The sequence below is a fragment of the Haliotis asinina genome, chromosome 8, assembly GCF_037392515.1.
Source record: "Haliotis asinina isolate JCU_RB_2024 chromosome 8, JCU_Hal_asi_v2, whole genome shotgun sequence".
Taxonomy (NCBI): domain Eukaryota; kingdom Metazoa; phylum Mollusca; class Gastropoda; order Lepetellida; family Haliotidae; genus Haliotis; species Haliotis asinina.
Window position 1 is genome coordinate 27,277,968 of NC_090287.1, and position 144,179 is coordinate 27,422,146.

Below are 144,179 nucleotides of genomic sequence, written 5' to 3' on the forward strand. Positions count from 1 at the left end.
AAACATTGTAACCAATGTCCTCAATTTTGTTGACAGCCCACACTGGGTGATTATCCAGACACCAGTCATTTCACGCATCTTGTGTGTGAGCAAAAAGTAAAGAGTAATGAATATGTTATAAATATTTCATTCTCCTTTAGTGGTGGGGGACATTGTTAGTGGTAAACGCTTGTATTTAATATTATGAACCTTTGTGAGACTGTCAGACAAATGATACCATGATTATCAACAGTTCCTATGACTTGTTTTTTCAATGAATTTGTCATGTTGATTACCCATGATATATGTGATGTAAGTGTAGTGTAATATTATTTAAGATATTTGTCCTCTCCTGCATTTATTACTTTCAACCGGTCTCCTAACATTCCTTTGCATATACCTAGCAGGAAGAACAGCACAGATGTTTACTGTAGGATAAAACTGAACCCTCTGTGACGTTTTTCAAACCTAGGTTTGCATATTTGTGTGTTATAGTATGCCCAATGTATAAACTTCTGTATTCTTTGTAATCTCTGTAGATTTCATTGATGCTTTCTACTAACCACAAGGTTTTGATTCATTCCATTGGCTGCTCACCCATGTTCGTTTGCACTTCAGAAATATTGTTCATGAAGATACTGTTCGTTGTTAGTAGTTGATGGCTAACAAACTTAAGATAATGTCTTTTCAATTGTGGAATATTCATATGCTTTTTCTGTTCATTATTCTTTGTAATTCACATGGTGGTCAACAATATGGAAACCAGTTTTACGGCAATCAATTGTTTGATCAGTAGCAGATACATGACAAGCAGTTACATGACAAGCAGTATTTCATGAAAGGACACAGTTACATGGAAACTCTTTCCAGCGACAGTGTTATACTAAGATAGTGTTGTAGTGGATGCTCCAGATGATGGCATACATTCACCTCCACCACAAACACATTTCCCAGTTTATAGTCAACCTACTTGGACTAAAGGACTGCTAAGTAGTCTGGACCTTGCTTTGTTTCTTGTCTAAAAGTTCCATATGCACACTTGAAGGACATTTTCATCCTGCATGGAACTCTTGGTCATTTTTCTTGCACATAATGGTCTGATGTTGGTTGATTCAGTGAGTATGGTTTTATGGCGTTTTTAGCAGTATTTCAGCAACATCATGGCGGTCTGATGTTGAATGTTAGAGCGATCCATTATGACATACATCAGAGATGAAGTCATAACATGGCTGAGATCTTAAAGAATACTAGTTACCACCCCCAAGCATTTAACATAAATATTGTATTAACTAGTTACATGACAAAGTTACATGGCAAGCTGCAGTCATACCACAAGTTTGGAACAGGTTGAATTTTGTTCTCATTTCCTTCTTGAAAGTCATATGAATATCAACTCACTATTTGTTTGATGTATTTGGCAAATTAATCCCAAATGTAGATGTGAATGGCTTAATTTCTAATGATGAGCTGTCTCCATAATACTTCTTATACATTTACTAGTCATCAAGAGTTTAGACTTACTACTGCAAATGTACCCAGTTACTTCAGGCAACTTTTTTAAGCTAGATTTTGCAAAATATTCCATACTGTTTAAAGGTAATGTGTACACATGAACTGATGTATTGTAAAACAAACTTGAAATGTTGAAAAGACTGTTGTTGTGAGTTCAACAAATAATAAAACTCAGTGAAAATTGGCAAGTTTTTAACAAAACTTTACATCAAAATGCAGCTGCTCACATGCATATGTGCACATGCTTTTCAGCATTTTGATGCATGATCATCATGCAGATCATATGCATAGGGTATGCCCTAAGTTAATGGAGAAATTCATTGTTGATTAAACCATATGTGTATGTGTAACATATAGTGAGTGCTTTAAGTGAGTCTAATCTTTTGATGGGTAGTATATATTTCCATGCTTATCTCCATCCATACAGATAGTATGGATAAGGTATCATATGGTCCAGTGCTGATTGATCTATTGCTGTGTATTTCTTACATGCATTCAACCTTCTGTGGCAGCATAGGTCCCTGCTTGGATGTCAGTGCAGACTGAAAGGGATAGGTAGTGTATGAATTAAAGATTTTGAATAGAGGATAAGTGTGTGTGACGTAACTGTGAATTAAGGATCAGAGTGTGTGATTTGTGTGTGGGTGAATCATGGATCAGTGTGTGTGTGTGACTTGCCTGTATGAATCATGGATCTGTGTGTAGATATGTGACTTGCCTGTGTGAATCATGGATCCGTGTGTACATGTGTGACTTGCCTGTGTGAATCATGGATCCGTGTGCATATGTGTGACTTGCCTGTGTGAATCATGGATCCGTGTGTGACTTGCCTGTTTGTGAATATGGAGTCAGTGTGTGACCTGACTGTGTGAATAAAGGAGTTGGTGAATTAAGGGTGTGTGTGTGTCTGTCTGTCTGTCTGTCTGTCTGTGTCTGTGTGTGTGATATTTGACTGTCAGAATCAAAGATGATTGTGTATATGAGCCGAGGTGGTTGGAGTGAGTGAGGGGTTTTATATACAATATATTTATAGTTAAAATCAAGTTTTTAGATACATTGTTATGCAGGATAAGTATTGTCAAAAGAAAAAACTAAAACTAAATCTTTGAAAATATATGAATTTATGTTACAAGAAAGCAAAGACAAAATAGAACTGTTATTAAATGAAAAGGGAGCCAAAATATATCTGCAAAAATTTCAAGACACAAAAACAGCTTCACAAGCAAAATGTAATCTTAAAATTCAACACATAAAAGGAAGCAAATGAAAAAAAGGATGAAGTGTTTATTTGAGCAAAGTCCTTGTCCATCTTCTTCATACAAGTATTTTCATTGCTGAAACTTGCTTACCAACAAAATATTTAGTTCGGTATTTATGACTTTTAGATGTTATTTGATAACATCAGGTATGGAAGATGTCCTTTAATGTGCTGCAGTTCAGGCAACAAGCGAATGTGGTATCCATGCTGAATGCTGATAAGTGCAAGCATCAGATCAGGCCTCTCCAAATCATCCCTATGTTGACTGGTTGCATGAAGAAGCAGTCTGTCAACACCTGCTCCACTTTAGTCTTCCCTGGCACCTATCACTGCCATATAAACTAAATACTAAAGAGTGTTTAGCCATTTAACTCCCTTGGGATATTGCATCAGACCATTGTTTCTGTAACCAGTACAGCTAGAATGTTGCTGAGACAAGAAACCAATCATCCTGAACCTTGAATAAATCTTTGTAATATGTTAAGAAAGTATAAAATGTCAATTTTATATTTAGTTGTACCTTTTCAGAAATTCACCATATATAAAGCCATTAAGTAACTGCACAGTTGGTATGGCTTAAACTAACTCTTCAGTAACACTATCAATTCTGTAAGTTTTTGTATGGACAATGAGCGGTTTCAGAAGAAGAGTCAGATTGAACAATGTATAAGACCACATTTCTTGTATATATAGATTTGCAATGATATGCACAGTTTGAGAAAACCTCCCAGACCTTTATCTACCTTTGACTATGTTGAGCGTTTCCCTGCTGGAAGGGGAAACACCTTGACTGGATTAAGGGACTGTATGTTCATACCTGTGATCACATTGCAGTCATATTTCAGTCCTGTCAGCTGTTCCTGTCAGCATCACATGTCATGGCGTTCCAGAAATCTGGATTTTACCAGTGTATTACTGTGATGGAATTTTTAAATCGGAAGCATTTAAATAAAGTCATGTGTCCTGGTTGTATGGCTGTGGTTGATATTCGAACTGTGGCTGGTTTTCTCTATGTAGCACTTGATCTGGTGTTACTTTAGTATCTTTGACAGTTATCTGCTTTACACTTATTGCTATTGTTTATTTCTATATTTCATCAGCTCAGCTAGTATATGTGTACATGTGCTAAAACATCTCTCGGATTGTATAGTAGAACTGGCATCTAGGTCTTTTGATTATGGAAATGGTTTTGTTGCTTTTATTGTATTTCACGGATACGAATATGTCTACCAGATTGTGTGTGTCGGTGCTTGTACATTCACAGATAAATATCTACCAGTTGTTTTGTGTGTACATCCACAGATATATCAACCTATTCTCTGTGTTTACATTCACTGATATGTTAACCAGATTATGCGTGTCGGTGCCTGTACATTCATTCACAGATATATATCTATGAGTTGTTTTGTGTGTACATCCACAGATATATCAACCTGTTTTGTGTGTGTACATACACAGACATGTTTACCAGTTGTGTATGTCCATTCATAGACATATATACCAAGCTGTGCATCTGTGTGCACATTCACAGATTATATACCAGGCTGTGCATCTGTGCACATTCACAGATATATACCAAGCTGTGCATCTGTGTGCACATTCACTGACATTTCTGATAGATGTGTATACATGTCAGTACATGCATTGCAGTCTGCTGCACAATAAGATCAAAATTGTGTGTGTACATGCATTGCCTGTTCAAGACAGTTGTGGACATGTATTGCCTGTTCTAGATAGTGTGTGGACATGCATTGCAGTCTACTAGATTGTGTGTATATGGGCATTGGTAGATCGGGATTCTGTGTGTACATGTACTGCCAGATGTACTTGGTTGTTGGTGTAGGGACTGATCTGCTAGAGTGTTTGTGAACACCCATGAACAGATTTACCAGATTGTGTGCGTACATGCACTGACTAGAATCTGTGTGCACATCCAGGAACAGACCTGCTAGATTGTGTGTTTGTGTGCAAGGACTGACATTGCATATGAACATTCAGTAGAGGTCTCTGGAGGTGCGTTGACAGTGTGTGTTCTGATATATGCACACATTGGCATATGCAGTGTGTGTACATGCACTGACAGATCCACTGGATTGCATATGTGTTGGCAGGTAGGGTGTTATCTCATGTACACACATGTTGACATGTAGTGTTTATAAAAGAACTGACAGATCTACTAGACAGCATATGAACAATCAGTAGAAGATTGATGTATGGAGGTGCAGTGAAATGTGTGTTCTGATGTGCACACACATTGTCATGAGGTGTGTGTACATGCACTGACAGAAGGACTTGGAAGGGACCTGTGTGCCTCTTTCCACCTCTTTATTACATTGTACAATACTCAGAGCTGGTATTTTTATGAACACAAATATGCTTTATTAAATAAACATTTACCAAACATTACTGGTTTACTCGTTAAATGTTCTAAAGTTAAACCAAAATATATTGAAGTTACCATCTAAGGAGTAACAACACGTATGAGTTACACACATCTGAAGTATTCAAGACCTTGAGACTGTATTGCTTGGCGTAAAATACCCAGAAGAGGGCATGCAGGCTCAAACCCACACTTTTGTTGGGCAGTGCTTTCTGTATTGAAGGTTGGAGCAGAGCCATGAAGGTCCTGATTTGAAAATTGATCTTCAGTAACCCATGCTTGTCATAAGAGATGGCTAATGGGATTGGGTGGTCAGACTGGCTGACTTGGATGACACAAGCCATCAGTTTCCACTTGTGCAGATCAATGCTCATGCTGTTGATCACTGACTGTGACGGTGATCTGTAAGTAATCTAGTCTGGACCAGACAATGATCAACAACATGATACCAGTGAGCTTGACCACCCGAGTCACCATTAAGTACAAACGTGTTACTGAAGATCAATCTAACCCAGACCTTCACGAGTTCAAATGCAGCATGGAACGCACAAACCAGTGGTTGATTGCATGAGCAAAGGGCTAACTAATGGTGTACAATAGGATAATGACCACCCGTTCCTCCACTAGGTACCCACAGACGTTTCAGTACATGTTTTCTCTCACCACAAAAACTCTTGTCACACCAATAATGTCCAGTGTTTATTCACATAATCACGTTTTGTTTGTTACGCGCAATGGAGTATATTTCCAAAGGTGACTGAGACTGATTGTTATCTTGCTTTTGCGGGGTTTTGGATTGAAAGGGAAGTCTATCCGAGAGTTTGAATGGTATCTTGGTCATGCAACTAATAGCTATAGAGTAAATACGCTAATGCCACTGCCCCATCCATGGGCGCTCTGTATTTGTGAACAATTGCCTGAAGTTATGAAAACCTGAGTATGCAGTTATTATGTGGTGTATCCAATGAAATCGATTCACTTTGAGTAATAGGCGAAACAGTAACGGAAGCTATATGCATAGATCGCAGAAAGTCAGTATTGCTAAACAATGATAATTTCTTCTTGGGTAAACGGAAGTAACTTATTTGGGTTTCATGTTTGTTTGCATTTTGCACAGTGCACCACGTTCGATTCAACAGGGTGCGCATCTGAGACGCTGGAATCAAACACGTGTATGTATACTACGTGAAGCGGTTCCATACAACCTGATAACGTCATTTGTTTAATACATGTGGCACCAATTGCGTCATGTCCAAGGGACATAACCCATGGTGTTTTTATTATTGAAATAGAGCACTTGGTAAATGTGTAAAATATGGGTCGTTTTACTGCAAAAGAATAGCTTACTGAGGTATTGAGAATAGGCTGTCTAATCATTAAGATTTCAACGTCACTCCCAAATCATATAGATGCCATCGTTACGCTCTAACGGTATAGGTTTATACTTCACTCCATAATCATATAGATTCCAACGTTACAGTCTAATCATACAGGTTCCAACGTTACAGTCTAATACAGGTTTCAACGTTACAGTCTAATCATACAGGTTCCAACGTTACAGTCTAATACAGGTTTCAACGTTACAGTCTAATCATACAGGTTTCAACGTTACAGTCTAATCATGTAGATTTCAAAGTTACAGTCTAATCATACATGTTTCACTGGGTGGTTTTGTCCGTTGGGTATTACCTAATCTTTTCGGACTTACTTTTACCAGAGTCAGAGACCTTGCTAACTCAAAAGAAATCCATCTGGTTATTTCAGACTCAGTGGATACATGTGACTGAGCGAGTTGCGTTTACGCCACCTTGCACAATGATTCATTTACGTTCGTTACCAACATGTTAGAATTAGCCTATTTCACGGCACCGAAAGTCCAAAGTGAAACCCAAGAACCTATGTGTAGCGGAGGTCATGGTCATAATTATAACGAATGTGTGAATCGAACCCACGTCCAGCTGATCCCTAGACGGCTGAGAGTAAAGGCGATGGTCTACATCAATATTTCCATTAAAGTTCCAATGTGAGCGTCTCTGAATCAGTCCCTAAATGGCGTAAATCATTACACTGCGGCCAAAAAAAAGAAGAAAACACACACACACAAAAAAAACCTTGTGGAGGTTTCTCATCATGATGTTTTTTTTTTACTTTTGAAGATGTCAGTTAAGTAGTCATGATATGTTATAAGCCTTTTTCTCATCATCGTTGATTGACATTTTTTGACCGTTTCGAATTTACAGATATCAAGATTCCAAGATGTAGACCCAGTATGAAACTTAAATGGCTTTTTCACAAGAACTGGTGACGTCTGCAATGACGTGTTTACCGCTGACGCCGGAGCTTCGTGGCGCATTTGCAACGTTTGAAAAAGTCGTCATCTATGCATGATAAGTGCGCAAATACACCTTGATATCGCGTCATCGGAAATCTTCTAGTGAATTAAACCGTCGAACTAATGCTGTATGAAAAATATGTTCTTGATATCATTTTCAAATGTCATCCCTCAAAGCTTCCGGCGTAGTTCACAATCAACTGCTAATAGCCCTCTTGTCGAAAGGTCGCTACGTGCACCGGCGGTAGGGTCCGCACCTCGTATGTCCATCAAGCGACTGACAGTCTTCGATCGCGAAAGAGCATCTTCAGTTCGTGACTCAGGCTACCTCGATCTGGGCTCTGTGTATTTATGGCAGGGTCCAACCGAGGATGTTTATACCTAATTGGGTTGGGCTGTATAAGATCTTAAGACTACCCCCGCAAAAAAATGCCTCGACTCGTAACATGAAGCGAAACAAGTTGACATTTTCGTAATGGCTCTGGTAGTTAAACATGGTCATTGGATGGATGTTCCCGGTTCACGTTGTTAGTGCACACACTATGCTTTTATATGTGACAATGCTAATGATTGGAAATGAGAAGCCTTCTTGAGGTGGGCGTTTTGTACTTAAGTGCTTGTGAATGAATCTCGACATTTCATTCATTAGACCAGAGGCAGCGTTGATGTCTCAGACGTGACTTGTATCTGTTATACAGAGATGAATGAGACAGTCTTTAACCAATCACAACGTGTCCTGTGATTTACTTCCGGGTTCAAGGATATGACCTCGCAAGCTTCAATGAAATTGAAGGTCATGAACGTTACGTGGGACGAGGAAACCGGCTGAGGTTTAACGTGGACATCTCGGCAGGGGAAGAGTATTTGAGGTATCCGTCAAAGACTGTAGAAGATTATGGGGCCGTGTTTTTGCGAAGGGTTGATTTGACGTTTCTGTCGTTTATCTTCAGTTTGAAGTAGGAAGACAGTATTTTGTATCGTTACTAGTTTTGTGTCGGGCGCTACCAGTCATAGCCCAACGACATGGTGCAATTCAAGATTAGCAGAATGAGCACTCACTCACTATTTTCTTTTCTTCCTTCCACAATATTGTTCAGTAGGATAAATGTAAAAATCACCTAACTCTCATTCTTGGATCTATCCGTCCCCGTGATATCTCGACCAAAGAGGCCTGTCGTTTCGGGCTATGTTCAGGGTGTGAGTCAAGTGATGACAATCGTGGCTCGGTAATGAATGAAGGATTCCGGATGTATATCAAATGGTGGATTTGCTGAATCCGACCATGACGTCATTAAATCGCTGAAGAGCTACACCAGCTGTTACTACATTCGACTATAGTCATTCAGCATGTGACTTTTAATATCTCTAAGTTGGGTTTAGGAATTTAGAGGACTTCACTTCTAGATCTTATCGAAAGGAGAGATCTTTGCCAATTTATCTTCTGAGTAAACGCTATCTTCGTCAGTCATGCTGACACTCACCAAGGTCTTGTGCCAGTTTACTAGTGTTTAATCATATGAATCATGCATTGGTCTTTAGTGATAGCGTGCCTCCTTTAACTGATGTGATTCTGTAAAATAATTTCAGTGAATTTGTCAGGGAGTTTGATTCTGAGTAAGAAATAATTTGTTTTTTTTCCGTTTGGGAAACACACGAAGCTGATGTAATGAGAGCCAGTGTTAGTTGCAGTGAAGTGTCCGGGTTTTGTGTAGTTACCAAAGTAATTTTGACAAAATGGCAACTTAAAAATAAAAGAATGAGTTTTTAGAGAAACGTTATTGTTGATGAATCAATAACTATGTGTATTTTTACAGGTTTACCTTCTAATCGTGGATGAGATGAGACATTAGACAAACCGGGGTCACACAGTTTCTGTGATTCGTATTAGTAACTTTTGTAAGGAAATTGATACATGTTATTAGATCGTCTTAAAACACGTAACGTGCCCATGAGACAATTTATGTCATAACTCTGCCTCGGGGAAACACGTTCCAGTAAACCCCTGGGCTGCAGGTGGTTCTGCCTCTCGTGATAGGTGAAAATATACCGTTCAAAAAAGTAGGGAATATTAGATTTACCAGATTGATAAAATGCAAATGATGAAGCCAAAGAGGATACAGACGATGAAGAGAAATTAAGGGGAAATGTGACAAATTATTCCATTCCTTTGGGAATGTTTCATCCGTATGGATATGTATTACTTTTTCTCATATCCACTGGCATTGACTAGTGGTATTCTCGCAAAATGAAATATCCCCTATGATTTTAGAATGCTATATATGGCTGTCAGATTCTGCAATATGTAGAACACCGGAGTATATTCAACTCATCTGATGAAGGAGTAACGATACACCCCAGTATACCTCTCACTTGAACCCATTTTTAAAATAGATGGAGTAATATCTTTCTATCAAAATTATATATTTCATGAGTAGGTGAGTAAGGTTTTACGCAACTTTTAGCAATATTCCAGCTATATTACAGCAAAGGACAGCAGAAATAGGCTTCACACATTGTAGATATGTGGGGAATCGAACTCGGATCTTCCTCGTGACGAGCGATAGCCTTAACCACTAGGCCATGAAACAACCCTCTAGCCATCGGTTGCTGTAAGACTTCTTTGTTGATTTTGTCAATATTTTCCCCAGCCATTTGTCTATAATTACAAGGCGACTGTTTCGTTTCACCGACCGAGCGTTGGTTCACAACGATGATGATGTAATCAGTTTAACAAGCAACTGTTCTCATCACAATCTTATGGGGACACACAGAATCGTACAAGGGTTCTTATGCATTTGGCAAGTCATTTTGTGGCTTTACTTTACATTGTGGAAACCTTTAAGAAATAATATCACCAGTTTCCGCAACAGATTTTAGCAAAGTGGTTGAAGGCATGCATTGTTCTTCCCAAATCAAAACCCGTGAAGGTCCGAGGTAGAGTAGGCCTTCGGCACTCCATGCTTGTCATAAAAGGCGACTATGCTTGTCGTAAGAGGCGACTAGCGGGCTCTGGTGGTCAGACTCGCTGACATTGTTGACACGTCATCGGTTCCCAGTTGTGCAGATCGATGCTGATGCTGTTGATCACTGTATTGTCTGATTATTTACAGACAGACCCCATATAGCTGGAATATTGCTGAGTGCGGCGTAAAACTAAAGTCACTTACACTTCCCAAATCAAGCTCATAGGAAGTAACCTGTATATGACGCTTCTATGCTTCAGTGATATTTCATGACAAGGTAAGGCCCTGCACTCAACGGGCCTATCCGTATGGAACCCAGCCTTGCTCGAATGTTGTATTGAGTGCCACGTCCATACTTGTACAGTGTTTCTGTCATTTATACTGGCAAGTCGAGAGAAGCGGACAGACAGCAGTCTGTTATTTATATATTGTTTTAGAAATTATCATTTGAACTATTACTTGTTACCTTAGAGACGTGTACAAGTCTAAGGAACACAGTCCGTTATTTACATGTTACATATATATTTTTCATTAAAAAATGTCATTTGAACTGAATCTGATAATTATTACCTTAGAGACTTGTGCAAGTCTAAGGACCTCACTCCGTTATTTACATATTACATATATTTGATAAAAAATCTCATTTAAACTAAGTCTAATAATTATTTCCTTAGAGATTCACTATTAATTACTACCTCAACGACTTGTACAAGCTTACAAGGAACCAACAAGGCAATGACATCAAACTGCTTCACAAATCCTTCCAGTCAACGAGACAGACATCGATCATCAAATGAAGATCAAATGGACAAATTTTCGCCTCTTGACTCCTCAGAAGAAAACTACAAGGAGGATAGGTACACGAACTAATGAAATTAGTGTTGTTTGGATGCAATTGACCCGATCAGTCACACAGCGATTTAGTGAAAACTGTAGTGTCAGATGTAGACTGGCGTTTATATTAATAATTATATGTCTGAATACATATAATTTTGACAGAAACAAAATTACATTTAATTGATAAAGATCCCCAACGGAATTGGGGATTTCTGAACATGTAGACTTTTGCATTACAGTAAGGATTGTATGGATCAGAAAATAATGAGTGGGAGTGGCCGTGAGGCAGACTATACCAAGAGCCTGACCAGCTGGTCGGAGTGGTGATTTGCAGTTGTAAACAAGGCCGAACTAATGAGGTCGCTATGTCGACGAGGACGCCTTCAACAGTCGATAGCTCCGGACACGACAGGGCAATGTGAGCAGGAAATGAGTAGCGTTCTTCTTCATAAATGTTCGTACAGTGAGGCCGAGAAGGTTAATGGGGGGAAGTTAAGGGTGATATGAACAAGAAGAAATATGCATTATTCATAGCGATGTCAGAATTAATGGACTCGTGAGATGTAAGTAAAACTGATGATGCCTTTTCATGTTAATACAACCGGAGAGGAGAAGGTGGCCCATCTGTGACTGTATTACCGAAGGGACACATGACATACAGATGAAACATGAACACACTAGTAGTCAGCAACCTACTAGGAGACACGGTGTGGAGTTGTGTCCCTTTGTAAGTGGGCGAGTTTTGTTTTTCGCCGCCGCTTCTTGAAATATGCCTGCAGTATCACGGCGGGGGTCACCAGAAATTGATTTTACATATCATAACCATGTGGGGAATAAAACACGGAACTTCGGCGTGACGAGCGAACGCTTTAACGATTAGGTCACCCCACCGCCCCGCGTTCCATAGTACCCAACGATCGCGGGCTGCAGATTCTGTATTTTTTCATCTTGGTTTTACTAGGTTTTACCGATATGGTGGCATATGAGTAAAGCAAGTGTATCACTCTCGGCCCTCTTCAACAAAGTCAAGTTCAGAGCAGCATTGGGCCCAGCTTACTCACTCACAACATCTGCACGATTTGAACATTCATGCGATGTGCACGACATCGTACTCTGTTTCGACTACGAATGAATCTATCCCAATTGCCTAGATCGATGCTCATGATGTTGATCACTGGATTGTCTGGTGTAGACTTTGTATTTACAAATTGCCGCCATACAGCAGAAATATTGGATTGCGACGTTGAACAACAACCAGTCAACCAACGACTACAAATAACAATGTGCTTTAAGTGCTGAAGTTACAATTTAAATGATAGAATACCATTTCGGACAACGGTCTGCTTACGAATGATGCGTCATGGACAAATTTGGACTTGATAATGATAATATACGCATGGAAAAAATAGTATCTGAACATTCCACATTTTTCACAGCATCAATATGCTACCATTAATGGCTGAGAAGGTACTTCTCTAAACATCAAGGCAACTCACTGTCTGGATAGATTGACCCTCAAGGATTAATTAAATGAGACATCTCAAAGGAAAACAGAACGAAAAAGGGTTGTGTATTCAGAGAGGCAACCATCGCAAATTTCACTCATTTCACAACAACAGTGGTCGTATGACAAGTGCGACCATTTTCTAGCATACAAACCTCAAGGTATTACATAGGTATCAATACCACCTGGTCAATATCCGATATTACCTCCGCCAGCTGCAACTGCAAAAAATCCCGACTCTAGGCCCCTTTAACAGTAACAGACGCTGAAGTCAAAGTTTTTCTGCTCGGTATTCTTGAATAAGGCCTTGTTCCAGTATATTCAATAATGAACCAAACGTTGGATTAAGATCTGGGCTGTTGACACGGGAAAACATGGACGACACAAGCGCCGTGTGGCCCAGCATTGTCGTCAATGAAGACTGGCCTTGTGAACAGAGGATGACAATTACGTGAGAAGCACCCCCGCAACAGAAATGAATTGTAGCGAGATCGGTCACTAGTCATGAAGAAAAGAAATTGACTTTCGTCCGAACAGTTATGTCAAATTCCAGTGACGTCGAGCTTTACCAAGGTAGTCGTGCTGTTTTGTGCTCTTGGCATAACAACGGACATCTGAAAGGTTGTCTTTTTCTTCTCGAACTGTAAGAACATTTTGCTAAAACTGATTTCGTTTTGCAATGGTCTATGGTAATCATGGCATTACATGTTCAGACTGATAACGTTCGTTAGGAGGACGGTTTGTAACACATAAGTAATAAAGTAGGTTCCAATCCTAATTCGATTGGTCGACAGAATCATCTTTGGTCTATCTTCTCCTCTTGTGACTTTCAACCAACTGATACTTTTTGCTATCTAGCCATTCTGCTGTATAATAAAACTGTGTGCCATCGTTCGTATGGATGTAAAGGAAACTTAGTCTATAAATATCCAAAATATTGAGTATTATTACCAATGTATCTGAGGATTACGGTAGCTATTACATTTACAAAATATACTTTTCTAGACAAACATGTTGCAATGACACCTCGTGAGACTATTTTCCTCACCAAAGGTCAATAAATCGACCACACCCGTCATTAAAGACCGCTTTATAGACATTTTCATTGACACTCATTTACATCCTCACCAATCTAATATCTGTTGCATGGATCATACTATTAACCCGCCAACGTTCCGTTGTGAAGGTCAAAACTATAAATTGTATCAATTCTGCGTCAATATATCTAAGCTTGGCCTTCTCTAGGGGAACGTTCCCATATTTCATGTTATATCGGGGTTAGTTTTCACGTCGTAAAAAGGTCACCAAAGTAATTGTCTGCTCTTGACATTTGAAACCATCTCTCTTGAAACATACCGCCTTGATTTCGCCCCCACTCAATTTATCGTAATAAAAGTTTTAATGGCAAGACTCGGCTGATGTGATGAAGGTAGTACAGAATGGGGTAACCCATTTGGGTGAATGAGTGAGTGTGTGAGTGAGTGAATCAGTTTAGTTTTACTTCGCACTCAGCAATATTACAGCTATATGGCGGCGGCCTGTAAATAATCGAGTCTGGGCCAGACATTCCAGTGATCAACAACATGAGCATCGATCTGCGCCATTGGGAACCGATTACATGTGTCAGCCAAGTCAGCGAGCATGACCACCCGATCCCGTTAGTCGCCTCTTACGACAAGCAAAGTCGCTAACCCATTTGAATCGGACAGACAGCCTACACGAGGTGTATATCGCCATGAAATATTCGATAGCACACTGGTGAAAACATACATCAACATTTATCACAATTCAGATGTCCATCCCTGGATAGATTAACGATTGGAAATCTTAACAAAACCTCCTTCACATAAAATTGTATAAATACATTGTTAAATCATGTTTTAATCATATTGGATTAATTTCATTTGTACGTGCTCCAAAACTAGATTTGGAAATTTGAGTCTTGTCCTGTCATGATTTGCTGTTTGTAGGTTGGAGTGACTGAGTGAGTTTGGTTTTACACCGCGTTTAGCAAAATTCCAGAAATATCATAGCGGGGGACACCAGAAATAGACTTCACATATTGTGCCAATATGGGTAACCGAACTAAGGTCATCGCGTGACGAGCGAACGCTTTAATCATAAAGCTACCCCCACCTTCCCTTGTGGGTTGGAACACTCAGTTCGTTCTAAATTATCATCATTTTTAATGACTTACACGTGCATTTCAGGAGCCAACCCGACACTTGTGTCTTTGCGAACGTTCCATTACTCACACATTTCAGGAGCCAACCCGACACTTGTGTCTTTGTGAACGTTCCATGCTCACACATTTCAAGAGCCAGCTCGTCACTTGTGTCTTTGCGTACGTGCTTTACGCGCGCATTTCAGGATCCAACCCGACACTTGTGTCTTTGTGAACGTTCCATACGCACACATTTCAGGAGCCAGCTCGTCCCTTGTGTCTTTGCGTACGCGCTTTACGCACACATTTCAGGAGCCAACCCGACACTTGTGTCTTTGCGAATGTTCCATACTCACACATTTCAGGAGCCAGACGGACACTTGTCTTTGCGAACGTTCCATAAGCACACATTCCAGAAGCCAACCCGACACTTGTGTCTTTGCGAACGTTCTATAAGTATACATTCCAGGAACCAACCCAACACTTGTGTCTTTGCGAACGTTCCATGCTCACACATTTTAGGAGCCAGCTCGTCACTTGTGTCTTTGCGAACGTGCTTTACGCACACATTTTAGGAGCCAGACGGACACTTGTGTCTTTGCGAACGTTCCATAAGCACACATTTCAGGAGCCAACCCGACACTTGTGTCTTTGTGAACGTTCCATACTCACACATTCCAGGAGCCAGCTCGTCCCTTGTGTGTTTGCTTACGCACATTTCACAAGTCCCTTAACATACTCACTTTGCAAAGACATTTCATGAGCCAGCCCTTCACAAGTCAATGTATTTTACACAAGTAATTAGCATCAGCACAAAGTTCCGTTCCAATAGAACAGGATTATAATGGATAGTGATATTTTTACACGTCAGTTTTGTGTCCCCAGTGAATAAATGTACGTCTAACACCAGTGCCCGGAATTTAACATCGCACAGATAACCTTAATTCTATCACCTCTTCAGTTATTCTGTGACAACTGTGTTCATGTTTCTGGACATAAAGTATGGTGTACGTAAATTGATTGACAACGTGTTCCCCAAGACAGCTCGGGTTACTTTGATGATCTGACATTGATGTCTATGAAGCTCAGTAGACTTATTCTAATATATTTTGAATATCACTTATTCATGATACAATGCTGATATAACAAAATCGATTTGAAGATATGCAAGAAATCAATTTCACACAGCAAAAATGTTATAGATGGACTATATCCATCCAACAAAGAGTGATAGTTTCATATCTATCAAGACACACGCGCGCGCGCACACACACACACAATCTCAAACTTAATAAATGTAATGTCCATTTTACAAAGAAAGACCTTTTTAGAAAGAAAGATTTTCCGATGGATCATATTCATCTCCGCACACAGTAGCAATGCCTATTTTACCACCACATTATAATGACAAATCTAGCGTGAACAAGGACAGACAGTGTCACTACTATCTATTGTTCACGCCTCTAACACTGACCACCACAAGTATCCAGTTTCATGTCAGCAAGTTAAAGTGTGATGTAGCTGTGCTCCGTAATGGCAGACGAACGACGGACATTCCATGTCCATCTAGCTTGACCTTTAGCGGAACACAGGCCGATTAGTATGCAGATGAGGTGGTAACGAAGGCAAGGCCGACCTGGCCAGATACGTTGGCTCAATAGAACAACTTGGTGGCGACCTTGGTGTAGTGTCTCTCAAGAATCGCGTGTCGTTTCTTGAGCGTTGTTTTTAGTTTGACAATACAGGAGCGTTAACGACTTCCTCGTAGGACAAGACAGAAACTACAGCACAATTACGGTTTGATTTAGTGGACGTTACTGCCAGTGAAGATCCGGGTTAGGATTGGCATTCTGCAACCCCTGTTCGTCGTTAGAGGTGACAAACGGGATCGGGCGGTCGGACTCGCTAACTTGGTTGATGTACGTCATCGTATCCCAGTTGTGTAGATCGATGCTCTTGGTGACAGTGAATGCTTCAGACGATTTCAGAGTGTGGAGTTAAATAATAATAAAAAAAATCACCGAACGGGACTGCATATCATGGATGTGGGAGAAGGCAGGGAATGGTACACAATGGCAGATTTGTGTTACAGTGTACACATGACCATATTGATGTTTGTAACTCCATGGGCAATGGGGTTAGGTGGTCTAGTGGTAAAAGCATTTGCTCGTTACGCCGAAGACCCGGGTTCGATTCCCCACATTGGTACAATATGTGAAACCCACTGCTGGTGTCCTCAGCCGTGATATTGCTGGAATATTGCTAAAAGCGGCGTAAACCTAAACTCACTCACTAATTATACCTCCATACCGCAACACATTTGCAGGTATGAATACGATACCAATTCACGGACTGCTTGTGTAATCCTATCAAATACGCTACAAACAATGCGACTCGGGTGTGTCAGTAGGCTTGATGATGAAACACAAGTTCTGCGCACTCTGTTCAATCAGTGTGGGCGTGGTCTAAATATTGTGCAGGTTTATGGAAACATATCTCCTTGGTTAACGACTGTAAACCATATAAGCAGATACAATATTTTTCCATCAAAGCGGGCGCAAGATCTACATAATCAAATAATGGTATAAAGGCACAAACCAGTCCCTCTAATTGCTAGTTTGTACACGTCATTTTCAAATTCGGTGTAAAGCCCATTTCTGGTATTCCAAGCCGTGACATTGATAAAAGCGGCGTAAACACATATTCACTCTACCTGTGTTCGAATATATGACTACAAGTTATTTGTAAACAATCGGGCCTAATGCTGTCGTCAATGAGAAACTGATCTTCAAGCTTTATCATTGTGAGATCCGTGAGCCATGGGTTAAATGTTCAGAAAACGATTAACCGCACACTAACATGGAAGGAGCAAGAGCACAAAAGTGGCTACTTCCCGGTACACGAAAAATGTAGGTTCCAAAAAGCACGGGCAAAGGTAAGCAGATTTATTACTGTGTTCAAAATATCAATTATTAAAAGACAACACGATGTAAAAATATCAAAACAACAAGATAGCGACAGTTCCGCCTTTACATCCGTCATGTGCTGTGTCTGAGGAGCGCTGGGGTGAGCATCTCAGAGGACTTTCTTTCCTTCATCTCCGAAATTAAACACTTGCGATAATCACTTATGAGTAACACTCTAAAGCCTCGCATCCATATCATGGTGATTCATTTCCAAAAGAAAATCTTACAGCTTTCCCCTTGCTCAAATGTACGATAAAACCCTGTTTACCCAGCAGTAACAGTTCCAGTGTCTGGAGTAACGAGTCCTCGATCTATGGCAACATTATCTTGACGTTCAGCTGGAGACATTGTCCCGAATGTACGGTGTCTGGACTATCAAGGTTATCCCATTTCAACACCAGAACACTTAAAAGTCGGCACAAAAGTATGAAAGTATGGGGTTTACAATAACCACGAGGGGCACGTAGATCACAGATCGCATCGTAACACGGAACCAAGATTAACAATAAGTTAAGATTAAGTTACGGAAGAGACATAATTCAAAGAAACCATTATCTCCAAGGTATACACATGTATTATACGACTGCTTCATTTGCTATTAACATTTAAATACATCAAGATGGGGCTGAACCAAAAGGGACAATTATTCTGGATGTATGTATCCCAAGATTATAAATGTATACTAAGATTATGCATGGGTTGTTACGCTATCTCATGGACAATGATTATATTGATTACAAACCTGTACAACAGATACAGTACAAATAGAGGTAAAACACATAAAAACAAATAATAAAGGAGAAATATGATTTAACTGTACAACGAAACGCCATGAGACAAATGAACGTACTGCAGCGCGATTATACAGATCACGAAATGAGTTGTGTCCAAATCAAGGATTCAGTGATAAATAACAATAAAATACAAACTTAACACTAATACTGTATGGTAAGTCAAACATAAACCGCAAACGACGACATGCTTTCCTAAAATGTTTAGCAAGCGAAATAGGAACAAACAGGGTACACTGAAAACAGCGAAATTCACATTCATATATTCATTTGAAAGCACATGGGTTAATACTGTCAGTTTAAGCTACTGGCAAACGGTGTGCCTCGGAAACACGGAGCCGCAAACACAACACTGATGTCATGAGCTTCTTGCATCAACATAAACAGTTAAAATTTATATTTGATTTCTGGAAATATAAAGACATAGAAATCCAGTCGAATATTTCTGAATAACACATGGTTTGTCAATGTAGTGTTTCAGCATTCCCAAGAAGCACTCAAAAACAGTTTAAAAAAACGATTAACGAAAATGAAACAAATACAAGTATTCATAACTGGAATTTTAAAAAAAAATAAAGTAAATAAACATCATAATATTAGAACACTGGGTCGCAAATTATGTGTTTAAAATCGTCTTCGATTTCCTCAGCACTTGAATTTCTATCTCTATCTGGCTGCAAGAAGCTTCTGGCCTGTGGACAAAAAGGAACACAGTTCAAATTCAAAATCTTGTGAGTTTAGTTTCTTTTCAGAAGCGAAGTATCCGTAACTAAGGCATTATTAAATCATATTGTAAGTAGGTATCATCATTTACTCAACATCCGCAGCATTGATGACGCTGGTGGTGACATCATTCAAAGATTGTAAACGCCTCTTTGTTTCCAATGAGCATGGAAGGTGCTCTGGAACGACCGGAACCAATAAGTATGCGTGATGGATGCCTTTGTTATGTGTACCGTGCCGTTAATGAACCTTTGCAATGTCAAATACAGATTCAGATCATGATACACAATGTTGAAATTCACAAGCATAATTGTAGATTTTAAAGCAGCTTGTGCCAGCACGCTCACTAGATACTCCAACTGGAGTTGTCTCACTTAGATTGGGTTGAGCGTAAGGGTGGGCATTTCAAGTACGTTTGTTGTACTATCAGTTAAACGCCAAACGCAAAGGCGTATTCGCTGTCACATTGCATGTACAGCGTCGTTCAAGACCATTTTACTGTACACTCACACTAGAGGTCCTGCACACTACACATACACCTAGAGAAACACGGCCTACCTTATTATTATAAATGATGTTACACTTTTGAAGTACGTTCAGATTCTAGTATTAGTTTTAGGTTTCGTCCGGAAATCGAACCTACACCAACAGAATCAGACCTTATATCGTCAGCGATCTAACCCACTCAGCCACCGGCTTTCACAAAAAGTAGGACAATTTGTAGTCTTGATCATGAACTTCCCATACCCCTTTGAAGAGTGTTGGCATGGCTCCACGGCCTAAAGCTATGGGTTAGAAAGTAGTCACATGTAACAAATGTTTTATATGGGAATTGCACTTTCGCAGTAAAGACTCAGTGACGTACCTGTCATGGCTTCCGGCTTCATGAAATCATTTAATGTTGTTGACAGGTAGTTGTTCCCTGTGAAAAAGCCAAGGAGACTGCATTGCGGTTTACATAATGTTTGGTGCAATTATACAAATATGTAACTACATCTGCGACAGAGACGGTGCGACAGTAAATATGTCGTTATGTTTGTTTGTTCTTTAATGTCGCACTCAGCAAAATGTCATCTAAATGGTGGTGTTCTGTGGATGATCGAATCTGGACTAGACAATCCTTTGACTAACACTATGAGTATCAGTCTACGTAATAGGGTCAACCACGTCAGCCAGCCTAACCACCCGGTCCCGTTAGTCGCATCTCACGACAAGCTTAGGTTGAGGAATAATGAACTGCGCAGGTATAGACTTATAAAGAAATCTGCTCAATGGACTCTCCAAGGTGTGACGAATCGTGACATCAAGCTCCTCTCGGGTAGAGAACTAGGTTGATCGCAAGGCATGACGTATGGTAGAAGTGAATGTGTATGTATCTCTGGGCTGAGATGCGTGTGGTTGAATCAACTCATTGCCATTATACATGCCTGTCAGATAATCTCGGTTAACATTTGGGGGGTTCCACATTGAAGTATTTGCATGAACTATCATGAAATGAAATTTGAAATAAACCTTTATTTATTTCGAAATATTTCCCTCTTCGTTTAATTTAAACCTTATTTTTGTTCAACACAATACATTATTCTTTTAAAAGTTCGCACCACTGTACAAACTATCTAGAAGTATCCTGGTAACTGTAGTTTACAGTCAAACGATATCACTATTCCATTGGAGCCATTGATAACGTCAGTGCAGCGGAAATAGCCGAGTACATCCGAGTGATTAGTCACAGTTACAACAGACAAAACTGAAATACTCACTTCCTGTGTTGTCAGTATGGAACAGGTGCGAGTTTTCGATTGTTTTCCTCGACAGTGTGTCGTATTTGTCCAGCATCCGCAGCTGATGAGCGTTCATCCTGGAAACATTTTGTTAATGATCCAATAATGAGATCGTATTACATCCACAAGAATATGAATGTTGAATCTGCTTGGGAAAAGCAACAATACAGTCACTCACGTGCCTATCGATGAAACAAACAGTTATGGTTATAGGGTGTAGAGGGATCCTAGTTGCGTCTTCGACATTATGTTTCCAGACTTTCTTTGACGTTCAGATAACACTTGGATAATATTTGGATCAAATTCAGTTTGCACGTAACCACATTCAAAAGCACATTCAGTCATATCAATCGAATTGCAACGATCCAATGATTTTACACTAATTTCAAAAGTATAAAAAAAAGTTTTTGAAAGTTAAAAAAAATAAATTCTAAGATCACTGGTACCTAGTGAAATAAAATTTATGATAGTTGCTGATTATACATAGTATGTTTGTGCATATTGAACTAGTGGCCTAAAATACTGAATAGTATTGTCTTTCTGTCTGATACTGGGTGACGTTTGAAAGATTCTAGAAAATCGACGTTACGGTTTATAAAATAGGCGCGTCCTGAGAGTTTACCTTCTTCTTCCAAGCGGGGTATAATCACTCTTCATCACAGAGGTATTAAAGGCAGGTTCAGTCTTGGCCGGCTCAAACTGGTTCCGGATGGTCAAGGCCTCTTTGCTGGAAGACACGAACGGGTCAGCCGCCACCATGTCCTGAGTGTTCTCGCTGATGTTCAAGTGGCCGAACTTCGAGTCCGGAATAAATTCGGTCTTTCCAGCGGCAGGTTGGTCTTTATCTGTCTGGGGGCGGCCATCAAACTGGTTGACAGTCTCGGAGATGAAGTCAGGACCGGAATATCCAAGAGCGAAGTGGGTTTCCTTGCGCATCTGACTTCGATCTCGACATTGTTCCTCTCTTTGTCGTCTACGGTTCAGGGCATGGACACCACCCATGAAAGCACCCGCAAAATTATTCTGAAGCAGAATGGTACACACCAGTCCATCTCCTCAGTCACGACCAAATATATTTTACAATGTTTAATGATAGGGATGTATCATAGCTTTGGTTTAAGTATCTCGTTACACTGAATACCCTGGCATGCAACCACAATGTGTCAACCGATCACAGAACATTGCCTCACAAAATCATACTGATCATCAGGGCCAAGATTTTCGAAGCTCTCTTAGCACTAAGACAGTCGTAAGTGAGGTACATTAACATTAATCTAAGACCATCTTTGCGCTAAGAGAGCTTCGAAAATCCAGGCCCAGCAGAGTAAGCATCAAGCTATGACTTTCCACGCATGCGCATGTCACTTCCACAACTAATACTGACAAACACTAGGATAGTACGTGTGTCCACTGGGGTCGATGCTTCTAGAATTACTTATTAAGTTCAACTCGTCGTTTTAAGTAGGTATCACCGTTTGTAGGATTTCATGTTAAGCCCAAAACGTCCACGACTACCGATTGGGAAATGATTTGAACAGTGTTACTGCACTGACAACCTATGTTACAAATGTATTGTATTGCAGGAAACCATTCTTTCCTTCAAATACGGACAGTTGTAACTGAACCTACATTAAGCCGGACTATGACCGAACAAAACTAAACAATAATGACAAAGCTGAAAGGGGTCGTTTGTGGCTTTATATAAATGACGCTCACGACGATTGGGATCATTCCTTTAAATGTGGAATCATGATCTGAGTAATCTGTATTTATGATGATATTATATGTTATGCAACAGTGTATAGAAAAGCGACTATGGACAGTTGCAAAGTTGTCTCCTACTCACCTCTGCCTCACTGAGGCGTGGCAAGCCCTCATAAGGAAGGGCGTCATTAGTCCGCAAATAGTCAAACTCTACCGTAGGAGCCTTCTCCGGCTGCATGGGCGTGTAGTCGCTAGGGGGGCTAATATAGTCACCATGGGACACTGAAACAAATACAGACATTGCTGGGTGTTTCCATCTGTACAACAAAGGAAGCATCCTTGATAAAACTGGTAGGCTGCAGTACTCGTGAAGATCCGGGTTAGAAATGATCTTCAGCAACCCATGCTTTTTGTAAGAGGCGAGTAACGGGATTGGATGGTCAGACTCGCTGACTTGGTTGACACGTCATCATATCTCAGTTGCGTACATCTAAGCTGATGTTTTGACCACTGGATTGTTTTGCCCAGAATCCATTATTTGTAGACTACCGCGATATAGCTGTAATATTGCTGAGTGCGGCGTAACACTGCACTCAAGTCAGTCAATCAACAGTTCATTATTGAAACTAAATCCTAACACATAAGTTACTTTAATAAGAAGTTGGTTGCATCGTTCTTGCACAATGAGTTGATACGTAAAGCATTGGTATATTACAAATGTTACTGAAAACTTAATTAAATCTTAGGATTCCTTAAAACGTATAAATATGTGTGCAAGCTCTAGAAGCAATTGTGATATATCGACACCTCTGTTGAGAAATTTGTAATGTATCTGCTTTTTTATGTGACCAATAATATACTGGACGAAAATAGTCAGGGATATATGTAAATTTTGAAATGATGAATACTGATCTGATTATTCGTTGACAATCTGATGAAATATCAATCATAAAAATACCAATATCTCTAAGTTATTTTCTCCACTAAGGACTAATACCTTTGGAATTGAAAACCACATACTTTATAACTGACCTTGACCTTGTGGAATCCATAAGGGTATGAACCTTCATAAGGTGAAGGTCAGATTGTATGAAGGTAGGGTAACATTCCCGCAATTCATCGATTCATGAGATCCTTCATTTCATATTATTCATCCAATGGGTTCACACAGTTTCAAACGATAACTGAGCGAGAACGTTGGGTAACTTACGTGATTTCTGCCTGTCGTCAGCGTGACGTGAAGGGTCATACGACAGTTTGACGTTATCACCATGGCGACGTTCAAGGTTGCTCTCCATAGTGGTCTTGCCATCAGTACCCTTAAACAGTGAAATTATTTAATGCTAACAGAGGAGATATCGGTTAGAATCAAGTCAAATGGCCTATACGAAAACAGGTTTATCCCCGGCAATGCCATTTGCTTGAAGGGGATATTTGTATGAAAATATACGAAAGTATATCCAAGTTAAATGCAAAGAGAAAGCGTAGTATTAGTCACATAAACTGGTTGGTGAAAGGACAAACTTTGCTACTCGGGGTTATTTTATGTGAGCGTCAATCCATGTGGACAACGTATGAAAGTTAACGACTTTCATACATCAGTAAAACAATGAATTCTAGTTTTCTTATTTGAAGGAATGTATTGAACACGTCACAATTTAATTCTGGACTCACAAAAGTCCAGAAACTCTCAGCACTGTGGCCACTCTCTCACACGCGATTTCGCAAAATTAAACAGGCAGCTGTGTTGTATGTGTGCTAAGGATGAAAAAATGAAAATTTTTTTTTTCGAAAACTCAAAATTTAAACTCGCTCGGGCGAAAAACATATTGACCCATGGACGAGAATAATTAATTCCATTGAAACTACATGGGTTTTTTTTAGGCTTTGCAGTTTTTCAATTAATGAACGTGTATTTATTAGTGTCTTGACACGAAATTAAGCTTATTTTGACTTAATTCGGCTAATTAAGAGTGATTTTTCAAAAAGTCTCGCCCATGGGCGAAAACCGTTTGGTCCATGGGTGAGAATATTTACTTTTACTCAAAATACACCTTTTCCCATGTTTTGGAGGTTGTGAATGGATGAAAGTATGTTCATAAGTATCATGTCACAAAATTCAACTCATTTTGAATCAATTCCGTTAATTTAGAGCTATTTAACAAAATCTCATCCATGGGCGAAAAACATTTTGGCCCATGGGCGAGAATATTTCCTTTTACCCCAAACACATCTTTTCCAATATTTGGAGGATGTAAATGAATGAAAGTACATTTATGAGTATCATGACAGAAATTTCAACTCATTTTGACTTAATTCCTCTAAATGGGAGCAATTTTGAAAACTCTCGCCCATGGGAGAAAGACATTTTGGCCCATGGGCGAGAATATTTGCCTTCACTCAAAATACATCTTTTCCTGTGGTTTGGAGGTTGTAAATGAATGAGGATATATTTATGAGTATCATGGCACAAAATCCAACTCATTATGGCTTAATTCTGCTAATTGAGACCGATTTTCAAAAACATCTCGCCCATGGGCGAAAAACATTGGGCCCATGAGCGAAAATATTTCCTTTTCACTCCAAATACATCTTTTCTAATGTTTTGGAGGATGTAAATGAATGAAAGTGCCAATAGGAGTATCATGACACAAAATTCAACTGATTTTGACTTAATTTTGCGAATTCAGGAAGATTTTTAAAAACATACTCAAAATACATCTTATCCTGTGTTTTGGATTTTGTAAATGAATGATGATATATTTGTAAGTATCATGGCACAAAATTCAACTCATTTTGATTTAATTCTGCTAATTTGTAACAAGTACAAGAATCTGGACTTCCACTTAAATTTTCATAGCTTTTTTATTGTCTTTGAGGTTGTAAATATATGAATGAAAGTGTGTTTATAATTATCACGACAAAAAAAATGAAATCATTCGGGTCTTAATTCGACTAATCTCTCTCGTGGACGAAAATATTTTCGTTTGCTTGTTTTCTTTATTTTGCAAACATATGGTTTAAAAATAGATGAAATTCTAATGAAAATTCAGTTTAATTTCGTGAGTTTAGTTTTATGTCACACTCAGCAATATCATAGCAATATGGCGGCGGTTTGTAGAAAATCGAGAAAATTGGATCAGACAATCCAGTGATCAACAGCATGAGCATCGACCTGCACAACTGGGAACTGATGACATGTGTCAGCAAAAGTCAGCGAGCCAGACCACCCGATCCCGTTAGTCACCTCTTACGACAAGGATAGTCGCCTTTTATGGCAAGCATGGGTTGTTGAAGCCCTCTTCTACTCCAGATCTTCACGGGTCCCGAACACAGAGCTTTACTTCCAGCAACATATACAATACACTTAGAATACTAAGCCTTGAGATTCTTTTGAATTTAGGTTTTCTATAAATATAACAAAATTCAACCTATATCTATGAAGTTGAAGTTATTTGTGAAAGCCCTAATCAAGAGTGACCAAACTCCAGTGACTATGCTGGGACACATTAATAAACGGTGTTGTAAGATCTTTAAACTGTATTGAAATATGTCTTGTCAATTCCGCTGACATTCGCCAAATGTACCTACCCAGTTTAGCATGTTTCGTTTTAATAGTGTGGTCTCCATTTTTAGTAATTCCCGTTTGCCCGTCCCGGCTTTTCTTCGTCCGAGGTTTTATGGGGTATTCTCCTATTTGTCACACCAGAAATAATCTACAAATAATCTGCAACAGGGGTAGGTCACTCGCTTGTTTTCTTTACCATTTGTACTAATTAGTATGCGCCTCCTCATGCTCCAATGCACACAGTGACCTGATTCGTCTCCATCGCAACTTTAACAGTACTTCAGCCAGTTTACTGTATCAGTCGAAATCTTACAATGAATGGATGAATGAAGAGCAAGAAGTATATGTGAATGAATGAAAGAAATAATAAAAGAAAGAAGTGCATATGTGAATGAATGAAAGAATAAATGATACACCACGGCCATCCCTTCCAAAACATGCTAAAGAACGCAAAACATGTGTTAACATCAGCTTGTTATTGTCTCCCTGGTCAGGCGTAACAATTGTCAGACAGGTTAAAACAACAAACCATCTGGTTGACTGCACAGCTGCCTGTTGACGTAGTATACCCACATCACCTACTTTTCCTGCGTAACCTTCATCTATATCACCACCCTTAATATATTGAGCAGAGAGCACAGAAGGCCCTACAGTTGTAACCACTGAATCGTGGCGCCTCTCTGCTCACAAGTTCCCAAGTGGGGTGTCCTTTTCTACCTTTTCCATTAATCTTTAAAACATCTAACAAGCTCAACGCATGCGTTTTTTCACTCAAATGTGATGTTATACATATCATAAGAGTATTTTTTATGTGTTATTCAGTTGATAAATTATCATTTCATGATACATATATGTACAAAATTTTGCTTCGATTCTGTAACTACCCACATTATGACATTTAGACCATTCTGATTTATCGAGTAAAATACGATTGTATAGTTTTGAGTTTGAATCTTGGCATATTTTACCGGTTTGCCACTTTTGCACTCTACCTTTTTAAAGGGGGCGTGCATATTTTGGTGTTGTTTTAGTATTCCATCTGTTCATTTGGATTTATTAATTTATTTTTGTTTTGTTTTGTTTTGTTTTTTTACTGCTAGTGGGCCTGTTAGTCTGCTTTGATAACTGTAAATTTATTCTGAGGTTTGACGAGCGGAACATGAAGTGTTGTTATGATGTATGTCATGTAATTATATTATTGGCATGGAGCGACATTGATATGTATGTTTATGCTTGCCAATCCAGTCCCGATTACTTGAGGAGATTAGTTTAAACTATAGATCAACGCATCCATACTATTAATGTGTAATCATTACATCGGGCTATGAGGAATACGTAATGTAATCAAGATTGACTTTGCGTTTACTTTTCTATTCATTAAATAAATTTTCACTATTTTTGCTACACTCGAACAGATTTACTTTGGGTTTCGTGATTGTGGTCTCTAAGTATTTTAGAAATTATGTTGTTGAGACAACTGGAACTGTTGATCTGCAGTCTTTCAAAATTCATTTTCACGAGATATATTCTCCCTTTTTAACAGTTCTCAAAATGAACATATAGCCGTTTACACAAAGGTATCTTCCCGTAAAATAAGTAGGACGAAACGTGAAGCATAGCAGCTTTACTGAAGCCATAACTGATTGCCATAACTGAAGTTGTTAAAATGATCCTGAAAACTGTCATTTTACCAAGAAACTAAATAAGTCATTACTAATGGAAGGAGTGAACTGAAAGCCCATTTTATTAACTGAAGTCACTGATTGAACTCGCTAACATCGATTCACTTACATTCTGGTACACGTGTCTTATTTCGTTTCCTGAGGACACACATTTTACTTTTTTTAAAGAAAATCCGTGTCTAATCCCATAAAACAACACCGTTGTCACTACACCAAACGATTTTGACCTCGACCCAAAACAAAGGTTTAACTTACAGGACTACCTGTAAGATATCCCTTTCTTGATAACGAGTTTAACAGCTACGCCGAAATGCTGCTTACCTTATAAGAAGTTGTATATCCATAGAACATTCGTATTTTTATCCAAATGATCATGACCTGAACAGATATTATTTTGTCAGAGACTTCATGAGTGGTTTTCAAGTTCTAATCCACACACTGATTTCCACTTTTTCATCATTTTGACTTTTATCTCAGTTTGTTGAGTATCTCAGCATAACTGGAATGGAAACTGAGCGGAACGATGACGCTTTCTGTTTCTTCCGCGTTCACTTACGTAATTTCCGCAAAGCGCCTACGACAATTTGCGCCGAAAAAGTTATGTCTCGTCCGCTGGTCTTGTTTATTGGAGTATAACAGCTGCCGCTTTCAAGTGTATTTTACTTGTCATATACAAAATTCATCCATGGATCACATTAGGTCATTAGGGGACACCAGCTTTGAAATGAACAGGTGTTCGTGAGTGTATATGGATGAAAAAGACTGATTGCGCAAGACGCGCAGCCAAATATCTCACATTCAAAGGAAATCTCGAATTGATTGTTTTATAAGGCGTCGAGCTGACCGGTTGGTTTTGGTGTTGTGTATAAACCTCCTTTGCAAGAACTTTGTCAAGCATACCTCCTTTGTCCTTTTGCAAGACCTGCACATATTACTCTTTGAAAGACATTGACATTTATGTGCAGGTGCTCTGGAAAACCTTGTCCGGCACGATATTCCTTCCAGTTTAGTTATTGTATGAATGCTGCATTTCAATTTTGGAAATGTGCTTAAAACATATTTTGATTCTCAAAGAATGTGGTTCGTTTAGCAAGCAAAATATTGCTTTGATTAACACTTCACCAGTACTATACAATATTACAGAATACACAAAACCGGATACACAAAAACGACAAATTATAGCATTGTGATTAGGGGTATATGGGGTAATAGGAATCCCTTTTTATCCACCGAGACAAGCCCTACACGCCCTGGTGGGGTGTGGATTCGGGGAGGGGGTAACGGAGGAGATGACCAAGACACACGTACTCCATACGCTATCATGGTCTTCCTTACTGCTTGAAGATCGACCTTTTCTCACTGTGGTCTATGATGACTTCGGTGAACGGAAAAGAACTTATTCACTTATTCAAAACCAGAAAATAGTTGATCCGTCCACGATTTTATCATAAAACACAAAGCTTGATTTTTTAATTTTTTAACAGAAAACTAATTAACTTGTCAAAAACCTTCTCACAAATGTTCAGTGTTTCTACAAAGAGCTAGTCAGACACAACAAACCATAATTCTATTTTTCATGTTTACTTATATGATAGTTGTATTTGATGTAATGATATGTATGCATATGTTATTATATGATGGTTCATATGGATGACGACACATGCTTCATTTATATTTTGTATTATATGCTGTATGGGTGAGGTACTGTAAAGCTTGTTCACCAGTCCCAATCAGAGTTACAAAACACACAAAAATACAACAACATGGAGATGTGTGGAGAAAATAGAGACATATGGAGAACAGCAATGTCATAACTGAACAGAAATCATTCCCTCTATTGGTGAAGGCCGTGTGGGATTAGTTAAACAAAGAAATCTAGTCGACCATGCCTCCTAATCCTCTTACTCCTTAAACAAACGACTTGCCTGGGCTGTCTAAAATTGAATTGAAATTTTTGTAAATTCGATGTTTCGGGTATTACGTAAGGAGGTAATCAGTTGTCAACACTATGGCGTTCGACCCTCCGGACATGAAGGAAAACCAAATACGTTATAAAGTACAGTAATGTGGTCACTATGAGCGAGGCAGACAGTCTGATGAGCACAGCTCATTACGGAAATCTCTTCTCTTTGGAGCTGCTCGTTGAGACGCTCAAGCCTTCCGTCAAGTTCTTCTTTATTCTTTATTGTGGCCACTGTGTCACAATATGCAGTTTACATTGCTCACAGACCCTCGATTCACGATGACACCAACTTTCTCGACTACTGTTCGTGCGACGACTATCATTCAGCAATTGGTTCCACAGCTCATTCTTTCACCGAAGTATTTGTGTATGTGTTTTAGCTCGTTAATTAGCGTAGAGAAGAGTCTTCTGCTATTCTCGGGCATTCTCGGGCACAAGTTCTCCAAGGTAGTCGACGCTCCGGGTGTCATTAGAACAGTGTTGAGCACTGTCAAACTCCACTGCTTTTCGACAGTCCTGTTGTGTATTTGATAAAACAATCGACAATCCGGATGTGAACCAAAAGAGGATGCCACCATTCTCATCGGTGGATGAAATGGGATGAAGAAAACCCGCATACTCTTCATCACATTGCTACACCGTATTTACCATAACGAATGTTTAAATATCACTTTTTGTAAATAGAGCATCAAAACAAGCTGAAACCATGTATCATATTAACATGGTACTAACTATAGTCGTTTCGAACCACTGCTTTACAGTTCACTGACTGGATGTAGGCTTTTCCCACGTGGCGGGGTAAAACTTAATGATCTATTCTCCCTCGCAAGGCCACGTGAACCAATCAGAAATGGACATTCTTAAATGGGGTAGGAGAAATGTGCCCTGTACGTTCTTATGAACCTTGATCTTTTAGGTACATTTCATCAGTTGTGTACAAATAATGGTCTAGAATAATGTTTCAAACACTTCAATACGTATTGATGCAGGGGCTCCATATATGTTCTTGTTTACGTACCGCTCGTCAAACGTCAGAATAAATTTACAGGTATGAAAGCAGACTCACTCGCTGGGCCACTTGCAATAAAAAGCCCAAACAAAGCAAAAATAGGTAAATCAGTTAATTTAAACAAATAGATGGAATACTAAAAAACACCTAAATATTAGTATGCACGCCCCATTTGAAAAGATAGAGCGCTAAAGTGGCAAGATTCAAACTCAAAACTATTCAATCGTATTTTACTCGATAAATCAAAATGGTCTCAATGTCATAATGTGGGTAGTTACAGAATCAAAGCAAAATATTTTACATGTTTATGTACGATTTATTTAGCAAAGCCAGAAAAATCCCAGACAAACACGGCCGCTTCTCCTCAATACGTGGGTTTGTGAGAGTGAGGGTACTCCCTACAAGGCTCACTCCCATTAGTTAACAAGGCGTCCTCCCATTTTATGTATTTTTTACTCGATAGGTACGGAAAATTAATTAGGCGATGTGGGTATGTCATGACTGGTTGATTTATCAGGATTAGGTGAATTGGGTATGGCAGAGTCGATATACTATGATCATAGGGGATTTAGCAACCATGTTGGAGTGAAGGAATGACAAAACTCTGTGATAGATTAATGAGTGTCTTTTTTAAGCATTATGAAAATGGGAATGGTAAATTAACACAAAATGCCCTAGACCTGTCCAGCGTGTCATACATACATAAACATACTCTTATGATTATGTATAACATCACATTTTAATAAAAAGATGCATGCGTTGAGCTTGTTAGATGTTTTAAGATTAATGGAAGAGGTAGAGTAAGACACCCCCACTTGGGAACTTGTGAGCAGAGAGACGCCACGGTTCAGTGGTTACAACTGTAGGGCCTTCTGTGCTCTCTGCTCAATATATTAAGGGTGGTGATGTAGATGAAGGTTACGCAGGAAAAGTAGGTGATGTGGGTATACTACGTCAACAGGCAGCTGTGCAGTCAACCAGATAGTTTGTTGTTTTAACCTGTCTGACAATTCTTACGCCTGACCAGGGAGACAATAACAAGCTGATGCTAACACATGTGATCTAACGATAGTTTTGCGTTCTTTAGCATGTTTTGGAAGGGATGGCCGTGGTGTATCATTTATTCTTTCATTCATTCACATATGTACTTCTTTCTTTTATATCTTTCTCATTCATTCACATATGCACTTCTTTCTTTTATCATTTCTTTCATTCATTCACATATACTTCTTGCTCTTCATTCATTCATTCATCCATCCATTCATTCATTCATTCATTCATTTTAAGATTTCGACTGATACAGTAAACTGGCTGAAGTACTGTTAAACGCAGCCAAAGTTGCGATGGAGACGAATCAGGTCACTGTGTGCATTGGAGCATGAGGAGGCGCATACTAATTAGTACAAATGGTAAAGAAAACAAGCGAGTGACCTACCCCTGTTGTAGATAATTTCTGGTGTGACAAAAAGGAGAATACCCCATAAAACCTCGGACGAAGAAAAGCCGGGACGGGCAAACGGGAATTACTAAAAATGGAGACCACACTATTAAAACGAAACATGCTAAACTGGGTAGGTACACTTAACACTACTAGGTAGGTACATTTTGTGAATGTCAGCGGAATTGGCAAGACATATTTCAATACAGTTTAAAGATCTTACAACACCGTTTATTAATGTGTCCCAGCATAGTCACTGGAGTTTGGTCACTCTTGATTAGGGCTTTCACAAATAACTTCAACTTCATAGATATAGGTTGAATTTTGTTATATTTATAGAATACCTAAATTCAAAAGAATCTCAAGGCTTAGTATTCTAAGTGTACTGTATATGTTGCTGGAAGTAAAGGGCTTCAACAACCCATGCTTGCCATAAAAGGCGACTATGCGTGTCGTAAGAGGCGACTAACGGGATCGGGTGGTCAGACTCGCTGACTTGGTTGACACATGTCATCAGTTCCAAATTGTGCAGGTCGATGCTCATGCCGTTGATCACTGGATTGTCTGATCCGAACTCGATTATCTACAAACCGCCGCCATATTGCTGGGATATTGCTGAGTGCGACATAAAACTAAACTCACGAAATTAAACTGAATTTTCATTAGAATTTCATCTATTTTTAAACCATATGTTTGCAAAATAAAGAAAACAAGCAAACGAAAATATTTTCGTCCACGAGAGAGATTAGTCGAATTAAGACCCGAATGATTTCATTTTTTTGTCGTGATACTTATAAACACACTTTCATTCATAAATTTACAAGCCCCAAGACAATAAAAAAAATATGAAAATTTAAGTGGAAGTCCAGATTCTTGTACTTGTTACAAATTAGCAGAATTAAATCAAAATGAGTTGAATTTTGTGCCATGATACTTACAAATATATCATCATTCATTTACAAAATCCAAAACACAGGATAAGATGTATTTTGAGTATGTTTTTAAAAATCTTCCTGAATTCGCAAAATTAAGTCAAAATCAGTTGAATTTTGTGTCATGATACTCCTAATGGCACTTTCATTCATTTACATCCTCCAAAACATTAGAAAAGATGTATTTGGAGTGAAAAGGAAATATTTTCGCTCATGGGCCCAATGTTTTTCGCCCATGGGCGAGATGTTTTTGAAAATCGGTCTCAATTAGCAGAATTAAGCCATAATGAGTTGGATTTTGTGCCATGATACTCATACATATATCCTCATTCATTTACAACCTCCAAACCACAGGAAAAGATGTATTTTGAGTGAAGGCAAATATTCTCGCCCATGGGCCAAAATGTCTTTCTCCCATGGGCGAGAGTTTTCAAAATTGCTCCCATTTAGAGGAATTATGTCAAAATGAGTTCAAATTTCTGTCATGATACTCATAAATGTACTTTCATTCATTTACATCCTCCAAATATTGGAAAAGATGTGTTTGGGGTAAAAGGAAATATTCTCGCCCATGGGCCAAAATGTTTTTCGCCCATGGATGAGATTTTGTTAAATAGCTCTAAATTAACGGAATTAATTCAAAGTGAGTTGAATTTTGTGACATGATACTTATGAACATACTTTCATCCATTCACAACCTCCAAAACATGGGAAAAGGTGTATTTTGAGTAAAAGTAAATATTCTCACCCATGGGCCAAACGGTTTTCGCCCATGGGCGAGACTTTTTAAAAAATCACTCTTAATTAGCCGAATTAAGTCAAAATAAGCTTAATTTCGTGTCAAGACACTAATAAATACACGTTCATTTATTGAAAAACTGCAAAGCCTGAAAAAAACCCATGTAGTTTCAATGGAATTAATTATTCTCGTCCATGGGTCAATATGTTTTTCGCCCATGGGCGAGATTTTTTAAAATCGCTGTCAGTTAGTAGAGTCAAGTCACAACAAGCTGAAATTTGTGTCATGATACTTATTAACATTTTTTCATTCATTTACAACCTCCAAAACATTTATTCTGGATGAAATGAAACACTTTCGCCCATGGGCCTACCCATTGGCCACTGTTCGCCCATGGGCCTGCCCATGGGCGAGCGAGTTTAAATTTTGAGTTTTCGAAAAACATTTTTTTCATTTTTTCATCCTTAGCACACATACAACACAGCTGCCTGTTTAATTTTGCGAAATCGCGTGTGGGAGAGTGGCCACAGTGCTGAGAGTTTCTGGACTTTTGTGAGTCCAGAATTAAATTGTGACGTGTTATTGGCATTCACAGACTGTTCGTTTGATGAGGTTGTAAAAACATTCATCTGGCTCGCTGGTTACACCTGTTATGTTTTTTTGCGTTTATTTTTGTAACGTAAAATGTTATTGATATCATATCAATGCCGTACAAGACCGCCAAACGTTACCAGCGGCCGAGTCTCGTTTTGAGATTTCTCCAATATCCAGTTTTCCGTTTGACAGAGGTCGCTGTACGACAGAGCACGTGCTGCGCGGAAGAATATAAGGCGCGTAGTGATGCAATATACAAGTGAACAGATGTATCAAATAACACTGATTAATATTTATATATCCAGTTGAATGAGTTGGTCTAAACAATTGGACTGGTTATTGTACTAAGTTACGCATTGGGACGTAATCCAGTCCGTTTCTCTTTTTTTTCTATGTTTTGGGTGTGCTTGACAACAAACGACTGGTATTGAAGAACTTAAAAATACATTTCCTGAAACCATATACATATCAAACTAAAACATATATACTGACGGTAAAAAGTAACCAAGTATGTACATGATGATTTCTTCGTAGGTAGTAAGATTTGTACATATGTTTGCACAAGTAAAGACACACGAAAACGTCACTCAAACACACTCAACAGAATGAAACCAGATATCATGCTGCACATGGATAGTGAAATCTGCGAAGGTACTCGGGACTTGCACAATGCAAGTTTGATGGCACGTCATTCCTAATCCTCGACATACAATATAGAAATACGGTGTAACTGAAGTTTAAAGTTCAAATTCATTTGTAAATACCCTTTTCTTATGAAACAAGGAATTGGAATTCAGTGTAACCAGAGTTGTTTGTGGAGACTATTGTCACTTTCACACGAGAAAATTCGGATCGGCTGAAAAGTAGGTCGTTGTCTGAATAGATTAATGAGACTCATGTTTCGGTATGTCTGCCTGTCTGAGTAACACGATACAGCATAAGGGTTCGAGGAGACATTTGTCATAAGCCTATGGGAGTTACGATCATCGGTGCCCTAGGACAACTTTGTGCAGCGGGGTCTTGTATTTCCCTTTTAGTCAGGTACCACATTCTCGCCTGTTTTGGCCTCACGCGGCTGGGATCGAACCAGTGACCCCACAAGGATGTAGCCTGTCACCCTTAAAGTCTTTGCGGGAAACTGAACGTAGAACCCTCGCCCACTCACCTTCGCCACTGGCATGGTTGAGAAGGTGAAATCAGTCTGGTTGCTGCTCGTGCCGAACTTGGAGAACTCAGGATCATTCTGCAACAGCTGTCGAAAACAAGTGAATAACAATAGCTGTAAACGACGTATAAAATACACCGTGACATATGTCTAAAATATCGCACATACGATATGCTCATTTCCCATGTGGATTCGACAGTAGCTCGTCCATCTTGCACAACCACTTCTCAAGGTAAATTTCACTGATATTTCCTTAAAAATGGTAGTGAAATATGCCCGTTTGCATTGTGTGAATAGACTCGTCCGACATGTAACTCCAATTCCACGTGCGTCGTTCTCACAAAGAACCCCGAAAACGTGGGCTGCGTCCGTTAATTATCGGAGTGACTGAGTTTAGTTTTAGGCCGCAGTCACTAATATTCCAGATACATGTATATGTACTTGTAAAGGAACGTGGGCAAGTCGCCTGAATTCACCCTCATCGCATTCATTCAGTGAATATGTTTGATGGTGGCACTTTTCACAACGCAGTTCTTTGACGTACGTTGTGAAAAGTGCCAAGGTTAGAATTGGTCATCATGCTTGTCGAAAAGGGCCAAGTCACGGGATCGTGTGGTCAGACTCGCTAACTTGGTTTACCGTAACCCAACTACGTAGATTAATGTTCATGGTGTTGATCTCAGGATCATCTGGTCCAGACTCCATTAATTACAGACCACCGCACATATAAGAATGAGTCACTTTCACCTGGCGCACCGCCATTTGCTGACATAATGGTTAAAACAGTGTAAAACGTACTCAATAGTAAGGTGAACGGAATACTTACATTGCCAGCCGATGGTGTTTCATAGAACTTAGGCTTGCTCCGGGGAACCATTCCACCTGGAGCAAAGTCTTTGCCGTAAATGGAGGCGACTGTATCGGTGTCGGAGCCGAACTGTAGGCAAAGGTTTTTCAAAATTTATTTGTACACAATGTATTTTTTTGTATTTGTGAAAGTAAAATGTACAGTAAAATACGCTTATAACGAACCGCTGGATATAACGAACTGAGGGAGATAACAAACTGGCAAGCCATTTCGAAACGTTCATAACCCTACGAACTTCTTATACCCATTTTTAACACATTTGCTACGTTCACAGTTAAGAATTCTTACTTCTACGAATGTTTCCGGATTAAGGGCCTTGGGGGTGTTGCCAGACATATCTTGTATAGTTTAGCCGAACTGTGGTTATGACGAACTCCAAGTAGTGGTCAATAGCAGCAGTAATAAATTAATACCACGATTAAAAGAGATGCCAATTCGTTGCTAGACAATGTTTTGGAATGACCTCGAGTGCCAACAGATTAAAGATACTAAACAACGTAAACCCCAGACAGAAGCGGTGGGATGTGAAACAATTTGAGCTCACCTTGAAATGAGCCGATGTTTGATAATTCCTCCCATCCAGTGCATCTGAAACAAGTGATATCAGCTAAACCAGTAAGAACAGTACGAAAGTATCCCCCGTCCCAAAAGAATAATTAAATACAAATTGAATGTGTTTTCAGCAACCTGTGCTTGTCGCATCATGCAACTAATGGGGTCGGTTTGTCAGACACGCTGACTTGGTTGACGCATGTCATCATATCCAAAAATGCACAAATCGGAGTTCATGCAGTTGACCACTGGATTGCCTGGTCCAGACACAATTATTTACAGACGGCCACCATGTAGTTGGAACGTTGCTAAGTGCAACGTTAAACAACACACCAACCGACCAGTCAAATGGTATTGGCTTTGATCGGTAGGGATAGAAAGATTGTCTTTATTTATTCCACGACTGAAGACTACAGGTTATTGAACAGCATTATGTACACATGGACACATATATGGTTTAAATGGCAGCCACAGGTATTCGTATATATATAGATATATATTCATGGCTAGTTTTGATGGATGTCAGAATGAACAAGGTAGTTCTGCAGCAGGTCACTCATGTCACTGTTATAAGGTTTATGTTGGCCAAGACGATATGTGAATATCTTTTTAAAACACATGCCAAACTCTGATCTACAGTGTTTTCGGAACATAAGGAGCGCTTGCTAATCTATGTAGCCTTGCACACTTGATTAGGCCTAAAAAGTCCAGTCCAGCCGAGTTAGCTGTTTGCTTTGGAGAGCCTTGTATTTTTCTTTGCAGAACTATCGTTGGATGGTGTCAAGCATGTCGTATTCTCTGGAGCCAAGTTATCCCCAGAGTTTACATCCATATAGCACAAAAGGTAGGATTACTCTCTCACAGATACATGTAGATGCATTAGGACTGAGTCCTCGAAAGTAGTGTCCAGAGTTGTGATTGACGTTTTTCAGTTTCTTGAGTTTTTCACATGTCATTTGGGATTTGTGTATATGCTCTCCCGCACATAAAATAGAAAGTTTGTGGGGAAGTTCATCATCTCAGCATGACACATATCAACATATATGCATGTTTACATATCAAGCAGCAGCATTTGATGGGAGCTTTCTTCTGCTTGAGTCCTACCTTTGAACACGACTGGGACTGTGTGTTGTCTGGCATAGGTCGTCAGCTCGTTGGGAATGTTCTCAGCCGCTCGTCCATCCCGCCTGCAACAGCAGGGTAAACATGGTAGTAGGAACAGACGGATGACAGCATAGGGAATATCGCATTTGTAACAAACGGATGACAGCATAAGGAATATTGCATTTGTAACAAACGGATGACAGCATAAGGAATATTGCATTTGTAACAAACGGATGACAGCATAAGGAATATTGCATTTGTAACAAACGGATGACAACATAAGGAATATTGCATTTGTAACAGACGGATGACAGCATAAGGAATATTGCATTTGTGACAGACGGATGACAGCAAACGGAATATCGCATTTGTAACAGACGGATGACAGTATAAGGAATATTGCATTTGTAACAGACGGATGACAGCATAAGGAATGTCGCATTTGTAACAGACCGATGACAGCATAAGGAATATCGCATTTGTAACAAACGGATGACAGCATAAGGAATATTGCATTTGTAACAGGCCGATGACAGCATAAGGAATATTGCATTTGTGACAGCATAAGGAATATCGCATTTGTAACAAACGGATGACAGCATAAGGAATATTGCATTTGTAACAGGCCGATGACAGCATAAGGAATATAGCATTTGTAACAGACGGATGACAGCATACGGAATATCGCATTTGTAACAGGCCGATGATGGCAAAAGGAATATTGCATTTGTAACAGACGGATGACAGCATACGGAATATCGCATTTGTAACAGACGGATGACAGCATAAGGAATGTCGCATTTGTAACAGACGGATGACAGCATAAGGAATGTCGCATTTGTAACAGACCGATGAGTAACAGACGCATGATACCAATAAGAATTTCGCATTCAATACAGACAGATGATAGCGTGAAGAAATTCGCACTCGTAAGAGACAGGTGACGGCATAAAGAATTTCCATTCGTAACAGATGGGTGATAACATTAAGAACTTCGCATTCATAACAAACAGAAGATAACATAAAGAAGTTAGCATTCATAATAGATGGGTGATAGCATTAAGAATTTTGCATTCGTAACAGACGGATGGTAACATTAAGAAATTTGCATTCGTGACTGACGGCTGACACCATAAAGAAATTCACATTTATACCAAAAAGATGACAGCATAAAGAATTTCGCATTCGTAACGGATAACATTAACACTATGTGAAATTTATCACAAAAGTACTCACGCTTTATCCTGGCTAAGCTGGAGGGCAATGATCTCCGCTTGGGGTCTTGTGCGTGGGCCATAGTCACCAGTGGCGGTTGTCTCATAGTTGTGAGCAGCTACAACAACAACAATATTATCATCATCATCATCACCATCACCATGATAATGATAATACGGACAGAAGCTGGAGACTTTAGAGCAATACTAGCAACCCACATTTTTGGGAAGAGACACTATGTTCAGACCTTGGTTTTCAACTTAAATGACCTTGATTTGGTGGTCATTTGGACTAGTTTTGGATGAACCAACTATCAAGATCATTCACCTAAACAGTTGTAGTCACTACCTGGGCAAACCTGCCTTTCGTGGCTGAAGTCACTACCTACACAAACACGTCAATTCACCTGCGCAGTTGTAGTCATCGTCTACACAAAATAGTCATCTTTCCTTCGCCGTTGTATTCGCAGTCTACACAAACCCGTCAACTCACTTGCGGCGTTGTAGTCACCGTCTACACAATCCACTCAACTCACCTACGCCGTTGTAGTCGCCGCCTCGGAAGACGTTGGAAGTTAGCTCCATGTCCTTCATATGACGCTTGATCTTCATAGCGTCCCCCGAGCTGGCCAGCTTTCTCGACAGGTCATCTTGCTTTGACCGCCCGTACATTCGCATGTGCTCGCTCACACCACTGCAAGGAGATTGGGTACAGGTATGTAACATTCCCTCAAGATTATAAACTAGGCAGCGCAGGTTTGTTCAGAATCAGTGTATTACAGCCAACCTGGACTCATCGTGGCCGAAGTCGAAGTGGCTGTCCCTCTGCAGGTAGAACTTGGCGGGGTCCAACGGGAGCGTCATCTTGCACGTGTTCACCTTTGGGAACTCTGGGGCAGTGGCCGCTCGACCCTGGAAAATTCAGTCAGTGGCTGAGTTAAAAGGGACGAATTGCCGAAACAGTTATATCACGGCACCTCATCACACTTAGTTTCCTAAGTCGTTGATACGATATGCTGACTGGTGTCTGCGACATGTAAACGGCTAAAGTGAGTGAGTGAGTTTGGTTTAACGCCGTTGTATGAACGGTATGAGTTATACCAGGACGTATTCGTTTAATGTGGGAAAAAGTCTAGAAGTGATGTTGGCGTAACATTTTGATGAAATCCATGACCGTAGAAATATGGTAGGGGCGGACTGGGTTTCGAACCCACGATCATACGTTCCTGACTCGGCAAAGGGACTCAACTCAACTACATTGAATTATTGCGCCTTGGGCGACTGGGACACCCTTAAAAATGCTTTGGCACTGGGAATATCTACTTTTTTATGGAATCAATGACTTAACTTACCGCCATCATGAAGGTGTTTTTGTACTCTGACTGGCCGATGGAGCGTTCTGGGGCATATCGGGGCGCCATGTCCTGTAGACAGAATCAGTAGGCTGGCTGTAGGCATAACTGGGTGAGTGAATTTAGTTTTACGCCACACTCAGCAATATTCCAGCTATATTGTCTCGGACTGTAAATAATCGAGTCTGTACTAGACAATCCAGTGATCAACAGCATGAGCATAGGTCCACACAATTGGTATACAATGACATGTGTCAACCAAGTCAGGCGATCCCGTTAGTCTCTTCTTCCGGCAGGCATGAGTTATTGAAGATCAGTTCTAACTGAGATCTTCACAGATCTGTAGGCATAAATGACAAGCATAACGTGGAGTATACCGTCACCTTTGTGAAAATAAATGAAGATATCTACCTGATCAGAAGTTAACATTCCTTGTAGCCAATATCCTCATTATTGAAAGAATTAATAGTTTATACTTACGGGCCAGTTGACGGTCCGATCCGCCGTAAGTACCGCCGGCTGAAGACAGACAAGGAATTACGAATTAGCAATGATAAAATTATGCATGCTCCGTACATCCACCTAACAGGCGTTTGTTGAAGCCTATTTGTTGAACACTGTGATGGCCTAAACGTGTGGTATACGCTTATTGTGTATATGTAATGCGGTATATTCGCCTCACACGGATGGTACACACAAACGGTGCTCACGTATCGCGGTATAATCCCATACTGTGTAAATTTAACGCGGTATGTTAGACTCACAGGTATGTTATGGATATATGGGGTATATGTAACACGGTATATTCGCCCTACATGCATGGTATACACATGTGGTGTACATGTAACGCGGTATATACATATGGTGAATATGTAACGCGGTATATTCGTCTCACATATGGTATACATATATGGCGTACATGTAACGCGGTATATTCGTCTCACATCGGAACGGTGCACTCTTTGCAATAAAGAAGCTGACTATCCATTGAACTTTGTTTTCCTTCAGTTATACAACTTCTAAAATCCCTCAAGAAGTTAGCTTGATACAGTAAATTTGGTCGGGGCTTACATTTTCGAAGCTCTCTTGGAGCTAAATAGTCGTAAGTGCCATATATTAACATTAACTTATGACTACTAGTATCATAGCTTGAAAATCTCGACCCTGTACTCTATACTTTTTATACTGACTTTAATCGTCAGCGATGCACATTCCGTCGACTCATCAGCATGCCGAAAACATCCTTCATCGTCAACTGTTTCTTACTTGTATTCAGACAGACTTTGAAAAACCTAGTTCTGCATGGATAAAATTGAACACTGAGGATGAACGTGACACTAAATTATCACACTAAATATATAATCCTATCTGCAGATGAACTATATATACATATCTATGTTCATATATATTTTAAACTGAAGGGCAAAATAAACTTTCCCCTGGTACAATTTCATAGCTTTAAAACACGACAAGAACAAAGTGAAATTTGAATGTTGCAATATGTTAAGCAATGACATAGCTTTAACAGAGACTTTGACTTATTAAACACATTTTGGTGGACATGGGGTCAAAACTGAGATTTCACTGTCAGACGGTGCAAACGTGAAACACAGCAATCTGGGATTTGAAGTCACTAATAGCGAGTATGTCCACCTCTGGCTTGAATACACGCAAACACGCGTCTTCTGGTGAGGCGTCTGATGACGTCAGCTGGTATACGCCTCCATTCTTCGACAAGTGCTTGAGTCATTTGTTGATTAGTAACTGGTGGGTTCGGTCTCCGTTGAAACTGTTGATCGAGGTGTTCCCACAAGTGCTTAATGGGTGACATGTCAGGAGAGCGTGCAGGCCATGGAAGGACATTAACGTTGTTGACATGAAAGAAGCTCTGCACAACTCTAGCAACGTGCGATCGAGCATTGCCCTGTTGGAACAATATCCGCTGTCGTTTTTGTTGAAGGAATGGCAGAACTGCCAGTCAAAGAACCCGGTCAATGTATCGCTGGCCGGTCAGATTACTGTTGATGACCACCAATTCTGTCTTTTGGTCACTGCAAATGTTGCCCCATACCATAACGCTGTCCTTACCACACGGCTCTGCTTCCTGGACGCAGCAGCGAGCTGTATTTTCGCCTATTCTCTTGTACACTCGAGCCCTTCCATCACCTCTAGATATACAGAATCTGCTTTCGTCAGAAAACAGAACTCGGCGCCAGTTACGGAGTTGCCAACGATTAACTCTTGTTGCCCATTGCACCGTTAGATGACGATGTCTGTCAGTAGCGTTCCTTGGTACGGTCGGTAGGTCCTGATACCATGGGCACGTAGTCTTCTTGTTACCGTACGTCGACTGACTGGATGACCGAGAGCCGTTGCCGTTGATAACGTCACTGTCAGGAAGCGGTTTCTCGGGTGCAATAGCCACAAGGAGGCTATCTTTGGGAAGAGAGACTTAAAAGGAAACTTCGCTTGTACGAGGAAGGACAGTTACGTAGAGAGTGAAAAGGCAATACCAAGCTAGAAAACAACAATGTTTACTCTATAAGCACGATAATCAGGACTCGAGGGATTTTTGGAAGACCATAGGTAATAAGCAGCGACCGAACGAACTTAATTTCCAGAGCAGTGTAATGTGATGGTGTTGTGACGACAAACAAATCTGCTGGTCTTTTTAGACCTGGAAATTTAAATATAGCTCTCTGTTTGCTGTAGATAATTATGTTGATTTTGACAGTATTCACGTGTTTCACGTGCTGTAAACGATCTGGAAAATAGTAGCGTTAATCCAAGTGAGGGTATTTGTTGTTGACAGTTTACTCTCAGGTTTGACTTTGCAAGAAGTGATGAATGCTGTATGTAGAGTTGTTATAGTGCAAATATTTCACGCATAATAACTATAATACTCAAAATATATAAGAATTCACAAATATACCTATAATGCAATTTTTGTTTTCGTTCTTACAAACGAAGTAACACTCAGGTTATAAAATACATGCCGCTAGAGATAGACATACTGTAGACAATAGATGACTGTTTGTACTGGAGTTATCGGTTGCTGCATGTCACTTCCTGATTGACAAGTAGACCACTTAATGATAATCCAACAAACAAGTCTGAGATGCGTCTGGCTAAATGAAACAATAGCCTTTGTTTTTTTTATTCCCACCGTCCGGTTACAGTCGGACATACATTAGGCAATTCATGAGAACATTGTATCAACCAGCCATGAAATAACAAACGGATAATGATGACAACAGTTTACAACTGCGATATATAAGCAGGTGCAGTTTGACTGTGAAGTCACTCTGCATCTAAATAAACCTTGGAACGCTAGCAGCTCTGATGTCACCATTATCCTGAATTCATCTGTTTTATTTTAAGGTAAGACATTTTCATGGTTGTTTCTATGTTCATTTTATTACGCGTTGAACGTGTTTTGTGATTACTGTTTTATATGTCGGTAACTTCAAACCATATATATTATTTTATGTTCGGCTAACAGGCGTACGTTAATTGGTTTAGTTATTCTTCAATGTATTGTGAAATTGTTAAAATGTTTGGGAAGGTTTGAAACCCCGGAAACATGTGTACACTTACTATGTAAAACTATTATGTATGTTGTATAGCGCTTGTATTAGAATGAGTATGGTGGTGCGTAAAGGTACTACAGTAAAACATCTCCAATACGTATAGTAGTTAAAATGCTGCATTATTTTAAGCTGAGGTTACCAATAGAAATCTTAAAAAAATATGTTATCGTTTTTATATTGAGTGTGCCATTCTGTAAACTTTAAAACTTCTTTCAACGAGGTATTACACAGAAGCATCTTGTCCAACTTACGTTGATGTTTCGATAAGTATAATGTTATATATATGAGCACAAATGTTCATATCAGTTATTTGTAATAACGCACCTTATCATGTGTTCATATACTGAATTGAAATATCATATTTATCTAATGTTCAAAACGTTGATGTTCTGCTAACCTATGAAGTTAGGATAGCTATGACGATGAATATTATATGTTCAAGCCAGTTGTAATATTGTATGATTATTCTCACATCTTCATATATTGATTTGAATTGAAATGTTTATTGAAGTCACTCTGCATGTGAATAAATTAATATCTATTTTCTGTAGGGCAAATCCATTAAGCAGACGCAGATGACATAATGCACTGGACCAAAACGTGTTGCATCAATATTTTTTTTAAAATGAAATATCTGTCTGGAATGTGAGGGCACCGCGCACAACACCTCACACCAACGGTGTGTTTGTCATACACTCTGCTCGTCTCAAACCGTAGGAGTATATCAGAAGGTTGGAAGTACATCACAGGGTATGTAGTTTCTTCATTTGACTCAGATGAACAAGCCGAAATGTCGACCTTCGTCTTTGGCTAGCCAGCTATATCTACCAGGTAACATCACCGGCTCATCAGTCGGTGATTCGGCGAATCAAGTGACAGTGAACATGAATAGTGTAGTGTTTTAAACATGTGTATTCAAAGGTACAACCGTACCAATATAGCTATTGTCCCAGGCAGCACATTAAACCAAGCAGTAGACAGGGAAATCGTGAGAGAAGTAAATATGTACCTATGACCTATCATAATCCATTTAAGCAATTAGCTCAACTAAATATTGGGATGTATCAGCCACGAGGTCATTACGTAACTGCAGGTAAGCGCGGTTCGGATCAACTAAGATAGACTGTAGCCTGTAAACCTAAACAAGCGATTTTTACATTTTGTCATTTGAACTTAACATAAGGATCTGTAAATTGCATTTGCCAGTTTGTACGTTACCATGGAGGTAAAGCCGTACTCGCCACGCTTTGGTGTACGTGACATGAATTTGAGGCGGGCAAGCCATTGAATTAATCATAGCAAAAGCACATTTAATAATAATAATATAATAATACTTTATTGCCCGACAAGGGAATTCCTTTCACAACAGTGAGGCATACAGCATGGTTGAAACAATTCAAACAGAGAGACTCGATCACATTAAAAAAACACACAAATGAATAGACGGCATGAGAAAGATAACCAGTGTATACTGTCAGAGACTGGAAGGCAAACGCCTTTAACGTTGTGGCTAGGTGGTAAATTCGAATTCCAGTTTAGTATCAGATCCTGTTTTTTTTAAAAAGACCCAGGAAGATTACAATCAAAGTTCATATACGTTCGCTGTTGAAAATAATTACTCGAGATAAAAAATGAGAATATTGTTTGCTGAATGGACCGTAACTGAGGGGTGAGCATCAAAGTAATGTCGGAAAAACTGTTTTAGGCTGTTATTCGACCAAGTTTACACAATTGCAAATGGGATATGTCGAAGTAACTCACTCCGGCCTAACTGGGCATTCTGTGGGATGCGTAATAGGATATCCAGAAAAGCATGTTTACTCGTAAAATCGGGCAAAACTTGCCTGGTATTACGACAAGACGTGGACTCACCTGGCACGGAATGCATGCGGTGTCTACTAGCACATGGGGCCATCTCAGAGATATTTTGTGCTTTTTCATGTGTGTTGAATGTTTCCTAATATAGTGAATATCTTATGTGTCTTTCTTTCATGAAGATATGTAAAGGAGCATGAGACCTGATACCCATAGTAAAGCATCGTATTAAATGTCATCGTATTAATTAAAAGTATACATGTGGCATGTGGCATGTAGCTGAGCGGGTCAGGCGGCTGGCAAGGGGTGCTGGCGATTAGGTGCCTGAATCTCAGGGTGTGGGTTCGAGTCCCACATGGGACTGAACTAATGAAAAGGTACTAGAATTTGTACTTTACTAAGAAAGTGTAATCCCAAATATAGCAGATGTTACATTTTACCACTTTCGAATTGGCATTGTGTAATCATGACCTGAAAGTCTACACGACTGGATGTTGGTCGTCTGTGCACTGCCCTACTTATTCCTCTATGGGATTATCAGGTCTTAGCTGATGTCTCTATGCGCCAGTTTGACCCTACTTAACCCGTCCTGAGTTTGCTTTTGCGACGACCCCCCTTATCTGCTTTGTTATATAGTGACAGTGAGACTTAATAGTTTCAGCATCGTTTATGATAAAGCTAAGTCTAATTTAAAAACTGCTCCGTGTAATACAATATCATCGCACACTAATTTCAACAAAGCCATGGTCTGTTCGAAATAAGTCGCTTTAGATTTTATACAAAATCCGCATTGTTCATTTCTGCTCTAATCTCTCCTTGCTCATTTCTGTACTAATCTCTCCTCAAAAAGTCCTTTTTCACGTTTCCTATCCGTACCACTGGAACTGTAGTTAGGATGGGGGAAAGGTGCAAAGGAAACCGGAGATTCTGGAATCCTAAACGTACGTTTAAACCATAGGGTGACAGCGAAAGTTGACTTACACACGTCTCGAGGGTATTAGTCGTCTAAATCATAATTTCTAAAAGATATGCTTAGACACCTTACACTGTCCCAGACTGGGGACTTTGCTGTCCGCTTATCTAGACATGCCTCTTTAACCCCCTGGATGCCGAGTTTTTTTTTCAGGCGAACATTTTCGTAAGGTTTGACAAGTGAACGTTGTGCAAGATTTGCGCTCGCGTGGTACTGGATCTGCGTACGGCTATAAAATTGCACAGAAATGTAGAATATTTAATTTCGTATTCGTTGGTATAAATACAACTGCAGCTACCTCAGGGGTACTTTGCGTTTTTATTCTCTGTAAGCTTTTAATTGTTTGAATAATATTTACATGGGAAATAGTAAGTGAACTATACCACATTTTAAACCTCTACACAAGTGTTGGAAGATCACACGTAGCCATAACTGCAACATGTGCTTTAGTTCCCGTGATGTACAATATTCAATACGTTGGGACAAATATTGCAGTTTCATATGAACAGGTTAATAAACAGCGATTTAATTCCAACGTGTAAGTAAAACTGATAATATTAATGAAAATGATTTGTACATTTTATGAAATGTAGGGGCACACATACAAAGGAATTGTCTTGTTAACGTTCATTGTATTGGTTTGTGTCGTTTTTATAGACAAAACAATTATGAATATTGATTGACCAGGTGCGAGTTTTTCAAAAACGTTTCATGATTCATTATCATTTTTTAAATAATAAAGTCAAATCAAATTCGATTAAAATATATCTGATGGCAGAATATCTAACTCAAACAATAGTTATACGAAAATTGTTAAGAATATATAACCAGGTCATGTCTTAATTTGGACAAGCCTTACGTCCATATTCTAATACTTCTGTACTGAAAAAGCGATCTCTTTGTACCTTTCATTGCATACTTATGAAGTGAAATGATTTCATAATCATAAGGAGAAAAGTCTATTTCCTAAATGAATACTCAATGAATATTCAGGTGTCATGAAATTGTGATTTACGCTAAATTGATGCTCGGCAGGTGCGCGTGTTGCTCACAATAAGATGTAGTAAAACCGTGTAATTGTTGATAAATTCAGGACACTATTTCAGTGATAAAACCATCAGAAAGCAGATAATGGCGATGTGGATGGCCCTATCCGATACATAATTTAGTTCTTAGATTCCCATATTCTCCTGTTTGTGTAGATGTATTTTGATTAATTTTGCTTCATTATTAACGGAGTAACAGCCACATTTTCAAATATAATGAAATAACTGAAAATAATGTCGTTCTGCGTGATTTTGCGTCAGTCATGGCGTCACGCTGCACTAAAAGTTTGACAGTTTCTTATGAATTACCAAGTTATTTCATTGTATCTTTTTTTTTTTGCTACGACACTCTTCCTCTGAATATACTAAGCTTACTGAACCATTGTAAGCAATGATTAGACTGCTGGATGTTGGAAAATTCCGAAAATGCTACGCAGTGTATAATTGGAATTTTTCTTTGTTTACATTTCAGCACAGGGTTCGTTTTCATACCAAGTATATTTTGTTCCGTTTTGTGTAGACAGTTGGTACTGGTGACAAAGACCATTTGTAATTTGATTCTAAGATGCTTGGGGAATTCAATGATGCATTTGTCGCAGTAACTATGAAGTATACATTATGTAATATGCGTCTTATGTAATATGCGTCTCAATAAGGCCTTCTTGAAACGTGATTTGGTAAACACTAAGCAATTTGGCAGAAAGCGCACTCAGGCGTTCGTGTAAGTGTATTTTCGAAAACATCCCAACCGATTCTGGGTACATCGGTGACGTTTCAGAATTATCATTACTAGTTACATGAAAACTTGATATCAGTGATCATTAATATGCTATTTTTGAAATTCATTACTCCCAGTAATTATCCGATTTTCACATTTCAAAACATACTGCAAATAACGCTGTGAATCTCGATTTTGTACAGTTTGAAAAATGGCGACATTTACGATGAAGCCTATTGTGAAAGGCGATTTAAGCACTTGGTCTGAGATGATAGTGGATGGTATCAAGAAATAGGGAAGTTTCCACAGAATTCAAAACTGTGAAGTATATATGTGTGCGTGGTATATCTAGAAGTTAATTGGACTTCAATGTGAGGGGTGAAGAGTAAGGACAGTGGCATCCAGGGGGTTAAAGGACAGAATTAGTGTACGTCCACAGGTTTAGCAGTCAGTACAGCCTTGGAGCAAGGCTAGAGCGAGAAATAAGCTGACGATTGTGTTAGGGGCATTATCCGTGCAGACAGCAGACCTTGGGGGTCATCGCCCGGTCAGGCTCCAGCAACATATCAAGTGGACTTGATAAGTCTCTAAGGTAATAATTAATAGTTTAAATGAAAATGTTTGAAGCAGTATGAATAACAGACTGTCGCCCTATTACCCGCTGCTCTATCTAACCCTAATGCTGACATGCACATAGCGCTAGTTTCCGGTCACGTGACATCTAATCACACGTACCCTTCATGTCAGTATTACGTTTCTGTGAATGACACAAACCATTCTTCAGTATCATACAGTTACATGTATCACGCACATAACAAAGGTACTTTTGGCTCAAAACGTTTTGATAGCCTGTCGTGTGAGCAGTGCCTGAGTAGATGACGTCATAAACGGCCATTGTGTTATGTTTTAAACGCGTCACTGTGATCAACAAAATACATGTAGACGCTAAAAATACTTTGATCTTTTCCACTATTTTTATTCGCATGTGTAGGTACTTTCATACATTATTACAGAAGACCATTGTGCATGTTGAGGTGTCATGACACAGCAGTCCATTTCATGAGTAATTGTTGCCGTACACAAGGTAGCCATGAAGGATTTGAAAGACAACGATTAATTTCTAATACAACTCTCTTTCCAGCTTTTCCAGCGGTGAGACGATACATTCATTCATTACTACACGGCTACTGTTTAGCTTACTACGTGTTGTTTCGAATTTTTCAGTACTTTTTGACGTACGTACGTAAGACGTAATATAGTAATCACTGTAGATGTTGCATGAAACCGTTCCCTTCGTAATATCATGAGCGTTCATAATTATTTACCATACCTTAGAGAACGACTTGGAGTCGAAGTCGTCTTTGGTGGTGCTTCGTTGGTAGGTTTCTGTCGGGAGGTGCGATCCCGAGTCATTGCCAAAGCGGAAGTGATGATCGAGCTGAAAGACCACCAGAACTTTGACTGTCTTCAGTACGATGTGATTTTATGTACATGTATTAAACGCCACTTTCACCAACAGTTCTGACATTGTCAGTTAGTTTTACGCCGCTTTTAGCAATATTCCAGCAATAAGGAACACCCGGGGCCCCTTTCACAAAGCTCTCGTAAGCCTAAGGTCTCGTAACTTTTCTCGTAGCATTCCTACTTCCTATGTTATGGTATAGGAGGTACGAATGCTACGAGAAAAGTTACGAGATCTTAGGCTTACGAGAGCTTTGTGAAAGGGGCCCCAGGAATGGGCTCCACTCATCGTACCCATGTGACATGGGCCTTCGGCGCGACGAGCCAGCGCTGTAACCACAAGGCTGCTCACCGCCCCTCAAGGCAAACAGAGCAGGCTATGAATCGTGGTTTAATTGCGAGTGAGGGCCACAGCAAACTTATAGTTCTATCGGATGCTGAAAGCTTCAAGGTACTTCCATCAGATCTCAGGATCCGTGATCACATGTTCGATTCCCATTTCCGACCCTAAGATTGTTTTGTATCTACCATAACATTGCCAGCCATCTTCGTCTTTCGGATTTTCCCCATTAATATGACCCCCAGTAGAGTGGCAATGGGATGAACACGTTCACCTCTTCAGAAATCCTCTTGAATATATGGGCTGAATAGCTCACCTGACCAGTCCCGGCTGCAACATGATCGCGGTCTAACTCGGTGCCCTGTGAACACAAGAAATATACACTGAAAAGGTGTCTTACCATTGATACTCTATCCGATACTAACGTCCTGGCTACAAGTGGACTTCAGCAACCTATGGTACCAACTTGGTGGGACCCGTGATGATTCGCGTTTCTTGATTCGATTCTTCAGTAATCCATGTTTGCCGTAAGAGTAACGGGAGCGGGTGGTCAGACTCTCTGCCTTGGTTGACACGTCACCGTTTCCCAACTGCGTAGATCGATGCTCATGTTGTTGATCACTGGATTGTCCAGATTCGAGTATTTATAGACCGCCGCAATTTAGCCGGAATATTGTTGAGTGCGGCGTAAACTTAAACTCACTCACTTGTTTGATCAGACTCGATGACATGATTGACCTGTTAGGCTGTCATCGTGTCCTATTTGCAACGGTCAATGTTCACTACGTCAATCACTAGTTTTGCAAATTTGATGGTTTATTTGCCGTCCACAAGCTACAGCTGTAATACTGTTCGGCGTTGAACAACATTACTAAGTAAACAATACACAGTCGTCGGGTTTCGGGACGCTAACATAAAGGGATTCGCCATAATGGAAGGGAAGAGTTGGAATCAAACACAGTAACAATCCGAGGTAGCCACATCACATTTCACGAATACAGTTACATTTTGCTAGTAAACCAAGTAAAAACTTGTTGATATCAAACAGTCATTCTTGCGAACGACTATGTTAATTATCAATGGCATAGTATGGAAGGCAATGGACATTCGTCAAGATATTCGATCAAAATAATATTCATTCTACCCAACCAGGTTATAAACTTGCAACCATGCGATTTGATATTATACACTGACACACAGCATCTAACCCAAGCAGGACACGTGACGTGACATGTAAAAACAACCTTTGAAGCTTCGCTTGCAACTTGACTTCACTACTTGTAGATATAAGACAGCGTCCATTGAAACACTGTCTTGAATGGGGAAAGGTGGTACAGTCTACAGTTAACTGGTATCCGTCTATAGAAAAAGGTATGTGTACCCTTACCATCGACTGACACACTTCTCTGAGTAAACACTGCCGCTGCCTGAGTATTGCATAAACACAATTTCCTGAGCGCCAGACAGAGGAGGTTGCCGTACAGCTGCTAGCTGTGTCAAATGTTATCACTATGACTGTAGCTTATTTGCTTTAATGTTGCAGTTGGTCTTTTTCGATTATGTTGCTTGGTTTAGAACGTGGCCTTTCTAAAGCCATAGAGAGCAGGAGTGAGTGTGTCATAATAAATGTCACTATCAGTTAGTACGGGAAGGTCATCAGGGGAGGGCGAGTAGAAAGCAAAACATGGGGGTGTGGGGGATGGTTGGTGTCCTCAGTTAAAAGGGTGCTACATTACTATCCGAAATGTTCTAATTATCTATAGTCACGCGATACTTATTCTAAATGGTGAAATAATTGTAGATCTTTCGACACCTTACAATGCGAGGCATATGTTATTTGTGGAATAACAAGATGAAGGGTTACTGTAGACCTGGGTGACGTTGTTAATAACTCTTCACGCCATGGAGTTATACCAGTGTAAAATACACTCATTATAATACACAGAATAAAACGTTAAGCGCCAATCTGTACCAAAACTAAGATGTGAAACTGTGAAAATGTCAGGCTAAAATAATTGTTCATTAAGTTATAAAGTGACATCCATGAACAACATATTGATTGTTGTTATACAAAATGACGCAAATTGCTGAAATATAATCATTTCACAACATGACTCATTTCACAAACTGACTGTAACAGATGCAGATTATAAGTATTCATTTTTCCTATATATGGATGATCATGCATAGAAAGTTCTGTGTGTTACGATATGTTGGTGCCTTAAATTGTAGGTATATGATGTGTAGATATCTATTATCATCTCATGGACTACGCGTCTCAGTTTAGTTTAGGTGTATTAATGATCACATACATGCCGTAGTGCTCAGTCTCAAGATGGACGTTTTAAAGTAGTGTGCTTAGCTCTACCTTTGGATATATCCCCTATCTATCTTATCTTAATTGCGTGTGTGCCTACGCGTGTGTGTTGTTTGTGTTAAGGCATGTGTTTCTCTCTCTCTCTCTCTCCCTCTCTCTCTCTCTCTCTCTCTTATATCATATTTATTCTGTAACCTTTTTGAGAGAGATCGAGTTCCAGAACAGTGATTAGGATGATTATAAGATGTAACCGACATTTATATATGACAAATTCAACAGCTTGGGTAGTGCAGTCATCCGTGTATCTTTGTGTTAAACGGGAAATATGTCCCATATTTAGTGGAGAACTTATTTTATTACGAGCGGGTTCAAAGGGAACCAACTCCTCGTTATTACATGGAACCTTGTTCAAGGAAATTGACCGGAAAAGTACATATCTGTCCAAAACGTAATTAAAAAGAACAACCAAACAATGTTGTAGTTCTCACCGGAAAATCTCGCTTAGCGCTTGTTTGCCAGACTCCGTCCTTCAGAGATTTGTTGGTGTAGTTGTATTCTCCGTCTTGGAGAACGTGGCTCTTGGTTAGTGTTTGTACGATCTCTTTTCTGGCTAGAGAACGGTTCAGTCCATACAGGCGCTTTCTCCTGTCCGCTAGAGTTTCCATCTTAGCGTTCTGTCCGTCCTGGCGACCACCTTAGCATGCAACCCTCGGAAAATCTCCGCTATGTTACATTTTGCCATTTACAAACACGCGTGGAGTAATCAAACTCGAAGAGCTTAGCGACCCAACAAGAGCTAATCCGCCATCTATCTATTGTTCCTATTGTGACGTCACTTCGCAACCTCACGCAAATCCGCTCGCGAGATTATCCGAGGGCCGGTCGTTCAAGATTCTCATAATCTTGTACATTATTATTTATTTATTTTAAATCTCAAAACATAATAACTTTAAATGTACCATCCTATTGCATATGTAACATTAGTATTTGACTAATAGTAATAATTATGAATAAGGTTTGGGGTAGTGAATTGTCGTTATCTTGCGCGCTTGAACTGTTGACATGCCAATGCAGTACATGTATAACCTTCTACGGCAGCTCAACCCTGGGCAGTTTAGCCCATAGTTGTTATCATGTTGTTGTTTTTTTTTAAAAAATAATAATAAAATCAGGTGTATGCAGTCTCTGACATCGAGGGACATTTTGGCAGAAAATTACACAGATTCCACATCTATTTCCATTTCGAACATCTATTTTCCCTTTCACAAAAGTTGAAAAGTTGAAAATTCATGCAACCCGTCATTCTGTTCTTAACAATAACAATATTGAAAAAAATTAACAAAACTGAAATGTACGCGTAACTCTGTGTTTTGTCATAAGCACCAATGAACAACACTGCATATCTTTCACAAGTATCACTACTGAAAGAAATATGTATTGAAATAACAATCTTATATGCAATCCAATCTGTCCTAGAACGGGGCTTACAATCAAACCGATCTTATCGCAAGTTTTATCTATAGTCGAGCTTGGGGCCAGTCGTAGCGTTAAAAGTATATCATTACCTACACGGCTGTTATGATAGTTAACATGTAACAGCTTCTAAGTGCGTAATCCGGGTTTATCAGCTATACAATGGACGTTCTAAATCACACTTGAAATGCCCTGTGTTGCCAGCCGCCACACAGGTATATCGAGTACTGAGTATATCCACTTCTCTGGTTACCGGGACAGTGTTCTAGTCGGTGAGGTGGAAGTAGAACACATGGCTGGGATATGTTACTGTGTTTACACATACAGTTAAGACACATTCTTTACGTGTAGACATCGGACAGGTCAGGGTTAAACGATTATACTCTCTATTGTATGGAAACCCCGAAGGAACATTGTCGTGTTATCTCCCTTATAAAAACCACAAACAAAATGTCACATTAACCAAAGCGTGATCATGCAGCAATATGTTAACGCGGCACTTGGGCCATTTGTCGAACTGTCATCCATCAAAATTGAAAGAGGAATACCATGAACATGCGCGACAGTGGGACGCACCAGTGCCCGGAAAGCGTTAAAACGTGTTTTTGGAAATACTAGTAGATAATGTCAGACAGTTCGGAATATGAAGGGTATTAAGTGGTCAATGCACTCCGCAAGTGAGGTATAACTGAATTCAATACACGTTTAAGTCATAGGTACAATGTTTGATGACTGAAGCGTACAGAACATCCTTCTTAGAAGCTTTTGAAAATTTAGATATCATAACAACTGCGAAGTTCGAAGTAACTCTTTCGCATTGGATTTAAGTTCTTTATGTTTTTCGAAGTGAATCTGGAGTCCACATTTTCGAAAACCAACTAAAAATAACAAATGGCCTCATGATCATGCAGTAACCGGCATATTATGATCATGATGTTGTTCCTAGAAATTGTTTAAAATCTGTCTCGCGCTCTTTTCAAAACAGCAGCCACTTTCCTTGATTGTACGTGTAAGTAAAGCGTGTGGTTAATGGCGAAACGTTTGATACGTGAAATAAAATAACACATTATAACATCTCTGGTTGAAACTAATACTGTAACAATGCATCTAATGGATTGCGATTGTTGAGTCTCCGACAGAGGGTAATCGATGGTAGAAACTATCGATAGTATGTGTGACCATAGACGTTTTGTACTTCTGTTGACAACTGCCCGGCGCAAAATTTGCAGGAAGTACCCGATTCGTTGACTATGATTTAGCGTTATCCGCGCCTGTTACCTGTTACAGATTACACAACACCAAATGTTCATTCTAAGTAAACTTAGTCTCAGTATATTTCGTTACGCTCCATGGCCACCACTGAGTAGAACGTCGCGTCAGGTAACCTTTGAGCGACCAATGACCATCCAATCAAACGCGAGTTGGTTATTTAGATTTAACCAATCAGACAACGGCTACTGTTTAGGGATGGGGGGGGGGGGGGGGAGACTTACAAAATATTCAGGTCACTGACAGCGATCTCTACACAAACGAAAATCCCAATTATTTGACCTGCGGTATACACGTTTTGGGGTTTCTGTTGACATGGTTACCATTAGCTAATATTTTCGCAAGATAACATCCTTGAATATTGCCAAAAACACCATTATCAGCGACTGTTTACTCATCGTTGTCATGGTTGTACGTACGCCGTGTGCATTACCCGGAAGCACGTGTAAGCTAAATAACATTTGGAATCGTTCAGGTACGAACCTTTTCGAGACTTTTCAAAAGGTATGTGCGAATGTCCACTTTGGTAAGCTGTGTTCTGACTGGTCAATCTCAAAGGTTACCTGACGCGACCTCCCATAAAGTTTTGCAGTGGAGTGTAACGAAAATTACTGTGGCTAAGTTTACTTAGACTGCCAAATGTTTTCCCCATAGACTTCTTTAGTAACCATATATTTCTTTTAAAAAACTTTTAAAAAATCATACAAGCTATCAACAACTATTCCGTGTACACGCGGGTACAGTCAAGCCAATAATAAAACACAATTTTTGGACAACTCCTCCAACACATTTTCCAAGCACAGGAAGCAAAACGCATCAAACCCAGTTTCGCACCAAATATCACCTACTTGGAAATAACTTTACAGTCATGAGCATAGGTCATTGTGGTTAATATGACGGCACTAAATTGAAATTGTGGTCGGTTTAAAATACTGGATGTGCTTTAAAGGGCATAAACATCTTACACTATTTAATCCAATCACAGCTGTTACATGTCTCTGCCTCTTCGATTGTTTATATACTGTGCCCGCAAAAGGAGTATGTGATTCTCTTTTAATGTAGTGGAACTTACAGGAACATGGCGGCAAACACGGCATGCGACTCGTAGTTTGAAACTGTAGATAACAGTAAGTTTTGCTTTTACTTGATTAGGGTTTCAAGTTTCTTGTCAGCTATTAAAACAGACTTAAACTACCTCAACATGTTTTATTTAAAATACCAGTCTTTTGAGAAATGACTTCAAATAAGACAGTTTAAGGAGCAGTCTAAGTAATCTTAGTCTCAGTATTATTCGTTATTCGTACTGAGTAGAGGAGTGTAACGGATAATACTCGTTAGATCACAGGGTAGAGGAGTGTAACGAATATTGCTCGTTAGATCACTGAGTAGAGGAGCGTAACGCATAATACTCCTTAGATCACAGGGTAGAGGAGGGTAACGGATAATGCTCGTTAGATCACAGGGTAGAGGAGCGTAACGGATAATGCTCGTTAGATCACAGGGTAGAGGAGTGTAACGCATAATACTCGTTAGATCACAGGGTAGAGGAGTGTAACGGATAATACTCGTTAGATCACAGGGTAGAGGAGTGTAACGGATAATACTCGTTAGATCACAGGGTAGAGGAGTGTAACGAATATTGCTCGTTAGATCACTGAGTAGAGGAGTGTAACGCATAATACTCGTTAGATCACAGGGTAGAGGAGTGTAACGGATATTGCTCGTTAGATCACTGAGTAGAGGAGTGTAACGCATAATACTCGTTAGATCACAGGGTAGAGGAGTGTAACGGATATTGCTCGTTAGATCACTGAGTAGAGGAGTGTAACGCATAATACTCGTTAGATCACAGGGTAGAGGAGTGTAACGAATATTGCTCGTTAGATCACTGAGTAGAGGAGTGTAACGCATAATACTCGTTAGATCACAGGGTAGAGGAGTGTAACGGATATTGCTCGTTAGATCACTGAGTAGAGGAGTGTAACGCATAATACTCGTTAGATCACAGGGTAGAGGAGTGTAACGGATATTGCTCGTTAGATCACAGGGTAGAGGAGTGTAACGGATAATACACGTTAGAGCACTGAGTAGAGGAGTGTAACGGATAATACTCGTTAGATCACAGGGTAGAGGAGTGTAACGGATAATGCTCGTTAGATCACAGGGTAGAGGAGTGTAACGGATAATGCTCGTTAGATCACAGGGTAGAGGAGTGTAACGGATAATGCTCGTTAGATCACAGGGTAGAGGAGTGTAACGCATAATACTCGTTAGATCACAGGGTAGAGGAGTGTAACGCATAATACTCGTTACATCACAGGGTAGAGGAGTGTAACGCATAATACTCGTTAGATCACAGGGTAGAGGAGTGTAACGGATAATACTCGTTAGATCACAGGGTAGAGGAGTGTAACGGATTTTGCTCGTTAGATCACAGGGTAGAGGAGTGTAACGGATATTGCTCGTTGGAGGACTGAGTAGAGGAGTGTAACGGATAATACTCGTTAGATCACAGGGTAGAGGAGTGTAACGGATATTGCTCGTTAGATCACAGGGTAGAGGAGTGTAACGGATAATGCTCGTTAGAGCACTGAGTAGAGGAGCGTAACGCTTTATGCTCGTTAGAGTACTTAGAGGAGTGTAGCGGACAATGCTGAGACGTTTACTTAGTCTGGTTTCTAGGACAAAAGCACTGTTGCAACAGTAGGTCACAATAGACTATCGCTATCGCCACAGTGTGTCGCAACATATAGACTATCACTAACGCTAACGCAATAGTTGTTTCCTCAACAATAGTCACTCCAAGCTCCAATTGTTTTCTGGTTCCAGGGATGCACCGGTCCGACATCGACAGGGGCTGGGCCTGGGTGATTCTTGGCGCTTCCTTCAGCGGGTCGCTTCTTACAGGGATGCATGTGTATTCGCTGGGAATAATAATGGCCGCCCTACTGGACGAGGTTGACAGTGATCTCACGAGAGTCTCGTGGGTCAGCTCTATGTACTCAGCGTCCTTGACTCTCTCGGGTTGGTTCTGGATGAATAATTTGAAATTGTTCATAAGCGCACCCAATCTTTTACCTGATACTGGCCATATAAATATAACTCATGCTGGCTTCGATGAACCTATATTCATGTACCTTTCCAAAAGAAATATACTCAAATGCATCGTCAACAGGGAATCTCAATCTTCCCTTGTCAAAGATACAACCCCTGAAGATTACAATCGGTCTTCAGTAACCCATGCTTGTCGTAAAAGGCGACTTGATCGGGTGATCGCTGACACGTGGCATTGTATCCCATTTGCGTAGATCGATGCTAATGCTGTTGATCACTGGATTGTCTGGTTCAGACTCGATTATTTACCACCGTCTCCATATGGCTGGAATATTGTTGAGTTCCTCCAATCAGTCTTTACTATTCTGCCCCCAGGGCCAATCATTGGATGGGTCACAAACAGACATGGCTGCCGCGTGGCTATTTGCTTGGGTGGATGTTTTCATCTAGCTGGAATGACTGGCTCCTATTTTGCAACAAATGTTTCTAGCCTCTTGGTAACATTCTCCATCCTGGGTGGTAAGGCTTTGTCTTTACAGTTTACAATATTAATATTAATATAATTAATATTATTTAAGGTACTCACACTACTTTTAGGGACTGATTATTTCTCATATTCACTGGAATATTCTAACCATACATGTAGGTATTGTTGCACATTCAGTCCAAGTAATACGTCTTCTTAGTTCAGCACAGGTTGAGCCACCGGTCACTGAGGAAAAGTACGCTGAATCATAGCTTGTCGTACAGTGTTTAACATTAAGTCATTAAAACAGGAAAACAGGAAAATACAAGAAATGTGTTTCTAATGGTAAATATATGAAAAAAAGGTTGAATCCTCACACGTTGTAGCTCTATAGGGAGAATGCACTTATAAGCCACCTTGTGAAGATTAATTTCAGGAAATTAAAGGAAAACTACAGTGTAACCAATGACACCTTAATCTGGTGTGGTATCAATTCTGACAATTTCAGTTTCAACTATGTCTTTGATGCTTCTTGTTGCAAATGTTTTGTGCGACAGTTTCCATATTGGAACCTCCTATGTTTCAGGAATCGGAATGGGCTTTTGTTTGACTACCTCCCTCATCGTCAGTGGCTACTATTTCAAGAAGTATCTATCAATAGCGGCAGGCATAACTGTATCTGGATCCGCCTTTGGGATGTTTGCAGGTCCTCCTCTCATTCGATTCCTCATAGATCGCTACATGTTAAAAGGAATGTTTCTGATACTTGGAGCTTTAGGGGCGAACATGTTTGTCCTTGGGATGTTAATGAGGCCTTCACCCACTGAACAGACCAAATCCAGAAGGGGGTCTGAGAAAAGGTATTCCGACGACTCCAGCCAAGTCAAAAATCGAATATCAAGATTTAGCTCGGCGCTCAAAGACGTCACCGCCATTGTTAAAAATGGGCCATTTTTGTGTTACCTCCTTACTACCTTTGCATTTTCCTGTGGAGAGACGGCAGCCATATATCACTTACCAAATTACACTCAGAAACAAGGAACATCCAAGATGGCGTCTGCAACTCTGATGACCGCAATGGGTTCCTCGAGTCTCTTTTCACGACTCCTGACGGGGTTTGCAGCGTCGGATCCAAATATAGGGGCGGAACTGCTCCTTACGGGGCTGATGGGATTGTCAGGAATACTTTCTATTACGTTTCCTTTGTATTCTGCAACGTTTGGAACCCAGGTGCTGTATGCTGCGGGGTATGGGATGTACAGTGGTGGTATAAACGCTCTGTACACTCCACTGACGGCGGATCTTCTGAGTCTGGAAAGGCTGGCGATAGGCTTTGGTTTACTCTCCTTCATGGCAGGTATTGGCTGTTTAGCTGGGGCGCCCATCGCAGGTAAAACATTGATTCAGTTTTCAGTGATAAGTTCATGTAATTCACAACCCATGCTTGTCGTAAGAGGCGACAAATGGGATCAGGTGGTCAGGCTCGCTGACTTGATGACACATGTCATCAAATCCCAGTTGCGTAGATCCATGCTCATGATGTTGATCACTGGATTGTCTGGTTCAGATTTGAGTATTTACACGCAGCCGCTATATAGCTGGGATATTGCTGAGTGTGGTGTTAAACACACAAAAACCCCAGCAAACCAACAAACCAATCACGTATTTCATAATGATGTTCACCATTATTTTGACTTCAGTGTTCTATGGACACGTTGTTGTTTGTTATAATGACTATTCAGTGGCACTCAAAAACATTACATTGTTCTACACGGATTCTACGACATTATCTCTAGGATTGTGCTGCCATTCTCTGTGCAGATTTACGTCCCTTTGGCGATTCAGAATCCTACGATCGCATTTCGTTTTTTCAGTACCAGAACCGTAGTCGTGCGTTTAATCGAAAAGAGGAACTTAGGGTTTTTGTACATGACATGAACGAAACGATAATTTGTCGAAGTGTTAAATCGAACTCGGAACTCCGATTTCTTCTTGTAGTGTAGTTTGCTATGAATTTGAAAACAAAATATATTTTTATGCATTGTTTTGTTTGACGCAGGTGCAATTGTTGACAGCGGTGGAACATATACCCACAGTTATATATATGCAGGTATGTTTTCTACAAATATTTCTTTTTACTAGAAAGCTTGGTATTGGTAGTAAGTGATTTGCTCTGATCCGGTTTATGTCTCGAAAGAGGGGCTTAGGAATGATCTTCCTAACTTTAACCCATTTCGGAATCGAACCCAAGCCTTTGAAATAGACGGGACGTGTCTAGGCCATACAATATAAGTGTGAATGATTGATAACGTCATGACCGCATTAAAACAAAAAGGAAGACGAGTTGGTGGAAACACTGAAGGACCAAAAGCCCCAAGATCAATGACAGCACCAGCAACATAACAAATGTGCTAGTTTGCTAACTTGTTGATACAGCTGATCTTAATTAATCTCCTGACCCATCCGTCAGTTTACATATACTCTCTGTGCCAGGTACAATGCTTCTACTGGGCAGTGCTGTGTCAGTGCCCATCTCCCTCAGGGATAAAGACTCCGTACCACGGAACGCCGTGGAACGGATGAACGTTACCATTGACGTCGCCGAGATGGAGTCACTGAAGACCAGTGAAATATAGCTGTGGAAGGCGATGGACGCCAGTGAGACATTAAACTGGATAAAGGCGCCGGCATGGGCCAGACCCAGAAAACTTTAGTGGCATTAACAAGCAAGCATCTGAAAAACTGCATACTTACAATGGTTCCCAACGCGACGACGGCTTTGTTGATACGGCTTTGTTGATACGGCTTTGTTGATACGGCTTTGGGGGAGCTGTACAAAACAATCTTAACGTGACCGTAACTACCATTGTTTAACATTGACTTAAGGTAGCCTTACCTCTATGGCTGTTTTGTATAGCAGCACCCTGGGTCGGGTTCCTCAAAGCGATTGTAGCGTAGATCTGTGTTAAATATGGGAGTTACGGTCACGTTAGCGCTAACGTGACCGTAACTCCCATTGTTTAACTTTGACTTAAAGTAGCCCTACCTCTATGGCTGTTTTGTATAGCAGCACCCTGGGTCGGGTTTCTCAAAGCGATTGTAGCGTAGATCTGTGTTAAATATGGGAGTTACGGTCACGTTAGCGCTAACGTGACCGTAACTCCCATTGTTTAACATTGACTTAAGGTAGCCTTACCTCTATGGCTGTTTTGCACAACAGCACCCTGGGTCGGGTTTCTCAAAGCGATTGTAACGTAGGTCTGTGTTAAATATGGGAGTTACGATCATCTTAGCGCTAACGTGACCGTAACTCCCATTGTTTAACATTGACTTAAGGTAGCCTTACCTCTATGGCTGTTTTGCACAACAGCACCCTGGGTCGGGTTTCTCAAAGCGATTGTAACGTAGGTCTGTGTTAAATATGGGAGTTACGATCATCTTAGCGCTAACGTGACCGTAACTCCCATTGTTTAACATTGACTTAAGGTAGCCTTACCTCTATGGCTGTTTTGTACAACAGCACCCTGGGTCGGGTTTCTCAAAGCGATTGTAGCGTAGGTCTGTGTTAAATATGGGAGTTACGGTCATCTTAGCGCTAACGTGACCGTAACTCCCATTGTTTAACTTTGACTTAAGGTAGCCCTACCTCGATGGCTGTTTTGTACAACAGCACCCTGGGTCGGGTTTCTCAAAGCGATTGTAACGTAGGTCTGTGTTAAATATGGGAGTTACGGTCATCTTAGCGCTGAGATCGCTTTGAGGAACGGGACCTTGGATCTCCTTACACGAAGCATTAGGGTGATCGTAAGTCACTAAGATAACCTTAGTACAGTGTTAAATAATGGGAGTTAAGGTTAAATAGTAAAGCCTGGAAGGAGGAGGAAGGACCCTGAACAATGGTCACATATGTCACAGAGGGAAACAGTGTGGGTTTGGTGTATTGCCTTTGTTTGGTATCGGATAGGTCGATTGTGTTACAAAGTACATCTCTTGTAAAATATATACACTGTGAATTTCTGTGAAGCGCTGTTATTATGTGAGAATTGTATTGATGTTTCGATTTTTATATAAACACATATACACACTGAATTCTTCTAACGAACAAAGATAAGTTGACGACCGACCTGACAATTTAGCTGTAATAGCATGTATGAGTGGCGCCCATTGCATGGCGCATGCCATTGTGAGCGAAGGGGCCCCAGGTTAAAATATTTCCAGCTTGCTACACCGACCACGTGAGAGTCTTAAGAGCAAGGCGGGTGCAGCTACCTGTGGAATCAAATTCATCCTTATGCACTGCACGTGCACCGGCCTACATCTGCTCACCCTTTCACAAAACAAAATGGGTTGTCCGTGCACCGCCTACTTCTCGTAAACGCGTTCTCTGCGCCGGTCCAACTTATCCTTGTTTGTCAGTACTTTTAATTTGAAAAAAAATGCAACAGAACTCACACAGGTCATTGCATTTTTGTACAACGAACGTAAAATTCAGACACCTAATTTCACACGCTCGTCGGAACAGCCAGTATGTTTGCAACATGTGACGCTGCTGATGTTATCATTTCTTGTTATCACGAATCTTTGTCTGTGCTTAAGACCGTATGCTCAGTTTAGATCGAGACCCATTTATCTAATGGTCTCGGGAAACAGTGGTGATAGTGTTGACTTGCTTATATCCACGTCCTTGCACTACGATAACAATTGATAATGATAATGACTGTATATATTCATGATCAACAGTATTAACAATCAGTTGGTATGATATACACGGATGCACACGTGCAGTATAATATACACCACAGTTAGGTTGTGAGTAAGTTTGGTTTTACGCTGTTCTAGCACGATTCCATCAATATCACGGCGGTTGACACGGCGATATTTTCTTCGCTCATTGTACCAATATGGGGAATCGAACCACGTGACGAGCGAACGCTTTGATCACTAGGCTAATCATCCGCCTCTGTTGGGACAGGCAGACAGACAGACAGATAATAGTTTATGAATGTCCAGACATGGAAACAACAACAGTATATTCATACGTATAAAATACTCGTACTGATGCATTCTTAAGAATTATGTGATAGACATGTCTACACATTGTCATAAAATAATACCACAACCATAGCACAATATATATTATCCATGTAAAAGATACTTTCTACGATTTAGTAGCACTTTTGGTAAACATTAAAGAGACATTAGCATCGCTGAACATATAACTTCTCTATGTGAGGCATAATTTAAAATAACATCCAGATTAAATAAAGCACTCGCTGAAAAGACGCAGTGAAATGCACATGACCCTCATCTTGTATACAGTCTTTACCATAAAAACCAAACAAACATAAAAACAATTTCTGTTTTGTGCAAGAATACCTTCATGTCTGCCTGTTTCAATTTTAATTGGGGCCACATCTTAACTTGGCAACAGACGACCTGTAACCTCTCGGCAGTTTCCATGAATCATAGGCTTCTGTTCCAATGTTTGCGATGCCAGTTGACCATCAGGGCCTGCTGACAGGCCCTGAATAAAATCTGCAGGCCCAGTTTGTTAAAGTCAACAAATAAAAACAAAGTACACTACCCAAAACACGGTTTTACATTGTTTAATTCTGTCATTATATGGAACGACATCAAATTTATGTTTAAGAAATAAATTGCCAGATAATTTACTGAAGGCCACAAAGGCCTGATTACACGAGGCCATTTAGAAAGTGGTCAAATGCAACATATGTCATATTTGGGATTTCACTTTCTTAGTAAAGTACAAATTCTAGTACTTTTTCGGTTGAGTCCCATCCGGTTGGTTGAGTCACAAAGGCCTGCCAATTGCCGGTCCGATACAAGAACAAGCGGCGACGGGCCTCCGGGCTGGTGGTTATTTCGAACGCTGTTCTTTTCTATAATCTTGTTTAGAACACTTATAAACACTTAGTTTGTTAAAACAACTTTGCCCCTATATCTTATCTATCGAGGATGTGATTGGCAAAGTGCAAGTCTTCTGTTTAAGCCCATACTCTACGTCGCCTTTTGCCCATGAACGCATTGTGCATTTTCCCGCCACACTTGTATTCCCAAGTCAGGCGCATGTCTTTCGGGGACACCTCGTGAATCAGGATTATGGAATAGTGTCGCATGCGACATAAATCACCGGACGGCTTAAAAGACAAAAAGCCGTGAATCGTTTTTAATCGTTGTCCTAGTTTCTGAATACACATTCCCACGTAGACATCCTCAAGGTGAAAATAGGGAACATTCCTAGAAACTTCTAAAATTTTTGCTGCGGTCTTTGGCGATATCACATAACCCGGCCCTGCACAAAATGGCGGAAAGTGAGCTTCCGGGTAACTCTGGAAGGATGCATACCATTTCGAATCCGGGTTCCTTATAGGTAGAGCGTTGTACGAACATTTGCCACCAATAGAAAATGAATGCAGATTGTAGTTAAGTAGTTTCAGTAATGTTGGTATGTTTAACCAAATATCGTCATCTACTTTGATAATTAATTTCGCCTCTTTACAATGATTCACTGCCCATGTTAATCCCATCAGGGTTTTGTATGTAAGGTTGTGGTAATCGTCCAGAAAGTCACCTTGGAGAATATCCCCATAGACAGTGTTTTCTTGTTGAATAAGAGCATCAGAAGCTGTGTATTCACTCAACCCTAACAAAAATAAATATCGTACTTTGCTGGTGTTGTTTTTATAAGGAGAGAGCCAAGTCTCGCGCAAAGCGTTTCTTCTGTCGATGTTCTCTGGGGCTGAGGTTATCAATATTAAAAGATCTATGTGTTTGCTTGCCCAAGACTGTAAACATGAACTGGCCTTTATAATTGTCTTCACGTTGTATTTAAAACAGTTATCACACGATTTGTGTCTGGGATCATTTCCTAAATATGATTCAACTGGCAACAGGTCTTTCTCATCCTCCGAGAGTTCTTTAATATGTTTATTGGCGTTTAGAATTCCGAGCCTTTGTTGATTTGGGTCTAAATGCTCAGCGTGTCCCCATTGACTGTCAAACTGTCCTTCGAAAACATTTCGGTAGTTTTTTTGAGAGATTGCATTTGACCTGAGGTGTTGAGTAGCGGAAGTGATGAAGTAGACATAAAATGTAACACCCAATACAACGATTATCACGTAGGCAAAAAGTAAATCCGTCAGAGACGCTCTCTTCCTTCTTGGTGGACGGGATTTGCCGGGAATCTTAAGCTTCACTATTCCTTGTAATGTCCTGCCAACAACGCTTCCAACTGTGTAGATTGCTGTAAAAATGCAAAGGATGCATATCTGCAATATGTTTACTTCAGGAAACCTAATCTAGAAGATACGATTTTATGAGCATGCGAAAAGTTCATCCAGACGCAGTTCTTGAGGCCAATGAGGCCATGGACATTACATACATGAATGCACGATGCCATTTACATCTTGAAACTTGGATTGTGAAAAATAGATATCGGGATGTGACGCTGACTATGCAATAAATAAACATTTATACTATCTAAAACAATATGATCAAATGTTTACCTTTCGCAACAAGTCCCATGCCTAGTACCTGTGGTCGTCATCATTCATCTTTAGATAGGTACAATATGGCCGTCAGGCTCAAAGTCAGCGGTGAACTGTTACGAAGTTTATGTTCATACCTCATGTTATCTGATAGGACCCTAATGATATGCGAATGTCATCTAGGCGGGTCACAGGGAGGTCGTGAATATCAGTGAGTGTACATGGTTTTATGACGTTTGGGCACAAATTTAGTTACATTTTTGTGTGTTATCTTAATGTCTTTGGGGTGTGGTATGGGTGTTGACTTTTTCCTACATGTGAAATCCACAAAGAAATAAACTTTGTTGACACACTTTGGGTGATTATGCGGTCGACAACCGCTGACCGATCACTGGTCATATTGAGTCTGGACCAGACAAGCGAGTGATCAACCCCATGCGCATCAATATAAACAGTCGAGATACGATGACACATATCAACCAAGTCAGTGAGTCTGACCACCTGACCCCGTTAGCCGCCTATTTCGACAGGCATGGGTTGCTGAAGATAGTTCTCACCTGCATCTTCACAAAACTGTCAAACACTGCATCGTTTCAGATCACCAGGGAGCAGATACACATATCTCCGATGTTGAGGTTAACAGTGGTAACTTAACACCATGTTGATAAGTATATTCTACGAAAGGTTTGCGAAAGATCAGTATCACACTATGATAACCTACATATCACTTCCACAATGAACGGACATGGATGTATTTTACAGAATCGATAGCCCTACACGGCGAGGATTGCAACAGTTTGTTAACGTACGCCTCATTGGCGTCAATGACATCGTTTAGAATTTAGGCAGACACGCATGATTGAAATTGGGTCAGCCATGAGTACCACTGCTGTGGTCTTTGATGTCGTTGATGCCCAGAATTAAGAGCAGGGAACCACTCCTCGCACGGAGTGGCCAGCCTGGTCAACAATATATTGTTATAGAATCTATGTGGATCGAGATTCCGGATGCCCGAACGCGACATCCCGTCCTTCAGTCAGCTCAAGTGGTGGTCCGATTAACTGAAATGATCGAAGATTGGTCGCAGTGTCCAAACAATCGATCACATTTTCTCATAATCGAACACAAGCAATTCGGGAACTAGCGGTTTAATAAATTATTGAGTTCTTTGACGTGTTTTCAATAACTAAAACAAATTCAAGAATCCTAGTGCTCATACACACCTGTTTTATTTTTCACGTTTCCAGCGTCCTGAGAGACCATCACAGTTAACAGCCAAAGACAAGCTCCCATTCTCTTCCCACAGAGGTTACGTAGGAAGATATGACAGGAGTAACCTCTGTGGGAAGAGAATGACAAGCTCCCTGAAAACGCTCAAGGCTTATTTGCTAGTAAAACAACCATAATTGTTGTGTTATAAAACAAGTCTTTCACGTGTGAGCAACCCATCCTCAAACTGACTTGTAGTTTCTAAATGAGTACCAATATGATCCCAGAAATGTCATCGCTGAGCGTCAAAAGTGTGGGAGTAACGGGTTATCTCCCCTGTTGCGAGCAAGTTGTTTACAAGATGGCGACCTCGTTGACCATGGCCAGCGAGAATGTTGATGGTCTGCAAGAAACATCATATGTGTTAGTGCGCGTATTGGGTAGAGGTGCTTTTGGCGAAGCAGTTCTATACAGAAAGACGGAGGTAACATTGTCACGAACCATTTCAAAGTATATTTTGAAAGAAATGTATTTTCTGTTTGACGTACAGTACCTCCGTTTTCGCGCACGAAAACACCTAACACCTCCCGAATATAATCATAATTCATATTTAAAAACAAAAGCAAACGCTTGATATTAATGCAAATTCGAAATCAACTGTACAGTTACCCTAATGTGAAATTTCTGTAAGTTGGGTAATTTATCCCATTACCCCACATTTGCAAAACAGAAAATGTATTTTTATTTTTACATTAAAATATTTTAACATTTACACTGAATTACACTGAGGATGTAAATTATGGCATAGCATTTCGTGTGCAGCAGATGCTCTGAAAGGTAAAAGAGATATATGATATTGGCCTGACAAATTAAAGCACCTTAATGACACATAAGTATCCTCCAGTCTTACGTTTCCACTCATCATATGTTTTTATCAGCCATTATGTTTCCTGTTTTATCCCGAAAGTCCATGAGAAGCAACCCACATGCCAACAAGGTGATCTCCGCAATCGGTGTGACAGCAACATACTATTAATCAAAGTGTTGTACATCAGCAACAGTAGAAAAACAACAAAGGATAGATTTTAACAGAGATCATTAATGCAATATCCATCAAATAAACAAATGGCAAAATGTATTTGCCGTGACGTTTAGATTATTTTGTTTATAGAAGAAAGGCCAGATACCATTAATCGTGAAGCTCTTGATAATGCTCATAAGACTGTAGTTGGACGGGGAAAGCTAGGACTTTCCATGTCATATGCTGCTCTATATGATAAATAAAATAGGAAATCTGCTTCCTCTGGTGTTTAGTTCCCAGCTACTTTTGGGAGCAAATTAGAAAGGGAAGTTGTTAATCATATCTGCAGTTTGAAATGTTTGACTGTGTAGTGTGAATGTTTTGATACAACAGGCCTACTCTACTCTTACAACATCACTAAAAATATACAGCCAGTGGAAGGATTGAAAACATATGATATCATGTCTGGCAAGACTTTCAGACTGCTTTGACTGCAATTGTGGGTTAATGATAGAGAACACATGACATGCATGGGAATGTAACAGTTTTATGAAATAAATAATCTTGTCTAAAGGTAGGCTCAACTGTGTTACATGATTTTATTTAGTTTTCTTTCATGAAATATTTTACTGTTATCCAATCAAAAAGCCCAATGCTCTAGGATATTTTTGCATAAACATTTCAGGTGAGCTACTGAACTTCACTTCCTTATCCTTAACATCGTTGTTGGTACTATCATTTACTCTGTGCATTCTGAATGATTTCATATGGCTAAACCCCTAAAACTCCCAGTACAGATTAATGTTACATATTATCAAAGTATGCATAGTGACTACTTAAAAATATGTCTCAGCACAGTGTATTCTTGAAATAGTCACCATGCATAAAATTCATGATTTCAAAATAAGTGGAATGTTTTGTTGTTTCAGGATAACAGTCTCGTAGTTTGGAAGGAAATCAACTTGGCAAAGCTGAATGAACGGGAGAAGAAAGATTCATACACAGAAATTGAGATATTGTCACTTCTCAATCATTCAAACATTGTATCTTACTACAATCATTTTGTGGATGAAGATACACTCTTCATTGAGATGGAATATGCCAATGGTAACTACACAAAAACCGAATTTGATATGCCAGTGTTTATTTGTTGCCCATTGTTGGTCACGGATCCATTATTAAACTGCAAAACTCATCGTCTTATATATTGGTTTCTGGACCAGTTGTTAAACAGAAACTCAGTGATTAGGTTTCGAGATTGTTCAAGGTTTTGAAAAGTTACAGAATGAGTTTTAAATTATTCAACTGCTGATTGAATTTTTGTTCAGTTGGTGTTTGTGAATTAATGAGTTTTCCATTATACTGTTTTGTACAAAGTCATGGAAGTAGGGATATCATTATTGATCTTACATCACGCTTCCTGATTGGCTGAGGGCTCTTCCTGTATTTTCAGTGCACCTCGCTTATAAGCGAGTAACGTTTTCTGTTCCCTGCTGGGAATACCAATCTTATTTGGTACTTTGTGTTTGTAACTCTTTACCTCAAATAACATTAAATCACGTGTGATGTACAGAATTACCAATGTTTCACGAATGCAAATCGATGGAAGGGAGATAACTCAAAATTTGTATTTCTTGTCGTCTGTAAAATCTAGCAAAATCTCCAAAGAATATTGTACCAGTGCTTCAAACAGTTCAAAATTAACATTGAGGTGTTTGGAAAGATAAATACGTTGTTCAGTGATCCCTTGCCAAAGGGCAAGGGGAACATAAATTTTATGTAGATGACTCTGTAGATTATAGGTATAGATGTAAGTAAGAATGTAGGTACGCACAGTGTCTTATCTCCAGACCTTCATGTTGCAGGTGGGAGTCTATTTGACAAAATATCACATCAAACACATCTCTTTCCTGAGGAGGTAAGTTGTCTCATTCACAAAGGCTTAGGAGTGGCATGTTTCAATTCAATTCAGTTGAAAAACCAAGCAGAAGTGTTTGTTTTGACCCCAAAAAATGAACAACATCAAATCTAATATGCGGCAATCCTTTGAAAATGAAGAGCATCACCATGTTGAAATGGTGTTGATAGTTTGTGTTCCCACCGGAATTCTTCCTGGCATCAAGGTATAGAGTTGATTGGCTTGTCTGGATCCGAAGAAACAACTTATACATAGTGATGCCAAACTCTTGATTTTTTTATACCCCCAGCATGTAATGCAGTGGACACAGTCAACACTAATCTGTCTGTATGTCCATCCATCCGTCATCATATCATTTCTGGAGCTTCTGGATCATAACTTTAAAAAAGTTCAAGATTTTAAAAAAAATTGGTATAGATATCATACAGAGCTTTGAGTGGTGCCTTTTGCTATTTGCAGATCTTTCGCATTTTCACTTTCCTAGGTTTCCATGGAAACAATTTGGACTTCTGAAAAGGGAAGGGCGACTTTGTTTCTGGAGCACAACTTTAGAACCTTTCTTTATCTTTCAACAAAACGTAGCAGATATATGAAGCAGATCCCAAAGTAGTGCCTTTAGCTATTTGGAGATTTTGGCTTTTATATTTGTCTTGATTTCCATAGAACTGATTTGGACTTAGTTATAAAAATTTAAGTTTGACTTCAAGTTCAAAACTTCAGGCAGTTTATTCTTTCAAATTTGTTTGGCTGGGGGATTTGTCATTCCCTGAGGACTTTTGCCTTTTATAGAATAAAGAATGTATGAGATCATGACATTTTGAGCAAATAGATTAAGCAGATTCCATACCTGATTTAAAAACTTTTAAGATGAATTGACTTTTTGAGATATAATGTGTTTTTATATAAATATGATCCAAGTTTGGAAAAATTCATACAGTATTAATAGTAATAATATTGATGTAAACCGAAGCATCTCTCATCTTAATGATTTAACATGTTAGAAAAATCATTTATGTTTAACTGATGAGGAGAGAGAGAGCTGTATATTAATGAACTTGTATATTATCACTCTGTCATACTGTACAAAGTGATTTAATAGTCTAAGACTTCACATGGTTTACTCTTCTCTTAGGGATGAAGTATTTGCTGTGTTTGTTTCAGGTAGTCCGATGGTATCTCTTCCAGCTGACCTCAGCTTTAGCCTATGTTCATGAGTTTGGAATCATCCACAGGTATGCAGAAACAAACATATCCTGTTTCCCTAACCACACATCAGAGTTGGCAAAGCTGAATGAACGGGAGAAGAAAGATGCATACACAGAAATTGAGATACTGTCACTTCTCAATCATTCAAACATTGTATCTTACTACAATCATTTTGTGGATGAAGATACACTCTTCATTGAGATGGAATATGCCAATGGTAACTACACAAAAACCGAATTTGATATGCCAGTGTTTATTTGTTGCCCATTGTTGGTCACGGATCCATTATTAAACTGCAAAACTCATCGTCTTATATATTGGTTTCTGGACCAGTTGTTAAACAGAAACTCAGTGATTAGGTTTCGAGATTGTTCAAGGTTTTGAAAAGTTACAGAATGAGTTTTAAATTATTCAACTGCTGATTGAAATTTTTGTTCAGTTGGTGTTTGTGAATTAATGAGTTTTCCATTATACTGTTTTGTACAAAGTCATGGAAGTAGGGATATCATTATTGATCTTACATCATGCTTCCTGATTGGCTGAGACGGTCATATGACCACAGACGGTCTCTGAAAATACAAAAGTTAGGAATTGAGTGAAAGTAGATTTTTGTTGAATTGCGAATGAAGCAGAAACAGATTGTTGATTATAAAAATGATACTACAACAAGTAGTATTCTCTGTGCCTTGTAAAATATTAAGCACTAACCAACCCAAAAAAATTACAGCAGAATTGCATATTAATGTTACAGTTTTTTCTAACTCCCCAAGGTGATTTTTTAGGGTATTTTTTTTTTTATATATTCATTGTGTTGCCGTATCATCCAGAGAGACTGTCAGCTGTCACTTTTATGATGATGTATGCTTTCTTTCTGCAGAGATATAAAGGCTATGAATATCTTTCTGACAAGGATGGATCTAGTGAAACTTGGAGACTTTGGAATATCTAAAGCTTTGGAGTCCAAGGGTGGAATGGCTGAGACTGTGAGTGTATTTGTATCAGATCTAATTACACGAATAAAGTGTATACCTGATTCAAATGCTTCTTGTTGAGGAACATGGATGCGTGATCGGCAAATTGGACTCCTGAGACAAATCTTGAGTTTTGATCTCCTGATCCAACATGGACGGGGAAGAGGCATGACTGTGCTAGAAATCAGTCTCGGTTCACCTAGCAGGGAGTGGTGTACCAGAAGAAGTAGACAAAGTTGTGAATTGTCAAGCAAGCTCTCTTGGTTGTATATTTCCCAAGGAGCTGAGAATGCAATTTGAGCATCAGCATTATTTTTGCCGTACAGCGATGAGAATGTAATTCGAATACCCAGTGATCAGTTTATCAGTGTAATATGGTCATATGTTGATAATCGGTTGTAGTGTGTCTTTGCTCTGAGGTGGTGATCTAGTGTCGTGATAATTCAGGTTGTTGCCTTGGCGGACCAGATCTTATCCAGTGTATTTATGTCTCTTTTTTTTTCAGCTTGTTGGAACACCGTACTACATGTCTCCTGAACTCATGAAGGGGGAAAAGTAAGATATTTATCAATTACCATTAATTTTGTTTATTTGCATCAGCCCATGTTACATAGATCATGTGTCCACAGAGTTTCAGTATTTAGTCATACATAATATAGTCAGTATTTCATAATTTTAACATTAGTGAGCATATGTCATTGGTCCATAGAGTTTCGACAATTGCTCCACTTAATATGGCCTATGCAACATGTTTTCAAATTTTGATATTTATAAGCATACATCATTGTCCATAACGTTAAATATTTCCTCGCACATAGTAATGTCAGTGCAACATGTTTCATAATTTTAGCATTAGTAATGCATACATCACAATAACTGATCACACATCCTTCCACACAGGACAAACTTTGCAGCAAGTTTCATAATTTTGACATTAGTATTGGCCATGACATTAGTGTTGGCCATACATCATAGACCATGAAGTTTCAATATTTGCTCGCACATAGAACAAACACTGCATCACGATATTTACAAAACACAGTGAATTTCTACATAGTGAGTGAGTGAGTGAGTTTAGTTTTATGCCGTACTTAGCAATATTCCAGCTATATGGCGGTATTTCTACATAGAAACAGTATTACAGGAAGTAATAATTGCATATTAAAACTTAAATGGTAACTGTTTTTCAGAGAAGTTTGAGGAGATATGAAACAGTGCAACCAGGGAATTTGAGATTATTTGGGATTATTTATTTTAATTCAAATTTAAGCTCACCTGACTTAAAATGTGTGTACATCCTTTATCAGGTTTTTGTGGATATATGTCACTATCAAATTTGTGGGAGGCATTAACAATAAATGGTGTAAAAAAAATGTGTTTCTTCAGCAACTGACATCCTGTTGTCAAGAGGGGGCTTAAGGTTAGCCTAGTGACTAAAGTGTTCGCTTGTCACACCGCCAACCCGACTTCATTTCCCCCATGGGTACAATGAGTGATTTGCATTTACGGTTTCTAAAAGTGGCATATAACTATACTCACTCACTGTTATCAAGAATAAAAGTCACATGATGGCATGGAAGAGAGATTCTTCCCTTCAGTTGCTTCTGGGCATTTAAGTGGTTTTTTTCTAACTTGCAGTTTGAGATTTGGATTAATTACATCAAACCCCATTTTTATATATAGGTAGAATAATATATATGTATGTATATAGGGTGACAAGTTTTTTCCTTTTGAATGTGTATCATAAACAATTATTTATGGTCAGTATTCATGTGCTAGCTAAAGCTAAGCAGAGTTGTATCCCTTATCTATCGAAGGATCTGCTTGAATCCTAGAAGAACCCTGTCTGTGAACCTTGTTTTTTCACTCTGTTTCCAGGTACAACACCATGACAGACATCTGGGCCCTGGGCTGTGTCCTGTATGAACTGCTGACCCTCACCAAGACATTCCAGGCCACTGTAAGTAGCCCACAGTCTGTTGGCCATTTTATGTAAGCCACTGATAGTATTTCAAAGTCACCTCCCACAGTCTGTAGGACACTGCCATTTGGATTCATACGATGACCAAACAAGAATAGTATTGCACAATGTTGAGTGATGCAATGATGAGGTAACCATAGTAACAGTCCTGCCTTGTCTCCAGAACCCCCTGAAATTGGCGTATGATATAGTCCTGAACGAACATGGTGGAATCGACTCAATGTACTCGAAGGACATGGATGACCTTGTCAACAGAATGCTGCAGAAGGTACAGTCTTCATCGTCATGACAATATGACATCACAATACTTTTTATTATATAATATCTATTATAACTCAACAGATATAATGTCTATAACAGATACTATATCTGTTTAGATAAATACTTTGGATCAACTTGCTGCCATAGCTTTGTTCCAGAAGTGATGTCACACCTTCATCTCTCACATCACCGCACTAGGACTGAAATACAAGTGGCTTTTCAATTACATAATCAAACAAAATTACTTCAATGTTTCATAAAAAGTATACTTAAGAGGCAACTAATGGGATCTGGTGGTCAGACTCACTGACTTAGCTGGCACATGTCATCGATTCCCAGTTGTGCAGATCGATGCTCATGCTGTTGATCAGTGGATTGTCTGGGCCAGACATGTTTACATACAGACCACCACCATATAGCTGGAATATTACTGAGTGTGACGTAAAACAACTCACTCACTCATAAAACGTATAAAGACATTGATTTACCTGAAATGGCATACACAGTAGTAAGAGGAGTTATGATCTGGTGAATGATATCTAAAAGACCAGGGCCCTTATTCTCCAAACGTTCGTAGCCCTAAGAATTGGTAACTTTCATCGTAGCCAATGTCTTAATAAAGGGCTTACGAAGTTCATAAGGTTACGAACGTTTAGAGAATAGCCTGGCAGGGGTGATCATGTAGATAATGACTAACAACATCTACTCGTCATGCTGAAGACACCGGTTCCATTTCCCATGTGAGCACAATGTGAGGAGCCCATTCCTGGTGTCCCTAATTGGGATATTGATTGAATATTGCTAAGAGCAGAGTGAGAGTATACTCACTCACTCTACTGACATCAGTGAAATAACAACCACTAATTTTGCAAGTGCTTTTAAAAGATGTGCTTGTTTGTTAAAGAAATTTAACCAGTTTGATATGATTTTTTTCAAAGCTAGTGTTCATTCATTGGGGATGTGAACTATGTCCTGATTTCAGAATCCTTCCAAGAGACCAACAGCGGAAGAGATCCTTACAAACAAGTTGTTTTCCAATGCAAAGTGAGTTCATTTCTGTTTCAGAGCAAAAGGTTCAAGATTGTGAAGAAATAAGTTATTACATAATGATATGAAATCTATGTGATAGATGCATTTAAAGGATGTAGATGTATGGTTTTACGGCATGATACTAATTTGCTAATACGGTTCTGGTAATGTTTAGGAACTATTTTGTACTGTGATACATGTTGCATCACATCTATGTTGCATCACATCTATGTTGTTCACATCTATGTTGCATCACATCTATGTTGTTCACATCTATGTTGTTCACATCTATGTTGCATCACATCTATGTTGCATCACATCTATGTTGTTCACATCTATGTTGCATCACATCTGTGTTGTTCACATCTATGTTGCATCACATCTATGTTGTTCACATCTATGTTGTTCACATCTATGTTGTGCCAGTTTACCATCATCTGTCACATATCATATAACCATGTTTGCACTTATTCCAGAGATCTTGAGCAGAAAGTTTGGGAGTTGAACTCATCATCTAGAAGGGCTCGGTCCATGGCATCCACCTCCACAGCAGTGCCGGTCATCAAGGCCAAGATGTGTGAGGTCAGACCTTCTATAGCAACATCAGCTTAGTGTGGTTAGGGTGGATCTTGTGCTCACAGGCACTAAGTACAATTGTATGGAGATGTCTTATATTGATTATTATTGACAATCATGAATGTTGTTTATGATATGTAAAATGACAAGTTTTTATGTTGAACAACAAGAAGAGTTATAAGGATGTACACTTTTGTTAATGTGATGTGAGCAATGTTTCAGAGTCACTGTCAGTAGCTACAGTGAAACTAAAATAATATTGTATTAAAGAAGTTGTATATCCATAGAACTCTCCATGTGACCTGTGAAGGTCCCAGGCTAGATAGGCCTTCATCAACCCATGCCATAGAAGACGACTAAGCTTGTCGTAAGAGGCGACTTACCGGATCGGGTGGTCAGACTTGCTGACTTGGTTGACACATGTCATTGGTTCCCAGTTGCGCAGATGGATACTCATGTTGTTGATCACTGGATTGTCTGGTCCAGATTCAATTATTTACATACAGCCACCACATACCTGTAATATTGCTGAGTGTGGCGTAAGACTAAACTCACTCACTCACTCTCCATGTTGTTCATCACACCAACTTCTTAATGCCAATCAAAGAGGTTTTTGTGGCAATTCCACACAAATTGAACATTTCTAAATTTTTCATCTAGTGAACAGAGTTCAAAGGTTATATAATTTTATTGAAATGTATGTTCAGGAAATATACAAATCTAATTCCAATTTGTTACTGATGCTAAATAGTATTTGACATTTACTACTCGAAAGAAGTACCACCCAGTACTTATATGTTACCATCAGATGTACCATGTTATATTTTGTACACTTTCTCACTAAAGTACAGATTGTAGTGCTTTGGGTAATTACCTTTCACCAGGAATTTGAACCCACAATCTCTGAGTGTGACTCCCCAATCTCCAATCACACAAAGTTAGTGATCTAACCCACTCAGCCACAGTGCCTTCTATGAAATGGGACCGGGAAGGTTCGGGTTAGAATACTGGCCTTCAGTAACCAATGCTTGTCGGAAGAGGTGAATGACAGAATCAGGTGAACAGGCTATGAATACACCAAGGCATTTTTGAATTTTTGAATGAATTCACAAGTGTCTTTACTGAGAAAGGGCAATCCCAAGTATGACAATATGTACATTTGATCACTTTATAAAAGCAGTTATGTTCATACTGGAAGGTGGTTCTTAACTTTTTGGAGTAATATATCAATATATTTTGATTTAGTTAAGCTTCTGATATACAGATCTGTGATCAAATATATTCAAGAAAGCCCATGCAAGACTAGAATATGTCGCAAGCCCAAGTTACCATAGATGCAGTAAACAGAGAAAGTCGATTTCATTATATTTTATGGTCATAGTTGAGGAACTTTGTTTTCTGCAAAAAATGAACATTTCAGAGACTAGATGTCAGTCAAAACTTCTGTTACATCTTGATTAGGGACACAATTGATTGTTAAAATGTTTGGCACTTAACTGAGATAATAAATTTACATTATTTTGTCGAAAATGTTTATGAAACACTCAGGTTGTTTGTCAGGTGTATCAGTGGGGAGGAGGGAAACGAACTCCACAGAAACTGGACCTGTTCACTAGAGAGAAGAGCCCAGTTCAGGTGAGTAATGTCTGATCATGTTTCACTGTAGCCTGATGATGTGCTTGTTGTTTTTGTACTCCCTCGTTTGAGAGCAGATTCACAAGTGAGAAAAGCTTCCCATGATTGGCGCTTGTTGATGACTTAATGAGCAGGGTATTCAGACATGCTTGTCTGTTGTATCGCATGTCATTGTACAATGATTATGTGTATTGCTGTACATGATGTCCATTGCTGGATTGTCTGATCCAGACATTAGTTAGACTCCCATGAAGATCCAGGTTAGAATTGGTATTTAGTAACCCATGCTTTTTGTCAAAGGCTATCAATGGGATAGGATGGTCAGACTCATTGACTTCGTTGACATATGTCATCACATCCCAGATCAATGTTTATGCAGCTCATCACTGGATTGTGTGGTCCAGACACAACTATTTACACACAGCCACCATATAACTAGAATATTGCTGAGAGCAGCTTTAAACAACCATCAATCATTTATGCTAATGATACTGATCACAGGTTGAAATGATAAATTATGTGAACCTATTTGGTCACAATCTAAAATGTTATGATGACAAAATTGCCATGTGTTGTCCATGATTTTTCTTTGAAATCATCAAGTAGCTTTCTCATTTCATAGTGTTAACTGTGAGATGAGGAGCAATAATGTGATGTGGGATATTTTTAATGTTAGGCGCTTCCCTATCAGTTTAAATGCTGACTAATGTCATTCACTGTTCCGAGAACTACAACTGTTTCAACACAAACCCTAATCTTTTTGGATTTTGAACTGATGTGTAGTTTCAGGTCATATTCAAAACTGTGTTTGCACAGTCATTGACAACATACCCTTGTCTGAGTGAGTCAGATCATATTACAGAGAAGTAAATACCACAGAGCGTTCAAGCCAAGCATTAACTTGTCATAGGAGACTTTGTACATGCTACTTCAGCGCTTGAAATTAAACACACAAGGCAAAAGGTCCATGTCAAAACCCAAATGTTTCATATTTTGAAAATATAAGATCTCAAGATATTAAAGTTACCATAATTTCTTGTGTGCAGTGAACATTTTTTGTATAAAAAAGCCAGAATGGTGTGGAGGGGGTTTGCATTGATTTTCATGCCATAATGAATATTGATGTTTTATCCCCTTGCACAGTCATGGGCATGTTACAGCGAAAATACCTGTCAACAAATCTGAAATTTAATTTTCAATTTTATTATGCAATTTTGCTGTCTTGTTATATAAAGTATTCATTATATATATGGTACACACAATAATTTTTATAAGTAATTTTCAAAATTTCATTTGATATTTTTTACATTAAAATTGGTGTAAATGCGTGTGATGGTGTTTGCAGGTGTCTGCAGGTCACTCTCACTTGGCGACTCTGACGGTGGAGAAGGAGCTGTACACGTGGGCGGTGAGTGAGCTGGCAGTTCATGTTGTCCATTTCAGATTATCGTTCACTTACATTACTGACAAATTCAGAGCTGGTGAGAGTGTGGGTTTCTTTATGCTGTTTAAAGTGTGTGGTTTTGATTATTTTCTAGGGAATCCCATTCTGTTACGTTGTATAATTGCATGTTTAAAGTGTGTGGTTTTGATTATTTTCTAGGGAATCCCATTCTGTTATGTTGTATAATTGCATGTTATACATGATTATCTCCCCTATGTCCACTACAAGATTATCATGGAAACAGACCATGTTGAGTAGAATCTGCTTTTGTCTGTAGAATACAAGATCTGCATGTACAGACCGTGTCAAACACTTTGGTTTCCAATACATTGCAATACAACCATTTTGCAGTTACACAGTCTAAATATATTGATATATGCTAGTGGCCATTTTGTAGTTCTGACTGCAGATAAGACAATTTATCAACTGTGATCCAGTAGGTTGTGAGTGAGTGAGTATTGCTAATCATGCCCTCAGTGTATGATTAGGGTTAACAATAATTAACAAGCTAGCAAACTATATCAGCTATTCATCAGGGCTATCACAATACCATCACATATTCAGTGAATCAAACTGTAGCCCTTTGTGAATACAATTCGTTATTTGTAGTCACCAGAACCCAATATGAATGAATATTTACAATTTTTTTATCTAAGCATGTTTTACTTCAGCCCTAATTAAGTGAGATGGAAATATGCACTTGCATTGCAGTAGTCATGTTAGTTTGCAATGGCTGCACATGATACTGTGGGCTGCAACTGTTAGTGTACAGCATGGGTGTTCCATACTGTGCATCAATCACTTAACTACAGTTTGTTATATTTGTGAATAATTATTTGTATTCATTACCCAATATTTGTAATACATATCATATTCGCCAGGTACTGTATTTGTTGCAGCCCTGCTATTCATCACTTGATGATTTCTTGGGTGACTTAATAAAGGATGGTCAGAGAAAGTTATGATAATTATGTGCCTCAAGAGTTAGCCATTAGGTTAAAGGTTCCTCCTCATTGTTAGTTTATCCTGATATCAAACACCCATGAAAAAGACATAGATGAAGTCAGTTTTTAATGTATATGATGTTGCTATAACTTACATTTGTTTGTGTAATGTTTTACGCATCAGTCTTACAACATTCATATAAACTTTTTGCCCTGTATGTTACACACTAGACACTAAAAGCAGTGAATGTAGACATTTTCCTTCCATTGAGAATATAGGATAGTATTCATATCAGTTTCATGAATACATGTAAGCCCTCTTTCATATGTTGCAACAGAAAATTGAAAAGTAGGAATCTAATATTTTGAATAAATTTGTCATGTTGAGTCATGTTTGATGACCAGTGACATGTTCATTCGTCAAAGCTTTTCCAGAATTGTTTTGTAAAATTTTAGGGTAACTGTTTCTGCATATCATGTCAAGTTCCCGGGTAAGAAATTCATTCTTCTTGTAGAATCTTCAAGGTGACACGAACATAGTTGGTCAACTGGGTCATGGCGATGTTGCTGCATACAAGGCCCCCAAGAGAGTCGATGGCCTTATTGGCATCCCTATCAAGCAGGTGGACTGTGGGGAGGATTTCACCTTGTGTGTCACAGGTAAGGATCACCTGCAGTTGCTTCACCCATGGTTTGTATATGATATATCATCGGTACTTGATATTCAATAAATGCAGCCATCAAGACGTACTGATTCGGACAATTGGGACATGGTGGGCATGCTGTCTAAGGCTCCAGTGGCCCATTCTTCAAAACAAGATGATTGTAACTAGCGTGGTTTAACCTTTACTATAGAAGTTAACATAATTATAGCACAATGATTGCTTTGAGGAACAGGGCTCAAACTAGTAATCCAGCTAGTTTAAAGTGACGAGACCCAGCCCACCTGTGACCGAGTGTAAAAACCATGACATCAACTTTGTGTGCAGACTCTTTCCATGTTGTCACAACATCTAGTAAACAGTACACAACCCTGTGTACTTAAAGAACCCATGATTCCACTGATAAATGACCAGATGGTAGCCACATGAACACATGCAAACATCTAGTTGCAAGTACAGAAATCTGCAGTAAAATTTGGACAAAATACTGTGTGCCATTGAGATTGACATCTAGTGATTGAGGGAAAACAAAGCACTTTGAGCATGCGTGTAGATGGGATGGACTGTAGCACTGTACAAATACCCATATAATAACAATTGTAACTGCTTTTGTGGAAATTTCTTATGAATATTGAATGTGTTTTGTCATTTTCATGTACAGTATGGAAGACTGTTCTTTGATTCAATGTTACATACAATTCAACTGCCACATTTGGATGTTTTGAATCGTGAAAACTGAAATTTTAAACTGCACCTTTGGGGTGAGGAGTTGTACCTGCAATGTTTCATGTGCTAGCGTTATTTGTATGGAAATGTTTTAGACATAGTGATGAAGAGATGGTTCAAAAGCAATTTCTTTTTCCATAGATGAAGGAAAGGTGTACTCCTTTGGTTCTGACTATTTTGGCTGTCTTGGAACTGACAGTGGAGATGATGTACTGGAGCCAGTTCTAGTAGACTACTTTAGTCAGATACCAGTGGAGCAAGTGTCATGCGGAGAGTCCCACTGTGTTGCCCTCAGTAAAGATGGGGATGTTTATACCTGGGGCTGTGGGGAGTTTGGTGAGTGGATGGATTATAAGATTTCTTCAGGGGGAGCAAATTAATGTTATTTAATGAGTTAATGCCTTCATCAACTTCTGTCTTTAATCCTAGTGAAACTACCTTCAATAGGTGTTTACATCTGTATGATGAGTGGATATGTACTTATATAGTGGAGAAAAGACATTCTCATTGAAGTCACAGACAGTTGGGAGTGAACATTCTTGTTGAAGACACAGAGGGATGGGAGAGGACATACATGTCAGCTAAAACAATGAATGGTTTTATTTGACATCTAAATGAATTGTATCATATTTCAGGTCGTCTTGGACTTGGTTCAGAAGATGATTGCAGTCTACCGCAGAAGGTCAGTAAAAGTGCAGAGGAAGAGAGGAAGTCCACTACAAAAGCAACAACCACTTAATATTCACTGCAGAGAATACAATACAAATGGAATCTGTACCATTGCAGATCTGTTAATTTTTAATTGGTATAGCTCTGAAGGTCTAATACTTTGTTCGTTAAAACTGCCCTAGTGTTCTACAGTATGTTTGTTTTCAGGTGTCCACTCCAAGCAAGCACCTTATCAAGTCAGTGTGTGCTGGATTAGACGGAACGTTCCTCATCACCACCAATGGCCGCCTCCTGGCCTGTGGCAGCAATGAGTACAACAAACTAGGCTTTAATTCAGAAACATCAGGGTTGAGAAAACGAAAAGCAAAGGTATGGGTGGATCTTTCTATTGCCTGTAATACATGTATTAGAGAGATGGACCCTAATCATGCTGAAGACCTCTATTCACTTGATGGGTACAATGTGTGAATTTCTACTGCTTATATCTTGGTCAAATATAGCCAAGTTGACTACAGAAGCAAACTTGCTCACTTTCTGTGGATGTCTCTGAGACTCTACCTAGACTGGTCATCACATCTCGCTGCTTGTTTTTTAGTTCTTGGTATGATTTAGTATTTTTGAGAATCATGCATTAGTAAACTGTTTGATGACAGGAAATAACATTAATACCTGGTATACTCATGTTCAAACATTATACAGTGGAAGCTGTCAAAACCGCGTAAAATCTCACTTTCATCCATGACCCTGACATTTATTATCAGCTCTACAATCCGGCATATTGTCGAAACTGGATTATTTCTTCAGTTCCGATGAGTTAGACAAATTCCTCTGTATTCAGAAAGGGAACAATTCCTCTTTTGTTGAAATGAGTAATATGTGATACTATTCGATGTGTAGCGAGAAAGAAACATGACTCATCAAAGAGGATTAAGGGTATTTTGTATATAAAGGTCATTGTGTACACATGAGTGCTGCTTCATGTGATCTTGCAACATTCCCTGGTTTGCTGGCTGAGATTAAACTTAACTAGATATTAGTTTAGATTTAGTTTAGAGTTATGGTATAGCGTTATTGGCTGGGCAAAAAGAACTCTAAAAGAGTGGGACTTCAGGCAAGATTCTTTTAGCAATATTTCATTAATATCATGGCAGGGAATACCAGCAATGTATAGATATGGGTTGTATGCATGATTATCAGCATTGTATCGTGTGTGTTTGCAGGTGTACGACATCCCCTGTAAATACACATTCACGACAGTGAAGCCACTCAGTCGCTACAACATTGTCAGCGTGGCCACTGGCAAGACACACTCTGCTGTCATAGACTGTAAGTCATACCAGACCTGTATTGTCCTACATTCACTGGGGAGGTGTTATAGTATGTCAAGTTCGAATGATGAAATGGTATGGTTTCTTTCTTCAGCACGGTTTGTCTGTACCGGATGAAGGGGAATGAAACTTGTCATAAACTTTATGACGTTAAGATGTCTTCCTTCAAGTTTTGGTTGAAATGACTGAATAAATGTTACCTAGTTGTTTATCTCCAGTCTGAATCTCCTGTGAATAGTCTCATCATATACCATTTAAAAGTAGGGATATTGGATTTATAAGATTGATAAAATGCACATGAAGAAGCCAAGGAGGAAACAGATGATGAAGAGAAATTAAGGGAAAATGTGACAGTTTGTTCCATTCGTTTGGAAATGTTTCATCTGTTTGGATACATATTACTTTTTCTCAGATGCATTTGCATTTGCTAGTTGTATGCTCACAGAATGGAATATCCTCAACTATTTTTGAATGGTATATATGAAACTTTTGATCTGGTTCTTTTTGTCAAAAATGATACCAAAAACTGTAGCATCAGCATCTATTGTCAAATTAGTACCAATCTATGGATATATATACTGCTGCACGTGAACAGAAGTCAGGAACATTAACTAATTGAAAATCCATTTTAATTCTCATTCATATTGGGATATATGATTTCATTAGATTCCTGGACTCCTGGACTTAAAGTTTTAAGATCTAGGATCTAAACTCATTTCATCACCTCAACCTCAGGATACAGGAGTTAAATTTTAGACTAAGGTATTCAGAAATAGCACAACAGTGCTTTGATTTCTTCTCCTGAAGTCTTATTGCATCTTCCTACAGTGTATGGCTACCTGTTTACATTTGGTTCCAACAAGTATGGGCAGCTGGGTCTGGGAGACTTCAAGAAGCGAGAGTGTGTGTGCCGTGTTGGAGGTATGCTTGCAGGACAGAGAGTGGAGAGGGTCGCATGTGGTGATGGATTCACTGTCATCTCTACTAATGGTAGGAAGTTATATTTTGTCGCTTATTATCAATACATGTGTCCATTCTTAGTGCCTATAACCTTGTCAAATAATTTTGTTGTAACATGCCAAACTCTGCAAACTCCCATGGGAAAAATGGGAAAAATGTCAAATACAGTAATTGGCACTTCTGTCTGAGGGTCAGCAGAACAAGCACTTGTGCTGACAGTTTATGTTGCTGTGTATTGGTCTCTCGTAGCTTGATAAGCTCAGTGCATGTGGTCTTTAGACCTGGATTGTGTCTTGAGAAGGATCATTGATGCAAAAATGTCACTGTTACCATGGTTACCTTTCTATATATATTTATGTTCTATTCTCTCTCCAGAGAACCAGATCTACTCGTGGGGTAACGGAGAGAGCGGTCGTCTAGGTGCTAACATCAGCGACCAGGGAAAAGGTCCTAACAGCCAGTGTACGTCCCTGCCACGACCCATGTTCGGGTGTCTGCACATCGTAGCTGACATCTCCTCCTGCCACTGGAACACCATTCTTATTGCAGGTACAGGCACACTGGGCAGCTCAGATCAGAATGATTCTCAAGAGCTAGGGTGGAGGTGGCTAACTGCTCTGATCTGAAGACTGTTACCATATAGTTGGGATATTGCTGAACTGATAAAACTAAACAATCACCAAAACCGAGCAGAAGTATTTTGTCTAACATACATACCATCAGTGACATATAATTACAATGTAGAGGATCATTTAATGAAGCTACGTAACAATACCTGAAGCGCATGTAAAATCAAATTAATGGCAGTAACTGTAAGTAGATCATTTAACCGCATGCCCTTTGTCGGCCCAGTGGCTGTGCGGTAGAGTGTCTGCCTTTGAATCTCAGAGTTGCAGTTCCAATCTCAATAGGGAAATCATTTGTGTTTTGAGCATAATCTCGAACGATATTTTCAATTGATTTCAAACACTCACATTTGAATGTTGATGTTCATATAAAGTCCCTGTCCCTCCAAAACGAAAGCCTCAAATGCGGTTATTCTGGTAAAACAAGAGATGACCTAATATATAGTGAGAAGCACGCTTCAGGGCTATATTGCTAATTCAGGAATTTTTCTGCATGTAAACAAATAAGTCAATAAGACCAATTTTACTCAAATCTTCAAGGACCTTTTTTTAGATATTAGAGGTGTTATGATACAGAAAATTCACGATACGATACATATTGCGATATCTTGGAATGATACGATTCAATTCGATACACATCACGATGTGCTGTCAAGTTATTTTCTTTAAAAATGTGTATATTTATATGAAGTGAAGGTGTAAATTTTGACAAAACCATCAATATTTATTAACAGTTTCAGGTCAACAAATATGTGTCACGATACGGAAAGAAGTACAGATATATTTATCGTCAGAAAAAATATTATGATTATCGGTACTACGATATATCGTCACAGCTCTATTAGGTATGGTAGGAATGCTTCAGTGGGAGAATTCATGAATCCAGAAAACATGACAGTCAATACGATTATCTGGTTTCCCAAGCAACAAGAAACCACAGGGAATTCCTGGTGGGAATTTGGTCCCAACAGCCTGTGCTTGTTGGCCACGGATGGCCACACTTGGATGACTGTGTCGACATACATGGATGCTGTTGATCACTGATCATGATATCAATCACTGGATTATCTGGTCTAGACTTTGTAATTTACAGACATACAGCTGAAATACTGTGGTGTCAGCCTCCAACAGCTAACTATGAGTAGATATTTTATAAATTTTCATAATTATTCTAATTTCTTTTCCAGAGAAAGTCCTGAACCAAAAAACGCTCAAGTCAAGGGTATCCTCTCCTAAATGTATGTTACCTTCGCTGTCTGTATTGTATTCTGTTGCTTCAACTTTGTTTTGTCTATGCAGTAGCGATCTTCTGTCTCTTCTCAGTTCTACTCTGGTTCCTCAACACCTGTAGGTAACATACATAGGCTGCTACACTATTGAGGCTGCTACACTGATTCCTCAACTGGCTGATAGAAGTGTTTGGTGTATACTGATATGTCATAACTGATAATCAATTGCAAACTGAAAAAAATCAAATTGTGCGGTGTGAAGTTGTATAGATGATATCTTCTTAAAATCCTGTGTTACTCATTCAGAAGTGTAATTATCCTTTTATCAAGCATACTGGGCATAAGTGAAAACATTTGTTATTTACAAGTAATCATTCCTGAGATTATATTGTGTACTTGATGGTTTGAGGGAGGTTATTCTGCACAAGAAACTCAAGGAGACACTGAGGTAGTGTTGGTCATCATGACTTTGCAGGTCGTGATGACCTAAGTTTATGGGTAGAGGAGTCTACTTGACTGGTTCTATGTCACTGAGGTCTGACACTGTGGCCAGTGTTCCAGCTTTCTGATTATTTACAGGCTCTATTGTACAACAGGAATATTTCCACTTGAGACCACAGTGAAGAGGAAAACTATGCTACCCATCAAAAGTTTACACTCACTAGTATAAACATAGCCACATACTTAAGTCACCTGTTCTAAGCTAAATTTTGCAAAATATTCCATGTTGTTTGAAGGTACTGTTTGCACATGAACTGATGCATTGTAAAATAAATTCATAACTTTGAAAAGATTATTTTCATGAGTTCAGTAAATTATGAAACTCAGTGAAAATTGGCAAACTCTTAACAAAACTTTATACGACAACACACCTGTTCATATGTACGACATTTTCACACGATTTTCAGCAGTTTGATGCAAGATCCTCGTGCAAGTCACCTGCATAAGGTTTGCAGTTGGTTCCCCCAAGTTTGTGGAAAATGTTGAAGTGAAAGATGCTTCCAGGATATTGATACACTATGCACAGTTTGTGATGCTTTTTGAGTCTGCTATTCCACTCGAGTTTGAACTAGATTGAATTAAAGAATTTCTTTTGATAGATATTAATCAGTAGAAACTGAAAGCCTCTGTTTCTTGATGCAGGGCACTTTATCATTGAATATGGTTCTTGTTTGATATAAAATATATGATCTGCCTATCATTTGCTTTAGACAAGGCCCCAGAATCAGGTAAGACCAACTGTCATTGCTCTGTGCATGCCTTCAGAAGGGTTGTGTGTGTTGGCAGTGAGATAAGGACTGCAAGCATTTAAAATAATGATGATAATATTCATTAAAAGGGTTGAAATGAGAATAACCTAGGCCTTCATGGTGTTGAAGTAGGGTACTTTTATCATCTTAATGATGTTAATCCTATGACAGTTTGCAGATTCAGTTCATGACGTTCAATATTCATTTCATTATGAAATATGAATAAAAATCTCAATAAATGAAATTGTATTGTTTTGATAATGTCATATAGATTTTGTTCATGTTGATAATTATTAGTCACTTTAGTTTAACATGAAATGCATCAAGTGACAGTAATGTAAGAATTGAGTTTGTATAGTTTTAATGATGTTGTTAATATTACATTCATATTTATGATTATTCATCACTTTAAAGTGAAACACATCAAGAGATGGTGTTCGGTGTGAGCTTGCCTGATTTTATTGCATGGTCAATATTGGGTGATTGGCGTGGTCTGCATGACCCTGTCCCATGTCCCTCACTGCTGTGTCCGATTTGAACATCTAACATGTCCTTTCCCAGATGGAGTAACCTCCTCCATGACACAAATCTCTGACATATTAAGATAATATTGTTGCATTTACAAACCAATAATTCAATAATACAGTCATCTGTTCCTCTTTGGAGCTTTCCTGCTTTTTTTTCGATGAGGTCACACCAAAATGTGTGCATGTTCTTCAGATGGTGTTTAAGATACTGGCACCATTGGATTGGAAATGTTCCTAACATATTCCCTTTCATCGATATCTTTTGATTATTTATCCATGTAACTTTCAGTGAGGTTAATTAGTACCTCAACACTTACTGAATGTCAATATCTGTTTGAATTAGATTTTTAAGGATCCTTAATGTACTGTGAATTTTGTGCCTGCATGTTTCAAGACAATGGTAATACCTCTGCAAGAGATACACAATGTCCACCATGCCTTGTTGAAGGATATTCTTAACTCAGGAAGAGGAGATTCCTACATTGAATTGCTCCCCAAATTAATTACCCTCTGTCTTAAACATTTCTTTCTGAAGAATGTCTTATTTGTTGTGTTCTCACAAAACCTTTTTGAAAGTAATTTTCACCAGCTTAACAATTGACATACGCTGATATGCTTTTATTTTCAGCAATATTCTTTTGCGATAAAATTATCCGTGACAACTGGTTGGTTTTGTTTTCAAGTTTTAAATATTGTAAGATTATGTTATTATTTGCAAAAAGTTCAGCGAGTACACATGGCCCACTACATGCTGGGAATATCTGCCAGGTAGCTGTTGTGGTATCTATGTTATACAGGTAGCCGTCTGCTGATGACTGGAATAATATATCATAATGTATGAATATTGCTGACCTGTTCCAACCTGGCATTGCAAATTCATATAATGAATTAGTTACATAAAAGTGGCTGTTAATATTTCATTATTTGAATGTATAGATATTATTTGTAACAATTCATGGCATTTGTTGTAGGTTAATATTGTAGGTTGATAGTTTGTTTAAAGAATGATTGTGGCCTTGTACAGAGTTGTAGTACACTGAAGTCACACTGAAGGTCCAGGTTCCCTTCCCCACATGTGTACTGTAGTCTAACTATGGGCTAGCAATTACTGGTATGGGCTGATGGGTTGGCCTTGTTCACTTGTCACACTGAAGGTCCAAGCTCCGTTCTCCACATGTGTACTGTAATCTAACTATGGGTTAGCAATTACTGGTATGGGCTAGAGGGTTGTGTGGTTCGCTTGTCACACCGAAGATCCAGGTTCCCTTCCCCACGTGGGTAGTGTAGTCTAACTATGGGTTAGCAATTACTGGTATGGGCTGGTGCGTTGGCCTTGTTTGCTTGTCACACCGAAGGTCCAGGTTCCCTTCCCCACATGTGTACTGTAGTCTAACTATGGGCTATCAATTACTGGTATGGGCTGGTGCGTTGGCCTTGTTCGCTTGTCACACCGAAGGTCCAGGTTCCCTTCCCCACATGTGTACTGTAGTCTAACTATGGACTAGCAATTACTGGTATGGGCTGGTGCGTTGGCCTTGTTTGCTTGTCACGCCGAAGGTCCAGGTTCCCTTCCCCACATGTGTACTGTAGTCCAACTATGGACTAGCAATTACTGGTATGGGCTGGTGCGTTGGCCTTGTTCGCTTGTCACACCGAAGGTCCAGGTTCCCTTCCCCACATGTGTACTGTAGTCTAACTATGGACTAGCAATTACTGGTATGGGCTGGTGCGTTGGCCTTGTTCGCTTGTCACACAGAAGGTCCAGGTTCCCTTACCCACGTAGGTACTGTAGTCCAACTATGGGCTAGCAATTACTGGTATGGGCTGGTGCGTTGGCCTTGTTCGCTTGTCACACAGAAGGTCCAGGTTCCCTTACCCACGTAGGTACTGTAGTCCAACTATGGGCTAGCAATTACTGGTATGGGCTGGTGCGTTGGCCTTGTTCGCTTGTCACACAGAAGGTCCAGGTTCCCTTACCCACGTAGGTACTGTAGTCCAACTATGGGCTAGCAATTACTGGTATGGGCTGGTGCGTTGGCCTTGTTCGCTTGTCACACAGAAGGTCCAGGTTCCCTTACCCACGTAGGTACTGTAGTCCAACTATGGGCTAGCAATTACTGGTATGGGCTGGTGCGTTGGCCTTGTTCGCTTGTCACACAGAAGGTCCAGGTTCCCTTACCCACGTAGGTACTGTAGTCCAACTATGGGCTAGCAATTACTGGTATGGGCTGGTGGGTTGGCATGGTTCGCTTGTCACACATAAGGTCCAGGTTCTCTTCCCCACATGGGTACAATGTGTGAAGCCCATTTCTGGTGTTCCCCACTGTCATATTCCTGGAATATTGCTAAAAGCAGCATAAGACTAAACTCGCTTACATATAATGCTGATACATTTGATAGGTACACTATTAGCTTTGTATTCCCAAAGGAGAAAGGAGACCATGGCAGAAATAATTAAGCTTCTATGTAGCCAAGCTTGCATGTTATGAATTCAGGGTATGTCTTTGGCAATGCATATAAATAACCAAATTGACAGTGATATGTATTCTCTGTGTGTAGTGGTGTAAAGTCAAGTGTGAATATGTTATAGACAGTCCTTGTGTAGGTATTTGCAGTTTATGATCGTCTGATTGTAGATACAAAGATGCAACACTGTCAGAGTAGAGCACAATATGTACCAGATATTCATTTGGACATGAATGGTTAACAAAAACATATTTATTGATGAAAAATGTGTGTATTTTCAGAAAGACAAATGTTTGGTTGAGAACTCCCCCCCCCACACACACACACACAGAGACACACACACAGAGACACACACACAGACACACACACACACACACACACACACACACACACACACACACACACACACACACAGGTGTGTGGTTGAGAAATTTATTTAGTTGAAAACACATGCTTGTTTTAGAAGCACATGAATGCTTAAACAACAAAAGTGTTTGGTTGACAAACACACATGAATAGTAAATATTGTATATGTGCAGTGGTAAAGAACAATATGGTAAACGAAAATATGGATGTTTGAGAAACAAATTATACATGTATTCTCTTTTCAGAAGCCATGTTATGTTTGTAGGATTTAATTTGAAAATTTAATTCAGTTAGATTTGGACATTTGTATTTTTTGTTCAATAATCAAAATGTTTGATAATATCATATTTTCACAAGATTCATATTCTTCCTGATACATTTGACCATCAAGTCCCTTGCTGTTTGTTCCCAGTTGAGTTTATCCAAGTGGAGACTGTCCCAGAAGACAGTGCCTTCGTGGATGATGACATTGCTAGCCCTTCAGTTGTATCCAGCAGCCCTCATGTTCCATCGTTGACCCGGGACTCGGGGAAACCCAGCACCCCTCCCGAGTCAGCCCAACCCACAGAGGCTCTGACCAACACCTCAGTGCCACCCTGGCTGGAAGCGGTGAGGGGACTGTCTAGTCTTACCTGTAACTGTCATTAATAATGTCGGCTGATTGTAAATCAGAGTTTATATGATTTTTCATTGATTAAGTTACTTTCACAGATTATACAAATGTCTAACTTTCCCAATGTAGGGATATAGGGTATTAGATTACATATCACTGCAGGTTGTTCTTATTACTGTTTTTGTTGTTCTCATTGTTCTTACGACTCATGAAGGTCCCGGGGTAGAATGCCTTCAGCAACCCATGCTTGCCATAAAAGGTGACTCTGCTTGTCGTAAGAGGCGACTAACGGGATCTGGTGGTCAGGCTCGCTGACTTGGTTGACACATGTCATTGGTTCCCAGTTGCGCAGATTTTTCATGTTGCTGATCAGACTCGATTATTTACAGACCGCCGCCATATAGCTGGAATATTGCTGAGTGCGTAGTGTAGTCTAGTGCATTCATTATGGGGCGTTGGCTCGTCACACCGAAGATCAGGGTTTGAATCCTTACAAGGTTACAATGTGTGAAGCCCATCTCTGGTGTCCCCCACCATGATGTTGCTGGAATATTACTGAAAGCGACATGAGGCCAAACTCACTCAGATTTGTATATTACAGGAACTGAATGATGCTGAAGTTATACCCATCCCATCATGTACCCCGAGTCCCGACATCAGAGACTCTGACCAACCAGCCAGTGGATCAAGTGGTCATCCTTCCCTCAGACTACAAATGCCAGATGTGAACATAGTTTCACAGCAAATGTCAGACATAGCAGCACAGACAAGTGTAAGTGTTCAAGGTGTTTCCAGCCAGTGAAACAGTATATCACAGGGTTTTGCACAATGCACAAATGTGCATCCAGTGTGCACAAATATAGAGAACACATGGTAAAACAATAGTCTGTGAGTGCAGAAGGATGCACAATATTATTCGTACCTACAACACATCTATGTCTTTGCTAAGTGCTTGGTTGTTTCTGTCAGAGCAGTTACATTCATAATTTCATCTATCAATCCTCATGATCAAGGACTCATTCCATGCTCTAAAAAGCAAATAGTTATCTTCACAGTTGTATCACGGGGCCCTCATATTGCCTGCAAGGACCCTTGAAACAATAATTAGGGGCCCATGGAACCTATATTTTTGTTAGTCGAGGTGAAAACCTGATGTCAGCTCTATCAATGTATGTCAGCTGTGTGTCAGTGGAAAGGTCATCGTTTTCAGGAACCATGAAATAAGTCATCTGAAAAATCATGAATCCTTAAAAGGTTCAATATTCAAACCAATATCATGTGATTCTTGCCTGACAAGTGGATAGATTCATGCCGTGCACAAGCTTACAGTGACTGTCTACAGCAGAAGAGGGAGTTATGGTGTGTTTGGATGAGGTTACAAGAGTCTGATAACTTTGTTCCAGGTTATTTCCTCAGGATGGTAGGAACAAGAGAAAGTGCATATTATGGGATATGACAAGTGTCATAAATGTAGAACTTATGGTTACAATTTTGAATTCCAGCAGGACCTTGAGTCTGATAGTCAGAATGTCAGCCATCTGCAAGCCAGGATTCGACAACTAGAAACTGAAAATAAGAAGGTATGATGTTCTATTTTAGGTGTGTCGTTCATCTCCTTATGTTAGATCTCTCATCCTCAGGACTATCCATGTCACAGCCTTTCAGGTGGGCAGTTTCCATGAATCACCTTGACCTGCCATACTGGTCAACCTGTGGATTTTGACATGGTCCTCATCAGTATGTCAGGGCTATCCACCCGTCAATTAGCCACTGATGGAACAATCTATTGATTATATTAAAATTATTAATTACAACATAGCATACTTTTCATTTTCAAAAATCCAAATACGAAATTTTAAAATGTTCAGTTTTGGAGCTTGTTAGAATGGAGAATACAGATTTCACACAAGAAATACTTAGTTCATTCTGGGATGATATTAAAACTCTCATGGTGTTTTAGTCAAGGTCTGTTAATGTATGGATATAGCATAACTCTTTTGTAAAGGACAACATAACAAGAATGAAAAGAGGCAATTTAAAAAGAAGCATGGATACATTTTCGGAATGTATTTGTATTAATGCAAACCTGTTTATGAATAAATGTCACATTATGTCAGTTATCAAAGGTTGGATCTCTGGTTTGATTTATTTTTATAAGTTCAGTACATAGAACAAGGTAACAAGAAGACAATTGTCTGACCTGTTGCATTCTGTAATGACCCAGTGACAGTTTTGTGTCTTTTATAGACATTTGAATGGTTTATTTCAGTTGTGGAAACTAGTGAGTGAACAAGAAGAGCAGATAAAAACACTAATGGAAGACCGAGATAAACCCAGACCATCCTGATAGCTATATCCAACTGTATTCCTACCTGCCATCTTGAGGCATGGTGTTCAAGTAGTACAAACTGTTGGGAAGTCAAGAGACTCAGTCTGTATGTTGCTGTATGATGCTGTGTAGCTAGTGTTCCTAGTGTCATCTTGAAGCATGGTGTTCCAGTAGTACAAATCTGTAATCTGTTGATAGCTGTTGACTGCCATTTTGTAACATAGTGTTCCCATGTGATGTGCTCCTACACTGCATTGAAGCATGGTCCTACATGAAGTTGTAACAGTGTGTTCAGACATGACACTGTAGCAGAGTGTTCCAACATGCCATTGTGTAGCATGGCATTTCTACATGCAGCGCAGATGATAATAGTGACACGATGGACAGTTAGTTCTACTATGAATATAGTTACAGTTGTGTATATGTCTGATGTTGATAGCAATTTGAGGAACAGCCATTTTTTCAAATCCTACTCTTTGCATAAAGACATTATGGTAACTTAAAACTGATCAGTGATTCCATAATTCTTCATTCCATATCAATTTCAAAATCTAGTCTATCAGTTGTTTATACATTACCTATATATTTTCACATTTTCAGTGGACCAAAGGAAGATTCTACCCCATATGTTAAAGTTGGCTTCTTGTTTTGATGCCACACTCAGCAATATTCCAGCTATATGGAGGTGGTCTGTAAATAGTCGTGTCTTGACCAGACAATGCAGTGATCAGTAATATGAGCATCGATCTACACATTTGCGGTACAATGACATGGGTCAACCAAGGCAGAACACTGGATCACCCAATCTCGTTAGCCACCTCTTATGACAAGCAGGGTTGCTGCAGACCAATTCTAGCATGGGTCTGTACGTTACAGACCAACTTGACATACACTGCACTCACATTTAACTTTTTGAATCTTGAACAAGAATGAAAGGACATATATAGACAAAAGGCTTACCTAAGTTGTATCTTAATTTGCATATAGACAGTATCGCTTACGTGTGGAGACATGATGTGCATCTGTGAATGAAGACAGAAATACTTGTACTTTTATTCTAGTCTTTGGAGGAATCTGTTGCTGTATATAAATCTGTTCTTAATGCAATGATGATTGTGTGATCTAATGGTTGTGTGATATCTGTGATATGACATATGTGATGTGACCTGTGTGATAATGTGTGATCAGGTGTTTGTAATGCTTTTTGTTTTTGTTTTACCAGTATTTAGGACTATCTGTGATAGAGAATGTATTGTGCATACTCAGATCCTTGATGATTCTGCTAGATGTTACAGATGTTGATGCAGCGTTTGGCAGCCATGTATATACATTGTTTTATATATCTTGCTCACTTCATTCGCTGCTGTATGATGTTTTTGTGTTTAATACAGTCATCAATATCATGAACAAATATTAATTGTTTCACCCATGGTTTATTAGACTATGATGACATATGTACTTACTGCCCTAAATCTTACATCCTAACACATACATATTAAGATGGATAATATATTGACAGAAGTTGTTAATTCATGTTTAGGAATGACTGTTGCTGTGTTTCTTGATTTGGGAAGACTTAGAATTAATATAAATCATAAAAAATGATCAGAGAGTGCTAGTCCTAGTCCTAGATGGACTTGACCCAGTAATTGTGGAATTCCGATTTTTAGCTATATTGGCTTCAAGGCATATTCAGAATTTGGTCACTTTTTAGTTTCTGACTTTTGTCATCAACCCTCAATGTTTTTGCTGGAATCCCTGCATTTAAGGCTTTGTGTCCCTTGGAACCCATGAAAAACAACCTTGGTTAATCTTTGGTAGATGTGTTCATGTTTTAAATTGTCAAAGTAGTAAAAAGCATTTCTGAAAGAGAAACCATTAGTAAAGGTGGAACCTTTGCTACACAGGCCAAATGGAAATAAAAATGGTGCCACCTGCTCTTCATAAACTGTCTCTGCCTCTACAGATCCTAGTGGTTAGTGTATTCAAGGCAGGTGAGCTACAGAACTGGTCAGAATACTGATGCCGTCCAGACAGATCTTGATGATTTTCATCATTATTTTATAGAAAAGTGTTTTTGTAATTGACTCCATGCAATGATGTTGCATTTTTAATGTCAAGGAAATCATATCAGGTTTCTAAATGTGATTTCATTATACTATTCAAACACAACAATATATCTGGAAAACGATGTCTGTCCTATTTATTGAATTTAATAAATTTTCCATCCGGTATATGTTTGCCTGACATGCAAAGTCATCCAGATAATACATGGGCTTCAATATACAAAGTCTAAAAAATAAAAAAAAGTCCAGAAATATGTATGTATGTATGTGTGTGGTGTGTGCGTGTGTGCGTGTGTGCGTGTGTGCATGTGATACGATTGTCAAGTTTCAGTGTAATTGGTTTAGACAGAAATTAATAAATAAAAGCAAAATTTCTTTTTCTGATATCAGTTGAAGTAGTCATAGTCAAGGTAGACAAACAATTTAACAGTTTTCTAAATGACAATTTTAATGTTAAAAAATGAAAGAAATGTTAACATAACAATGCTTGACATGCTACATATATATTATCATTTCCCGAGACTGTTATGTTGGTGTATACTACATTTATACACTGTGGTCACTGCCTTATGTTCACGTGTATACACATAACACAAAACACTACATCCTTGATAAGGGTGGAGTAGCATTGTGCCTCTACAACATTCCCTTTCCTGATCCAATGGTAGGAGCAGTAAGGTAGTACTGTTGTTGAAGTTGTCACGCTGAAGGTCCGTCTTCGTCTTTCTGTATTGGTAAATATTCCTTGTCTGATGTCATCTGCAGGATATTATTTGATTATTGCCAACCATATGATCTATAATGACTAGATTGTTTGCTTTGTTGAATTTTAGCAGGATATTTAGCCTGGAGAAGGTGTGTTTAAAAAGTCTGGACCCTTATTCTTGAAATGTTTGTAGCCCTAAGAATTCTTAACTTTGATCGTAGTCTATGTGTTAAGAATGGGCTTAAGAAGTTCGTAGGGTTACAAACGTTTCGAGAATAGCTAACCTGGTTATTATTTATTATTACCTGTTGGATTGTTCTGTCAGTGTTCTTGGACAACACCCACTCCGGTTGATGGATCAAATCATTTATCACTGCGACTTACTTGACCTCTCACTTATCAGTTTATCCAGACTTACTGAATGACTGAGTTTAGTTTATGCCATTTTCAGTAAAATGAATTCCAGAATTATCACTGCAGGGGCACCAAGAATTGGATCTGGGACTTTGGCGTGATTAGTGAATACTTTAACCACTAAGCTACCCTGTCAAACCCTATGGCTGAATGAACACATACAAGGGTAGAACTCTGAAGCAGTATGTCCCAGGTGACATGAACTATCAGTCATTAAACCACCTTCCCTAAACAGTGCACACATTTTCAAGTGCCTAGTTCGGAGAACCATTTTGCACTTGTTGGTATTGAAAGAAAGTGACAGTGTTTTTTTCACATTTTGTGAGCTATTTGTGTGTATTTATTATGTGTTATTGTTGTTATTAGAATTTTGTAGTATCCACTGGAGGAATGATCCTACTCTTTCTATAATGAACAACACATTGGTTGTGATATTTCTTTGGTGGGTAGATGTTTGATTACTTTGTCTGTTTTTGCATTCATTCATCAAAATATGCTATTTTCGACACCTTGCATTTCTTGTGAAAATGATCTCATTTATTTGACAATCCCCAGTTTTCTTATATGTTGTTTTCTGCTTCTGAGTCTTGTTTATACCACAGTATTAAATATGTCTTTGTACTTGATTATTGTTTCTTATTTGACACAACTGAAGTGTATATTGACCTTAGCTTTTTGCATGTCATACTTTATACTTTTGCTTGTCATGTTTTTACAGCTGTTGAATTATCAGTACTATATGGCTTGTAATCTCTGTAAAATTCTTCCTATGGAAATGATAAGAGTGATGACAATTATGTAAATACCGTTAAATTCTTAACATGACATTGATCTGTTGTTTTCTTTCACCAGGAAATGCTTTCATCATACTGTTGATTAGTAATGATGAAATCAGGAGGATAGGTTTCACTCTTGCCTGACAACTGTGTAAGAGTGAGTGAGTTTAGTTTTATGCCGCACTCAGCAATATTCCAGCCATATGGTGGCAGTCTGTAAATAATGAAGTCTGGACCGGACAATCCAGTGATCAACAGCATGAGCATCGATCTGCGTAATTGGAAACTGATGACATGCGTCAACCAAGTCAGCGAGCCTGACCACCCGATCCTGTTAGTCCCCTCTTACGACATGCATGGTTGCTGAAGGCCTATTCTACAATGGGACCTTCACAAGACAACTGCATAAGAATCTATACCAAGTCAGTCTGATATGACGTCACATTATATGTAGCAAAGATGTTGTCATCAATGGAAGTTATTGTCCTATAAAGGTTATTGAGACTTTCACAGGAAACACTATGGCACAAAGAGACCAATGTGACATTTTTGCCATTGTGAGCTATACAAACAAATTCTAGGAACAAAGAATATGTAGAACATAAAGTACTGTATGAACCCAATATTTTAATATATAAAACATCAGTGCCAAGGAATACCACAACCTAATTTTCTGACAAAACAGATTCATCTGGTTTTAACATCGAAATTGCCTTAAACATTATATGACTTTGTGTTGACAACAAGCAGTTTGATTAAGTTCAACTAACTTATCCATCCAGGAGCTTTCGGAAGATATCTGGAAGATATTGTGAATTAATTTTCAATGTCCAAACTTATTTAGTTCTCTCTTCCCATGCCTGATCCTATCCATGATAACCTTTGATATCAAAGCTTCTTTATTAGGTATTTGTTGTATTGTGTTATTTTGCTTGTTTCTGGTTATATTTCACACATAATGAACCAATATTGTGACAAAATGACTACCCCATTGTCCAATAACAGTAACTCCATTGGATTGTTAAAAATGAAACACAAAAGTGACATTTAAGTTTTTAAGTTTAATCGTACGCAAAGGTGCCGTTGTTGATTTTAGTGCACATACAATTACATGGATTTAGATTCTTAGTCCTATGGTTACTTTGAACAACGACATAACCTATGGTGACCACCACTGTTTGTCCACGTTTACATACCACTGACCGCTGCATGACAGGCTGAACGACTACAGCATAAATATCTTTTTACGGATCAATATTAATATCAGTCATGACAGCAGTTGGTCGAGAAAGGGTCATTGTGCCCTGTCCCATCTGTGGCACCCATCACAAATACATGCAAAGGCGCGTCACTCTTTTACCGGAGATGCACAGAGATACCGGAATATATAAAGTAAGACATACTAAGGAATGGCATCGCCATGATTTTTAAAATATTTGATGCTTTAGGTTTGGAAATATCTCCAGTAAACATTTCAAAAGGCGAGACTTCCACTGCTCTCATTTTATCGGAACAATCTTTAAGCATGAGTTGTTTGGTCCTTTTTGAAATGTTGTTAGAAGACCATGGCCGATTGTTGAAAGTTATAAAATACAGAAACCAAAGGTTGGAGCTATTTGCAGATTACTGGACATACAGGCAAACGTCATCCTTCTCAAAAATGAAGCATACAGCTTTATGGATTGCAAATTCTTCTTGTCATCCTTCTCGTCATATTGTCCAGTGGATATGTAGTTGTCACTCTGAATCTTTACTGTCTAATTATGAAAACGACGAGGTCACTATTGTTTCTAGTTCAGATGAATAAATTAGTGGAAAGGAATCATGCTATTGCATAAGCAATACGTTTATATCAAGTGGAAGATATAATATCCTTAGTCGCTTCTTATCAACGATGTCTGGCGTTTCAAATGAGACGACATTGAAATCATGCATAGTCGTTTATTTGCTTATCATCAGCACAAGGAGTAACAAGCATCACAACAATTCTCAACAGTTCCCGTATCTCGGTCAGGGTAAGAAGTTCCATTTATTGATTCCTGATTTTATTTATTTGTATCCTGTTTTCTGAATACAGAAACAAATCTAACATGGACTCATTTCATACAGACACAGTTAGACAAAGAACTACACAGAAGCATTCTATTGTATCTGAATAAGCTTAAATGCTTCAAGAATTTACTATAATATGACCCCCTATGTCTGTCTTTAGTATAGATTATTTGTAGGGCGTGTGTTCGTAATGAATAGTGAGATATGACCACCTTTTGAGGACATTGCAACTTTGAACATCAAGGTAAGGGTTTGTATAAGATTGTATTATTGTATTCAGCGGATTTCTGGTCGCCTTTCATTTTTTATTGTCTTTTGTACCGTGTGATGTGTGTACAATTTTCACATAAGCTTAAACAAGGAGGAAAGCTCATGAGTACAACATTAAATTTAATTGTATTTTCCCCTTTGTTACGGTTGTTTTGGTGGCTAAGGAAATTAGATAACTCTATAACAATCAAATAAAATAAATTTACTTTTAAACATAATTCTGCAAACCAAATTATCAGGTAAGATGTACTGTACTGAGTTAGTGGGTGGTTTTAGATTAATACGAAAGTCCCAGACAACTTCGTATGAAATGGAATGCCCGTATACTGAGCTGAGTATCGATATTTCGTTTTACTTTCGATTTTGAAAAGGGTGCACCGTGAGACGGAAAATGTGGGGTGTTCCCTGAAATGTATAGATGTATTCGTGTCAGCTGTAGAATTAATCTATGCAGTCAGTCGCATACCAGCCATTCCCACACTCACGGGCACATGTTTCATACGTCAGTTGTTACATACCTATCACGTCCGTCCAGTAACTGTATGTAGTGAATGGGTTTAAATGCCGCTTTGAACAGTTTCCCGTTATATCGCGGCGTGTAACCTTCAGAGCTTGGGAGTAAAACTTGAGGTGATGCAAACACCACTTTGATGAAACCCACAAACGCGGGTGTGGTGCAGAAAAACCTCGACTGGACATAATCGGGTCGAACCGAACCAGCGACCATAGGCGTCTGAGGCTTCTCCCACTGGACACGGCTCAGAAGAGGGCTTCAGGCGAATGATCTTGCCCATAGATGTAATGAGGAGCCCGGTTTACAAATTCCTGTTATAACCTCCTCTGTTTCCATACTCCAATATGAAGTAAGTAGGGTGCCAAATGGTTTAATTCGTCCGAGCCAATTGTTCTTTGTTTTAATATATTACCAGTTGTTCATTTATTTATGACAGCAGTATGCTATGATGTACTGATACATATATTGATGTATTTTAATATGGAGTTGTTGGCGATTCACTGTATTCAAACAAATATTAAACACACGGTTAATACCCCTTGTAATACCACAGGTTTGTTGTCATATACAGAAATGGGTATAGTTGGAATTTAGAATAGCATTTCTTCATCACTCATTAACACTGAAAAGGCATTGGTGAAAAACAGCCATACAATTCGTATCTTTGGAAGAATGGTATAGTCAGTACATCTCCCAAATGCCCGTGTGAGTGGACTAGTATCGCGAGATCAGCCTTGAGTTAGTTCGCTCAGGCGAAGGTGACGACTAACTATGAGTCGGAAGAATTAAACTCTACTGTCGTTTGGCGTATTGGAGTATAGTCTACATTTCATTTTCATTTCACATGACCACTTGTAATAAGGTGTTTGACAAATGGTCTTGTATGAAAATGAAAATATTCTCACATCGAGGAGATCGAGGAAGGCGATATTGCTATACGAACGCAGGCACGCACGGACGCACGGACGCACACACGCGTACGTACAAAGTACTGTATGGTAACGCGCACGCACAAACACACACACACACACACAATCACACGCTCTTCGCATTGCACACCTGGCATTGCACGGACGCACATACAGACATACACTGGTAATGTTAATTTTTACTGGGCCCATTGATGTAAAAACATTATCATTTAGTACTAGTATTACATGCATATATCGACATTTCAAAATGTGTACCAAGCTTCTCTTGTTTAGAGTTAAGATTGCAGTTTAGGGACGGACCGACTTGCGCCAAAGTTTCACACAGCGTCTCACCCAAATTTCTGACCAGTTCTTTCACAAAAGCTAAATTAATGTAGTGTGTTTCAGGCGACTTAAACAGTTCTCATCTAATATGTCTGTTAGTATTTGGTTACATTTCTTTTGTTTCTTGGTGTACTTATGTCATACCTCCATATACGTATTAAATGGTAGAAGTATAGTTAAGTGTATATGTGTTTGCGATGTCAGATACGCATATTTACTATCAACAGTATTTCAGTTATTTATTCTATCAAATTTGAATTGAAAAAAAATATGCACATAATGTAATGCCTCAGCATATCACATTAGTCCGAGGAAGCGCACAATGCATCGTTACACACTGGATCGGCCGTAACGTCCTCGGCATCATTACCAGCCTTCAGTTTTAATCCCCCATTTATTAGGTTCCTACATTTTAGGATGTAAACCAATTTCCAGTTTGAATGTGATAATAAATTTCAATTTTCCCGAAAATATCTTAGCATGAGCTACATAAGAGTTGAGTATAGGTAAAGACATGTATAGATGTATGGTCTTTTTGACATTAACGCTGTATGCTCTATTCTACTGTGTCCTCGTCGTCATGTTTCCAATCTCTGTCCACGGAGACGCTGAAGAGGATGCCGGACACGAGGTAGAGTGCCCCCGCAGCCAGAGTCAACCAGAAGGCGAAGAAGAAACTGACCGTGGCGTCCAGGATCTTCGCTTGAACTCCGTATAAGGTCAGCCCTGAGACCAGCAGAATAGCTTCAAAAATAAAGAGTTAGACGTGAATTTGTGACAGTTCGTCCCTAATCCTCTAAAACACCAAATAGAAAAGAAAATGATAATTTATCATGAAATGCTTTTAATATGATTTTTTATCTGCACAAATAAAATCGTGAGGGATTAACCTTCACTGGACAGAAGAGTGAGTATTGTGTGTTTGTATTGAGAGTATTTCACCCTCTTCCCAAGAGGAAGATGTTCATTGTGAAGATCTACTGCAGAGGACAAAACACCTTTAGAATGGTTGAATCCCTTACCGGTCAGAGGGGCATGTATAGTGAGAAAGAACACAAGGGTATGTATAGTGACTTGGATCATGGGCGGGAAGGGACAGCAGGGCATGTATTTTTTTAGAGAAGGATAGGCTTCCTTACCGACCAGAAGAGCATGTATAGTAAGAAGGAATATAAGGGCATGTATAGTAAGAAGGAATATAAGGGCATGTTTAGTGAGAAGTGTAAAAGGGCAAGTATAGTTAAAGGATCGACTCCCTTACCGACCACAAGGGCATGTATAGTGAGAAGGATCGACTCCCTTACCGACCACAAGGGCATGTATAGTGAGAAGAGTAGACTAGATGACCGACTAGAATGGAATATATGGCGAAAAAGGATCGACTCCCTTACCGGCCAGAAGGGCATGTATAGTGAGAAGGATCGACTCCCTTACCGGCCAGAAGGGCATGTATAGTGAGAAGGATCCCACAGGCGTTGAAGCAGTTGAACAGACAGGCAGAGCACATAATAGAGAGAGCGACGATTACGCCCAGGAAGGCCAGACCAAACCCGATTGACTGCAGTATCTGATTAGCAATGAACCAATCTGAACCTGTGAACATTGAAAACGAACATGTCAGTTGTGTGCTGCATGCGCAGCTTCTACAAAAGACGTGTTGACGTTGCTTATATACAACGATACTGAAAGTCCTTTTTGGACATAATTATTATATTATCCGACAAACATACCTATTGGTCTATAGAATCAAGCAATGCATTTATATCTTGCATAACATCATTTATATCAGTGACCCGAGTGTCTATAATTATACGTCTTCGTCATTTAAAAATCTAACTTATTTTTTCTTTTTAGTTAATGGCGATATACACGCAAAATAATCATAATTAATTACATTATAATTCCTATAATTAAATATGTCAATATAATAAAACCCTTCCCTACCGTCCAGTAAATAGATGAATGGGTGGATGACTGTATGATTAGATGAATGAATCAATCAATAACAAATAACGCAAAAGCAGAGCATGGTAACACATTATAACAGAGAGATTCTTTGATGGGATCGTCAGCAATAAGAAAATGTGATACGTCATCAAATGCAATAATGTAGAACACGATCAGAGGAACGGAATAGTTTCCAAAAAGGGGGCGTGACCTAAGTCTTTTAGGCGTACGGAAAGTTATTCTAAAAACTTATTTTAGTATCAAGTTAAATGGCGGTGATGAAATACAAATCTGTCATTGTTTGCTTGAACGACACAGTTTCACGCGCATATCTGAACACCACCACCCCATCAACCCCTAACCATCCCCGTCTCTGGTGTTGATCTGAACGTCACTGTCACATGTTTACCTGCTCGTCACCATGACGAGTGTTGACATCACTGAAAAGTTTGCCGTCGCTGACAAGTGGCAATACAATCTAGCGACCGTGGCAATAGCTGCTATATGCGTGTGGTGAATTAGACTGTGGACTGTTGTGTATTTCAACATAATTTCATTTTTTTCAGTCAGTTCTCCCAGCCCAACTTAACGCAAACGCGTCTTTAATGTACAACCAATCACCGGATGGTTTTATGTGCAGACGTGACTGGACTATTGCCGTCCCTGGCGTTGTATTAAGAGGCTTATTTTTACTGTCATCTTTCAGATGCTGTTTTCTATTTGTGTACGTTATATTTCATATTGTTGACAGATTTGAATTCTTTAATATAATTTTGTCAATTAGAAGATTCAGATTGATATATTTCATTCATAACTGATGCTAACATGTATATGCAATAAATTCACAACCTTCCGAAATGAAACATGATGGTAACATAGAAATGTTTTAAAGTTGACCAGTAAATCAGCAACACTCCATCTCTATTGCTGGCCTATAAATAATCGATCTTTAAACAACAAACTAGTGACACACATCATGAACATTGATCTACGTAATTACAATAGCATGCCATGCATTAACCAAATCACCGAGCCTCGCATCCCGACCTCATTACTAATCCCGAAGGTTTCAGTGAGTAAATTTGCGTTTGACTGTATGGGGAAATAGTATTATTTATTCTTTTATAACAAAACTTCATGAAAACCCTAAGGTAATCCACTAGTGAGACATGGAGTTTGGTTGTGTGCGTGCCTGCATGTGCTGTGCAGTGTGGTGATGCTGCTCAGGGGCTATGTAGGATTAAAGCTGAACCTGACAATCGCTCCAGCCACACCGACATTACATCAAGCAGGATATCGAACTTGATAACACAAAATTGATTTTGACCAGCGTACGGGAACCAGCTGTTACCGAAATCGTTGTAGAGCCCTGTAGACCATTTAAACCCTTAAGAAGATAATCGGGTCCATTTAGAGATTCGAACCCATACCGACAGTTCTGAGTACCTAAGTGATTCCTATATTCCTTTATCTGCGTCCTTTATCGAGTTGATCAGAACGTGGGGCCACTTGCACAAAGCGTTATTAGTGCTAAGATGACACCTCCCATATTTTAACAAAGATGGTCGTAACGCTCAGTTGCTTTGTGCAACTTGGCCTGCCCTAGGCCCTGTTTCACACAACGAACTGTCGTAACTCTTCGTAAACGTATAAGATGGGATATACATTAGTGAAATGTACAACACAACTTTAGCGCTACGAGTGTCGTAAGTCTATGGTAAGGGACCGGAGTTACGAACACGTTAGCACTAAGGTCACGTTGCGGTTAATATATGTTGTATCGTTTGTAAGAAAGTACCTTACGAAAGAAAGTAAAATCTTAGTTTGACTCGGCATGTCCAAGTTTCAATATTTTCTCTACCGTTTTTTTCTTTATTGTCAAAACTGCACTTACTTGACAAGGGATTGAAAACTGTTCCTTCGCAAACTCCATTGCTGCAGATCTGCCACAACCCTTCGACATCCGGAGATCTGTTCGACCAAAATGGCGAAGCAAATCCAATGGCATTGACGATGACGCCAAGGAAGAGTATGAGAGAAGCGACTTTGAACAACCGGGAGCATCCCACCAGGCACCCCATCTTGCTTATCGTTCCGTTAACGTCTAGCTACAGTTGATATGATTAATTACCACTATTGTCATTACTAAAACGGATAGGTTTAGTTCTAAGTGCAGAGTCAAAGCAATAGTGGGTGATTATTTATTAGACACAGCACAACCATAAGGTCACATGACACAGACATTCGTTTTCATTGGTCGTAGTATCTGAGCATCCAAATACATGACTGAACTATGAAACGTTATGGTCATGCGTGTCACGAATGAACAGTCAGCGAAAATGATTTATTCTTCACAGGTTACTTCAAAACAGACCCACCCAGCTTCAGCTCCACTGTAATAGGTATTATTGTCGTGCCAAGTGTGCAAGGAAGGTGGATGCCATTCATAATGCACTGGACAGCGATGAGATCTAAATGGTATGAATATTAACAAATTTCTCGGCATCAAGAAAAAAAGCCTGATAAATGCAAGACCTGGTTACATTTTGGAAATAACACCATACTCCTTGAGTGGGCATCACGGTAGCATTTCCTCTGTGCACATCTAGTTAGTCCCTGACCACCCGGACACCTGGTGTTATTATCGAGTTGAGGAAATCGTGTATTTAGTGGGTAGGGGTTTCTGTATAGTGCTACTTCAGAAACCGGACTGAGTGGTTATGGCTCCTCCCATAACCGGTTCATACCGGTTCCTCCCGATCTTATTTCTAATTTTGTCAGCAACACACCGCTGCTCATGAATTTTACCAAAGTTGTAAACGTCTGAGATCGGGCTTTCCTCCCGTACCAAGCTGACATGCCGTGATGTAACAGTAATCCTTCTCAAAGCGATGTTAAATCCAACTCACTCACTCATGGATCCGTGAAGATCTGGGTTACAGTTGGTGTTCCGATGCTTGAACATTACAAACAGTTGTGTAGATAATACGAGGTGTTAGTGCTGTATAGCAGTTAGATAAGTGCATATTCCTGGAATATTGCAAACAATTGTATCGATAATACTACATGTCGGTGGTGTGTCAGATAGATTTATTCTCCTGTGACACTGCTAAGAGTTGTGCAGATACTACTATATGTCGGTGCTATGCAAGGTCAGCTCATTGTCTTGCTACACCAAAACCAGTTGTACAGATAATGGTACATGTTGCTTTTGTGGGGGCAGGATGTCTTTGTGGATTACAAAAATACACCCCACTTACCATGAGCTGTTGAGCAAAACCTTCATTTGGATTTATACAAAATCTGCGTTGCTGGACATAGACAAAGGCATCTCTGAAACAATTAAGGATGATGGTGAGATGAACATAGAAGCCTCAACTCCGCCTGATTGACTAGAATGTTTTCCTCAAACAACCTATACAGGTATATGTTGCCATAAAGCTCCACTATACTATGGATGTATCTATGGCGCGATGAATTTATTGCCTTCCTTGGCTGGCTTTTATCCAATCAGGTGTCTACCCGGCTGGGAAGTTAAACATACCAATCACAACTCACTTTCGCTTTTTAAATTATCTAACCGATTAAACTTGACAACACAAATGATTCAGAGATACTCTGGAAGAGGTAGACTGTGTTCGTGCATATAAAGTTTCGGACCTGTCAATTTGTCAGTTCTATTTCCCCAAAATCTGAGAACAAACCTTCGCAGCAGCGACCGATATCTTTGTTAACACTTGGAAGCTTGGTTGTAACAGTGGCTTAGCTGTAGATGCATCAAGGGTTTGGTGGAGATGTGCTGAAACGTATACTCTGGAGTTATCGAGGATGTGTCAGAAGCAGATACTGTACTTACTATGTACAGCAAAAGCTGTGGTCGTAGCAAACTCGACCCGTGAAGATCCCGGGGCAGAATAGGCCTTCAGCAACCCATGCTTGCCTTAAAAGGCGACTAAGCTTGACGTAAGAGGCAACTAACGGGATCAGGTGGTCAGACTTGCTGACTTGGTTGACACATGTCATCGTATCCGAAATACGTAGATCGATGCTCATGTTGTTGATCACTTGATTGTCTGGTCCAGGATCGATTACTCACAGACCGCCGCCATATAGCTGTAATATGTTGAGTGCGGAGGTACTCAACACCTTTCCAACCAACAAACTACGCACACATGTATAAAAATACATTTTCACAAATATTTGTGTCCTTTTGAAACAAATACTAGTCATGGTTTGGTGGCTTCACGTGTAAATCAGAGTAATAAGATCTTCAAAGAACATACTTTAACATAAAGTAACATTCTATTTATTGCATCTGTTAACTAATCATTCTACCTCACATACATGCATTTAAAGAAGGTACCAATTCAATTTAATCGTCTGAGAGCGAACCAACTATTATTTCGATTCATGATTCGATAACATATTCAGGAGTTATATGTATATTTTGCCAAGCAGAGCAACTGGCACCTGTCGGTTCAACTCAGTAGATTTGTGTACCAAACACTTCCGGCACCAATATTGGGCGAAATTATTGCGGGGTATTGGCGTCGGGCTTAAATTCAAAAACTTTTTTCTGAATGATATGTTCATTTCAGAGGCTAGCTATGCAAGTGCGTCTACATACAGGTGCAAAACATATCTTGTGGCAAAGTCCCCAGGATGAGATTGTAGAGAGTGAATTGACACTGATCCCTGCTAACACTGAGCACTTCAGAAACTCTCTTTACACCCATCAGAAATCTCTGCGCCAATCCCATCGATGTAAACTGGTCGATACAGTCCAGAGATAATGGATGCATTAAGTATTGCTATTCTGCTGATACCGATTCTCTTTGGGGATCTTGACAGAAGACTCCCACATTTATGTCGAAAGATCTGAACGCGAACTGCAGTTTCATTGCTCTGACTTTGTATGCAGTATATGTATACTAGTACATAGTTTCCCCTGATATTTAAACGCCATTTAAGCATCTTTTTTTCCAATTTTAGGAACTGGGAATTTAGGGACATCTCTACACATGGCAAAAAGTATAGCAACACCTACAGCAGTTCAGATACATACCACGATACCTTTTGCAATGGCAGATTTTAACAAATTCTGTGCTCATATTCCCACTATCATTGAGATATTGCTATCCAAGCAGAGTCCACAACATGCTCCCGCCTGTGTTTATGTATTACAACCAATGATAGACAGTGTTCGAAAAAAAAAGTGAACCTACACTATCCTACCAGTGGCACTGTCGCACAAACACATGCAAAGGCAAATTACTTGCACTTGTTTATTTGAATGTAAGGTGAAAATAGAAAAGTAGAATTGCATCGGATATGTTATTGTCACGCAAGAGGTTTAGTTGATGTTTGAATGTCAGTTACCTTAATATGTCAGTTGACGTAAAGGGTTGACATGTGTGTGACAGACACGTAAATGTGGCATGCACATGGTCGTGACATGAGTGAGCTTTACTGTTGATCTGTGTATGACAATCATGCAAGTATTACAGATGACATACATGCATGTAACCACTGACATGATGGTTAGGTTTGACGTCAGAGGTACAGTTGAAGTGAGTGTGAGACTTGATGTGATTGTTCAGTTGACGTCAGAGGTACAGTTGAAGTGAGTGTGAGGCTTGATGTGATTGTTACTGTTGACGTCAGAATTATAGCTGACGTGATTGCTAAAGTGATATTAGGATTATAGTTAACGCGATTGTTTGACGTGAGTTTGAAGCTGGCGTGTGCATGACAGTCGTATGTATTATTTTTGATGTAAATGCGTTGATGTTATGTAGCAATTCTCGTAAGTGTGGTGGGTATGACAGTCATGGAATATTGTTATGACAGTCATGGAATATTGTTATGACAGTCGCTCTTCAGTATGAAGCACGTTTGGTTGTTGATGAAATTTTTATCAGTTAGGAATGTGTGACAGTTATACCTTTACGTAAGTCTAACGGTTCCCCGGAGGTGTATAGCTGAATAAATCTAACAGTTGATTTATTGTTGTTGTTTTTTCCATTTTTATTGATGTTATTAGAACCCACGAATCCGTTGGTACATGACCAGATCCTGTCCACATGAATATGTGCAAACACCTGGTTGCGGGTACAGCAACGTGCAGTGAACTTGGACAAAGTACTGTGCCTTTGTGTCCGAGTCCACCCACTTATGGTACTTCGTTAGAATTGGAGACCTACAATAAACTAGGTGCACCTAGTGGCAACAACAGTTGTATACTCCCCTGGGAGCTGAGATTGATAATACGATGTGATGTTGAGAGACGTAGAGTGGCAGTTGATGTGAGTCTGAGAGACGTAGAATGACAGTTGATGTTAGTATGGCAAACGTACGTTGACGTAGATGTACCAGTTGACGTGAGTCTGAGAGACGTAGAGTGCCATTTGACGTGAGTATGAGAGACGTAAGAGTGCCAGTTGATGTGAGTCTGAGAGACGTAAGAGTGCCATTTGACGTGGGTATGACAGACGTAAGAGTGACAGTTGACGTGAGTATGAGAGACGTAAGAGTGACAGTTGATGTGAGTATGAGAGACGCAAGAGTGACAGTTGACGTGTGTCTGAGAGACGTAAGAGTGACAGTTGATGTAAGTATGAGAGACGTAAGAGTGACAGTTGACGTGTGTCTGAGAAACGTAAGAGTGACAGTTGACGTGAGTATGAGAGACGTAAGAGTGACAGTTGACGTGGGTATGACAGACGTAAGAGTGACAGTTGACGTGAGTATGAGAGACGTAAGAGTGACAGTTGACGTGTGTCTGAGAGACGTAAGAGTGACAGTTGATGTAAGTATGAGAGACGTAAGAGTGACAGTTGACGTGTGTCTGAGAAACGTAAGAGTGACAGTTGACGTGAGTATGAGAGACGTAAGAGCGACAGTAGATGTGAGTATGAGAGACGTAAGAGTGACAGTTGGTGCAAGTATGAGAGACGTGAGAGTGACAGTTGGTGTAAGTATGAGAGACGCAAGAGTGACAGTAGATGTGAGTATGAGAGACGTAAGAGTGACAGTTGGTGTAAGTATGAGAGACGTAAGAGTGACAGTGGATGTGAGTATGAGAGACGTAAGAGTGACAGTGGATGTGAGTATGAGAGACGTAAGAGTGACAGTGGATGTGAGTATGAGAGACGTAAGAGTGACAGTGGATGTGAGTATGAGAGACGTAAGAGTGACAGTTGGTGTAAGTATGAGAGACGTAAGAGTGCCATTTGACGTGTGTCTGAGAGACGTAAGAGTGACAGTTGACGTGAGTATGAGAGACGTAAGAGTGACAGTGGATGTGAGTATGAGAGACGTAGAGTGGCAGTGGATGTGAGTATGAGAGACGTAAGAGTGACAGTGGATGTGAGTATGAGAGACGTAAGAGTGACAGTGGATGTGAGTATGAGAGACGTAGGAGTGCCATTTGACGTGAGTATGAGAGACGTAAGAGTGACAGTTGACGTGTGTCTGAGAGACGTAAGAGTGACAGTGGATGTGAGTATGAGAGACGTAAGAGTGACAGTGGATGTGAGTATGAGAGACGTAAGAGTGACAGTGGATGTGAGTCTGAGAGACGTAAGAGTGACAGTTGGTGTAAGTATGAGAGACGTAAGAGTGACAGTTGACGTGTGTCTGAGAAACGTTAAAGTGACAGTTGACGTGTGTCTGAGAGACGTAAGAGTGACAGTTGACGTGTGTCTGAGAGACGTAAGAGTGACAGTTGATGTGAGTATGAGAGACGTAAGAGTGACAGTTGGTGTAAGTATGAGAGACGTAAGAGTGACAGTTGACGTGTGTCTGAGAGACGTAAGAGTGACAGTTGATGTGAGTATGAGAGACGTAAGAGTGACAGTGGATGTGAGTATGAGAGACGTAAGAGTGACAGTGGATGTGAGTATGAGAGACGTAAGAGTGACAGTGGATGTGAGTATGAGAGACGTAGGAGTGACAGTTGGTGTGAGTATGAGAGACGTAAGAGTGCCATTTGACGTGAGTATGAGAGACGTAAGAGTGACAGTTGACGTGTGTCTGAGAGACGTAGAGTGCCATTTGACGTGAGTATGACAGACATAGAGTGACAGTTGACGTGAGTCTGAGAGACGTAAGAGTGACAGAGTATGAGAGAGGTACGTGGACGTAGATGTGACATATATGACGTGAGTATGTGATAGGTATGACAGTTACAGACAACTGAAATATCACAGCTAAGTGTTTACGAGGTTATAAATGTAGTAGTGCCAACGTTTGGCACTGATCTATGTGACTGTTCAATGTTTCGGTGGTCTGGCAGTTGATAGGTCTACAGTTGTCGCACGTGTTAAGTGTGATGGTCGTGACTGTCTGACGGTAACGCAGCCGTCAAATGTGAAAGGACGTACAGTGACAGTCGTCAAGCGTGGTGGCGTTACTGTGTAACAGTCGTCAGATGTAAATGTCGTAATGTTTAGGTGCATATTTATGTTCTGGAATAATGACAGAGCTCAATATCGTTCTTGCAATTTATTTATCATCTAACAAATAATGGCATACAGGCAAAGTATATATGCAAAAATGGTATATACTGATCTCTGATCTAACCAACATTTCTTGATTTTTAATAAAAACGTTTTCTGTGGACATCATCACAGCTCGGTAATGCTCCGTGAATAACCACTTGGTGTCCTCCATCAGAGATCAAGTTCAGGTCCATACACACAAGTCCTTAATGCCCACAGAAACGGATTGGTAAACAAATTTTAAAGATCGAAGGATAGTATTCCGAAAGAAAAAAAGGTTCAATTTGAGAGTGTCCTAAGTGTGACAAATTGCATATGTTGACAAATTTCGATATAACTGCCATAAATGCGAAGATGTTGGTTGGGTTGTTCAGCTAATGATGTCTGAAATACCCTTCATAAATGTGTATGGTGTGCCTGACTGTGTTATAGGGTAGCTGGTTCGACTGACTGGTCGATTAAACAACGTTGTTGACGACGTTGCTGACGACGTTGGGGCTGACTACCTCATCGGGGCTGACTCCGACACTGGGGCTGACTCTGACATTGGCGCCCGCAGACCGTGACGTGGATGCTTCTTCCTCATTCATGGCTGCTTCCCCTTCGACATCTGCAGCTTCACCGTTCTCGGCGTCTCCATCACCCTGGCCCTGGAAAATGAAAACCGTTTGAGGGAGAAAATGTTGTTTTCATTCATTTTATCAATTTTCCAGTCAAAGGACACCAGCCTTAACGATCCAACGCCATATTCAACCCCATCGTCATAATATGCACTTGTTCAGTTTGCCCCATTCCAGCCAGAAACCTGTGATGGTAGGTTCGGATCCAGATTCACATTGTCGATTGTTTCTAGCTTTCTTCTTGTATCCAACTGATACGCCCTGTTTTAACTGAGATACTGTTACCTCAAACCAGCTTATACACATGTTCATGTTAAACTGTGGATGTAATGAATGACCAGAAACCTAAACTGAGGGCAAAGTAGAGTTTATCGACTAACGTTCCTGGTAAAAGTGTATTTGTATTGCGCTTTTCCATGCCTAGATATTATGCTCAAAGCCCACTGAGGATTGATCAGAAGAAAGCTTGGAGGAAAAGCGGGTTTTGATAAGAGATGGCAATAGCATTCAACTTGCCATTCAACTTTCATTCTCACACCAACTACAAAACTCAAGACTAAAACAAAAGCAATGTTTAAATGAAAAAAACTCCAGTTTGAAATAAAGTCACAACAGACACTTTGAAAAGCATGTACAAAATTAATAAACCACAACAATTACTGTTATATACAGAAAACAGAGACAGAATACACCTTTCATATTTGCATGTTGCTGGATGCAGTCACTTCAGACACATAATACAATGAATTTTAAGTTTGTGCTGAGTTTAAAGATAGTATGGCGATTCGGCAATATTCAGACATACAAGTCGATGTATATCGTGGCCTGTTTGATGTATCGTACATCGGGATATACGGCAATGGGAAACCTTGCATTTATTTATCGTATCGGTGACCCTTGATTGATGCATCGATGCGTATCGATGAATCGTCACACCACTAGTGTTGACAGATGTTTTGAAGGTAGATCAGGCTTGACATTGGCGGGTATCATGGGGGAGATTGTTCCATGCACTGTTTGTAGTGCGTATGAACTTAATAAATGGAAATTGTTGCTAAATTGATAAGTCTGTCTTTCCATAACCCATTCCCTGAATAGTTTTGAAAATGTAATTTTTGGACGGGAATTGTGTTTACAAGAAGTGACCCGTGAAGATCCTAGTTAGAATTGTTCTTCAGCAAGAGGCGACTAACGGGATCGGGAGGTGAGGGTGGCCGACTTGATTGACACTGTCATGTCATCAATCTCAACTGCGTACATCGATGCAAATGCTGTTGATCACTGGATTGTCTGGTCCAGACTCGACTACTTACAGATCGCCGCCATATAGCTGGAAGATTGCAGGGTGCGACACAAAACTAAACTCACACACTCAAGAAGCATGTTTGAAGTGTTGGTTAAAAGAACAATATTCTTTTTGAAAAGAAATTGTCGCAAAATGATATCTTTTGAATTGAAATGAAACAAAAAGGGAATACTAGCCTAGAATGTTTACTTTCGTAAGAATGAAAGGGTTTATTTTCCAAAGCTATGTTTTATCTGAAGTGATATTGAATATTGCGGTTTGAAATGGATTTATGGTATCTCATTCGAGACTTTTTGAATCCATAGCAAAATAGCATCTTACGCTCTTTCTATTAATAAAATGACCCTTCCTGGTACTAGACAGTGTCCTCCACAATTTGCAACAAGGTGAATGTTATTTTACGACTCAGTATATGAATACAACCTGTAATGGAATCAGGGGCAGGTAATAACATGGGTGATCACATACTGAAACCACTGAAACCATCCAATATCCATTACACTGTTCACAAGACAGACGGAGCGGTCTGGTAGCTCAGTGGCTAAAGCGCTCGCTCGTCACACTGAAAACCCGGGTGTAGTTCTCACGTGGGTACAATGAGTAAAGCCCATTTCGGGTGTCCCCCGCCGTGATGTTGCTGTATACTGAGCTACCTAACACTAACCTCATCCACTCAGTCTAGCACACTACCCGAGCCCATGTTGTTGTGAGGTGTCACCCAAAGGATACAGCCATCTTTTTGATGAAGATACTTACCTCTTCCGTCTCCCTGTCCTTGTTCACTTTGTGGTCAATATCTGCGGCCAGCATGAGAGCCAAGATGAAGTACCCGAAGATGGAGATGACCGACAGGATGTAGGCGAAGCCCACCTCGAACCCTTGACCAAACAAATCCTCGAACAGCACACTGGCCCGCACTCCATACACCGTCACACCGATCAGGATGAACACAGCTGCAGATAGACATACACTGATAGGTTTCCAAGGTCGACGAGAGCTTATGAGTGTAGACTATGTACAAGGGTATCTTTCACTGAAAGATTGACTTTTGGGAACCAGTTAAAGTGAAGATCACAATTCTGGTCTAACGACTTCTACTTCGAAGCATGCTTCATATTTCAGAATACGTCACGTACTGTGATGTAGACTAGTAGTCACTTGTCACACCGAAGACCCGGGTTCGATACCCCACATAAATTCAGTGTGAAACTATTTCTGATATTGCTGGAATATTGCTAAAAGCGAAGTACAATCTGTCTCACCGATCTTACAGCATACCTTGGTTGATGGAGACCTATTCTAAACTAAAATCCCTTGAGGTAGTTCGTCATCTAAACCTGAACTGTCCTCTTTGGTTTCACAAATGCTGGCGACTTGCTCGACTACGAGTTATTCTCCTTTGATATTCTCATAACATGTAACCTTGAACACTCTCATTAGAACTGATCTGTAACACCCCGTGCTTGTCGTAAGAGGCCACTAACGGGATCGGGTGGCCAGGCTCGATCACTTGACTCACACATGTCATCGGTTCCCAGTAGCTTAGATCTATGCACAAGCTGTTGATCGCTGAATTCTCTGGTCCAGACTGAATTACTTACAGACCACCACCATATAGTAGGAATATTTCTGAGTGGGGCGTAAACCTTACCTCACTCTCATAAAACATGATTCATGAAGAACCAGGCTAGAACTTATATTGAGCTGCCGATGTGGTAAAAGGCGACAAATGAGGTGTTCATGCTGTCGATCACTGGAATTTCTTGTCCGTATACGATTATTTACAGTGAGCGCGGCTTTAAAGAAAGAAACAAACAGTCTCTGATATAACTAATAGCCACGATGGAACAACACGGCGTTGATCCACTCCCTCACTCACAGTAGTGCGTGCCTTACCTGTGGCTACAGCAAACGTTAGCGTGGCAATGATGAGAGGTACAGAGCGGGCCATTGATGCAGCAAACAGCAACACCAGCGTCAGGACGACAGTGACCACGGCAGTGATGAAGGAGACAATCATCACACCCTGCACTGCCTTGAACCAATCTTGGGCTGGAACACATCATTGTACATAAATACGTTATTTCATTCTTCCTGTGGTTAATTCCATCAGGAATTTACTTCCATCCTTTCGCAATGTGTTTCTGTCCTGATTCCACATATTTTGGCAGAACCCGAAACACTGACTACTTTTTCCCTTTCCTTCCACACAATCGAAACGGCTAAATAACGCAACAGAATGTCTATGTGAGGGTAGAAAGAAATAAATGAAATCGTAAATGATGTTGATGATGATGATGTTGATGATTATGAGGAGGAGGAGAAGGAGAAGGAATGTGGTGTTGGTATCAAGACAGTATTACATGCGTTATGTCAATGTGTATCACACAACAGACAACTGTTTCCGCTAGTTACATCTTAAATCTTTTGGTGCAGGGCCTCCTTTCATAAAGCACCAAGGTGATTGTAAGTCGCGAAGGTAACTTTGGTGCAATGTTAAAGAATGGGAGTTGAGGATAACTTTAGGTTATTCGTGAAAGGAGCCCCTATTTTCAGTTTCTTTTGCTGACGGTCAATTTCAGTGCAAGGAGAACCCAAGCTGGTTGGAAACAATTTAGGACATGAATCCACATTCTTTGATTTTTTTATATTCAAAGCCGATGACAAACTCGTGGTAATAAGTATTATATAAGAATAGTCTCTTCACTGAAATACCCAACGGTCGCCACTGCATCGGTAATTTGGTAACTGTGTCAATCATTTGGCGAATATGTATTCTCGCAACCGTAATCATATAGTCATGGTTTCCAAATGTTATCATGTTCCAAATAGTAACTACCCTTCGTGCATATTGCGTGTAGGCGCAATTCCTGAATTTGACACATCAGTGACGACGCATATGTCCCAATTTTAGCTTTAACAGTATTGTGTCGTGTCTATTCACGTGATCAGGTGACTTTAATTTTTTTAAACTACCAGTGAGTCACAAACCCACGATTCCACAAGCATCAGTCCAACAAAGGACATGGTTTTAACATGTGTTGTGAACAGTCAATTTTCTCGTTCATACTGGGTATCATGTACTCTCATTGATAAAATAACGTTTTGCCTTTCATCAACGTGGCAAATGCATCTGGCCATGGAAATCCGAAAAGGAAACACCCAATAAAACTTACTCTGCAGCAGGGGAGACGAGGCCGTTGATAGACATATTCCGGCTTGACAAGCTTCCCAAAGACCTTCATTTGAGTTGAACCTCTGACTCCAGAAGGGCGAGGCAAATCCAATCAGATGAAAGATAAGAGCTATGAAAAGTACAAGGGCAGACACCTTCAGAAGTTTGGAGGTCTTTCCACAACATTTGTTCATGGTTGCTTGGTTGTTTTTGCCGACGCTGGTGCTAAATGTTCCTGTTCTTCCAGGCTTCTTTTACGCTCTTTCTTCTGCTCAGTGATGATGGTAAGCGCTGGTCTGGTCGACCATAACACTGTCGGAGGGAGTGACTAACGGCCTGTAAACGAAATCCAATATACTCATAGCTTTATATCGACATAGTTCATATACATAAATCATGTCACGATTACACATAGCCCACTGTCACCCAAGTCACATCATAATGCCTGAAATACACATATAACTTTACATACAAACTACAATAGCTGGGTTGATCCAGTTTGAAATTTGCTTTGCCAGCAATTTATGTATTCCATTCCTGTCTGTTCATTGGGTGTGGTCTGTATTGGCATATCTGGAAACATCAATTTCTGTCAGACTGTGATGACACAGTATAAAGGACATTTAAATCATTGACGATTCTTCACAAAACAAGGTTGACTGATGCCCTTCTGTTAACAATATTAAAAGTGAAATAATAATTTGAAACAGAAATGTTAGGAATTATCCACCACCGTGAACTTTCCGAGTTCCATTCACGGCAGCTTCATCTACATCCTTCAGGGCGAATCCCTGACAAGTTCGACTTGAAGGACACATGGACCCTGACATACAGTAGTGGATCATCACACTCCAATCTGTGCCACTGCCGAGACCAACACCTATGAAAACTGATATCGCCATTTGTTTTCTGATAAACTGTATCCATGGGAAGCTCATGCAGGAACAGAAGTTCAGATTACGGATGACCCATCCGATATGCGATTTGTCGTACTCTATGGAGCATCATGGAGTCGTTTTCTGACATCCCCTGCTCATTCTTTACATAGGTCTCATGCATCTCTGTTACCAGTCACCTTGACACGTGAGTATAGTAGCATGATACTGAGATATTTTTTAATTCCCCAATAAAGTGAAAATTACATTTAGATGATAAACGACAGAATATATAAGGTTCTAACTATTTGTAATTAGTTACAATTGTAATTAGTTACAATTAGTTTTACAGTAGCATTCAATTGTGAAAGAACAGAAATTATTTATGAACATTGCCGTAGTATGTTCTCCCAACAGCAGACTGAGGACCTAATGATTTCCGGTTCTGACCAGATGTTACAGTCTAATACATCTTTATAGGGTCAGGTATACCTCCAAGGACAGATGACAGGAACACATCGTCTTCTTCCGTCCACATTTGAACAAAAATGTCTACATCAAGGATATCACAAATTCTTTCAAATATAGAATTCCTTTCTACCAGGTTATGTTCTACTGACATAAAACATGCTTCATAATATCGTGAGCAACTGTTCCACTTGCACATTCCTTTGACTCTAGCGGAGTTCTAAAGCGGCTATGATCTCACTGACAGTGAATACTTCATTCAACGGCGAATGCATATCTCCTTTATATATATTTTTACGTTTCTCATAACATTCATAGTCTATGTTGTCGTCCTGATCTTATTGTTAGACATCTGGAACGATACTATCTTGTTTGCAGCACATTTACAAACTGCATCTGATTATATGTACTTATCTTGACAAGTTGCGACCAAGTCTGATCCTTCCTAAACTTAGAATCACAAATGTAGTGACGGGTTTCACTGAGCACCTTGTAGTTGGAAACAAGCCTTAACATGTTAAAAACGGGTGATTTCATTTCAAACTTGTGTGTCAGTGACTCTTTACAGTCGTATTTGCCAAGACGGGCTAGAAATATTTGTTTTAAGGTGTATCTTGTGTTAGCATTACAGAGTTTACCAAGGAGTAAGAAGCTTTGTTGATCTAAATGTCCTTGTAGGGATATTACCCCCACTGTACCTCTTACCTTGCAATTTCATTTAGCATGTGCGTATTAAAGCCCTTGACCTTCTTACAGAAGTAGCGCTGTACGAATTCTAGCATTTTATATTCTTTAAGGGACAATTTGCCCCAAACTTTGCATCCGTACAAAGGTAGAATCACTCAATTCCAAATACGTACAGCTACTAGAGGCCTCAAACCACCAACGCAGAGGCTAGACTCATGGTTCATGTTTATCAATTTTCGTTTATACGTTTACCCAAGATGCAGGGTGGTAGATATGAATGTATTGCTACGTCCAAAGGTTGCAGCAACGCTTTTACCATCATTGTATTTTAGCTGCCACCTATTTGCATATTGTTCAATCAGTCTTTAGAGATCTTTTAGATTATTGGTGAGCAATGCTGTGTCATCGGTTAGTAGTATTCCTTGGCATTTCCTCCAAGAGAGACCCAGACAGCAGCCTGTATCATTTACTTCATGCAGTAGATCATTTATATAGAGAGAAAATAACCAGGCAGATAAAGCACTGCCTTGGCCCACTCCTTGTCTAATGTGAAATATCGGACTTAAAGCTTACGCATGAATGCATTAAACCATAGGACAGGCGTAGTATCCCCCAGTTTTCCAGGAATTCCAAGATTACAGAGTTTGTAGAACAAACCGTCAAGCCAAACACGGTCAAATGCTTTCTCTTTATCCAGGAAAGCACAGTAGATTGGGGAATCTTTTTCGTTACAAGTGTGACAGTTGGTGTCTCAGCACTGACGTTTTTTCTGAAGTCAAATTGGAAGTTGTGGGTACACGTTTTATTTCAGATGTCCATTCTTCAATTCTGTCAAAAAGCAATCTTTCAGCTTACTAAGAATCGACGTTGATGTTATTCCTTTGTAGCGGATGGGATCCGTTTTCCATTTGTGGCTGAATGGGTCCAGCACTAAAAGCTTGTTGAATATACTCGTATCTGATGACACTGTTGAACTATATCACGATACGTTTCAGTACGGATCTACTTGACACGTTCGTTAGCGAGCCCATCGGACCCAGGGGCCATGTTATTTAACAGCCTTTGCACGACGGTTATGATCTCACTGACAGTGAATACTTCACTTTTCTCATAACATTCAATATTTGATACTGAGTGTGCAATTCCTTTAGCAAAGTGATTATCAAAGCTGCTTTCCATGTTTGGTAACAGTAGATCCTTTGAGCATTGACCAAAAGTGTTACATATTCTATATTTTCTGCATTATTGTGCGTATTGTTTTTGTATACTTTAGTGGTTACTAGACCTGTGGCTCGTGTATACTATTTTGTAAGCTTAAAATAACGTACGTTCTTTCAGTCTATTATCTAAGAGACTTTGGTTACATTTACGGTGTCTTTTTCTTTTAGGTTTATCTTTTTTGTCTAAAGCATAGTACACATTATTTCTGCCATGTACTTTCCCATTCTCTCAGGAAGGTCGTGCATATCAAAACGAAAGTAGTTTTAGTTTCTCTACCGATAGATCATACGGTCGATATCAGATGCCTTCCTCCAAGTGAGCCTAGCTCCACCATAACAAACGCATGGACAATCCATTTAACACACATTGTTGAGTTGAGTTGATGAGCTTTATGTCGCATAAGCATTTTCCCAGCCATTTAGCGACGAGACAAAGTGTGCACATGTAGACATTTTGAGTAAAAGCTTAAAATGAGTTTTTTTAAAAGCCTATTTGTTTATGTCATTATTATTGACAAACAGAAAATGTCATAGCACCCTTGGAGTTGGTCGATATAAACACTGTCCAGGACTTTGTAGAAGGTAGTCTTGTGCCAGTGACATGTAATACTACTGCCATATTCTAGACTTCAACCAAGTACATGTTAATTCTTGGGTGTATCTAATACTGACACTCCAGTACACTTTCGTGGACTTGTTGACTCTTCCCGGAGGAAGAGACGCGGTAAACGTGGTTCCTTGCTTGGTCCTCCGGCATGTAAACCGTGCTACCCAATCCAAATACAAGTGAAAAAGTAACACAGTACTCATGATGAAACAAATTTGAAACTGAATTTATGATGATCAGCGCCTACAATATAGGCTTTATCGTACTTGTTCTCTTGGGCTGTAACCATTAGCATGGTTATAAATGTAGAGTACCGCAATATCCACGATATTCATGTATTTATAGTAATTGCCATGCGTCATGGCATATATCACATGAAAGTTCTCTTTCACGTGCAGGTTATATTTGAACTGCATGCATGTGGAACACAATTTGTTCTGAAATCACATTTTAGGTCCTTGGTAAAACTTAATATAATTCTAGTTCAGCGAATCCATAGAATTTATAATTTTAGAATTTATTTCATACAACTATCATAAGCTTATGACCGTTTCCTACCAAGACAAAGTTTGCCGAGCCCAGACTTTATCTTGATATTCTGTGGGAAAAAAGACAAGGGATCACAAGCACAAGTGTTCCCTTCTTATTTTCAGGTGTCTTCTCAAGTTTTGTATCGCATAGCTTGTGAAGTAGCTTGGATAAAATAAAGGAATACTTGTCGTTTCGTGTGATCTCTTAATCTTTCCCCTCAGTGTAGATCAGACAACTGGGTAATCTGTGCTGACGAGTTTGATGATCTTGACATCCATAAATACAAGAATATTGTATTTCTAATGCATTTGTTCAGCTTTATGGGTGACTTAAGGGAATTCTTTGCTTTAAAGATCAAGGTATTTCAAACTTCTACATCTGATTCTGACTAACTTTGACAAAGTTTGACATTCTTCAATGTTTTGAACAACCAAGACCGGGTTAAAACTGATCTTCAGCACCCCATGATTGTCGTAAGAAGCGACTAACGGAATCGAGTGGTCAGGCATGCTGAATTGGTTGACAGGTATCAACGTATCCCAACGAGGTAGATATATGCTCGTGCTATTGATCACTGGATTGTCAGCACCAGACTTAAATAGCTCGAATATTGATGGATGCGGTGTCCATTGTTTGCCTTCACATTTATTCGCGATTTCATGGTTTTTGTGACAGTATTTCTGTTCCATATTTCGTTGGTCAAACGTCAAGGTGATGGATATACCATTTAATAGAAAGGGTTACGGTGTAACAGAACGGATATATGTCAACTTTGTAACGGGGAAACTGAATGTACTAAGAAACAGGAAAGATTCACTGTGTGTGACGGAAAGGACTATTGAGTTGTGGCAAGATTTACCGGGGAACGTGGATATTTCAGCCAAACGATGACCACTGTGTTATGACAAGGAAATATTGTAGCATGGTGACCTTTATATGTCTTGTCTCTAATTTGACCCAACAACATCATGCTTGTTTGGTAACTCTATTCAGTAAGATGGGGTGGATGAGAAGATCGTGGGAGAACATATTCTTTTGCTTCTGAACTTACTGTATATAGGGAAGGGTTTAGTGCGTAAGGCGGAGGATTTAGTGTGTAAGACAGAGGATTTAGTGTGTAAGACAGAGGATTTAGTGCGTAAGACGGAAGATTTTGCGTGTAATTAAGATGGATGATTTAGTGTGTAAGATGGACGATTTAGTGTGTAAGATGGGCGATTTAGTGTGTAAGATGGGTGATTTATGGTGTAAGACAGCAGTACAGGATTAAGTGTGTAAGACAGAGGATTTAGTGTGTAAGACAGAGGATTTAGTGTGTAAGACAGAAGATTTGGTGTGTAATTAAGATGGGTGAGTTAGTGTGTAAGATGGACGATTTAGTGTGTAAGATGGGCGATTTATGGTGTAAGACGGAGGATTTAGTGTGTAAGGCAGAGGATTTAGTGTGTAAGACAGAGGATTTAGTGTGTAATTAAGATGGGTGATTTAGTGTGTAAGACGAGGGAGAAGACAGGGATCGACGTTCTGTGAAGACGGACAGGATTTACTTTGCACTTATGAGCAACTGGGCAGTCTTTCATGATAGAAGGTGCCTGACTACTGCCGATTTCGGTATATCTTATTTCTATATTGGTGTGTGAGTGAGTGAGTGAACAAGTTTGGTTTACCGCCGCTCTTTAAACAGTATTATTTTAGTTATTTCACATTGTGTTAGTTGTCCGCGAGAATTTCCAAATGGGAACATTTCCCAAACTGATACTACTTTTATGAAACCCACTGGTATGGTGCATGTATACATAATGAAACCAGTCAGATGTACCTGGTACTCCTAGGGGTTTGATAGGTGAGGATACGGGACCGTCACAAGAGTGAGTGAGTGAGTGTGTTGGGTTTTACGCCGCTTTGAGCAATATTCCAGGAGTATTACGGTGTGAGACACCAGAAATGGACTTCACACATTGGACCCATGTAGGGAATCGAACCCGGGTCTTCGGCTTAACGAGCGAATACTTTAACCACTAGGCTCCCTCACCGCCCTGACAGACAAGATCACAACCGGGTAACAATGCAAGCCTTATCTCTGATTGACTATTCGCCGTGGCTAAACACCGCTTGATCTATACTGAATGCGTCAATAAGGATCAACGCATATAACGACCCATCCGGACTTCAGTGGGTTCTCGTGTAGTGTTTTGCAGCAAACGATAAAAACAAGGCAGATACAAAATTAATTTAATAGAAAGATACACATAAGCGCATGATACGCCTTCGTTCCACTTAGGTACTCTCTACACCCGACCTTGACCCTGATTTCGTCTAGTTGTGTTCCTCTGCTGCTGCAGCTTCTGGATGGTCATTTGGCTTTTCAGCAGCTTCATCGTGATAGTTGTGGATGCGGTCGAGGTCGACGGAGAGGAGGATGCCAGGGATGATGAAGACGATGGCAGCAGACAGGGTAATTCCCCAGGAGAACCCCAGATAGAAGACGGCGAAAAAGATCTCGCCTCTGATCCAGTAGACAAATACACCAGCCAACAGCAAGGCAGCTTTAAATAAGAATTATATTAAATCTGCATCATGTGCTATCTGTAGAATGCCACCACAAATTTCTTGCTATCGTTTCTCTGCGGCCTTCACCAACACCTCTCATCGAAAGGCCAGATCAGTCAGTCATTACTACTGAGGAAAAGGATTCAAAATCCGTCAGGAAGGGGATGTAACTCCAATAAAAATAATAATCTGCTTTGCTATTTTCGACCACGTGTACATACAATTATTCATTCTACCTGGGACAAAGGCGTCTACGATGGCGGCAATCCGGATTGCCTTCTTGTATGTGCATGCGACGTCGAACATAATGATAAACGATAGAATGACGCCGCTAAGACCAGAGATGAAGCCAACTGTCACTAGGGCTTGCACGGCCACAAACCAGGCTTCATCTGAAACACGCAGAAAATAATGATAAAATTATGCAGTGCATCCTTTCCCCAGAGACGTCAATAACCAAGCCTTGCGCTGACACATTCAGAAAACAATTGTACAATCACGCAGTGCCTACCTTTACCACAAACATGAATAACCAAACCTTGCTCTGTCACATACAAAGAATAATTTTACAATCACGCAGTGTCTACCTTCCCCAATGACATGAATAACCAAACCTTGCTCTGTCACATACCGAGAATAACGATACAATAACGCTCTGTCTACCGTTCCCACTGACATGAATAAATAAGCATACGAATGATTATAGAATTACATGGTATCTTGATGACTCCAACACAGCATAAATAAACCTGTTCTGTAACATCGAAGAGTAACAATGATACTGACATGGTGCCTTTATCAATAGGGATGAAAACGATACTGAAGGACCTTTTACACATAGAGAACTCGTCAACTCGAAGTTCCATTGAAGCTGAGGAAACCTCTTCCGTGGTCATAATAAATCTCTACTGAATGCGTTGCACGATCCATACTATGACATATGCGTGTGTTCTTTGATAATTGTCAAAACCTCGCGATAGCAGATCCTGCCCAACTTTTCAAAGGAAAGTCAGTTAATTAGGAGATAAACATCATGTGTTGACCAGTTTTAGTGTTTTATTAAGTATTTAAAGCACGGAGCCGGAGGTTTCAAATGAAATATTCCCGTGCTTCAAATACCCAGTAACACCCGGAAATTGGCCAACACATGATGTTTATCGACATTGTAAACAAAAAAGCAAACCAAATAGTTCTACTACCCGCACTCGTTTACATCGAGTACGAGTACGGCAGTGAAGTGTCATCAGCTGGCCGTTTCAGCTGGTTCCTATGGTAGCATCTGGAGCTACTCATTTGTGACGTCATTCTGACTTCTGACGTCACAATATGCTTTGAATGACTTCACCGCTGACACAACAAAACAGTTGTTTGCGATGTTTCTACATGTCAATACGCAGCGAATAGTCTTGCAGTTTCCGGGAATCGAATACCATGTTTTTCTTCCAAATTACAGAACACGATCGCTTTTGGTTTACAATCATAGAGAAAATACGGAGACATATGATGGCTGGTTGTTGTTTTACGTCGCACTCAACGGTATTCCAGCTATATGGCGGCGTTTTGTGAATTTTAAAATCTGAACCTGACAATCCAGTGATCAACATCATGAGCATTAATATACGTAGGTAGGATACGATGACATGTGTCAATCAAGTCAGCGCGTCTGACTACCTGTTAGTCGTCTCTAACGACAAACATGGGTTACTGAAAACATTCTAACCTAGATTTTCAAAAGTCTTCATACGTGATTCTATTTTCCTTTGTTTGGTCACCTTTGCTTTTAATGTTGAAATGTCCCGTACATATCTACAGTAAACCAGTTTGGAAAGCTATTCTGATGCCTTGGGGAGCAGTATCACGGCTATGAACACCAGAACAGGACTTATATGGCGTGTATTGTATTCATGATAGGCATCGAACCCGGGTCTTCAAGTGAACGTTTTAACCCCTAGAATATCACATCCATACTCGTACAGACCACGATTTCCTGCTCCATTTTCATTTTCTGTTACATATACTGAACAGTAAAAGAAACGCAACGAAAACTGAAATCTCATAAAAGTAAGCGTTCATATTTTTGTCTTTTATTTAAAACTTGACAAAAAGCCAAAGTTGATTTTCTTTTCTTATTCAGTCTACTTCGGGTTTGTTTTACCCATTGCACGTTTTAGACATACCTCCAAGTGGGTCATCGAGAGTGGAGACACACACACTCCCGGTGCATCTCTCCCAGAGTCCTTCGCTTTGGCCATCTCTTGAACTCCACAGTGGCGTCCCGAACCCCAGAAGAAGAAGGACAAACGCAAAGAGAAACAAGAAAGCTGATACCTTGACGAAGATCGAAGTCTTCCCACAACAACCCACGTGTGTCGCCATCTCGGACGTGTCCGGGGAGTAACTCGAATTCCAATTCTTAAACGACTTTGACAACAGTTATATACCATCCCATGGCCATCAACTGTGGTTTCATTGGTTGCATGATAATGGATATGCAAATGAAGGGGACACGTGGTGAGCTATGCTCTGATTGTTGTCTTTCCAGTTTTCACTGCTTTGGTTGAGATATTGTGTTAAAACTGATGTCACGTTTCTCTGTTTACGCTGATGTATTTGTCGTACGCCCATAGTTCGAACGATTTAGTAGGCTGCAGGTTCTGCATACTGAATATCGTCACGTTCATCCAAGTCACACTGGAAACGAAATATTGTTGGGAACTGTTTTATTCACCTTGAAATCAATTTAAGCATGACACAAAGATCTGTGTAGAATAATGCGAACTCTTTTCATTTAACTGTTAACCTGAGCATCAATAACAGCTATGTATTTTAAAAGTGCCCCTAAACAGTAGAACATTGAACTGACAAGGGAGCGAGTGATTGAGTGAGTGAGTTAAGTTTTACGCCGCTTTAGCAATATCATGACGGCGGACACAGAAATGGGCTTCACACACTGTAGCCATTAGAGAAATCGAAACCGGGTCTTTGGCATACGTGCAAACACTTTAACTGCTAGACTACCCCACCGCCCCTGACAAGTGCACGCCTCTGACAAGTGCACGTTCGAAATGACGCCGATGGCAGTGTATCGCTTCACCGTCCAGTGTTTGTGAGGTGTTGGTGATGTGGACATATTCCACCAAGTTATACACAGATCATAACCAAACAATACACATTTTAGATTCTGGCCAAATGAATAAAATAAAAAAAATACTTGAAAGTAATGTTTGTGGTATGGTATATGCCCCTTAAATTTATGGTAAGGTCACTTATTTTATGGCGTGTCATCGTGACCCGACAATTTGAAATGTCAAAATATCAAACATTTTTGCTGATGTTACTGTTTGCTGCATTCCTCACACGCTCTGCCATGCTAGTGTTCACTGCAACGTAAGGTAAATTGCACCCTGTGGTTAAGTAAGGATGGTTTAACGTCTAATTATACACGATATGTCAGTTATAGCATGCCATGTCTGATTGTATGGGAGAAAGTCCAAAAGTGCTGACATTACTGGAAATAGCGACTCGAATGTTTTTGGCACAACAATGAACCCAATTTTACAGAAGGTTTGAGTATAACTAGTGACAGTGAATGTTTCTTCCAGTAGTTCGTTGATGGTGAACCGAGGTGTGAAGTAAAGCTAAAGTGCTGTCATTAGATGGTCTGTGATTGCTTCCCTGATATATGGTGCAACATAGGCATTTGTGTTTATATTTTGTTGGATTATTATTGTGATTATCAGCATTGACTCGACAAAATTATCGTCAGCAACGAATTGAGATTTCTATCGGAACAAATTAACAACGCTTTCGTCAGCAACAAAATAACAACGTTTCGTCAGCCTCCAATGGATACTATTATCAACAACGTTTGCTTTGGCTTAGAGTTAAACGTTCCACCAAAGGGCTATTAGATGTAATTGTATACTTTTTTATTGGTAAATACCGGGTTAAAACGGGTCCTCAGTAACCCATGCTGGACGGAGTGGCATGTTGAACAGATTCGGTTATTTACAGACCACAGCCAAAGACCTGGAATATTTCTAACTGGGGAATAAAACACAAACAAAACAACTGTATTGGTAAAACTAAACATTATTGTCCATGATAATATCGTTTGTGAATGTATGTGTAATAAATGGTTGTTGATTTCGATAGTAAATTGTGAAGAGACCATTGTTCGGATCCGCAAAACATTTGTAACACCACGACCTTCGTAAATTTTATGATGAACTAATGACTTACGGAAGGTCGTAACGTTACGAACGCTTTGTGGATCGGGACCCTGAATCTGCAAACCCATGGCATACATACCTATCACGCCTCGTGTTTTTCTGTGATGTATAACTTCTGTGCACTCTTGTTGCAACTGTGTCGCATGTATTGTGCATGTCTGGTGCGCTAAATGTCCAAGTGTGTCTCATTGGTTAGTGTGTTGAGAGTATATATATCGGCAATATATCAGCCACAAAGAGACTATTGTGTCTCATTGATGTATCATGAAATCTAACATTACGAGTTCAAGCCCGGGTAACTGACACAATTCACTCAACCTGGAGGATGCCACACTCCTGAGGAGCTCACTGCAAATTACTTGCTTACGTTCGCGGTGATACGTTTCCAAAACACTCGGGGAACAGTAAATAAATGTTCAATAATCAGGAGGAACAAACATGTTATTGTAGTATAAAGCATTTATTTTGGAGAGAATTAAAAAAATAATAGCCTCACCCTGTGGATAACACAACTTGCAATTACAAACGAAATATATGACATTTTAGTTCAGAAGGATTGAACACACTTTAATCATACGTTCCTAAATTCTCAACATGCAGTGATTGTCAACAAAAGTTCCATATAGTCAGAATACCCAGGAATAACAAGCCACGTCGTCAACACACGAATACGATAATCCAGATAAACCCTAAAACATCCCGAGGGTAAAGAATTGGGGAAGATACTAAAACCATGTTGAATCTCTAGGGGGCTGACAATCTAAAACAACACAAACACACATTCTACACTCACCGAGATGATTAAAAACAAAATGTTCTGAACCAAACCTATGACAAACGCATTCTTCAACTGACGGAATGAAAAATCTCAGTCTTCACCCATCAAAGGGACAGCAAACAGATTCAACCACCAATCGGAAAGCAATTCCATCAATCAATAACCGAGGGGATACTACAATACCATATCGTCAAGAAGATAAAAACTTTCATAATCGCCGAGAGGATGACAAACACAAATCAGTCACCAAGAGGGAAATATGTTTTCAGCCGCCAGGAACACATCCTTCTATCACCAAAAGGATAACCAACAAATTCTTTCTTCGTAATAGAGATGACAAGATGACAACATATACTTCAGTCACCAGTAATATAACAATTATATTGCCCAGTCACCAAAAACATAACACAGAAACTAGTATATAACACATAGCATAACAAATAAATCAATTTCCGGGAGGTATAACAATCACCCACCCTCCAGTAAGTAACATTTTCCTCCATAACCAGTGAACCAAATTACATTAAATGACAAAAAATGAACCGGCGTGATTCCCGTCAATTGAACTCAGCATTAAACCGGTTTAACTGAATCAATCACCCACATAGTCGATGGTAGATATATGATAAATTTAGTCATTACGTTATAGCTATTTCCGGGTACTAGAAACATTCAGACTGAATTAACATGATTGTCGTTGAGGTACCTTTAAACAATGAATAGTAATTAGCTTTGACATAGAGGTAAATCAAAGAAGAGTGATATTTTAATTATTGAAACCAGTTACCTGTTTAATATTTAAGAAAACATACAAACATAAATATATAAACTTATATAGCTGCTAAACAAAAGTTGTTAGCCCATCGCTTTACAGCGAACAGCTTTGTGGAAATGCACGAACATCAGACAATTTGCCACTCAACGTCTACCATTGTCATGTTTCATGCAGCCTATAGTGGTGTTAATATTGTATTTACACAAGGAGACAGGTGACAGTCCATTGATGACTGTTACTATTTCATTTTTACCATTGAATCTATCCGTTTTCTTCGAATCATTGAGTATCTTGAAATATAAACCGAAAGTTGATTCCCTTAGACCCGGGTGTCATGTCTAAATTTAGAACATAAAGTTGCCAATAAATACACGTGTTGCACTTTGTCACAAGTCAGTTTAGACGACCTGATAGACGGAGGTAGGTAATTATACAATCATGATATCGACACAAGCTTGATATAATTCGTGTAAAGTCGTCTCACATCGACATGTTGATTATGAAGGTTGACATGTAGGTGTGGTATTAGGGAGAACACTATTAAAGCAGGAAGTATTGCTGAATGTGTTCAATGTTTACCCTGTGTGAGAATCCTTTTCACACTCTATGCAACGGGCTTATGTTCATGCTGAAGCCAAGGTGACCCATTTGTATGGTTGTCTGCAACATGTAAACTCATCGGCCCTTGTCTAGGGCACATGGTATGTAGTCGTGACCTCAAGGTGCACGTTAAGGTGTTGCCGGTGAATTATGTTGTGTACAGATGTTATTTATAAATAAGTGTTATTTATATCTATGGTATAACGTTTTAGTAATCATTCCAGAGAGAGCTAGGCAGTAGGGAAAATAATGTGGTTCAGGGATCGTGAGACAAACTACTATGATACGGACAGAAGTGGAATCTGACGTCACGGGGGTGTGAGAGTGTTGAAAGAGTCATGATTTTGAAGCTGAGAGTGTTTAAAAACTGACTGTCCTAATGTTTGGGTGAGATAGTCTAGATACTTACAGTCATTATTTTAAGGGTGAGGGAGAGTTAGAAACTGAGTGCCGTTATATTTGGGTGAGATAGTCTAGAAACCTACAGTCGTTATACTGAGGGCGAGGGAGAGTGTACAAACTGATTGTCGATATATATGTTTGGGTGAGGTAGTCTACTAGTAACTTACAGTCGATATTTTGAGGGTGAGAGTGAGGGAGAGAGTGTAGAGAATTATTGTCGTCATATTTGGGTGTGATGGTCTAGAAACACATTTTTCGTTATTTGAGATGTGAGAACATGTACAAAGTATTGTAGTTATTTGGTGTATGAGCGGTTCTAAAAACCAATTCTTGCCGTTTTGTGATTGTGAGAGCGTACAAACTGATTGCTGTTATGTTTCGGTGGTATAGGATTGTAGACAGTGATTGTAGGTATTTTGAGTTTGAGAGAGTGTAGAAACCGAATGTCGTTGTGTTAGGAAAGGGTGAGGAAACTTGCAAATGCAAAGTTATTTTAAATTTGAGACTCGGTGCTAAAGGGAATATCTGAAAACTGACTATTGTTGTTTCGTATGCGATAGAGCTGAGGAAGCGTCAAAACGAAAGTAGCTTCTCTCAGGCTTTTGTGTCACGTCTAAATTTAGAACATGAAAAGTTATTCAAACTATACATAGGCATTACACACTCTTACATCAGCTATTTTAATATCAAGTCTTTGAAGGGCATTTAGAATTGAAATACATAAGAATGAAATTTTTGTTATTGATTTCAACTTCTTTATTATGAGAACACAACGTTTCGGAGTTAATGCTTACGAAACGTTGTGTTCTCTTAATAAAGAAGTTGATATCCATAAAATTCTTCATTCTTATTTTAATATCGGCCCGTTCGAAGAATTCCGAATACAGACACTGTCCCTATTCTGAGTTCAGATAGTGTGTAACTGGCTGGGTACAACTGAATCAGTAGCAACCGAGAGACATGGATGATGTACTTTGTGTTAAGGATGTGGGTAGAAATTCATCTCAAATTCCTCCAACGTTCCCATTGAGACATTGTGTGAAGGCCCACAGGAGAACGTTTGTTTGTTTGTTCTTCAGCGCCGCACCCAGCAAAAAGAGTATTCGGCAACTTGATGTCATTACCATAGACTTTCAAGTTAGTGTACCATAAATCATTTTCACGACGTGTGTTTATGATAGATCTTTGTAAGCTTTGACAAGCAGATTTGAAATCATCTCTGTTCTGCGCACAGTTCAATATTTCGACCAGTATTTAACTAATGGCATCACATTTATCAACTAACGTATGGTTCCACAATGCACGATCCCATAGGCAGCCATGATAAAGGAGTTCACGACACCGTATATATATATGGTGATTATATTGTTGCCATTGGATAAATAAGCAACGGAAAATTAAACAGAAATAACGTGTTTGTAGTTAAGATCATTCCTCACAAATCATGAAGATTGTTTAGGCTACACTAAATTAAGTCTGTGGAAATTATGTCATGCTGCCGAATACATTTTGCACGACTCTGTGTATGGCGGGGACAAGCTCACGAAATGACTTACTCCATCCCAAGTACTAAATGCCCATTTTTCTCGAGCCAGTGACAGGCTCTGGGAGAGAAGTCTGTTTTGCTACCAGGATCACAGCACCACTGACACACAGGGTCGTAAACAAATCAGTAAAGTTGGTGACAATTCACTTTCTCTTAAAACCTCCGGGTGTTCGAGAAGGAAGCTCTTCGTTGGTCCTAGTCGCTGTCTTGACTTTAGCAACATCTAGTACCGATGGTGATAACGTTGATGTTTCTTTAAGGACGATAACTATCAACATGGAGATCGGGACACGGGTACTCCGTGGGCCTGACTGGACAGGCGGTGACATTGACGGAGGTGAAGGACACCTAGGAACTGTTGTCAATGTACTAGGGGAGACAACCTGTGAAGTGCTATGGGACAATGGAAAACAGAGTACATGTCGTTCGGGAGCACAAGGGAAACATGACTTGCTTGTGTTCGACACTGGCCCTACAGGTGCGTGTTTTTAAAGTAAAGACTCGTTAACTAGAAGTGCTCGAGAAATCCGTGTTTCGAGATAAGTGAAGCGCTGATTGTCTTGGCGGGATACTGGTGGTTTCATTGTTTTAAACCAAGTACAGAGGTAACAGGTACAACACACCACGGTTTACAATATGTTTGTCAAAAAATATCCCTCGACGGTATGTGCTAATGCTAACTTACAGTGAATTGAGGCGTATCGAATACTTATACCGAATTATGCGTGTCTGTATGTCTTTTTCAGGACTGCAGCATACGGGTATTCTTTGTAACGGATGTGACGTATTTGGAATAGCAGGAGCACGTTGGACATGCAGCACGTGCAAGACGTGCAATCTGTGCAGTGTGTGCTATGGGAACGCTGAACATGACATCTCCCATGAGTTTATTAGATACGACACGCCAGGATGCGAAGGGTAATATTCTATGATTATTCACATATGGCCGGTTTGTTGTTGAACGCCGCACCTAGCATTATTCTACCTAAACTGCTGTCTGTAAATAATCAAGACTAGACAATCCAGTGATCAACAACATGAGCGTGGATCCAAGCAGTTGGGATCATGAGGAGAACACGCCTCAACCAAGTCAGCGAACCTGACAAGCTATTAGCTTACGATAAGAATGGGTTGCTGAAGATTAATTCCAACCAGGCTATTCACGGATCTATTCACATATGTACTGTATTCCTCAAAATCAACATTTAAATGACCATGAGACAATATATGAAAGTGCTGCAAAGTGCAGCACGTCCTCCTCTCATGTGGAAGGTGATGAGGTTTTTTAACTATGAGGTGTTTGGTTTTTTTTAAACAGAACCAATATTTTAGGTTCATGGTTTACCAGGTCGTTTCAATGGGTTTCGGAATATACAGGACAACTGCTCAAAACGGTATTGCCATATGCCAACACCACGACCACACTGACCTTTCACGTCTATTATGTAGTAGTATCAGTGACGCACCACACCCACAATGTCCCTTCTCTTGTTTTATGTTGTAGTGTCTCGGTTCCACCACGGAGAAAGAGTGTTCGATTACAAGCTATGGGCTTATTTCCAAATGCAAGAGTTACTCGAGGAAGCCAATGGTCATCGAAGGATGAAGATGGTGAACTGCACATCTATATATATATCTATATATGTTGCAATTCCAACCAGCCAGGACAGATTTACTGTAGTAAAAAAAGATCAATTGCTCTTCAATTTCTTTTCTGTAATGTATCATAATTCCAATAGATATTCATAAAGATTATAGCTGAATTTCCATGAAATATCCACTCATATTGCACTTGATGAAGTGAACACAAATTGTTGCGAAAGAATTAAAAAACTGAACCCTTATACAAATCTTGAGTGATCTGTTCTGTTCCTTTATGAACATTTGTTTTTGCATTTTTGCATGTTACGAGATTTAAAATTAAATAACGACCAAGATGTTGCTGGTTTGTTGGTAATAATTCCAAGAGCTGATTCTGAAGCCATAAACCGTTCTGAAGCTTAAAATCATAATTACAATCGTAAGTTTAATACAACTGTGACGTTGCAGGTGGGAGAGACTGTGAAGGTGAAGTGAAGGCTGTTGAGGACCACCCAAGTGGAACCTCGTTCAGGAGTATGGTAAAAGTCGTGTGGGATTGCGGAAACACTGGGTCGTATCGAGCTGGCGACGAGGGTAAGGTGGAGGTCAAGTTCGTCACAGAGCATCCGGGAACGTTTTACTACAGGGATCATTTAGGAGTGTTCACCGGGTCAGGAGATTCAGCGAAACATGGTGCAAAACATGGTATATACCTTTGTTGAATTTCATTTAAAATCAATACCTACCCCTAACACATGAAACATTTAACACATGCAGGAACCTCATTATTTCAAACCGATGTAGACACAGGTCCTCAGTAACCCATGCTTGTCATAAGACGCGACTAACAGGATCGGGTGGTCAGGCACGCTGACTCGGTTGACACATCGCATCCCAATTGTGTAGTTCGATGCTCATGATGTTCATCACTGGATCGTCTTCAAACTATCATTTACAGACCGCCGTCATATATATCTGGAATATTGCTGAGTGCGAAGTTAAACAACAACAAATCCAATCCAATTTAAACATAAACATACATAAAGATTATAGACGGACGCAGACACAACCAATAGTTGAGTAGGACGATGGGGTAGCCATTTCATTGGTTGGTAACGCCGATGGCCTAGGCTGGATTCCCAAAACGTTAATTTGTGACATTGATAAAGACACAGTTAAATTCAATCAGTCACATCACATGACTCACTTATCCGTCAATAACCATGCAGTATGGATGACAGGCTATAAAATCCATTATCTTACCGCACACATAAATGTCGTTTTCCGACTAGCTAAGCGATGTTCTATTATTTTCAATGTACCCACTTTACAAGCGAGGTTCATTGCAATATACCTCGCGTTAAGTTGCAACTCATACGCTACTTCGAATAACATTGAATCACGCATTGTGCACGGAAATTACGCGAATGCAAATGGATGGAAGGGGGATAACTCTAAATTTGTTTTTCTTGCTTCGTCTCCAAAGTCTTACGATGGCTACGAAACAGTCTTAAGTAAACTTACTCTCGGTGTATTTCGTTACACTCCACCACTGAGTCTAACAAAACCTAGTAGAAGGTCGCGTCAGGTAACCTTTGATTGACAAATGGCCGACCAATCAAACGCGAGACGGTTAAATAGATTTAACCAGTCAGACAACGGCTACTATTTAGGGATCGGAGGGACTTTCAAAATTATCAGGACACTGACACAGATCTCCCCACAAACAAAAATCCGCATATGACACAGTTGTGCGTACGCCGTCTGCATCAGCCGGAAGTGAGCGTACGCTAAATAGCATTCGGAATCGTTCGGGTACGAACCTTTTCGAGATAAAAAGTTCTGAAGGTATGTGCGAATGTCCACTTTCGCGATTTGGTAACCTGCGTTCTGATTGGTCAGTCTCAAAGGTTACCTGACGCGACGTTCTACTAGGTTTTGTTAGACTCAGTAGTGGAGTGTAACGAAAAGTACTGAGGATAAGTTTACTTAGACTGGGCTACGAAAAGATTTGTCTCGTATTCCAATAAATTAAAATTTTGACAAAACGTTCAAATGTAGTCCCTGTGCATAGGAAGAAGGGGGATTACACCGCGGCAATTTTACTTAGACAATATTTTGGGGGAAAACAGCAAGATGCAAGATTGGAATAGTTTGATTCACACAGGTTGGCTGAGGTGTACGTCCGATACTCATGCTCCAAACAGTTCAAGATGAACATTGAGGTGTTCGGTAAGATTAATACCTTGTCCTTGGGTCTCTCGGTGCCCATGGGTCGATGAACCCTCGAGGGTACACCAAACCATGTCCCTCTCGTGACCAGTGAACGACTTATAATGTACATATAGCCAGCACCAGTGCCTTTCTGATTTTAGCACCACGACAGTCCGTCTCCACAGCCAGGTTATCCCAGGGTGACCGTGTGTGTATACGTGTGTCCAAAGAGGAACTACAACAGCTACAACAGAACATAAATGAGTGGAATCCCGAAATTGTCCACGTATGTAAATATTTTCCTAATGACCGTATTTTTTCAAAATTAGTAAATAACGCTTTTCTAAAAGTACAATCAATGGATAGATATTGTCACACTGAGTCTATCCATAATTTTAGTTAATTGAAGAGTTTATTATACAAATGTTAAAAAGCCATAGGTGAGATGTTAGATACTACCGATAATAACCGTGTTCATGCTGTACTAATAGGCGTGTTCATGCTGCAGTAATAGCCGTGTTCATGCTGTACTAATAGCCGTGTTCATGCTGTACATATAGTGTTTGCCGATGTTTGGAACTGTCAAGGGCTACAAGAAGACGGGCCGAGTGGAGGTAACCTTCTACTGGCATTTCATCGAAGGAGGAACTCACATCGTAAACGAAAAGGCGTTGAAAAAAGTAACGTATATAATCGGTGTAGGACACATGATAGACTGGGCCAAGGTTTTCGAAGCTCTCTTATCGCTAAGATAGTCGTAAGGTTATGTTAATGTATCGCACTTACGACTATCTCAGCTCTAAGGGAACTTCGAAAATCTGGGCCCTGTTCTTAAACTCATTTTAAATTAATCATTTACTTACTTGTAACTCGGCACTAAGACACACTTCGGTTACTACCCGTTCAGATCAGGGTTAGAAATGGCCTTCAGTAGCCCATGCTTGTCGTAAGAGGCGACTAACGGGACCGAATGGTCAGGTTCGCTGACTTGGCTGACAAGTCATCGTATTCCAGCTGTGCAGGACGATTCGCCTGAAGTAGATAAGTGGATTATCTGGTCCATACTCAATTACATACTTACCCCCGTCATTTAGCTGGAATATTGCTGAGTGCGGCCTTCAGTAACTCCCAACCCAGCAATCACTTCGCTACTGGGACAATTTCTGACAGTATGAGAGCTCATATGATGCTATTCAAAGCTGATTTGGACCCTACTCATCTTTATTTTCACAGATCGATACTTTCAAAGTTGGCGACAGCGTGCGGATCATAGCAGACGAAAATGAAATGAAACGATATCAGTTTGCCCATGGTGGATATAGTCCCATTATGATACGGGTAGGTAAATATGTTAAATTTATATCGTCATTAAGGGTACAACTGTAAAATGTATTCAAGCCTTCGTAGCTTCTGTTATATTGAACATCCTTTCAAAATTAAGCTGCAGTTACCGTGTTGTTAAAATCCGAATACCATACCAGATTAAAATCCAGAACCGTTGGCGTGTGAAAAGGCCGATACGTTAGCTTGTGTGAGGAACATAAAGTTAGAAACTGATTCGGGATTCGGGATTCGGGATTCGGGATTCGGGATTCGAATCCCGAATCTGAATATTTTGTTCAGATTCGGAGTTATGAAAAACAGTGTCAATATACATTATCTCACCCCTTCTAAGGTACTAGGGGCCGCTACTAAACCTGGATATTGTGAAAACATAAACGCCCAAACCTACATTTTCCCCACATTTCAGCCTCAACTTTGATTTTTCTTCATATTCGGGTTTCGACATTTTTTTTACATCAGATTTGGGATTCGAATCCAGAATCCAGAATCCAGAATCCGTTTCTAACTTCATGTTCCTGCTTGTGTGTGTATGGTTGGTTGGTAGGTTTGTCGTTTAACGCCGTATTCAGCAATATGTCAGCTGTATGGCGGCGATCTGTAAATAATCGAGACAATTATCGTTATGACAATCCAGTGATCAGCAGAATGAGCACTGATTTACGCATTTGGGAAACGATGATATATGTAAACCAAGTCAGTTCGCCTGACTACCCGATCAGTCGGCTCTTTCGACAAGTATCGGTTACTGAAGGCCAATTTTATCCCGGATCTTCACTTGTCTGTGGTTGAAATGACTGGTAGTAAATCAGCAGTGTCCTTTCCCAGGGGACTAATTCTAACCCGAATTTTTACGGATATAAGAGTTAGGTGACCGAAATGGGACATTGTTTTCTCGATTAGATTACATCCGCGAGAAACCACAGGGCAATAACACGGGACGAGAAGCGATACTTTCTAGCACTGTTACATACTCTTTAGGTTTCTCGTCTCGTGTTATCGTTTTCCTCGCAGCGTCGAGGTCATCAAATGTGTTATTTGCCCAAGAGAAAACGTAACTAAAAAACTAAAGTCATTTCATAATTTTCATCTCATTCAGACAATGGGCAAGGTCGGAAAGGTCCTTGAGGTCAATATAGTCGGTGATGTGGTGGTCAGTTTCGGCAGGCTTCTGGCTCTGTTCCACCCTGCGTGCTGCGGTCTTGTCCATCAACAGCCAGAGGACCGCCTCGACGACCCGATTCCAGCCCACAACACACTGGGAGGTTACTATATGAAGTCTCAAGACACGTATACGTTTCTCCGTATATCAGTGCAGTGCTCACTTTCCTTGTTCGCTGCTAATATATTGTTATTTCTTTTCTAACTGGTATATTTTTAATGAATGATGTTTGCCTTTGCAAAAACAGTCCAGAAAATTAGTTGGTGCTGTGGGTTTTCTTGAGATTTGGAGTCTTAAAGATTCCTTGGTCAGCCAAGATTATTAACATTGGAGTCTATGGGGAAATTTTCAAAATTTCTAGTATTGAACTGTTTCCAAATTGAAACATGTTAATGACAACATGTAACTAACGGGATCTGGTGGTCAGCCTCGCAGACGTGGTTGACACATGTCATCGGTTCCCAATTGCGCAGATCGATGCTCATGCTGTTGATCACTGGATTGTCTGATCCAGACTCCATTACATTGTATTTACAGACTGTCGCCATATAGCTGGAATATTACTGGGTGCGGCCTAAACCTTACCTCACTCACTCAGTGTAATTCGTTATGGTGAAACGGCTGCACAATGGTTTCAGGGCACCTCCTCCTTGACGTGTTCATGCCAACCATCGTGGACGGCAGGCTCACGACAGACGAAGACCTGATTGAAAAGGCAAACGGGATGTTTGATGCCTTTTCCAAGCACAATTTCAGCCTCTTCATGATGATCTTTAAGTTGGATGCAAGACTGGTAAGTACAGGCCAGCACAGATGAGGCAAGAGATGAGCTAAGTTACGATTCATGTGAGTCAAGGGCAAAATTAAGTGTTTTTCATTTACAATCTTTGTGTGAGAAAATACCAATAACTAATTTCATCCAATACCGTAATTCTTGTACCAGACACCAGAGCCTAGATTTTCGAAGCTCCCTTAGTGCTAAGATAGTCGTAAGTTAATGTTAATGAATGGTATTTATGACTATCTTAGGGCTAAGAGAGCGTCGAAAATCTATGTCCAGATATCTAATCCGCTCCGCTCTGTAATTAATCCTCGATGTAAGCTCTGTCCACAGCTGAAGCTGTGTTAATACAGTTAGCAAACTTGGCTGAGGTTTCATTATGATTCATGTTACTGTCAGTAAAGGACTTAAGTTACATTGTTTGGCGTTCTGCTGATAAAAGTCAACAAATACGTGCAGTTACCTTTAATCCTTATAAAACCACAGTTGGCATGGTGGTGATCATCTGTATGTGGTCACCCATTACTGTCTACATTCATTGTTCTTTCCTTTCAAATAGAAAAACATAATTCATAATGGAATAACGCCCCTGATACTGGCCTGTTCCGTCGGAGTTGTCGACGTCGTGAAACAGTTGCTGGATGAAGGAGTGGACATCAACCAGCCGGATTTGAGACTTCAGACGCCCTTGCTACACGCCCTTTTTAGGTGATACTATCAGATATGTTCAATTAATGTCGAATTTAAACTTTTAAAACGTATGCGTTTTCAGTGCTGGTGTCATTTAGTATTTAATAAAATGCGGGTTTTTTTTGTTTCGATCAAACGGGGCAGATGGCGCGAGGTGATTGATTGCTTGGTTCATTAGTTGTTTGTTGATTGAGCGAGTGAGTGAGTGAATGAAGAGGAGTGGAGCGTGAGGGGTTTTTTTGTAAATTTTGTGTATTAGTTTTAGTTCTGATTTTAGTTTTAGTTTTTGTTTTTTAAGCGAGGTAGAGAGATGAGCTTCATATACTGTGGCCCATGTGGGGAATAAAATCCTGGTCTTCGGCTGTAACCACTGGAATGCCTAACGCCCAAGATAAAGTTTAAGATATTAAATGAAACACTTACTGCTGCAGGGAAAAAGATGATGTTCTCGAGATGCTGTTGGTGCGAGGCTGCGACGTGAACAAGGCGGGCCAGCAAGGCATCACTCCGTTACATCTGAGTGTCATAAATGACAGGGCAGAATATGTCAGACTTCTCATAAAGAAGAAAGCAGATGTCAACATTCGGGTAAACTGAAATACAAGTCTATCTCATTCACATGACGAAAGGACACTCCCGATTTGCAACTAGTTCCTTTATCATAGACCCGTAAAGATCTGATCTTCAGTAGATCGAAGATCTTGCTTATCGAAAGAAACGACAACTCGGCTGATGCAAATTTGTAAACCAGTGTTTATGATGCTCGTCACTGGATTGTCTTAACCGGACTCGATTTATAAACAGCCATCATATAACTGAACTATTTCCTGAATACATCGTTAAACAACAAACAAATAGCATTTAGTAAAGTACCGTAATTCATCCCAAATACCCGTTCTTGTAATCGTTCTCCTCCGATGATGTCAACCCCATAGTAATCCCAACACAATCATCTTCCATGACCAAACTGGCATCTATGGTGTAGTAATCCTTAACAGTCATGTACAATATGGACACATGTTTAAACCCAGCAAGGATTAAGATCAGCATCAAAGTCACTTACTGGTCATTGACTTTTCAGATCCTTCTATGGCTGACCAAACAAATGCACATCGGTGCACCAAGAAGTGCAGATACCGTAATTGTCCGAAAATACGCCCTTCATGTCAAATAGCCTGCAAAGTGCTCAAATAGCTAAACTGTATCAATCACAAAGATACAAAGATAAATTTGACGTTAGTGACGATCTTGAAACATCCACGCTTGAGGTAAAACCCACTTTTTAGCCTCATTACAAAAGGTTACCAGCTACACGTATGCCTAATGTCGTTGGAAAAATATTCAATATTCAATTGGATACATTCTTAACCATCTATTCCAGATCAGATCGTTGACCCTCGTGACAATTAGAGTAAACTATGTGGGTGCCTCTGTACAAAGTGATCTTAGCGCTAAGGTGACAGTAAGTCCTATACTTAAACATAAGATAGTCTTAGCGCTAAGACTGTTTAGTACAGCGGCACCCTGACTGATTCATTTGCCTCTGTGAATGTATGCTATCTATCTTTGTTCAAGGACCAGAGTGGAAACACGCCCATTCACGTTGCGTTAGCAAAGGGCAAAAAAACCCTGGTGTCCATCATGCTCGAAGCTGAACACATTGATCACAGAGTATGCAACAGAGGCAACTTCAACATCCTACAGCTGGCATCATTGCTTGGAAACGCTGAGTAGGTTGATCCTAATTGCTGTTCTAAACATCTATATAAGTTTGACCTCCTAGCGCCTTCTGCAGCGTTTGTTGAATACTTTCTAGTCAGCTGAGAGTGAAATTGTGTGCATACTGATAGTCACCAGGGCTCAACTGCACAAAGCGATCTCAGCGCTACAATGATTGTAACCTTTTACACGTGTCATATTTTCACAGGATTATTGGGTCAGTTTGCAACGTTTGTCAAACACAGTGCCTTATTGTCTTGTTGTATTGCAGACTTCTCAAAGAAGTGATGGCTGTGACGCCACTCGACGTGGTTGACATTGGCATGGTGGACACGCAGTTCACAGCGTTGCATATTGCTGCTAACAATGGGTTTACCGACTGTGCCAGAATTCTCATCGAAAAGGTAGTATAATATTTGTAAATAGAGATGCCACGGAGTAGGTCTTGCATTCAGTCTCTCCCTTAAAGGTCACATGCAACGTAAAACACAACTTTGCAGATTCTGGTACCTTTCGGTATGCACTTATCGAAAGAAATCATAAAAAATGCCACTTCAGCCTATAAAGTTTGAAAAAAACGCGATGAAAAAAAAGCCCGCGAAATCGGAGTTCAAACGTTTCAATAAATTCCCCCCAGCGTAGGGGGGGGGGGAACTGGTTTCAACAGCTGTGCTGCGCTACGTCAATTACGCATGCGCAGTGAATAGGTTCGCGGAGCTTGAAACAGTATGCATGCCGAGCGTCTGAGGTCGTGAGCAGTAGTCTAA

At 39.7% G+C, this 144,179-nt stretch overlaps 8 protein-coding genes across 10 annotated transcripts in view; 3 read left to right on the forward strand and 5 right to left on the reverse strand.

Annotated features, from left to right (window-relative positions):
* Positions 1-17,859: 17,859 nt before the first annotated feature.
* On the reverse strand, positions 17,860-54,155 carry LOC137294514 (uncharacterized). Its single transcript, XM_067825548.1, has 18 exons — positions 53,823-54,155; positions 51,334-51,378; positions 50,547-50,654; positions 41,555-41,593; positions 41,075-41,146; positions 40,510-40,634; positions 40,259-40,416; positions 39,745-39,841; positions 38,509-38,591; positions 37,397-37,440; positions 36,811-36,921; positions 35,985-36,071; positions 24,105-24,213; positions 23,037-23,176; positions 21,813-22,213; positions 21,170-21,267; positions 20,275-20,331; positions 17,860-19,378 (listed from the first exon to the last, which is right to left on the reverse strand). The coding sequence occupies exons 1-18, from the start codon at positions 53,997-53,999 to the stop codon at positions 19,353-19,355; spliced, it is 1,977 nt and encodes a 658-aa protein (XP_067681649.1). The 5' UTR covers positions 54,000-54,155; the 3' UTR covers positions 17,860-19,352.
* LOC137294515 (monocarboxylate transporter 13-like) lies at positions 52,300-64,051 on the forward strand. The gene is made up of 6 exons (XM_067825549.1): positions 52,300-52,388; positions 58,906-59,100; positions 59,506-59,649; positions 60,183-60,986; positions 61,656-61,706; positions 62,090-64,051. Exons 2-6 carry the CDS (start codon positions 58,908-58,910, stop codon positions 62,230-62,232), a joined length of 1,335 nt encoding a protein of 444 aa, XP_067681650.1. The 5' UTR covers positions 52,300-52,388; positions 58,906-58,907; the 3' UTR covers positions 62,233-64,051.
* A 1,137-nt stretch (positions 64,052-65,188) lies between these two features.
* On the reverse strand, positions 65,189-67,157 carry LOC137294475 (beta-1,3-galactosyltransferase 5-like). Its single transcript, XM_067825499.1, has 2 exons — positions 67,123-67,157; positions 65,189-66,860 (listed from the first exon to the last, which is right to left on the reverse strand). Exons 1-2 carry the CDS (start codon positions 67,139-67,141, stop codon positions 65,602-65,604), a joined length of 1,278 nt encoding a protein of 425 aa, XP_067681600.1. The 5' UTR covers positions 67,142-67,157; the 3' UTR covers positions 65,189-65,601.
* A 1,517-nt stretch (positions 67,158-68,674) lies between these two features.
* Positions 68,675-99,061, forward strand: LOC137294908 (serine/threonine-protein kinase Nek9-like). 3 transcript variants are annotated; one of them, XM_067826078.1, is made up of 25 exons: positions 68,675-68,797; positions 70,264-70,441; positions 71,200-71,252; positions 72,414-72,484; positions 73,336-73,441; positions 73,935-73,984; positions 75,308-75,389; positions 75,574-75,678; positions 76,654-76,715; positions 77,177-77,282; positions 78,837-78,911; positions 80,257-80,319; positions 81,815-81,959; positions 82,829-83,023; positions 83,323-83,369; positions 83,564-83,725; positions 84,577-84,682; positions 85,513-85,674; positions 86,020-86,193; positions 87,458-87,508; positions 88,711-88,728; positions 92,521-92,717; positions 93,323-93,493; positions 94,227-94,301; positions 94,991-99,061. In XM_067826078.1, exons 1-25 carry the CDS (start codon positions 68,675-68,677, stop codon positions 95,066-95,068), a joined length of 2,655 nt encoding a protein of 884 aa, XP_067682179.1. In that variant the 3' UTR covers positions 95,069-99,061. The 3 variants fall into 3 exon arrangements, with proteins under 3 accessions (XP_067682179.1, XP_067682181.1, XP_067682182.1); XM_067826080.1 differs by lacking the exon at positions 68,675-68,797 and having other exon boundaries at positions 70,340-70,441; positions 94,224-94,301; XM_067826081.1 differs by lacking the exons at positions 68,675-68,797; positions 88,711-88,728 and having other exon boundaries at positions 70,340-70,441; positions 94,224-94,301.
* A 1,831-nt stretch (positions 99,062-100,892) lies between these two features.
* LOC137294553 (uncharacterized) lies at positions 100,893-107,206 on the reverse strand. Its single transcript, XM_067825596.1, has 3 exons — positions 106,946-107,206; positions 104,539-104,697; positions 100,893-103,848 (listed from the first exon to the last, which is right to left on the reverse strand). The coding sequence occupies exons 1-3, from the start codon at positions 107,130-107,132 to the stop codon at positions 103,661-103,663; spliced, it is 534 nt and encodes a 177-aa protein (XP_067681697.1). The 5' UTR covers positions 107,133-107,206; the 3' UTR covers positions 100,893-103,660.
* Positions 107,207-113,541: 6,335 nt separating this feature from the next.
* LOC137294700 (epithelial membrane protein 1-like) lies at positions 113,542-118,997 on the reverse strand. The gene is made up of 4 exons (XM_067825775.1): positions 118,655-118,997; positions 117,375-117,530; positions 116,235-116,431; positions 113,542-114,202 (listed from the first exon to the last, which is right to left on the reverse strand). The coding sequence occupies exons 1-4, from the start codon at positions 118,845-118,847 to the stop codon at positions 114,011-114,013; spliced, it is 738 nt and encodes a 245-aa protein (XP_067681876.1). The 5' UTR covers positions 118,848-118,997; the 3' UTR covers positions 113,542-114,010.
* A 6,262-nt stretch (positions 118,998-125,259) lies between these two features.
* LOC137294948 (uncharacterized) lies at positions 125,260-127,975 on the reverse strand. Its single transcript, XM_067826170.1, has 3 exons — positions 127,769-127,975; positions 125,828-125,983; positions 125,260-125,587 (listed from the first exon to the last, which is right to left on the reverse strand). Exons 1-3 carry the CDS (start codon positions 127,965-127,967, stop codon positions 125,358-125,360), a joined length of 585 nt encoding a protein of 194 aa, XP_067682271.1. The 5' UTR covers positions 127,968-127,975; the 3' UTR covers positions 125,260-125,357.
* Positions 127,976-131,747: 3,772 nt separating this feature from the next.
* Positions 131,748-144,179, forward strand: part of LOC137294966 (E3 ubiquitin-protein ligase MIB2-like) — a 25,101-nt gene continuing 12,669 nt past the window's right edge. Inside the window, exons 1-14 of the mRNA XM_067826198.1 lie at positions 131,748-131,796; positions 134,185-134,402; positions 134,671-134,842; positions 135,429-135,535; positions 135,974-136,210; positions 137,881-138,005; positions 138,280-138,399; positions 138,953-139,057; positions 140,160-140,325; positions 140,861-141,015; positions 141,563-141,711; positions 142,125-142,281; positions 143,269-143,423; positions 143,684-143,816. Coding sequence (XP_067682299.1) covers positions 134,201-134,402; positions 134,671-134,842; positions 135,429-135,535; positions 135,974-136,210; positions 137,881-138,005; positions 138,280-138,399; positions 138,953-139,057; positions 140,160-140,325; positions 140,861-141,015; positions 141,563-141,711; positions 142,125-142,281; positions 143,269-143,423; positions 143,684-143,816 — 1,983 coding nt within the window. The 5' untranslated portion in view covers positions 131,748-131,796; positions 134,185-134,200. The remainder of the gene's footprint in view (positions 131,797-134,184; positions 134,403-134,670; positions 134,843-135,428; positions 135,536-135,973; positions 136,211-137,880; positions 138,006-138,279; positions 138,400-138,952; positions 139,058-140,159; positions 140,326-140,860; positions 141,016-141,562; positions 141,712-142,124; positions 142,282-143,268; positions 143,424-143,683; positions 143,817-144,179) is intronic.

Coding starts and splice junctions, on each gene's coding strand:
- LOC137294948 (XM_067826170.1), bottom strand. CDS start 127,967: ATGGCGACACACGTGGGTTGTTGTGGGAAGACTTCGATCTTCGTCAAG. Junction 125,984..127,768: donor TCTCGATGACCCACTTGGAG/GTATGTCTAAAA, acceptor TGCGTGTTTCAG/ATGAAGCCTGGTTTGTGGCC. Junction 125,588..125,827: donor CGTAGACGCCTTTGTCCCAG/GTAGAATGAATA, acceptor TCTTATTTAAAG/CTGCCTTGCTGTTGGCTGGT.
- LOC137294515 (XM_067825549.1), top strand. CDS start 58,908: ATGCACCGGTCCGACATCGACAGGGGCTGGGCCTGGGTGATTCTTGGC. Junction 60,987..61,655: donor AGCTGGGGCGCCCATCGCAG/GTAAAACATTGA, acceptor TGTTTGACGCAG/GTGCAATTGTTGACAGCGGT. Junction 61,707..62,089: donor CCACAGTTATATATATGCAG/GTATGTTTTCTA, acceptor TCTCTGTGCCAG/GTACAATGCTTCTACTGGGC.
- LOC137294553 (XM_067825596.1), bottom strand. CDS start 107,132: ATGGGGTGCCTGGTGGGATGCTCCCGGTTGTTCAAAGTCGCTTCTCTC. Junction 104,698..106,945: donor AGTTTTCAATCCCTTGTCAA/GTAAGTGCAGTT, acceptor CAATGTTCACAG/GTTCAGATTGGTTCATTGCT. Junction 103,849..104,538: donor TATACATGCCCTTCTGGCCG/GTAAGGGAGTCG, acceptor TTATTTTTGAAG/CTATTCTGCTGGTCTCAGGG.
- LOC137294908 (XM_067826078.1), top strand. CDS start 68,675: ATGGCGACCTCGTTGACCATGGCCAGCGAGAATGTTGATGGTCTGCAA. Junction 77,283..78,836: donor TCAAGGCCAAGATGTGTGAG/GTCAGACCTTCT, acceptor GTTGTTTGTCAG/GTGTATCAGTGGGGAGGAGG. Junction 83,370..83,563: donor ATTGCAGTCTACCGCAGAAG/GTCAGTAAAAGT, acceptor GTTTGTTTTCAG/GTGTCCACTCCAAGCAAGCA.
- LOC137294700 (XM_067825775.1), bottom strand. CDS start 118,847: ATGAACAAATGTTGTGGAAAGACCTCCAAACTTCTGAAGGTGTCTGCC. Junction 117,531..118,654: donor CTCGTCTCCCCTGCTGCAGA/GTAAGTTTTATT, acceptor GATGTGTTCCAG/CCCAAGATTGGTTCAAGGCA. Junction 114,203..116,234: donor AGGACAGGGAGACGGAAGAG/GTAAGTATCTTC, acceptor TTCATTTTCCAG/GGCCAGGGTGATGGAGACGC.
- LOC137294514 (XM_067825548.1), bottom strand. CDS start 53,999: ATGGAAACTCTAGCGGACAGGAGAAAGCGCCTGTATGGACTGAACCGT. Junction 41,594..50,546: donor ACTCCAAGTCGTTCTCTAAG/GTATGGTAAATA, acceptor GTCTGTCTTCAG/CCGGCGGTACTTACGGCGGA. Junction 40,635..41,074: donor AAAACACCTTCATGATGGCG/GTAAGTTAAGTC, acceptor TGAATTTTCCAG/GGTCGAGCGGCCACTGCCCC.